The sequence below is a fragment of the Rhinoraja longicauda genome, chromosome 15, assembly GCF_053455715.1.
Source record: "Rhinoraja longicauda isolate Sanriku21f chromosome 15, sRhiLon1.1, whole genome shotgun sequence".
Lineage (NCBI taxonomy): Eukaryota > Metazoa > Chordata > Chondrichthyes > Rajiformes > Arhynchobatidae > Rhinoraja > Rhinoraja longicauda.
This window is the reverse complement of record NC_135967.1, coordinates 49,635,865-49,780,043: the sequence shown is the minus strand read 5'-3', so window position 1 is coordinate 49,780,043 and position 144,179 is coordinate 49,635,865. Positions and strand designations below refer to the sequence as shown.

The 144,179-nt window shown below is 48.6% G+C and overlaps 3 protein-coding genes across 4 annotated transcripts in view; 2 read left to right on the top strand and 1 right to left on the bottom strand.

The window, feature by feature from the left end:
* Window positions 1-28,566: 28,566 nt before the first annotated feature.
* On the top strand, window positions 28,567-130,746 carry LOC144600725 (diacylglycerol kinase eta). Its single transcript, XM_078412648.1, has 28 exons — window positions 28,567-28,843; window positions 87,703-87,813; window positions 90,449-90,529; window positions 92,063-92,167; window positions 92,769-92,901; window positions 94,724-94,830; window positions 96,512-96,637; window positions 101,451-101,553; window positions 102,443-102,605; window positions 105,054-105,162; window positions 105,428-105,567; window positions 108,793-108,871; window positions 109,740-109,831; window positions 111,033-111,132; window positions 111,310-111,571; window positions 112,511-112,633; window positions 113,614-113,704; window positions 115,140-115,247; window positions 116,979-117,075; window positions 119,081-119,188; window positions 119,800-119,913; window positions 121,098-121,232; window positions 123,491-123,657; window positions 123,810-123,921; window positions 125,015-125,104; window positions 125,928-126,047; window positions 127,334-127,436; window positions 130,263-130,746. Exons 1-28 carry the CDS (start codon window positions 28,700-28,702, stop codon window positions 130,313-130,315), a joined length of 3,276 nt encoding a protein of 1,091 aa, XP_078268774.1. The 5' UTR covers window positions 28,567-28,699; the 3' UTR covers window positions 130,316-130,746.
* Window positions 130,747-136,347: 5,601 nt separating this feature from the next.
* LOC144600724 (T-cell-specific guanine nucleotide triphosphate-binding protein 2-like) lies at window positions 136,348-141,782 on the top strand. 2 transcript variants are annotated; one of them, XM_078412646.1, is made up of 2 exons: window positions 136,348-136,502; window positions 137,631-141,782. In XM_078412646.1, the coding sequence occupies exon 2, from the start codon at window positions 137,638-137,640 to the stop codon at window positions 138,856-138,858; it is 1,221 nt and encodes a 406-aa protein (XP_078268772.1). In that variant the 5' UTR covers window positions 136,348-136,502; window positions 137,631-137,637; the 3' UTR covers window positions 138,859-141,782. The 2 variants fall into 2 exon arrangements, with proteins under 2 accessions (XP_078268772.1, XP_078268773.1); XM_078412647.1 differs by having other exon boundaries at window positions 136,401-136,475.
* Window positions 141,783-143,787: 2,005 nt separating this feature from the next.
* The window catches only part of LOC144600452 (interferon-inducible GTPase 5-like), a 2,224-nt gene continuing 1,832 nt past the window's right edge, over window positions 143,788-144,179 (bottom strand). Inside the window, exon 1 of the mRNA XM_078412068.1 lies at window positions 143,788-144,179. This exon is cut by the window's right edge and continues 1,832 nt beyond it. The gene's annotated coding sequence lies outside the window, so the exon portion shown is untranslated.

The following is a 144,179-nucleotide window of genomic DNA, read 5'->3' as shown; positions in this document are numbered from 1 at the left end:
ACATACACACACATGCGCACACGCCCAGACACAAATACAGACATGCACACACACACGCCACACACACACACACACACACACACACACACACACACACACACACACACACACACACACACACACACACACACACACACACACACACACACACACACACACACACACACACACATAGAAGCTGTAAAGTCTTCACGTCTATTGAATTGTAAATTACCTCTTGCAGGATTGAATTTTGCAGAGAACATGCTGCTGCGTGTTTTGCTCTCTAGTTGAACTGACAGGAAGCACCTGTCATTGTGGTTTGTCTCAAGTGATTTTTCTTCACTGATAGACCAGAACATTTATGATGTGCCAGGCACCTCAACGGAATTTTGTGAGTTAAGCTAATAGTCCACAAACATTTAGGAATCAATAGATCCCTTGCAGATCGAGGGGGGGGGTATGATGACACTGGATTTTTTTTTTTACTCCCACCACTCCTGAGGGGCATCATTTAGAGGAGGTACGTGGGCGAGTTTTTTACACCAAGTGTGGTGGGTGTCTGGACTACATGTCAGAAGTGGTAGTGGATAGGTTACTGGTGTTTAAGAGGCTTTTACATGAGTACATGGATATGCAGAGAATGGAGGGATAAGGGTCACATGCAGGCGAAGAAGGTTAGTTCAAATTGGCATCATGTTCAGCACAGACATTTTGTGCTGTACTGTTCTATGCTCACAAGTTCACAAGTTATAGGAGTAGAATTAAGCCATTCGGCCCATCGAGTCTACTCTTCCATTCAAACATGGCTGATCGGACTTATCATCGGCGGAGCCGGCCGTCTTCGGAGGCTGCAGGAGCGGCTGCGACTCGCCTTGGGCTCGGCCCGCTGCGGACCGTCCGGCGCGGCCTGCAACCACAACAACCTGACCGCGGGAGAGGACGGCAGGAGAAGGGAAAAGACATTGTGGCCTTCCATCACAGCGAGGAGAGAACTGGAGGAGACTCACTGTGATGGATGTTTTCTTGATGGATGTTTCTTCTTTTGTGTGTTTTTGGGGTTGTGTAATTTTAATGCCTATTTTGATGCTTTTGTTGTTGGACTATGGGTGACATAATTTCGTCCAATTTGGATGACAAATAAAGCTATCTATCTATCTATCTATCTATCTATCTATCTATTCCGTAAGTTTTAATGAGGTCCTTCCTCAACCTTCTAAACTGCAGTAAGTACAGGCCCAGTGCTGTCAAAAGTCCATCATATGCTAACCTACTCATTCCTGAAATCATTCTTGTAAACCTCCTCTGTGCCCTCTCCAGAGCCAGCACATCCTTCCTCAGATATGGGGCCCATATTGTTCACAGTACTCCAAATGTGGCCTGACCAGCGCCTTATAGAGCCTCAGCATTACATCTCTGTTTTTGTATTCCAGTCCTCTTGACATAAATACTAGCATTGAATTTGCCTTCCTTACTACTGATTCGACTTGCAAATGAACTTTGGTAATACTTTGGTAATATTCCTTTTGTATCTCCCAATAAAAACAACCTTGAATCCAATGGTATGATCTTATTCATCAATTGTTCAAAATTTTTTTTTAGGTCTTTCCAAAAAGGAGTTACCTTCTGACATGCCCATGTAGAGTGTAAAAAAGTACCCACATCTTGGTTGCATCTAAAACAAATTTCAGATGAGTTTGGTTTTAAATTGTTTAATTTTTTCGAGGTTAAATATAGTTGATGTAAAAAATTATATTGTACTAAACTATATCTCACATTAATAGTATTTTTCATACTATCTAAACACAGTCTTTCCTAACTTGGTTCATCAATGATAATATTAAGATCTGTTTCCCATCTTTGCCTTGATTTTTAAATTCCTATCTTTGGACTAGATTTTTGTAATAATTTATACATTGATGATATAATTTTTTTTATTCCCTTGCCCTGAATTAAGGATTCAATTCCTTTAATCTGAAATAGAGACATTGAATTACCTAACTTTTCCCTTAAAAAAGATTGTAATTGATAATAGAAAAAAATACTATTCCCTGGAATTTAATATTTATTTCTCAATTGAGAAAATGTCAATAGACAATAGACAATAGACAATAGGTGCAGGAGTAGGCCATTCAGCCCTTCGAGCCAGCACCGCCATTCAATGCGATCATGGCTGATCACTCTCAATCAGTACCCCGTTCCTGCCTTCTCCCCATACCCCCTCACTCCGCTATCCTTAAGAGCTCTATCCAGCTCTCTCTTGAAAGCATCCAACGAACTGGCCTCCACTGCCTTCTGAGGCAGAGAATTCCACACCTTCACCACTCTCTGACTGAAAAAGTTCTTCCTCATCTCTGTTCTAAATGGCCTACCCCTTATTCTTAAACTGTGGCCCCTTGTTCTGGACTCCCCCAACATTGGGAACATGTTTCCTGCCTCTAATGTGTCCAATCCCCTAATTATCTTATATGTTTCAATAAGATCCCCCCTCATCCTTCTAAATTCCAGTGTATACAAGCCCAATCGCTCCAGCCTTTCAACATACGACAGTCCCGCCATTCCGGGAATTAACCTAGTGAACCTACGCTACACGCCCTCAATAGCAAGAATATCCTTCCTCAAATTTGGAGACCAAAACTGCACACAGTACTCCAGGTGCGGTCTCACCAGGGCCCGGTACAACTGTAGAAGAACCTCTTTGCTCCTATACTCAACTCTTCTTGTTACGAAGGCCAACATTCCATTGGCTTTCTTCACTGCCTGCTGTACCTGCATGCTTCCTTTCATTGACTGATGCACTAGGACACCCAGATCTCGTTGAACTCCCCCTCCTCCTAACTTGACACCATTCAGATAATAATCTGCCTTTCTATTCTTACTTCCAAAGTGAATAACCTCACACTTATCTACATTAAACTGCATCTGCCATGTATCCGCCCACTCACACAACCTGTCCAAGTCACCCTGCAGCCTTATTGCATCTTCCTCACAATTCACACTACCCCCCAGCTTAGTATCATCTGCAAATTTGCTAATGGTACTTTTAATCCCTTCGTCTAAGTCATTAATGTATATCGTAAATAGCTGGGGTCCCAGCACCGAACCTTGCGGTACCCCACTGGTCACTGCCTGCCATTCCGAAAGGGCCCCATTTATCCCCACTCTTTGCTTTCTATCTGTCAACCAATTTTCTATCCATGTCAGTACCCTACCCCCAATACCATGTGCCCTTATTTTGCCCACTAATCTCCTATGTGGGACCTTGTCGAAGGCTTTCTGAAAGTCGAGGTACACCACATCCACTGACTCTCCCCTGTCAATTTTCCTAGTTACATGCTCAAAAAATTCCAATAGATTTGTCAAGCATGATTTCCCCTTCGTAAATCCATGCTGACTCGGAATGATCCCGTTACTGCTATCCAAATGCTCAGCAATTTCGTTTTTTATAATTGACTCCAGCATCTTCCCCACCACTGATGTCAGACTAACTGGTCTATAATTACCCATTTTCTCTCTCCCTCCTTTCTTAAAAAGTGGGATAACATTTGCTATCCTCCAATCCACAGGAACTGATCCTGAATCTATAGAACATTGAAAATGATCTCCAATGCTTCCACTATTTCTGGAGCCACCTCCTTAAGTACCCTGGGATGCAGACCATCAGGCCCTGGGGATTTATCAGCCTTCAGTCCCATCAGTCTACCCAAAACCATTTCCTGCCTAATGTGGATTTCCTTCAGTTCCTCCATCACCCTAGGTTCTCCGGCCCCTAGAACATTTGGGAGATTGTGTGTATCTTGCTCAGTGAAGACAGATCCAAAGTAACGGTTTAACTCGTCTGCCATTTCTTTGTTCCCCATAATAAATTCCCCTGCTTCTGTCTTCAAGGGACCCACATTTGCCTTGACTATTTTTTTCCTCTTCACGTACCTAAAAAAACTTTTGCTATCCTCCTTTATATTATTGGCTAGTTTACCCTCGTACCTCATCTTTTCTCCCCGTATTGCCTTTTTAGTTAACTTTTGTTGCTCTTTAAAAGAGTCCCAATCCTCTGTCTTCTCACTCTTCTTTGCTATGTTATACTTCCTCTCCTTAATTTTTATGCTGTCCCTGACTTCCCTTGTCAGCCACAGGTGTCTCTTACTCCCCTTAGAGTCTTTCCACCTCTTTGGAATAAATTGATCCTGCAACCTCTGCATTATTCCCAGGAATACCTGCCATTGCTGTTCTACCGTCTTCCCTGCTAGGGCCCCCTTCCAGTCAATTTTGGTTATTTCCTTCATAGCAATCTCCTATATTTTTAATACCCTTCTGTTCCCAGACTGGTAGTATTTGATTATTCCAAGCAATCAGCAATAATCTATTTTTTACTAATGGAGTTTTAGCTGTTAAAAAAAATCTTTTATCATTAACTTTAACTGTTTTCAACAATGTATTAATTAAATGTTTTAGCAAAGGTGACTCTTTATCCTTAACTAGTAGCTTCGCTTCCCATTTATATATAAATTCTTCTGGACATAACTCTTTTATTTTATCCATTTCAATTTTAACCCATGCTGTTTTTCCACCCTCTCGACTTGCAAATGAACTTTTTGTGAGTCCTGCACGAGCACCCAGCCTCAACTACCTCCACTGGCAGCTTGTTCCATACACCCACCACATTTTGTATGAAAAAGTTACCCCTCAGATTCCTATTAAATCTTTTCCCCTTCATCTTAAACTATGTCCTCTGGTCCTCGATTCCCCTACTCTGGGCAAGAGACTCTGTGCATCTACCCGATCTATTCCTTTCATGATTTTATACACCTCATTAAGATTACCCCTCATCCTCCTGCGCTCCAAGGAATAGACTCCCAGCATACTCAATCTCTCCCTGCAGCTCAGACCCTCTAGCCCTGGCAACATCCTTGTAAATCTTCTCTATACCCGTTATACCTTGACAACATATTCCCATAACGCAGAACTGAACACAATACTCTAAATGCAGCCTCACCAACATCTTATAAAATTGCAACCTGACCTCCTAACTTCTATACTCAATACTCTAGCTGATGAAGGCCAATGTGCCAAAAGCCTTTTTGATCACCTGATCTACCTGCGACTCGACCTTCAAGGAATCATGCACCTGCACTCCGAGATCCCTCTGCTCTACAACACTCCCCAGATTCCCACCATTCACTGTGTAGGTTTTGCCCATGTTAGACTTCCCAAAATGCAATACCTCACATTTCTCTGTATTAAATCCCATCGACCATTCCTCAGCCCACCTGGCCAATCGATCAAGATCCTGCTGCAATTTTTTACAACCATCTTCACGATCTGCAATACCACCCACTTTTGTATCATCTGCAAACTTGCTAATCTAGCCGTTTAGCAAATAGTAATGGGTCCAGCACTGAAACCTAAGGCATACCACTAGTCACAGGATTATCCCACCTTTTGTGAACAGTATTGAAGTGGGAAACTTCCTCAGTCCAGATGCAGTGCAGCAGGCTTGTAGGAAGAGCATTGTCGATGAGGAGCTAGATTTGGAGAACGACTTTAACGCTACTAATGCGACATGTCTGTTGTCACAGCATTGTTCCATGCAGCATCTCGGCTCATTCCCAGTGCCCTCTGGAGTGAATCAATTTGGCTAAAAGCTGTTTTTTGTAACAGTTGGTAAACCAGGAGGAGATGGAGATGAATCATCCACTTGGCATTTTTCAGTAAAATTTGTTGCAAATGTCTCTTGTAATTGACGACCACACTCTGGGCTCCACTACCAATGAGCACTATTCCTTTCTCTGCTCAGTTTGATGCCTTATCTCTGCTTGTTTAGAAAGGAATTAACCTAGTTGATTACTGAAAGAAACATCCAACTAATTGTGAAGAATTATGATGGAAGAAATATCAGGAAAACAAAATATTCCAAGGGATGGGATTAAAATGCATGGCCAATTGAGAGACAGATACTGGCATTTAGTTCAATGGTTCAATAGCTCCTTTATTGTCACGTGTACAGGCATACAGTGACGTTCAAGATTCAAGATGGGTTTATTGTCACATGTATCATAAGGTTCAGTGATATTCGAGTTACCATATGACCACACCAAAAGAAAAGCAATAAGACCTGCAACCATAACATTTAACATAAACACCCACCACAGCGGCTCCCCACATTCCTCGCTGTAATGTTTGTTAAATGTGATATCCAGTCAAATTATACTGTAGATGAGTACAACAGATTCTAAAACAGCATGCAGAGAGTCAGTGCATTAACACGCCATCTTGCAACTTCCAAGTTTCTGGAAAGTCTGATCTTGGCCCCAGGAACTGTGCAATTCCCTACATTTCTTGCTTTAAGACATTTGGGAATGATAAAAACCATGGTAACATGCAAAAAGGGGAAGGTATGACGATAAATGATAGATGTGATGAAAAGGATAAGTCTTGGTGAGTTGGTACCCCAGAGGTACAATGGATGAATTAGAGTTGATCGGATGGGGTTTGAATCAGTTACAGTGCTTGTCAGTGTATGATTCGGCATGAGGACATCGGCTATTCGAGCACCGAGGAAGATGGAACAATTATCGTACCGTCCTAACGGATTTAAGAGAGGTGACTTTCGATTAAAGAGGTGGTCTTTGATTAAAGTGCATGGGTATTGATTGGATGAATTTGGATGGGTCATTGGATGCCAGAGAAATAAACTTTGATGGGAGATGTCACATACATGGAAAGGCTGAAACATAGAAACATAGGTGCAGGAGGAGGCCATTCGGCCCTTCGAGCCAGCACTGCCATCCAATTTGATCATGGCTGATCATCTAAAATCAGTACCCCTTTCCTGCTTTTTCCCCATATCCATTAACCCTAAGACCTAAATCTAACTGCCTCTTGAAAATATCCAGTGAATTCACCTCCACTACCTTCTATGGCAGAGAATTCCACAAATTCACAACTCTGGATGAAAAAATGTTTCCTCGTTTCAGTCCTAAATGGCCTCCCTCTTATTCTTAAACTGTGACCCCTGGTTCTGGACCCCTCCCCCCCCCCCAACATCAGGAATATTTTTCCTGCATCTAACGTGTCCAATCCGTTAAGAATTTTATATCTTTCTATAAGATCTATAAGGCTGGAAGGGTGTGTAGTTTAATTGACTTATTAGGAGAGTGAGAAGTGATCGACAACTGATGAGTTCTGTTCAATAAAAGTCGCATTTTCTTAGCTCAAGGGCAACAGGTAGACCAAAAGCAAGGGATGTGTCTGATGAAACACACATTGCGCGATCCATGTGCTAATCCTGCCATCTACTGGGGATAATAATTACTGCACCCTTTCACATTCAGACCGCAGGTTGTGCGTCAAACAGGCCGGGCTTTGCGTTCCGGCAGCAAACACTCAGGGTCCACCTCGGGCCACGCAAACCTAACTGATCCCACTTGACCAAGTGCACCACACATGTGCACACCTTGACCAAGTACACCACACCTGTGCATTTTCCTAGATATACCTTCAAAGAACTCTGAAGAGAGTAAAAGACTCATACATCTTCCACATCATGCAAACAGACCCTTCCACATGTCTTGCCAATGCTGACCACGTTGGCACATTGGGCTGGGCCCGTTTGCCCGCATTTGTCCCTTATCCCTCTAATCCTTCCCTCTAATGTTTTTTAAAAGTCACCATTGTATCCACTTTTACAGCTTCCTCTGGCAGCTCGTCCCAGATACGGACTACCTAAGAGTGAAAACATTGTCCCTGAGGTCCCTTTTAGATCTTTACCCTCATCACCTTAAGTGGATGTCCTCAAATTTTTGAATTCTCTACTCTGTGAAAAAGACTGTGAGTGTTCACCTTATCGGTGCCCCTCGTGATCTTGTACACCTCAATAAGATCACCCCTACGCTCCAAAGAGAAAACTCCCAGCCTATCCAACCTCTCCTCATAACTCAAGCCCGCAAGCCCAGGTAACATCTTGGAGAATCTCTCCTGCACTCTTTGCAACTTAGTGACATCCTTCCTGTAGCTGGGTGACCAGAGCTGTAGTGTGGTCTCACCAACGACTTGGACAGCTGCATTAAGAATAAGGGGGAGACCATTTAGGACTGAGACGAGGAAAATCTTTTTCACCCAGAGAGTTGTGAATCTGTGGAATTCTCTACCACAGAAGGCAGTGGAGGCCAATTCACTGGACTTTTTCAAGAAAGAGTTAGATTTAGCTCTTAGGGATACGGGGAAAAAGCCAGAATGGGGTACTGATTTTAGATGATCAGCCATGATCAGATTGAATGGTGATGCTGGCTCGAAGGGCTGAATGGCCTACTCCTGCACCTGTTTCTATGTTCATCTTCTTTCTCCCATTCCTGCTCAGGCCAGCAGGTCCAAGCCACCCAGCCCAGCAATATAGTTTGCCCTGAGGGCACTCCTGAGGACCACCTTCGACACTGTGGTGGCATCAGCCATTTTCTATGGAGTGGTCTGCTGGAGCAGCAGCATCTCAACTGCTGATAGGAAGAGACGATAAACTGATCAAGAAGGCCAGCTCTGTCCTGGATTGCCCCCTCGACTCAGTGCAGGTGGTGGGAGGGAGGAGGATGATGGTAAAGCTAACATCACTGCTGGATGACGACTCCCACCCCATGCAGGACACTGTCACTGCACTGAGCAGCTCCTTCAGTGACAGACTCCTTCACCCCAAGTGTGTGAAGGAGAGATATCGAAGGTCCTTCCTTCCTGCTGCCATCAGACTGCACAACCAGCGCTGCTCCCAGCAGACCAGTAAATAAAGATAATGACCGCTTTTTCAAATTTTTTAATAAATGCTTATTTATTTTTGCTCTCCACTTTGCTGCTGTAACCCTGCAAATTTCCCCGTTGTGGGACGAATAAAGTACTTATTATTACTTATTATTATTATTATCAGGTAAGTGAAAGACAGAACATGTGACTTTTGAGGAATTCTTGCCTTTTCGCACAGCAAGATCACTTTGACTTGTTTAAGTTGGGTTGAAATGCAAAGGGTCCTCTGGTCTGTGCAGTGCAGTGGAATAACTCAGCGGCCCACACTGGACCATGTGCTTCAGGCGAGGTGCTCAGCCTCCTCCTCATTGGCCTTGGTGCCTCTGCTCTGACCAACGTAGCAGCTCTAGAGCCGACCGCACTGACATTATTTCTCTGTATTAGTAACACATAAAGCCTGTCCCTCATTTGGAAAGGCAGATAAATTTAGAAAGTGTCACTTCCTCTCGTTCCCTGTTCAAGGGCACATTGATAGTTTGAACTTGGCCGTTTGCAGCCCTCCACTATTTTCATGTAACCGTTCCTGCCCGGTCATGTTTCAGCCACAGAGCACTAACCACGGCCTGCAGAAACGCCTGACGTTGTCCTCAGCTGCTGGTGACGGTTCTCGGAAACTGAAAACGACAGTGCAGGACAGCATGATCCATGTCAGTGTTGGGCAGTTGATGGACAAAGTTTGGCAGTCAGCAGTGCATCAGTCTCATTGACAGTTCTGGCGCTGCTTCTCCTGCAGGAGGGGGTTCCATGGTCATATAACCAGGGAGTCAAACTCTTCATCTCTGAGAAAATAAAATGTTGGTGGAAAAGTGAATTGAGCTTAGACATGTTTATGGCAATATTGTATTTACAGAATTGAAACCAGATGTATGTGCCATTCAGCTGACCGATCCAGTGCTGACATTTCCCAAAACCCGCCACCCACTCTCCTTTATCCCAGCCCATCATCAGATCCTTCTCTGAAGGAGGGTCTCGACCAGAAACGTCACCCATTCCTTCTCTCCATAAATGCTGCCTGTCCCGCTGAGTTACTCCAGCTTTTTGTGCCTACTTTCTCCTCTATTCTCCCTCAGACACACGCTTATTAAGGGCGGCACAGTGGAGCAGCTGGGAGGGCTGCTGACTCCCAGCAGCAGAGACTCGGGTTCGATCCTGACCTCGGGTGCTGTCTGTGTGGAGTTTGCACGTTCTCCCTGTGACTGCATGGATTTCCTCCAGGTGCTCCAGTTTCCTCCTAGATCCCAAAGACGTGCGGGTTTGTAGGTTAATTGGCCCTCTCTGGATTACCCCCTGGTACATAGGGAGTGGATGCCTTAGTGGGATAACATAGAACTAGTGTGAACGAGTGATCGATGGTCGAGTGATCAAGGACTCCGTGGGCTGAAGGACCAGTTTCTAAGTTCAATCGTTCAATTTAAAAAAAGGGTGACCCTGTATTAGTCACCTGAATTCAATCTGCTGAGGGCGAGTCCTGCATTGTCATGCCTGCCTCTGGCAGATCTAAGTCCACTACTCAATAAATAACTTGCAGCTTTATTGTACGATGAACCCGAGTTAAAATTGTACGCCTGCATTAGTCAGCATTCTTGCCGGGTATTGGAAGGGGCGAGGAGATTGGGTGACCCGCCATTCAGCAACAATTCTCTTTGCAGCACTTGCTTTCTTTGTTGTAAGCCCCGTGACTCAGACTTCACATGTCACCGTGTTCCTAACTCTCTGTCGTGGCATTTATGGTTCAGCAAACAATGGCAATGATACAGCAATTATACTGCACGGCCCTCTTGCTTACCTGCCTACTCAACACGACCACAACCTCAGAGCGCCAGGACGTGAGGGCCTGAGCTATAGTGACAGGTTGGGCAGGCTAGGACTTCAATTGTTGGAGGTCAGGAGGTATAGAGGTGTATGAAATCATGAAGGGGATAGATAGCGTGAACGCTGTCTTTTTTACCCGTGGTCGGGGAATCGAGAACCAGATGACATGGGTTTACGGTGAGAGGGGAACGATTTCATGGCGATTTTTTCAGAGGTCGGTGGGAAAATGGAAGTGCCTGTTTCCATACTCTATTTCCTCCCTACACATTAGTTTAGTTTAATTTAATTTATTGTCACATGTACCGAGGTACAGTGAAAAGCTTATGTTGCGTACTAACGATTCAGCAGAAGGACATACAACATACAAACATTAACGAATGTGATAATGGCAAAGCAATCAACACCATCTCTCACCCCTTTATGATCCCTGACAAAACAACAGCAGACCGCAATGGAACTCATTCCACACAGAACACCTTGGGCGATTCAACCTCAATGAAGGAAGTGTAAGAAAATACCTGCAGATGCTGGTACAAATCGAAGGTATTTATTTAACAAAATGCTGGAGTAACTCAGCGGGTCAGGCAGCATCTCAGGAGAGAAGGAATGGGTGACGTTTCGGGTCGAGACCCTTCTTTAGACTGATGTCGGGGGGGCGGGACAAAGGAAGGATATAGGTGGAGACAGGAAGATAGAGGGAGATCTGGGAAGGAGGAGGGGAAGAGAGGGACAGAGGAACTATCTAAAGTTGGAGAAGTCGATGTTCATACCGCTGGGCTGCAAGCTGCCCAAGCGAAATATGAGGTGCTGTTCCTCCAATTTCCGGTGGGTCTCGCTATGGACAATGAAATGTCGTTAACATACACTCCAAAATGAAAAAGAAAAGCTTGGTGAAATACTTCAGTTTTTTAAATGTTATAAGTTGTAAAGAGGGAGAGTCTTTCATTCTGACATTATTACTGAAAATTCTGGGGGGGGTCAGATAATAGAGTTAATTTACAGTCTTCTGATTGGCTTATAATTTTTTTACTTTTGATATATTAATTTCAACCACAAGCATCTTAGCTTCATAACAAAGATTATGTGGAAAAATAACCCCACACAATGCGCAGAATCGAATTACGTCCAAGTTGGGAATCTCCAGGCCTGTTCATGAAATCACTTCACTTGACTTCAGATTTGGGATTGCAGCCAGACTTAACTCCTGATGCCACTGGAGGACACAGACAGTGATTGTGATTCTTGGAGAGTGTCCAGCATTGAATTAAAATTGTACCTTGTGTCAATATTCCATTGTGCGCTGAGAAAGACTGTGAAAAAACTCTAAATATATTCTGTGGTGTGCTTTGGCTTGAAAAAATCGACTGTGATTTTACATGAAGCGTGCTCACTTTCTACTACACCACTGGCTATAGATTTCAGCGAGGTGATTTGGCTTCCTTTACCAAAGCAGTTCTAGAATCTTCTGTGTAATATGAGCTTCTGTTTCCACATGGTTTACAGACTCTACACTAACTATCAGTCACGATGATGGTATCATGAGTTAGGGATGATGTCACCCTCATTGTTAACTCTTATTCAAAGAGAAAACCAAACGTGTCCTTGTTTCATTTTATATTATGATCACAAGCCGCAGCCACAGTTCGATGATGGATCACCCAGAGACAGGGGAACGTAACTTGGCTGCCTCTCCAGGGAACACTGGGCAGCCAGGAGCAAAGTCTTTCTAATCACGTGTCAAACTGAGGGCCTTTATTCCTATCAAATGTGGGCCTAGAAAACCCCACAGCTCTGACTGAGGAGAGAGCAGCAGAGTTTCAGCCAACAAAAATCCTCGATGCAACATAATGAGACGATCCGGCAGGATGACACAATTCTGTTTGTGCATCCTAACTTTAGAGATTGCTGTACATTCCCTGCATTGTTCCAGCAAGAACAGTCTACAAGCCCAGCAATGGCAGTGAAGTGACACCAACCGCTGGAGTAACTCAGCAGGTCAGGCAGCATCTGTGGAGAACATGGATAGGTGATGTTTCACAGAATGCTGGGGTAACTCAGCGGGTCAGGCCACATCTCTGGAGAACATGGATAGGTGACGTTTCACAGAGTGCTGGAGTAACTCAGTGGGTCGGGCAGCTTCTGTGGAGAACATGGGTAGGTGACGTTTTGGATTGGGACCTGTCTGCCCAACCCATGGCTCTGATGTGTTTTGAAATGTTGTCTAGTTGTGAACGATGCCACATAATGAAACATATCAAGGCACAGTAGTGCACTAGTCCAGCTACTGCTAACATATCAAGGCACAGTAGTGCACTAGTCCAGCTACTGCTAACATATCAAGGCACCGTAGTGCACTAGTCCAGCTACTGCTAGCAGATTTCTGGCAGATTGGTTCAGAAACATGAGTTTGAATCCCAGAATAGCAGCCAGAGATTTTAAATTAGATGATTTAAATAAGCCTGGAATTTTGCACGCAAGCTGGCTCAACTAATGGTACGACCAGACTGAAATGCAAGCCCATCTGGTTCTTGAATGTCCTGCAGGCTAGGAAGTCTGTCACCCTTACAGATCTAGCCTACGTGTGATACTGGCTGCATCAATGTGGTTAACTATGAACTGCCTCCAGTTTCAGGGGCATCTGCAGATGAGGAATAAATGCAGACACCTGCTACTGGTTTACTCTTCAACATCACTGAAGTTCATCAGTCTTTGGATCTTTCTTCCTCAGAGTGCGATGGAGGCAAGAAACCGTGAATATTTGTAAAGCAGATTCTTGACATGGACGTCAACATAGAATATCGACTAATACGACAGGGAAACAAGCCCTTCACCCCACAATATCTGTGCCAAACATGATGCCAGGTTGAAGTAATCCCCTCTATGTCACGTGTGGCGGCGCCGTAACGGCTGTGGCTCGCTGGCAGTCTGTTTGTCCTTTTATCTTTTTTGCTTGTGTGTTGGTGTTAGGGTGGTTTGTTTTTGGCTGTGAATGTGTGTGGGGTGTGGTGGGGTGGGGGAAACCTTTCTTTTTTTAGGTCTCTTCCTCGGGGCGAGGCTCGGCCACGGGGCCTTCCATCGCCCGGTACGGCTCGGCCACGGGGCCTTCCATCGCCCGGTACGGCTCGGCCGCGGGGCCTTCCATCGCCCGGTACGGCTCGGCCGCGGGGCCTTCCATCGCCCGGTACGGCTCGGCCACGGGGCCTTCCATCGCCCGGTACGGCTCAGCCACGGGGCCTTCCATCGCCCGGTACGGCTCGGCCATGGGGCCTTCCATCGCCCGGTACGGCTCGGCCACGGGGCCTTCCATCACCCGGTACGGCTCGGCCGCGGGGCCTTCCATCGCCCGGTACGGCTCGGCCACGGGGCCTTCCATCACCCGGTACGGCTCGGCCGCGGGGCCTTCCATCGCCCGGTACGGCTCGGCCGCGGGGCCTTCCATCGCCCGGTACGGCTCGGCCACGGGGCCTTCCATCGCCCGGTACGGCTCGGCCGCGGGGCCTTCCATCTCCTTGCGGGTGCTGTGCGGGTCGGTCGCCTCGGTAGGGGTCGAGCTGTCTGTCCGTGGGAGGGGCATGGGGGAAGAGAGTGGAAGTTTTTTTACCTTCCATCACAGTGAGGGAGTGTTTGGAGTCACTGTGATGGATGTTTGTGTTGGGGTTGTGTGTCGTGTTCTTTTTTTTTGCTCTGTGACTGCTGGCAAATGATTTTCGTTCGGTTTCGAATGACAATAAAGGTATTCTGTATTCTGTATTCTCCTTGCCTGCCTGATCCACATTCTTCCATTCATCGCAGACATATGTGAATATCTAAAAGCCTCTTAAACCTCACTATTGTATCAACCTCAATCACCACCCACGGAAATGTGTTCCAGGCACTAACACCCTCTATGTAAAAAACTTGTCCTGCACATCATAATTCAACGTTGCTCAGCTCACCTTAAATTTACGCTGCATCCTGGGAAAAGTTCTCACTATCTACCCTATCTTATGCTTATTTTTGAGGCAGAGATAGATAGATTTTTGATTAGTGTACGTGTCAGAGGTTATGGGGAGAAGGCAGGAGAATTGGGTTAAGAGGGAGAGATAGATCAGCCATGATTGAATGGTGGAGTAGACTTGATGGGCCGAATGGCCTAATTCTACACCTATCCCTTATGACCAGCCCCTCAGTTGCTTGCAACAAGACCATGGTCCCTAGGGCACACTCCAGCGAGCACTGCTAATGGCCTTACCCTGGAAAACAGCAAACCAGGCACAAAATGTTGAACACACTGAACGACAGGAACTGATGGTGACACAGGAGGAAATGGCCACTGAGTGGCAGCAATGCAGGAAGCTGCAGTGCATTCAGAAAGTATTCAGACCCCTTCACTTTTTCCACAGTTTGCTACGTTACAGTCTGATTTAAAAATGGTTTAAATTCTTTTTTGTTATCATCCATCTACACACAATACCCCATAATAAAAAAGTGAAAACAGGTGTTTAGAAATTTTTGCAAAGTAATTCTGCAGTTGTACAGGGCCCTAGTGAGACCGCACCTGGAGTACTGTGTGCAGTTTTGGTCTCCAAATTTGAGGAAGGATATTCTTGCTATTGAGGGCGTGCAGCGTAACTTTACTAGGTTAGTTCCCGGAATGGCGGGACTGTCATATGTTGAAAGACTGGAGCAACTGGGCATGTATGCACTGGAATTTAGAAGGGTGAGAGGGGATCTTATTGAAACATATGATTATTAAGGGGTTGGACATGTTAGAGGCAGGAAACCTGTTCCCAATGTTGGGGGAGTCCAGAACCAGGGGCCGCAGTTTAAGACTAAGGGGTAGGCCATTTAGAACGGAGTTGAGGAAAACCTTTTTCAGTCAGGGAGTTGTAAATCTGTGGAATTCTCTGCCTCAGAAGGCAGTGGAGGCCAATTCTCTGAATGCTTTCAAGAGAGAGCTAGATAGAGCTCTTAAGGATAGCGGATTCAGGGGGTATGGGGAGAAGGCAGGAACAGGGTACTGATTGAGAATGATCAGCCATGATCACATTGAATGGTGGTGCTGGCTCGAAGGGCCGAATGGCCTACTTCTGCACCTATTGTCTATTGTTTATTGTAATTAAAAAGAAATAAGTGAAATATCATATTTACATAAGCATTCAGACCCTTTACTCAGTACTTTGTAGAGGCACCTTTGGCAGCGATTACAGCCTCAGGTCTTCTTGGGTGTGATGCTACAAGCTCGGCGCACCTGTATTTGGGTAATTTGTCCCATTCTTCTCTGAAGATCCTCTCAAGTTCTGTCAGGTTGGATGGGGAGCTTCGATGCACAGCTATTTTCAGACCAAGATGTTCAGATCGGGTTCAAGTCCGGGCTCTGGCTGGTCCACTCAAGGACATTCACAGACTTGTCATGAAGCCACTCCTGTGTTGTCTTGGCTGTGTGCTTAGGGTCGTTGTCCTGTTGGAAGATGAACCTCTGCCCCAGTCTGAGGTCCAGAACGCTCTGGAGCAAGTTTTCATCAAGGATCTCTCTGTACTTCGCTCTGTTCATCTTTCCCTCGATCCTGACTAGTCTCCCAGTTCCTGCTGCTGAAAAACATCCCCACAACACGATGCTGCCACCACCATGCTTCACCGTAGGTATGGTATTGGCCAGGTGATGAGCGGTGCCGCTTGGCTTTCTGGACAAAGAATTCAATCTTGGTTTCATCAGACTAGAGAATCTTGTTTCTTATGGTCTGAGAGTCCTTTAGATGCCATTTGACAAACTCCAAGCGGGCTGTCATGTGCCTTTTACTGAGGAGTGGCTTCTGTCTGGCCACTCTACCATAAAGGCCTGATTGGTGGAGTGCTGCAGATATAGTTATCCTTCTGGAAGGTTCTCCCATCTTCACAGAGGAACTCTGGAGCTCTGTCAGAGTGACCATTGGGTTCTTGGTCACCTACCTGACCAAGGCCTTTCACCCCCGAATGCTCAGTTTGGCCGGGCGGCCAGCTCTATGAAGAGTCCTGGTGGTTCCAAAGTTCATCCATTTAAGAATGACGGAGGCCACTGTGCTCTTTGGGACCTGCAATGCTGCAGAAATTGTTCTATACCCTTCCCCAGATCAGTGTCTCGACACAATCCTGTCTCGGAGGCCTACGGACAATTCCTTCGTCTTCATGGCTTGGTTTTTGCTCTGACATGCACTGTCAACTGTGGGACCTTATATAGACAGGTGTGTGCCTTTCCAGATCATGTCCAATCAATTTAGTTTACCACTGGTGGACTCCAATCAAGTTGTGGAAACATCTCAAGGATAATCAATGGAAACAGGATGAGCATAAGCTCAATTTTGAGTGTCATAAGAAAGGGTCTAAATTCTTATGTTAATGTGATATTTCAGTTATTTCTTTTTAATTACTTTGCAAAAATTTCTAAACACCTGTTTTCGCTATTTGATTATGGGGTATTGTGTGTAGATTGATGATTAAAAAAATGAATTGAATCCATTGTAAAATAAGACTGTAATGTAGCAAAATGTGGAAAAAGTGATGGGGTCTGAATACTTTCTGAATGCACTGTACACTGGTAATATCCTCCAGAATGTGAGGTTAGTGCAGAGCAGCTGCATTGTACTGCACTCACCATCTTAGTTACTTCATCTTAAGTCTGGTAGGAAAATAACTGCAGATGCTGGTACAAATCGAAGGTATCAAAATGCTGGAGTAACTCAGCAGGTCATGCAGCATTTAGGAGAGAGGGAATCTTATGTTTTGATCTCTTTGCTTTTTGAGATAGTGCTCCATTCCATTCAGAGAAAATGTTAAAATGCAATTGTGGAAATAAAGATTTTCAGTTCAGTGAGGTGGGTGGTACAATAACACAGCGAGGAGAGCTGTTACCTCACATCAACCTGGGTTCAATCCCGACCTCTGGTGCTGTCTGTGTGGACATTGCACGTTCCTCCTGTGGAGGCATGGGATTTATTCAGTTCAGGTTCGGGTTTATTGTCATCTGCAAGAGTTTGGTGAGGTACAGGAATGAGAAATCTGGCCTGCAGCAGCATTACACAACACTCCGAAAAATACAAATTATACTCAATTACACTGAAATTCTAACAGACAGACCACTGTGAAAATAGCAAGACATAAGTAACAGGAACGCAACAAGAAGAAAAACAAGTCCACAGTTGAGAAAGAGGTTCTGAAGATGTGCAATTGGAAGGTTAATTGGCCACCGTAAATTGTTCCTGCTTTATAATTTAATGCAGATTGAGAATGCGGCAAGAATTATAAACATGGGATTAATATAGGATTAGTATAAATGAGCTGTTGATGTTCAGTGCAGACTCATTGGGCCAATGGCCTGTCTAAGTGCTGTATCTCTCTATTACTCTTATAGTGCTGAGAGTATTTTGGTTAATTAACATTATTGTTGATGACGGTTCATTGAGATCAAACAGACTTCATAACCTGTCTTAGACAATAGGTGCAGGAGTAGGCCATTCGGCCCTTTGAGCCAGCACCGCCATTCAATGTGATCATGGCTGATCACATCGTTTAACCTTTCCTCTGGTGGGAGAACAAAAGGAAGTGATTCTTCCCAGAAAATAGGGAAATTGCTCTGAGTATTATTGCATAAAATAAGTTGCACAAACAGGCCATTTAGTGAAACATGGTCCTGTCTTCCATTCCCTCAGGTATAAAAACCAAGGAGCAATCACTGAGTTGCTTAAAATGGCACAACATCATTTAACCTTTCCTCTGGTGGGAGAACAAAATGAGGAAGTGTTTCTTCCCAGAAAATAGGGAAATTGCTCTGAGTATCATTGCTTAAAATAAGTTGCACAAACAGGCCATTTAGTGAAACACGGTCCTGCCTGCATTTATATTTCACCGAAGCTTCCCCTTGTTATCCTTGTGTAACTCTATTTTCCTTCCTTTCTTGTTTTACCTTCTCAAACTTGGATTATTTTCTCTGGAGCATCGGACGTTGACGAGAGGCACAGAGAGGGTTGACACAACCTGCTTCCCAGGGGAGAAATGTTAAAGACTGGAGGGCATAGCCTTAAGGGGGAAAGTTGGAAGGAGATATGGAGGGCAAGTTATTTACACAGAGTGTGGTGAGTGCTTACAGGGGTGGTGATGGAGGCAGATACAGTAATGGCATTTAAGTGGCATGGCCATAACTTATAGGAGCAGAACTAGGCCATTCGGCCCATCAAGTCTATTCCACCATTCAATCATGGCTGATCTATTTTTCCCTCTCAACCCCATTCTCCTGCCTTCTCCCCATAACTCTTGACACCCTTACTATTCAGGTATCTATCAATCTCCACCTTAAAAAATATCCAATTTAGTTTGGGTTTGGTCTGTACCTATCTGCATTGTTCTGTGTTTTATTTAGACTTTTAGACTTTAGATTTTAGAAATACCACATGGAAACAAGCCCTTCGGTCATGCAGACCTGCGATCACCCCGTACACTAACTCTAGCACTAGAGACAATTACATTTTTTTACCAAAGCCAATTAACCTACAAACCTGCACATCTTTTGAGTGACGGAGGAAACCGGAACACCCGGAGAAAACCCACATGGTCACAAGAAGAATGTACAAACTGTGTACGAGCTACACCCTTGGTCGGGATCGAATTCGGGACTCTGGCGCTGTAAGGCAGCAACTCTACCGCAGCACCACCGTGCTGCCCCCTTTCCAAGAAGTTTGCATCACTTAATGTGGCCGTATGCAGGACATTAGACCCCATTTACGGGGTTTCAGCAGTGAAAAGGGAGATAGACCTGCCCGATGAAAAACAATCTGTGTAAGGACATTGAAGCTGAATGTTTGAGCAATTTTCCAACAGTTTTTCTTCGCTCGTCTCTCTTTAGGCTTCTTGGTCGCAATTTTGATGCATAATCTTTAAACGCAAGTGCATTAAGGAATTGCAATTGCTGAATTCAATCTCCATTATATTTCTGCAGTGTCAAGATTGGGGATTTGAATGACCAATATCCAAGAACTAATATCTGGAATGGTTTCACTTGCAGTTGGAAAGGTTAAGTAATGAATAAGGGAGCCTTTTGGCATTCATTCTCAAACACTTACCACCACCCTGGTGGATCAGTTCCAAGTGGCCTTCTGCTGGAATTGAAATGGTTTGCTTACACCACAGTCAGCTGAAAGATCATTTGACCTGAAATGGTTCCCCCACACCTCTCTCCACAGATGCTGTCTGACCTGCTGAGTGCTCCCGGAATATTCTCTTTATTTTCTGATTTCCCGAACCAGTAATTTTTTTCCCCCCAACATGCCATTGTCGATTGGCTTTAAAATAGATCAGTCAGCTGACATGCCCTATTATTCACACACCTATCAGAACAAACTAGGTGCCACACTGTGAAAATAAATCACTGTCTGGTATTAATTAAATAACAGGACATGTTATTATCCTATTGGGCTGAGGGTGAATCCAATTTGGAACCAGCAGATATTTGACTGCTTTGCAACACAAAGACTACAATCTTGTAGTCTTTAAAGTGCTCTTTCTCTCTCTCTTTCTCTCTCTTTCTCTTTCTCTCTCTTCCTCTCCCTTCTTCCTCTCTCTCTCTCACCCTCCCTCTCTCTCTCTCTTTCTTTCTATCTCTCCCTCTCTCTCCTCTCTCTTCCCCCCTCTCTCTCTCTCCCCCCCTCTCTTTCTCTCCCTCTCTCTCTATCTCTCTCTCGCTCTCTCTCTGTCTCTCTCAGCACAAAAAGAGATGAGTGACTGAGCTGAAAAATCAACCTCTTTCATAAAAGGGTCCACATCAGCCCATCTGATCTTTGCCATTTGCACTATCTTTGATTATCATGGAACATGTGATTATCACCACAATATTCAACCTCTCTTTGGCCAACTCCGTGGTCCCTGCATGCTTCAAAATATCCATCATGGTACCAGTGCCAAAGAATGCCTCTCCAGCTTGTTTGAATGACTATCGACTGGTGGCCCTCACCTTGATTGTCATGAGATGCTTTGAGAGGCTGATCGAGAACCACATCTGTGCCTTCCTCTCTCGCAATATGGACCCGCTGCAGTTCGCATACCGTCCAAACAGATCCACGGATGATGCGGTCTCCCAGGTTCTGCACACCGCTCTCTCGCATCTGGACAGCCAGAAGGGGGGCTATGTGAGGATGCTATTCATTGATTTTAGTTCAGCTTTCAATTCCATAGTCCCCACCAGACTTGCTGAGAAGCTGCTGAAACTGGGGCTTAACACTCCCCTGTGTGCCTGGATCCTGGACTTTCTCACTGCCAGGCCCCAAGTGGTCAAGATGGGGGAGACATACATCTAACCCCCTCACCCTGAACACAGGATCCCCCCAGGGTTGCATCCTTAGCCCCCTACTGTACTCCCTGTACACACATGACTGTGGGGCCAGGTTCAGCTCCAACTCCATCATCAAGTTTGCTGATGACACTGTGATGGTGGGCCTGATCTCCGACAACGATGAGAAGGCCTACCGGGAGTAGGTGGCTGATCTGGCACTCTGGTGTCAGGACAACAGCCTCCTCTTGAATGTAACAAAAACTAAGGAGCTGATTGTGGACTTTAGAAGGGCTCAACATCGGAGGACGTACACGCCACAAATGGGATTATTGTGGATAGGGTGAGCAGCTTTAAATACCTGGGAGTCCACATCACAGAGGATCTGACATGGACAACACACGTTGCCGTACTGGTGAGTAAGGCAAAACAGCGCCTTTACCACCTCAGACAGCTGAGGAAATTCAGAGTCTCTCTGAGGATCCTTCAGTGCTTCTACTCTGGGGCTGTAGAGAGCATCCTGTCCGGCAACATCACAGTCTGGTTTGGGAATAGCTTTGCCCAGGACAGGAAGGCTCTGCGGAGAGTAGTGCATTCGGCTGAACGCACCATGGGAACTACACTCGCCCCCCTGCAGGACCTATACATCAGGAGGTGCAGATCCAGAACCAGCAACATTATGGGGGACCCCTACCACCCCAGCAACGAGCTGTTCTAGATGCTACGGTCAGGCAAATGCCTCCGCTGTCACGCTGTGAAAACAGAGAGGATGAGACGGAGTTTCTTCTCACAGGCCATCAGGACTGTTAACTCTCATATCCCCTGGGACTAATTTAATTTACTGTATTAATTTATTTTTTTGAGTTAAAATATTTTTTCTATTCTGCTTTGTAGTTTAGCACAATCCACAGGCGTTGCCACTTTCATTTCACTGCACATCTTGTAGATGTGCGTGACAAATAAAGTTGACTTGACTTGACTTGAGCAGGGACTAAGGTGAAAGACTGATCTCACCACAGATGCCTGTTTAACCATATATTGTATGAAACGAACAATGTTTCAGAGATGTACTGGCAAGCTGCTGTTCATGAACAGAGTGGATGTAAGATAAGGATATTTTCAAAACTTGCACCAAGGGAGTTTTGTTATGAACTCCACTTCATAGTATTTAGTAGAAGTAGAACAAAGTCAACAGGTTTATAGACCCTAAATCACACTTGATGAGTGGCTCATAATTCAACTGACCAGCAGCATCAAACCTGAGAAAATATATAAATTAACTGGGTAAGAAATATTTCTGCAGTTTGAATACTAATACTTGTGGAAAGAAATTAGATTGTATAAAATGAAAGATCATCCTTCATTGAAAAGGTTAATGAAAGGCATTGTGTATGTGAACTCAAGCATTAAGCTTTGCAAAACCTTGATAGATTAAAATATATCTTAAATGAGGACTTTGTTTTAGTTAGTGGTTTCTGTAGATTGAATTCCTTATTTCCCAGCTGTGTCAGCATTCATCTGATGGTTGGACGTCCTTGAGAATTTGTGAGCAACGTATTTTTTCTTTGTCCTCCACTTCCCCTTCTCTAATGATCTGGATAAATTATTGGAAGCCAGCCCAGCTGATACTTGAGCTGTGGAATGAGGAAGCTTTGTGATGACCTCAGGTGTGAGATACTGCTCTGGCAAACCTCTCTAGAGATATCCTGGCGCTGAGATGATTGAGCTACAACACAACCCATTCCCTTGTATGAGGCCTGATGCTCCTTGCTGGTACATTTCCCATTGATCTCAGTTGGTCTCAGGTTGACTGGGGCTCCTTAGTACCACGCTTGTGACATCCTGCCATGGTGTCCACTTCAGGTTTTGAAAACAGCTCTTTTTATCCACATTTGGGTCAGGGCTACTATGACGTCTAAATCCAAGCGGTCCTGGTCAGACACAAAATGAGCATCGGAGAGCAGGTTATTAACGGCTTAAAAGCCAGCAGGAAGAAATGTGAAATCGAGATCGAAAATTGGGAAACCAATGCCAAGGACAGGAAACTCTGGTGAATCAACATCCAAAAAGGCACAGCGACCTTCAAAGCCAACAGATGCACAGAATTAGAAGAAAAGAGAAGGAAACGGAAAGAGAAGCAGCAACAACCAAAGCCCGACCTGACATCTGGAATTACCTGCCCTGAATACCGAAGAACCTTCAAAGCCAGGATTAGACTCATAAGCCACCTGAGAGCTCATAAACACAACGAACATAGACCGTCATCCTCCACCTCGAGGGATAGCCACGACGATTAACTGCTTCATAACATGTTCCAAGACCTCGCTAATGACCGAGTGTAGACTGGGTGGTAGCTAGTTAGCTTGGATTGATCCTACTTTATCTGGGTAGAGCACACCTGGACAATGTTTCACATTGCCAGGCCAACGCTGGAATGATAGACAAGCAGTGAGTTCTGCAGCAGATCTCCACCACCACTGACTGGCCCCATGGCTTCCTGCATCCATTGCCCTTAGCTGGTTCATGACCCAGTGTGGAGACCAGTGATGGTGGGAATCTCAGACAACGGGTCTGAGAGGTCAAGTAATTTGATCTGAAGATGGCTGCAAATGCTTCATCCTTGTCTCTGATACCCACATGCTGGGTGCTGCCTTCACTGAGGGTAGGGATATTCAAGAAAACCCCTCCCTCCACTCGTTGTTTGAATTTCCACCGTCATAGTTGGATGTGGCAAGATGATAGATCTATCACGTGTTCCATTGATTGTGGCATCAGGTAGCTCTACCATTCATAGCTGTCAGCGGTTAACATGCAGATAGACACAAAAAGCTGGAGTAACTCAACAGGTCAGACAGCATCTCTGGAGAAAAGGAGTAGGTGATGTTTCAGGTTGAGATTCTTCTTCACCAAGATGCCCCATCTAAGCTAATCCCAAGTGCCCGTGTTTGGCCCGTATCCATCCGAAACTTTCCTTTCCATGTAAATGTCTTTTAAATGTTGTTATTAGAGTATCGGCCTCAACTACCTTCCCTGGCAGATTGTTCCATGTACCCACTACCCTTTGAGTGAAAAGTTTGCCCCTCAGGTTCCTATTAAATCTTGCCCCTCTGACCTTAAACCTATGTCCTCTGGTTCTTGATTCCTCTATCCTGGGTGCAAGATTCCCTGCATATACCGTATCAAATCCCATCATGATTTTAGGGTGAGGATGCCATTGGGAACCCAGTATGAACATGGGGAAGGTCCATTGAAATAACCCCCCCCCCCCCCCCCCGCCTTTGTCCAGAAGGGAAGGAAGCTGAAAATGGGAAAGTGCAGGGCAGTGATCAAATCGTCTAGCCTGGGGAAATGTTGAAAGCCATTATTAAAGAAATTACAGCAGGGCACTGCTGTAAAATTCAAGGCAATCAGACGTGGTTTTATGAAAGGATATGATATTTGACCTATTTATCAGAGTTTTTTGAAGAAGTAACATGTGCTGTAGATAATGGGGAACTGGTGGAGTAACTATACTTAGATTTCCAGAGGGCATTTGAGAAAGTGATACATTAACATTAATGTGGGGCATAAAATAAGGAAACTAGGATGTTGATAGAAGATTGGCTATTTAATAGGAAACAGAGAGTAAGCATGAATGGGTCTTATTTTGGCAGTTGCAAAGTGTTGCAAGGATCGGTGCTGGGACCTTAACTTCACAATTTATATCAACAAGGAATAAATGCACCTCTAAATGCACAATTGACACCAAGAAAGGTGGGGTTGTAAATTAAAATCAAACATAAAGTGCAGGTAAAATGTGTAGAAAGGAACTGCAGATGCTGGTTTACATCACAGATAGACACAAAATGCTGGAGTAATTCAGCGGGACAGGCAGCTTCTCCGGAGAGAAGGAATAGGTGACGTTTCGGGTTGAGATTCTTCTTCAGACTGAATCTCGGCCCGAAACATCACCCATTTCTTCTCTCCCAAGATGCTACCTGACCCACTGAGTAAGTTCATAAACTGTAGATGCTCTGTACATAAACTGTACACACTCCAAAGACATACAGGTATGTAGGTTAATTGGCTGGGTATATGTAAAAATTGTCCCTAGTGGGTGTAGGATAGTGTTAATGTACGGGGATCGCTGGGCGGCACGGACTTGGTGGGCCGAAAAGGCCTGTTTCCGGCTGTATATATATGATATGATATGATATGATATCTGAAACAAAAACAGAAAATGCTGGAAAAACTCAACAGGTCAGACAGCATGTGTGGCGAGGGAAACATGGTGAATGTTTCAGGTTAGAATTGGGTAAGAGAGAAAGCCTGCTAGTTTTACATTGTGGAGTCATCTTCATACAGCATGGAAACAGACCCTTTGGCCCATCTAATCCATGATAGAAACATAGAAACATAGAAAATAGGGGCAGGAGTAGGCCATTCGGCCCTTCGAGCCTGCACCGCCATTCAATATGATCATGGCTGATCATCCAGCTCAGTAGCCTGTACCTGCCTTCTCTCCATACCCCCTGATCCCTTTAGCAAAAAGGGCCACATCTAACTCCCTCTTAAATATAGCCAATGAACTGGCCTCAACTACCTTCTGTGGCAGAGAATTCCACAGACTCACCACTCTCTGTGTGAAGAAATGTTTTCTCATCTCGTGACCAAGATGGCCACCATGCATGCTATTATAGATTATGTTTGAATCTTTCCCATTCACAAACCTGAGCAAACGTCTTTTTAAACGTTGTTATTGTATCTGCCTCAACCACTTCCTCTGGCTGCAGGTTTTATATACATACTACCCTCTGGATGAAAAAGCGGCCTCTTAGATTCCTATCAAATCTTTCTCCTCTCACCTTAAACCTATGCCCCCGGTTCTTGATTTCCCTATCCTCTATCCTCAGAAAAAGACTGTGTGCCTTCTTCCTATCTATTTCCTCCTTGACTTTATATACTTCTATATGATCACCCCTCAGCCTCCTGCACTCCATGAAACAAAATCCTCGCCTGCCCAACCTCTCCCTGTAAATCAATCCCTCAACTCCTGGCAACAACCTCATGAATCTTTCCGACACTCTTTCCAGCTTAGTGCCATCTTTCCTATAGATGACCAGAACTGTGCACAAAACCTGAGGTGGGGCCTTTACAAATGTCTCACACAAGTGTAACGCAATATCCCAACTTCTACAATCAATACCCTTATTGATGAAAACCAACATATCAAAAGCCTTCTTCACCACCCTGTCATACAGCGAAGCCATTTTCAGGGAACTGTGTACTTGCACTCCTGGATTCCTCTGTTCTACACCACTCCCCAGGGCCCTGAATGGGAAAGTAATCTGTGGATGATATAAAGAGTCCACAACAAAAGAATATCGATGCAGGATTAAAAGGGAATATTGGTCATTTTGACAATAAAAATAAACAAAAGGGTATTTCTGTACAGTGAGAAATAGCCGAACCCAGAGGAGCATGGATCTGGGTATCTTGTTGTGTGACTCATGTTAGGTTAGTGTGCAGCTACAGCTAGCAATTACTTGTAGAAAGCTAAAAGAATGCTTTTGGTTATTGCAGTGCAACTGAATGCAAGAGTCGGGAGATTATGCTTCGGTTTTATAGGGCATTGGTGGGACCACACCTGCAGTGTTGTGCACAGTGTTGGCTCCATATCTGAGGCTGGATGTGAATGAATAGAAAACAGTTGAGAGAAGAGTTGTCAGATAGATAATCGGGATGGGTGGATTGTCTTTGGGTGGATTGTCTTTGGGTTGATTGCCGGGATGTAATGCTGAGGAACTACAAGGCGCTAGTCAGGCCGCATTGGAGCATTGTGAATAGTTCTGGGCACCATATCTGAGGAAGGGTGTGCTGGCTCTGAAGAGGATCCAGAGGAGGTTTACAAGAATGATCCCAGGAATGAGTGGGTTAACATATGATGAGCGTTTGTCGGCACTGGGCCTGTACTCGCTGGAGTTTGGAAGAATGAGTGATTGAAACGTACAGAATAGTGAAAGGCCTGGATAGAGTGGCTGTGGAGAGGATGTTTCCACTAGTGGGAGAGTCCAGGACCAGAGGGCACAGCCTCAATATAAAAGGATGTACATTTAGAAAGGTGATGAGGAGGAATTTCTTTAGTCAGAGGGTGGTGAATCTTTGGAATTCTTTGCCACAGAAGGCTGTGGAGGCCGTCAGTGGATATTTTTAAGGTAGAGATAGATCGATTATAGATTAGTACGGGTGTCAGGGGTTATGGGGTGAAGGCAGGAGAATGGGGTTAGGAGATAGATCAGCCATGATTGAATGGTAGAGTAGACCTGAATGGCCGTATGGCCTAATTCTGCTCCTATCACATGACCTTATGATTGATTTAAAGTTGCAGCATGGAGAAAGGCCCACCAAGTCCAAGCCGACCACCCGTTCACACTTTCTCATCCACTCCCTACATGCTAGGAGTATTCTTACAGAGCTAGATTTCCTCCCATGCTCCTGAACCATGGAGAAGACAGGCCTCGTCTACACATTCTCTCATCGCTCTTCACCGCAGGAAGCGGTCTATTTATCTTCACTGCCCTCCACTGCAACTAGAGTGGCACGGCTGGTACAGGTCACAGCACCAGAGACCCGAGTTCGACCATGACCCCGGGTGCTGTCTGCTTGGAGTTTCAATGTTCTCTCTGTGATCGCGTGGGTTTCCTCTGGGTGCTCCAGTCTCCTCCCACATCCCAAAGCCATGCAGGTTTATAGGTTAATTTGCCCTTTGTAAATTCCCCTAAATGGGTCGGGGGTGGATGTGAAAGTGGGACAACTTAGACCTCGTGTGAACGGGTGATTCACGGTCAGAAGTGACTCGATGGGCCGAAGAGTCTGTTTCCACGCCGTATCTCCAAAACTAAAATATATCATTTTTTAGATGAGGAAATCAAAACTGTAGGAAATATTCCAAGTGCAGTCTCACCAGAGCTCTGTGTAATTGAGTCAGTCCAGAAACAGGCTCTTTGGTCCACTGGGCCAACCTATAATCCTGTGTTTGCCCCATAGCCCTCCAAACCTTCCCTCTCCTGGATAGACACAAAATGCTGGAGTAACTCAGGTTCCTCAGACTGAAGGGTCTCAACCCGAAACGTCACCTATTCCTTCTCTCCGGAGATGCTGCCTGACCTGCTGAGTTACTCCAGCTTTTTGTGTCTACCCGATTTAAACCTGCATCTGCAGCTCTTTCCTACACCTTTGCTCTCCAGGTACCATCCAAATGTGTTTTAAATGATGTTATTGTACCTGCCTTAATACGTCCTCTGGCAGCTCATTCCATAAACCCACCAGATATACCCTCTTTGTGAAAAAGTTGCCCCTCGGGTTCCCAATTAAATGTTTCCCCCCTTAAACCCACGCCCTCGAGTTCTTGATTCCGCTCCTCTGGGGAATAAATAAAAACCGAGAGGGGTTTCTATGTCCACCGACGGTGCCCGACCTGCTGAGCATTTCTGAGCACGTTCTGTTTATATTCCTGTAGAATCCTCTCACCAAGTGACACCAGATTGTCAACTGTGCTAAATACAGCGCAGGTATTCCTGGCGTTGACTACGCGACAACATTGCACGGATTCACCCCCCCCCCCCCCCCCCCCCCCTCTCTCTCTCTCTGTGTCTCTGAAGCCTGGAACATGTGAAAAAAAAGCTGTTTGCTCTTCACACATCCGCATGCTGCAGAGAGACAGACGGAGAGAGAGAGAGAGAGAGAGAGAGGGCGAGCCCGCAGTCAGCGACCAACGGCGGCTGCAGCGAGATCGCAGCGGACTGCAACACACGTGCCCGCCTCCGCAGTGCCCCTCGCCCGCAGGCGTGCGGGTACCGAGCGCTGCCGGGCATGGCTCACAAACTGCACCCGGACATGTGCCTCTCCCGGGACAACCCCGACGTGGGCGACGAGTCCTCGGACAGCGAAGGGGAACAGGATGATCCGCAGAAGCTGATCCGCAAAGTCTCCACCTCCGGACAGATCCGCAGCAAGGTAGGGGGTAGGGGGTAGGTGGAGGGGTAGGGGTAGGGGTAGGGGTAGGGGTAGGGGTAGGGGGTAGGGGGTAGGGGGTAGGGGTAGGGGGTAGGTGGAGGGGTAGTAGGGGGCGGGGGCAGGGGTATGGGTAGGCATTGAGGTAAGGGATGGGGCGGGGCGGGGGTAGGGGGTGGGGGCAGTGGTAGGGGAGGGGTAGTGGTTGGGGTAGGGGTTAGGGTAGGGGCCGAGGGAGGGGAGGTGGGGAGAGGAGGGGTGGGGGCGGGCTGGTGGGGAGGGGGTCCTGGTACAATGTTCTCGGTACCCCAGCTACAGGGATGCGGCCGCGGGCAGCGACAGGTGCCAACTTGTTGAGCCTTTGGATGTGCATCGTCTCCGCACTGTGGTGCACGGGGGGGGGGGGGCGGTTGGAGATGGGGAGAGAGAGGGGGGGAGAGAGGGAGCGGGAGAGAGAGAGAGGGGGAGAGAGAGGGAGAGAGAGAGAGAGAGAGGGAGAGAGAGAGGGGAGAGAGAGAGAGGGAGAGAGAGGAGTAGAGAGAGGGGTGAGGGGCGAGGGTGGGGGTGTAGTGTGGCGGGAGAGGACAGGCAGAGAGCGGGCAAGGAGACGGAGATTCCGGGTGTGCGGATGTAAGGGCAAAGAGAGGAGAGACTCTATACAGGGATGGACTGATGGCAGAGGCTGGGGGAGATTAGAAGGTATCACATACACATGCACACATTTGTGTGTGTGTGGAGAGAGGGGACACGAGAGCAGAGGAGGACGTGGTCAAAGGGACAGATTTAGGGGCTAGGGAGAGTACAGGGAAAGGGGGAAAGGAAAAGGCGGGGACATAGAGATGGAGCAGAGGCAGAAACGGCCATAGAGAGAATGAGTTAGACAGAGGGTGGAGATTGGCAGAGGCAGGAGGGAACAGAGAGATAAATAACATAGGGCACAGCCAGAGAGAGGGGAGAATTGGTCAGGGTGGTTGGTGTCAGGGGCGGAGTGGTATTGAGGGTGACGGGAGGGGGGGGGAGCTTTGACCGTTTGACCGGCCGCAGATCCTGGGCAGCCGGGCTAGAACAGGCGAGTACAGGTGGTGGTGCACTGTGCGTGTGAGAGAGAGAGAGTGTCTCTGTGTGCGTGTGCATGTGAGTGTGGATGTGAGAGGGAAAATGTGAGTATGTAAGTGAGTGTGTTTTTGTGCATGTGAGTGTGTATGTGAGCGTGTGTGTACGTATGTGTGTGCGTGTCTGTCTGTGCGTTCACAAATGTGTGGGTGGATGTGTGTGTACACAATTGTGTGTGTGTGTGTGTGTGTGTGTGTACACATTTGTGTGTGTGTGTGTGTGTGTGTGTGTACACAGTTGTGTGGGTGTGTGTGTGTACACGTGTGTGTGGGTGTGTGTGTACACATTTGTGTGGGTGTGTGTGGGTGTGTGTGTGTACACACATGTGTGTGAGTGTGGGTGTGTGTGTACACATGGGTGTGGATGTGTGTGTACACATTTGTGTGAGTGTGGGTGTGTGTGTACACATGTGTGTGAATGTGGGTGTGTGTGTGTACACATGTGTGGGTGTGGGTGTGTGTGTACACATGTGTGGGTGTGTGTACACATGTGTGAGTGTGGGTGTGTGTACACATTTGTGTGTGGGTCTGTGTGTACACATGTGAGTGAGTGTGGGTGTGTGTGTACACATGTGTGTGGGTGTGTGTGTACACATGTGTGTGAGTGTGGGTGTGTGTGTGTGTACACATGTGGGTGTGTGTGTACACATGTGTGTGAGTGTGTACACATGTGTGTGGGTGTGAGTGTGTGCGTACACATTTGTGTGAGTGTGGGTGTGTGTGTACTCTTGTGTGTGGGTGTGTGTGTACACGTGTATGTGGGTGTGTGTGTGAGTGTGGGTGGGTGTGTGTACACATGTGTGTGAGTGTGGGTGTGTGTGTACTCATGTGTGTGGGTATGTGTGTACACGTGTATGTGGGTGTGTGTGTACACATGTGTGAGTGTGGGTGGGTGTGTGTACACATGTGTGTGAGTGTGGGTGTGTGTGTACACATGTATGTGGGTGTGTGCGTACACATGTGTGGGTGTGTGTGTGTGTGTGAGTGAAGGATTGTGGCCGTCTGCCTGTACTGGGGTTTACATAATCAGGGTCAGAGTGAAAGAAGCTGTGAGACGTATCAGATGTCAGCGGCGCCAGGTTGAAGCAGCAGGCAGGCGTGTGTGGAGACCCGAGCAGGTACTCACAGTAACGCTGACAAACAGCAGACCCATCCCGCACATGGGTCCTGACCACATGGCTCACTACAGTCGTCCACGCTCGCACAGTCCAGGCCTGTATGTGTCCCAGTCCCACCAACGTGGTTGAGTATTAACTGCCTCCTCCATTCAGGGGCAACAACGATTGGGACATAAATGCCAGTCATGTACACACTGAGAACAAATCAATTAAAAATAACTGGTCTTCTCTCTGAAGAAGGGTCTCGATCCGAAACGTCACCCATTCCTTCTCTCCAGAGATGCTGCCTGACCCTGCTGAGTTACTCCAGCATTTTGTGTCTACCTTCGATTTAAACCAGCACCTGCAGTTTTTTTTCCTACACAATTAAAAATAACTCGTGCATGGATTGAACCAATGCACCCTTTTTGCCAAACACGCATGTGCACACACACACACATGTGCACACACACACGTGCACACACACATGTGCACACACACACATGTGCACACACACACACACATGTGTGCGCACACACACACATGTGCACACACACACGTGCACTCACACACACAGAGTAGATGCAAGTGCATGTGCACCCTCTCTGCCTCACACACACACACGTGTGCACACACACGCACATCAGATAGAAGTGCACCCTCTCGGCCTAACACACGCATGCACACACAGACAGTAGCTTCAAGGGAGCACTGGAGGACAGAAATGGACACAATTATGACTTAAAAAAAACATTTGGGTGGACATGTGAATAAGAAAGGTTTAGAGGGATATGGACCATGTGCAGGCAAATGGGACTAGCCCAGAATGACAACTTGGTTAGCATGGATAGGGAGGCTGAAGGGCCTGTTTCTGTGTTGGTGATGAATGACATACATGTACACACACACACACATACTAATACCTGATCCACTCACACCGAAGGGCCGAATGGCCTCCTCCTGCACCTATTGTCTATTGTCTAAACTGACCGCTATACTAACTCATACTAAAACTGACCATCATCTGCCTTCACAGTAAAACTGGTCATAAATGGGTTTAAATGGTGAACAGTTGTTCCTTTAGTAAAGTGCCTTTGTGCACAGGTCAGGCAGTGGCATCCTTCATTAGCTTTCTGTCAGGAAGGTTCATCCACGTTCCAGTGTGGACGCTGCCAATGCCACTCTCTTTCCACCAGGAGCACGCAGGGTATTAATCCGTTACTCACGGTCCTTGGGCATCATTCCTGATCCCTCAGACCAGAGGGACTGGGACACAGATCATGTCCCTTCTGACTCAGAGGAGCCGAGGCTCATTCTGATACTGGCAGCTAGTAATTACAAGCCACACATACACTGATCTTAGCAACGGCAGTCAAAGTAGAGGACTGGTGTTTAGCAGATGAATCACCGACAACAGACCCTTCCATGTGAGACCAACCTCTTGCTCCAGTGCGGCAAAGAAATGTGCTGACATTAAATCATCTCTGCGTGACTACTTTGTGCTCCGTAGGTCTGAGAAATTATAGGTTAAAATGCATTGTGCATAAGGGCATGATGCTTGCATGTGTGTTAGGTGCTGAGCATTAAGAATAATTCCATAGGTTTAGGTTTATCACTGTCACGAATACCAAGCTACATGGGAAAAAAAGCACTGTTTTGCATGCTATCAAATCAGATCAGATAATACTCCACATAAATACAATCAAGTCAAACTCAAGTACAAAAGGCAGAGCAAAGTGATGCAGCGGTAGTGTTGCTATCTCATAGAAGTTCGTTCCTGACCTTGGCTGCTGCCTATATAGAGATTTACGTTCTCCCTGTGACCATGCAGGTTTTCTCCGGGTGCTCCGGTTTCCTACCACATCCCAAAAAGTTGTAGGTTTGTAGGCTAATTGGCTTTTGCAAATGGTCTTTAGTGCGTCGGATAGAGCTAGTGTACGGGTGATCACTGGTTGATGCGGACTCGATAGGCCGATGGACCTATTTCCATGCTGCATCTCTAATCTAAACTAAGCTAAAGCAAAGGGGAAGATACAGAGTGCAGAATATAGCCCTGGCAAGGTAAAACTGGCTCTCAAGTCCTGGCAATGTAAATCTTCTCTGCACTCTTTCCAGCTCAATGGCAGCTGCTATGAAGTGCAGAATGGATAAACGCAGAACTCAGAAAACAAAAGAAAGAAAGATCTTCTTGGGGGAGTATAACATTCGTTTGAGTTGGGATGAGCAATTTATCTGATTTTTGAGTGTTGATACCCTTCTGAAGTGGATGGAAGAATTATTTTCCGTTATAATGCACCCAGAACCAACTAAAGAGAATTGGTATTGATTAATGGACGACTGTAATGCTCTAGGAGGATTTATTTAACAGCGATGTGATATGCTTAAAAGGATGAAACTTGAAGCAGCTAAGATGTTTATGTAAACGTGACTTTCAGATTGCAGTTTGGTTTAGTTTAGTTCAGAGATACAACATGTAGACATGCCCATCGGCCCACCGAGTCCACGCTGATCATCAATTACCTGCACACTATCGCATCCTAAACACATGGGTAATTTTACAGAAGCCAATGAACCTACAGACCCGCACATCTTTGGAAAGTGAGAGGAAGCCGGTGCATGGAAAAACCCCACATGATCACAGGGGGAACATGCAAACTCCACACAGGTTCTGCTGCAGTTGTACAGGGCCTTGGTGAGACCGCACCTGGAGTATTGTGTGCAGTTTTGGTCTCCTAACCTGAGGAAAGACGTTCTTGCCTTAGAGGGAGTACAGAGAAGGTTCACCAGATTGATCCCTGGGATGGCGGGACTTACATATGAGGAAAGACTAGATAGACTAGGCTTGTACTCGCTGGAATTTAGAAGACTGAGGGAGGATCTTATAGAAACATATAAAATTCTTAAGGGGTTGGAGAGGCTAGATGCGGGAAAATTGTTCCCGATGTTGGGGGAGTCCAGAACCAGGGGTCACAGCTTAAGGATAAGGGGGAAGTCTTTTAGGACCGAGATGAGAAAACATTTCTTCACACAGAGAGTGGTGAGTCTGTGGAATTCTCTGCCACAGAAGGTAGTTGAGGCCAGTTCATTGGCTATATTTAAGAGGGAGTTAGATGTGGCCCTTTTTGCTAAAGGGATCAGGGGGTATGGAGAGAAGGCAGGTACAGGCTACTGAGCTGAATGATCAGCCATGATCATATTGAATGGCGGTGCAGGCTCGAAGGGCCGAATGGCCTACTCCTGCACCTATTTTCTATGTTTTCTATGTTTTCTATCTAGTCAGGATTGAACCAAGTGTCTGTCCAGACGACAAACTCCAATTGTGAAAGTTCAGGATGGCCACAAATAATTTGCTACAAGACAGAAACAATTTAAAGGGCAAAGATAAGACAATCAGTTGCTGAAAGTAGAACAGTCACTGATGACCAAAGCATGTAAGGGACAACATCAAAGGAAGAAAGGTTCAAAGATAAAAGCTAGCTGGAATCCAGGCAACTGAAAAATGCAAAGAATATCTCAAGGTGATAACACAGGGAAAGATCTTTGAAAACAAACTTGCAAGGTGTGTAAAAATCAATGCAAAAGATGTTTAGAAGAATATTGGTTAATAGCGGCAATAAAGAGTATGGATTCAAAGTCTCAGCTGCCATATACAATGGTGATATTCTCAGTCTGGGTGGAAGCATTAAATTTCAGAGATATTAATAGATTGAACAAATAGAAAAATCTATGGCAAATGGATTTCAGTGTTGGCAAACGTAGATCTGAATACTGAATACATTCTGGATGGGGAAATTCTAAATACATAGGGATCTGTGGAGATTTTTGAGTAAAATAAATGATAATAATTTATTGGACAGATACATGATGTAAGCAGAGGCTGTTTGTGTTTCACAAGTGATGTTGATGTCCTATATGGGGACCGGGAGCAGAGGTTTAGCAAAGTGGGATTGGGGTGAGAAGGGGATGGATCTCATGTTACGGAATAAGAATAGCAGAATCAGATTAGATTCGAATAGACACAAAAAGTTGGAGTAACTCAGTGGGACAGGCAGCATCTCTGGGGAGAAGGAATAGGTGACATTTTGGGTCAAGAAAGGTCGCGACTCGAAACATCACCCATTCCTACTCTCCAGAGATGCTGCCTGTCCCGCTAAGTTACTCCAGCTTTTTGTGTCTATTTTAGGTTTAAACCAGCACTTGCAGTTCCTTCCTTCACATTAGATTAGAATAGATTAGATCCACTTATTGTCATACCCACCAGGGTGCAATGAAATTCTTTGTTCACATGAAGCTCACAGAGTAAACAGTATTCAGACAGTAATGATTCACACAACACTAAATGCAATGACATGTTGCAGATGTTTTCTCAGTATGTTGAATTCCTCTTGTTATTTGGACATGTATATTATCCCAGATGCAGTTCTTCTCAACAATAAATTTACGGGAGATGTGGTCCGTGTCAACAATTCCTTCCAATCATTTGTGCCATCTCTTCCTTCATGGGTGTAAGAAACATCTTTAAACATGAAGCACTTATGGACATGCAGTTGACTGGTCCTTGGGATGGGCATTTCACAGTTTGGGAAACATGCCTGTGACACCCTCTGTAGACGTGGTCCATCTGGACCCTGGAAAACCACCCAGGACCCTGCTTCCTCCCAACACATGAGTGCCATCAATTGCCTGACCTTTTACTCTGAAGACCGAATGAAAGCTTCCTTTATCAAAGCATAGAATGAATGAAATAACGTGTCTTTACAGTGCCAGGTTCCCTAAGAGCTTATGGCTTGCAAAATACTTTTCAAATGTGGTCAACTGTTCAGCTGGCAGGCAAGCTGCAGATATCAGAATCCCTTAGATAGTAAAGAACGAGCAGTTTGTGCAAAGGATGTGATTGATAAATAATGGTCAGCTCAGTGTTGTCTGAAGTTGGATCTCGACCAAAAACGTCACCTATTTCTTTTCTCCAGAGTTGCTGCCTGACCCGCTGAGTTACTCCAGCACTCTGTGAAACTTCACCTATCCATGTTCTGCAGAGATGCTGCCTGACCCGCTGAGTTACTCCAACACTCTGTGAAACGTCACCTATCCATATTCTGCAGAGATGCTGCCTGACCCGCTGAGTTACTCCAACACTCTGTGAAACGTCACCTATCCATATTCTGCAGAGATGCTGCCTGACCCGCTGAGTTACTCCAGCACTCTGTGTCTATCTTCAGCATTGATTGTTGTTATTTATTTGATCGTGCGCTGTCGGCAATTCTTGTCTGCCCCTTACTGCCTGGAGATGGAAAAGACAAATAAGACTTGACAACATCCCTCAAAACCGTCAATGATCCAATTTAATCACACCTGCAACACAGTTTCTCTGAATAGACACTGTACAGGGTTGATTAGAATTTGCGCCCAAATTAGCAGAATTCGCCTGAAACCCAGTCCTTTTAATTTCAAGGTTAGAATGACCTCACTGAAGTAGACTTGCATCTATTGCAATCCATATGGAATTCCGCTGAAAGTAATATGGATACAGGATCCATGAATCTTTCCAGATAAAACAGAATTACGCACAAAAGGAAAGACTGGAGGAATTCCCGAGGTAAGGCAGCATCTGTCGAGGGGTAGTTAGCATGCAATTAAAGCTGTTCACTGTAACTCGGTACATGTGACAATTAACTAAAACTGAACTGAGGGGATGGACAAACAACGTTTCAGTTTGGAAACTTTCTTCAGACCCAAAGTGGTGTCTATCCATTTCTCCTCCACAGATGCTGCCTGACCTGCTGTGTTCCCCCAGCATTTTGCTTTTTACTCAAGATTCCAGCATCTGCATTCTCTCATGTCTCCAAAACAGAATTGGATCTGTGGTGAAACACCATGAAATACTGAATATGAAGCTTTACAGGGAGATGGGCCAAATGCAGGCAATTGGAGCGAGCTTTGATGGGGCACCTTGGTTTTCATGGGCAAGGTGTGCTGAAGGCCCTGTTTCTATGCTGTATGACTCTCATGAATAGTTCTCAGTACTTGGTTTAGTTTTATTGTAAATAGGCCATTTACATTGTGATGAGCTTTGCACGTCAGGACAGAGAAACAAAAGGCAAATGCTGCACCACAAAGTAGGTGATAACATCAGCACTGCTCAGGCAAAGGAACAGGCTCCTCACGAGAAGGGGAGGTCTGCTGTAGGCCTTCAACCCTCCTCCCCCCCCCCCCCCTCCACCCTCCTGGGGAAGTGCAAGTCATTTGTTGTGGTTTACTGTTGATTGTCTTTTATAATCTATTGTCTATTGTCTAATCAATTTCATCATTTGATTTTTTTTACAATGGTCTGCTGATCATTTTCACAAAGTAGCTGCAGAACGTTCACACATGTGTCAAGTCTTGGCCAAACCCTTTGCCATTTCAGCCTATTCATCCCACCACCTAGTCCAGCCTCCCGTTCCTTACACTCTCCAGGTTTCTCCCAGCCACAGGGTGCTAACTTGTAGCGTGTTTACGAGGATCACATGCATTTTCAGCTCAGAGCTAGTCTAATATACTGGTGATCACACTCAGGATGAAAGAAGGGTCTCGACCCGAAATGTCACCCATTCCTTCTCTCCAGTGATGCTGCCTGACCCGCTGAGTTATTCCAGCTTTTTGTGTCTACACTCAGGATGAATCTCCATTTGCTCTGTGTCATTCCACCCACATCCCTCCCTCTGGCTTTACATTTCACTCCTATCCTTATCTGATACACTCTTGCCTCCTTTTCACCTCCCGCCTTTGTCCACATTTGACATGAGACCAGCCGATCAGTGTTCAGGACAGACATGTTCAAGTAAGGCACAGGGAAAGAATGTTACGGTGAGGGAACTTTGGATGATGAATGAGCTTGCAACTTTGGTCAAGGAAGCATATGTAATGGTTAGGAAGATAAAATCAGACAGGGTCTTTGAGGAATATAAAGAAAGCAGGAAAGAGGGAACAGAGATTACAATGCAAAAGATCTGGCGAAAATGTTTGTTGATCCACTGCTGATTATCTAACAAATAGACCAACGATGTAGTTAGTGTCTGTGGCGAGTTCAAGATAAGTTGGTGCAAGACAAGTCGATATGAAGCAAAGTCGACATTGCATGATTTGAGTTATTCAGCAGATTTCTGCAATGGTTATTGTCATTGAGTCATACAGCATGGAAATAGGTCCTCCGTGCTGACCAAGGTGCCCCATCTAAACTGGTCCCATGTGCCCATGTTTGATCCATATCCCTCTTAGCCTTTCCCATCCATGTACCTGTCAAACATGTCTTTTAAATCTGTCTGAACTATCTCCTCTGGCAATGGTGTGTGTCACAACTTGAAATAATACTGGAGCAATAAGCTGGGCAGCAATGCTGGCTCATAGTGTTGTAAACAATGAGAGATCATAGCAACATGTACATCTGCAGTGATGCAGAAACGCTGTGCAGTGCTGAAGAGATGGAAAGGTTGAAGAGTTTTATCACATAATCAGTTAGCAAACGGAGTGATCATTTCAGCCGCTCAGTGGCAGAGGGTGAGCTGGGCCAGGTTCAGGATCTCTGGCACACAGCTGGATGCTGCCTTGGGCATTTGATCGGGTGTTGTTGTGAAGGACAGATGTGCTGGATTGTGCTGCAGTACGTTTTTTGTCTGAACCAGTCTTCTCCGTACACTAGGATGTTAATTGTTACATGCAAAGCCTTGTTGTTGGAAAGCTGCAATTACCACCCTCACACTCTGTAATTTGTCTCCAATTTAACACGAGTGCTGGTAAAGGATGATCGTGGATTATTCTTGGCTTGGATTTCCAGTCATTTTATTCCAGTTGGTCTTCCTGCTAAATCACCTGAGTTGTTGTTGTAATGATTGCATCTGTGCCCGATGCAGGCAAGTGTGAATGGAGCGAGTTAAATCACTGGCTGCCTCACAAGAGCCACATGGTGTCTTGTACCTGCAGGAGAGCCATTGTAGCTGCCAGTGATTCTTCAAACAGATAGTATACTCAGTCTGAAGAAGGGTCTCGACCTGAAACGTCACCCATTCCTTCTCTCCCGAGATGCTGCCTGACCTGCTGAGTTACTCCAGCATTTTGTGAATAAATAGTATACAAGGATAATGTGTGTCGTGGGGCACCCCGTGCTGCATGACTCGATGACTATGACCATTGCAGAAATCCGATGAGTGAATCAACTCATTTGATGCCAACTTTATGTCACATTGACTTATGACAGCAGAGGATTTGTGGACAAAGTGAGAATCACCTGAGATGCAACAAGAGGTTACAGGTATTCCAACGGCAATGTAACTCACCTCAGGCAAGCTTGCACCCCTCCCCACTCCCTCTCCTTTACGTTAAACTCACCCAACACCCACCACATCATCATTCCGTGGGAAAGAAAACTGCAGATGCTGGTTTTAATCAAAGGTCGACACAAAATGCTGGAGTAACTCAGCGGGTCAGGCAGCATCTCTGGAGAGAAGGAATGGGTGACATTTCGGGACAAAAGAAGTGTCTCGACCCGAAACGTCACCCATTCCTTCTCTCCAGAGATGCTGCCTGACCCGCTGAGTTACTCCAGCATTTTGTGTCTAACATCATCACTGTGGATCACTGCAGGTGACGTCAGTTACATTACGTGTGTTGAATGACCAAAGGCAGGTCTTCACACAGTCAGGAATGCCGTCTGCTCTGTACAGCTGCAGCCTGATTCATCTGGCCAGCGTTCAATTTCCCCAATACCAGCAAGTTATAGATGGGCCAAGTGTAGATGGGTTGCACTTTCACAGACCCTTGCAAGCCTCACTCTCCTCAATACGCTGGCAGACCCTGAGGAAGATGTGATCCAATCCATCCAAACAGATAAGACCAACTTTGTGAAATCACACAATGGTAGGGCAGCACTGTGGCACAGCTGGCAGAGCCACTGCCTCACAGCGCCAGAGACCCGTGTTCCATCCTGACCTCAGGTGCTGTCTGTGTGGAGTTTGCATGTTCTCCCTGTGACCGTGTGGGTTTCTTCCAGGTGCCCCGGTTTCCTCCCACATTGTAAAGATGTGTGGGTTTGTAGGTTAACTGCCCCTCTGTAAATTGCCCCTCGTGTGTAGGGAGTGGATGTGAATTCGTGATGACAAAGAACCAGTGTGAACGGTCGATGTGACCTTGGTGGGCAGAAGGGACTTTTCCATGCTGTATCTTTCAATCAATCAACTTTTTCAGTCAGAGAGTTGTGAATCTGTGGAATTCTCTGCCTCAGAAGGCAGTGGAGGCCAATTGTCTGAATGCATTCAAGAGAGCTGGATAGAGCTCTTAAGGATAGCGGAGTCAGGGGGTATGGGGAGAAGGCAGGAACGGGGTACTGATTGAGAATGATCAGCCATGATCGCATTGAATGGTGGTGCTGGCTCAAAGGGCCGAATGGCCTCCTCCTGCACCTATTGTCTATTGTCTAATCAAATCCTTACAAACAGATAAGCGTAACATTTTGTAAACAAGGTGATTTTGGAAATTGCGCGATGCAGTCAGACAGGATGCTTCAGGAACTCCTTCCTGAAAACCATGCGAGGTGATCAAGCAGGAGAATTTCAGCTTTGCTTTACTGCCTGTGAGAAGCAGATCCCAACTTGCTTTTATCCTTGCAGCTTGGGAGATTTGAGTTGTGGAATGTTGCAATACTGGGTAAAAGTGATAATGCCATGTGAATATTGACTGATTGAATGAAAGATACATCATGGAAAAGCCCTTCGGCCCACTGAGTCTATGCCATCCATCACTTGCACTAATTCTATATTATCCCAGTCCCTACACTCTAGGGGCAATTTACAGAGGCCAATTCTCCGACAAACCCCCATGTCTTTGGGATTGCATGGCAGATGCAATATAATGTGGATAAATATGAGGTTATCCACTTTGGCGGCAAGAACAGGAAAGCAGAGTATTACCTGAATGGTGGCCAATTAGGAAAAGGGGAGATGCAACGTGATCTGGGTGTCATGGTGCACCAGTCATTGAAAGCAAGCGTGCAGGTGCAGCAGGCAGTGAAGAAAGCGAATGGTATGTTAGCATTCATAGCAAGAGGATTTGAGTATAGGAGCAGGGAGGTTCTGCTGCAGTTGTACAGGGCCTTGGTGAGACCGCACCTGGAGTATTGTGTACAGTTTTGGTCTCCTAATCTGAGGAAAGACATTCTAGCCTTAGAGGGAGTACAGAGAAGGTTCACCAGATTGATCCCTGGGATGGCAGGACTTTCATATGAAGAAAGACTGGATAGACTAGGCTTATACTCGCTGGAATTTAGAAGACTGAGGGGGGATCTTATTGAAACATATAAAATTCTTAAGGGGTTGGAGAGGCTAGATGCAGGAAGATTGTTCCCGATGTTGGGGAAGTCCAGAACCAGGGGTCACAGCTTAAGGATAAGGGGGAAGTCTTTTAGGACCGAGATGAGAAAACATTTCTTCACACAGAGAGTGGTGAGTCTGTGGAATTCTCTGCCACAGAAGGTAGTTGAGGCCAGTTCATTGGCTATATTTAAGAGGGAGTTAGATGTGGCCCTTGTGGCTAAAGGGATCAGGGGGTATGGAGAGAAGGCAGGTACAAGTTACTGAGCTGGATGATCAGCTATGATCATATTGAATGGCGGTGCAGGCTCAAAGGGCCGAATGGCCTACTCCTGCACCTATTTTCTATGTTTCTATGTGAGAGGGACCCATGGTGGGGTCCCATACGGTCACTGAGACAACGTGCAAACTCCACACAGACAGTACCCGAGGTCAGTATTGAACCCGGATCTCTGGTGCTCCGGTGCTGGCTAGAGCAGCTCAACTCTGCTGCCCTGTTAATCTGACTCTCTTTGTGGTTAAGATATTGTTTTTTCTCCACATTCTTTCATTCACCTGCTTGTATTCCTGGCGATCAGCTGCCCAGGACCAACCTTGACCCAGAGGGTGCAGTGCTACTGGGTCTGCCGGCTGGTACCGGAGACCCTACTCCTGCGATCTCCACCCCTGCCTCGTCCATCAGCCCTCCAAACATTCAACCATAGCTCTGTCACCTCCCGACTCAGTCACATCAACTGATATCCATTCAGAATGGTTCTAATATGGTGAACCTGGAATTCATTGCCACAGGCAGCTGTGGAGGCCGTCTTTGAGTATTTTTAAAGCAGATTGACAGATTATTCTGCAGGAGAATGGGGTTGAGAGGAAAAGATACATCGGCCATGATTGAATGGTGGATTAGACTGGATGGGTCAACTGGCCTAATTCTGCTCCTATGACTTATGAACATGAATATATTGATGCCACCTATAATGCATTGTATCTTTGAATGGAATGAATCTCCCAATGTGGCTTTTTAGAAGAAGTTTCTATAGCCGTGTTGTGGTATCCCTTTTTAAACTTGGATTGTTATTAATGCACTTTCATCATTCAGAAATTCTACCTTTTATTGATCTGACTGCCGCTCATTCAATGCCAACAGCATTAAGGAAGGTAACATTTATCTTGCAGGAGTCTAATGTCAAGATTAAAGATATACTCGGGTGGATTGAGTCATAAGGTGATGGTCCCAGCTGACTCTGTATTAATAACAATGACTTCCTTCTCTCCTTGGTCAGATAAATCTCCTGGTGGCTTTGCTTTGTGCTCCTACCTGCCCTGCAGTGTTGCATTCACTCTCAGTCACAGCTGCTGTTTCCACGTATTCCCTCACTGACAAAAGGATTCTTGACCTCACAACAAAGGCATGAAGCAAAGATAAAGCCAGCAGTTTGTGTCACAGCCCAATTATCCTTGAACATTGTGGAACCAGTGGCTTTAGACCAACGGACAGAGGGTGTATGTACAACAAGGGATAGGATTGCAGAAATCTCAGCATAATTGTCTGACAATGTGCAACTAACTGGTAGTGGATTTACATAGACACATAGACAATAGGTGCAGGAGGAGGCCTTTCGCCCCCTCTAGCCAGCATTGCCATTCAATGTGATCATGGATGATCATCCACAATCAGTACCCCGTTCCTGCCTTCTCCCCATACCCCTTGATTCCGCTAGTCCTAAGAGCTCTATCTATCTCTCTTTCCATTGCCCCTGTATCATTTGATTCCATCGCTGGTGCTGATTACTGCAAGGAAGTTAGAAGTTTGTTTTCCCTTCACTAGCTATTATTTTTTATAAGAGCAGAATTTGATTGATTAAAAGATACAGCATGGAAACAGGCCCTTCGACTATCAACTCACTGAGTCCAGAAGCATGCCCTTGGTCCCATCTCACCCATGCCGACCACGATGCTCCATCTAAAATGGTTTTATTTTCACGCATTTTAACCATATCCCTCTAAACTTTCCTTTCTTTTTTTTTACACACTGCAATCAGGTCACTCTATAGTGGGGTTTAATATCACAACACGAGGTATGTATTAACTTCCCTGCTCCCTCCCTCCCTCCCACCCCATCCCATCCTGATTGTCTACTGACCTTGATTTCCCCCTCCCTCTCTGGTTTGTCCCCTTCCCCTCTCCCTTTTCGCTTCTCCCTGCAGCTCTGAGGAGTTTACTTTACAGGAGTGACCTACTTCCCATTACGAGTGACAAGCCCTGTCCCAGATCTGCCTTGACCACCAGCCATCAGTTCTCCAGGCTTCCGGCTGTCTGAACTGTCAAAGCCACTCAATGTTTGTGAAGATCTCTGACATACAAAAAAAAACAAGTTAAACTATATTTTGTTGAACCTAAAGGAGATTGTAATTTTGTCCTGAGATAGTTCGACTATCTATTTTCAATCTTATTGAAGTGTGGCAATCCGCAGTATAGAAGTATATAAAATTATGAGAGGCATTGATAGGGTGGACGGCTTGTAATCTTTTTCCCAGAATGGAAATGTCAAAGAGTAGAAGGCATAACTTTAAGATAAGAGGGAGAACGTTTAATGGAGATTTACAGGGCAAGTTTTTTACACAGAGAGTGATGGGTATATGGAACGAGTTGCCAGGAGAAGAAGCTGAGGCAGGTACGGTCATGACATGTAAAAGACATTTGGACAGATACACGGATAGGAAATGTTTAGAGGGATATTGACCAAACGAGGGCAGGTGGGACTAGTGTAGATGAGGCACCTTGGTCAGCATGGGCCAGTTCGGCTGAAGGGCCTGTGTCCATGCTGTATGATTCTATGACTCTATCATGTTCAGCACACACATTGTGGGCCGAAGGGCCTGTTCCTGTAATGTACAGTTTAATGTTCCATGTGTCAGCCTCCCCTTGCTGACTGGCAATGGCAGCAGCATTAGGGACTTTGCTGCACAGCTGCAGGCACCATTGCATATGCCCAGACTCCTCCATGCAGTGGTGGGCAATCTGCAACTGAAGCCCGTGTCTTTATTGCAAGCTCCAACCCTTTCCTTTGCTCATGGCCTCTCATTGAATTTGAAGTGTGCCCCCTCATGAAACATAGCACAAGCTGATCAGATTCTGGAATGAGGTGGAGGTTGTTTGCCTGGTTCTGCTAAAAAAACATGGTAACAAGATAAAGGCAAGTGTGGCCGTTAACAAACAACTAAACCAGAAAAGGAAATGATTTGACAAGAGGAGGAAGATAACAATGAGACTGAGCGACGTGAAACCACATGCAGACTGTGGCAACATTGCTGCTGAGAAACTGATTGTGTTGAAGTGCTGGAGGCCTGGTCGGTCCAGTAAAGCACGTGAGCAACGGCAGAGGGGAAAGGACATCTGGGGAAAGCGCTTTGGGAGAAATCGCTCCTCAAGCATCTTTGACATGAAGTTTCTTTAAGAGTCACAAGGAACTGCAGATGCAGGAATCTTACGTACATCACAAAGTGCTGGAGTAACTCAGCGGGCCAGGCAGCGTCTGTGGAGGGAATAGATAGACAAGGTTTCAGATTGGGACCTTCTTCAGACTGATGGAGTAGGGGTGGAAAACTGGCAAAGGGAGATGGGGGAGGGGACAAAGCCCGGCAAGTGATAGGTGGATACAGGTGAGGCGGTTTGATTGCCAGATGGGGGGACAAAGGCCAGAGATGAAAAGGAAACAAACGAGTGTCAGGTAATGAGAGAAGTGGAATGCAATGAAAAACTAGAGGGAGCTGTCTTTCCTGCTCATTTTAGATCAGCATATATATATATATATATATATATATATATATATATATATATATATATATATAGCTTTTACACAATGGGTGGTGTGTGCTGCCAGGGGTGGTGGCTGAGGCAGATATGATAATGGCATTTAAGAGATATTTTGACAAACATGTGGATATGCAGGGAATGGAGGCACAAAGATGATGTCCAGGTAGATAAGAGTTGGTCTTGGCATCATTTTCATCACAAACATTGTGGGCTGACAGACCTGTGCTGGTGCAGTACTCTTCTGTGTTCTATGTTCTACATTGATATCAATACATTTCCTAACTGTTGAACAAATGTATTTGTGGGTAGATACAAAATGCTGGAGTAAGGAATGGAAGACGTTTCGGGTCGTGACCCTTCGGTTCAGACCAGTCTGAAGAAGGGTCTTGACCCAAAACGTCACCCATTCCTTCTGTCTGTAGATGTTGCCTGTCCCGCTGAGTTACTCCAGCATTTTGTGTGTATCTTCAGTTTAAACCAGCATCTGCAGTTCCTTCCTACACAAATGTCTTTATGGACTTGTTTTATGGAGAACGTGCACTTGTTCTTGGAGTGTTATAATCAAAAACTAGTGAAACTCAAGAGTATCAGAGCAGGTCTGGTATATTTAGCCCTTTTATTTTCTGGTATATTTAGTCCTTCTACTTTGTGGTTTCAATGTTTTTCTTCAGGCCTCTGCATATATCGCAATAGAGGATATCCTGTTTTACATTACACAGAAACATTTCAGTTGCTAATTTTAACACCTGTTTTTAAAAAAAAATTGTTGATTGCTTTTCTGGTAACAAAGTAGTGACCATTCTGGGAGCTCGGGGCTAGACAGGGGGAGTCAATGGGCTGTTGACTAGAAAGATATTGGAGACACCAGGAACTGCAGATGCTGGAATCTTGAGTAAAACACAAAGCTTTGTAACTCTGTGTGTCAGGCAGCATCTGTGGAGAGAATGAACAGGTGATGTTTCAGGTCAGGACCCTTCTTCAGTAGTCTGAAGAAAGACATTAGAGCTCTGATATGCAGACATATTTCATTACTGCACAGTGGGTCAGATTGGCAAGATCAACTGGTGCTTTTTGTCGGATATCCTTAAGTTACAAAGCCATAACTATGACCCCTATGAGTTGGGCGAGTCCAGAACCAGCGGACACAGTCTTAGAATAAAGGGGAGGCCATTTAAAACTGAGGTGAGAAGGAACTTTTTCACCCAGAGAGTTGTGAATTTGTGGAATTCTCTGCCACAAAAGACAGTGGAGGCCAAATCTCTGGATGAATTTAAGAGAGAGTTAGATAGAGCTCCAGGGGCTAGTGGAATCAAGGGATATGGGGAGAAGGCAGGCACGGGTTACTGTTTGTGGATTATCAACCATGATCACAATGAATGGCAGTGCTGGCTCGAAGGGCTGAATGGCCTCCTCCTGCACCTATTTTCTATGTTTTTTATGAGATGAGGTCGCTGCATGGGCAAGGGCTTACAGCAGGAGTCTTTGCCAGTGCATCTCATCAGGCACCTCACGGGCTATGGAGTGGCCCACCTGATTAATCCGTCGAAACAAGGAACTGCAGGTGCAGGTTTACAAAAGAAATGCAAAGTACTGGAGTAACTGAGTGGGTCAGGCAGCATATCTGGGAATATGGATAGGTATAAATTTTCCTCAACGTATGCTACTTCAAATAAGCTCTCCTCCTCTCTCCGATCTATACATTTTCTCCATGGATGCTGCTTGACCCATTGAGTTGCTCCAGCACTTTGTATCTTCCCTTGATTAACCTGGTTAATATCCAGTGAACACAATCTTTGCAGAGAAACCGAGGGTCAGGATATGAGATGCATTGCTATAGATTGCCTGAGCTTTGACGAGGCAATGTAGGGCAAAAACCTATCAGTGTTCCAGATTACGCCATTGCTATTTACCGTGTACATTGAAATGCGATACTAATTCTACATTTGAAAATATCATTGGAGCTGTAGAAAAACTATCCACTTAAAAGCATGCCACAAGCATTCTCTCACATGAACTGGGTTTATCCTGGAATATTAATCGAGGGTGTCTAATCATGACTGATGTCAGCACATGCTCCTGTTCCCAAAGTCTCACAACAGCAAAGATGTTGAGACTCAGTCTAATCTTGCTCAGTAGGATGTGATTAATCTTTTCAGAGCAGGTTTTTCTTTGGCCACGATGGTAATGTGAATGTCAAATCTACTTCCTGTGTTGTGCTACACTAAGTTCGTCACGTCAAGCCAAATCGAGATTGTTGTCATATGTACACATTAGTTCAAAACACTATTGGAACATGTCCATGGTGGTGCAGGAGGAGGTCTGTAGTGTTCTGTCGTTGAGGTAGGATTAGGGTTTTTGCAAGAAATTATGGTTGCAGGAAAGTAGCTGTTCCTGAACCTGGTGATGTGGGACTTCAGGCTTCTGCATCCCGTGCCTGATGGTAGCAGTGAGAAGAGCTCACGGCTCGGATGGTGGGCATCCTTGGTGGTACATCCTGTTACATGATCTGCTGTCCCATGTAGATGCTTTTCATGGTGGGTAGGCTGTGCCCATGATGGACTGGGCTGAGTCCACCTTTAAAGATGGAACCAGAGAGAGTTTAAGTTTTGCAGACAGCATGTAGGAGAACATTTGTTTTATACATTCTGGCCTTTTACATTTGCTTTAAAACTATCAGGTATTATTTAGTCGGAGGATAACCCAGACAGCTCCAGGTTACAAGCTCGGAGTTTGCTCGGAGTGTGATAGAATGCTCTTCATTGCTTCACCGAATGCAAACGCAAAAGCATCCAGGAAATCCAACAGCATTCCTGATCATCCTTCACCTGTTGTATGTCCATCACCTCCCTCCATTGCCTTGTACCATGGCTGCAATATGTGTTACCCACCGGGTATTCTGCACCAATAGACAGGTACATGGATAGGACGGGTACCAAATGCAGGCAGGTGGGACTGGTGTAGATGGAACATGTTGGAACGTGTAGGCCTGTTTCCACGCTGTATGACTGTGATTCTATGACTATGCTAATATGCCAAGACTTGTCCCAGAGCACCTCTTAGGTTGGTGATCTTTGCCACGACAGCACCAGGTGTCCAGAAGCCTCATTCCTTGCATGTTCTATCTCAGCCACTTATCATCCCTCACAGCATCTTCATCGTTGCTGCATCGAGATGTCACCCTCTGAGCGACAGGGTGGTCCCATGGGCTCCTTGAAATCTTTCCCCTCTCACCTTTGACATTCTCGTATTAGACTTTCCTACTTGAGGAAAAGATTGTGACGATCCTCCTTTACTCCGGCCCTCAACATCCGTGGCTCGCAATGACGCACCACCTTCATCTGATGCACCTCGTCTGTTCATTTGGACAGTTTACTGACACCCATGCCCACCTCCAGCACATTGTTGGCAGAGAACCATCATTTACAATGGCTTTGCAAAATAATCGAAAATTGCAAAGATAATGTTTGAAATCTTCCCGTGCTGCAGCATCCATCAATGAGCTGGAATCCACTCTTAAACTGCTGCCATTGTTCAGGGCAGCTGCTTCATCACACAATCCAAATCGTGACAAGATACTTATCTAGCTTGCACTCAAATGTTTGTGAGAAACAATGATAATAGATTTTGGTGACGATTTGAGCTTCATTTATCTGTAACTCCTTCTAACCTTGTTTGATGCATACATCCACTAAGTACAAAGCCAGTCAAGTGCTTTTTAATCTACTTCAGTCCTTTGTTCAGATGTAACCAAGGCCTTGAAGACTAAAGAAGATGAAGCAATGATGTAACAGTAATTATGATGCTTCTTAACTGCATCTTCTGTGTGAAATAGTGCACTCTCGATACACACTGCTGCAATTGATTTGTTGTTTGATTAATTCAGAAATGTGAAAATACTGAATATTGATATGATCTAGGTCTAAGTTCATGGTTGTAGGTTTGAGTTTTAGAGATACAGGCCCTTTGGCCCACTGAATCAACGATCACCCATACACTTAGTACCATCCTAACTACCTGGGACGATTTACAGAACAAATTAACCTACAAACCTGCACGGCTTTGGAATGTGGTAGGAAACCGGAGCACCAGGAAAAACACACCAAGTCACAGGGAGAACGTGCAAACTCCACACAGACTAGTCAGGATTGAACCCGGGTCCATAGCACTGTGAGGCAGCAGCTCTGCCAGCGTGCCTCAGCTGCACCACCCCTCCAATGGAGATTGGTATCAAATGATTGCAAGGTACAGTTTGTTCCTCTGACATCATTAGAATCAAAGAATCATGTAGTCTTACAGGATGGGCAGAGGCTCTTTGGCCCGATGTGTCCTTGGAGATCAAGATGTCCCATCTAACCCAGTCCCATTTATCCGTGCTTGGCCCATATCCCTCCAAAACCTCTCATATCCATGTACCTGTCCAAATATCTTTCAAATGTTGTCATAGTACCTGCCGTAACCATTTTTTCTAAAGGCTTGATCTATAAACCCACCAGCCTCCGTGTGAAAACGTTGCTCCTCAGGTTCCTCTTTCCCCTCTGACCTTAAATCTATTCCCTCTAGTTTTATAATTTCCCTACCATGAGGAAAACATCGCGACCATCCGTCTTATCTATGCCCCTCATCCAGGGAAGAAAGTCCAAGCCTATCCGGTCTCTCCTGAAAACTTAGTTCAGTTTGAGTTCAGTTTAGTTTATTGTCGCGTGTACCGAGGTACAGTGAAAAGCATTGGTTGCGTGCCATCCAGTCAGCAGAGAGACAATACATGATTACAATCGATCCATTTACAGTGTATTGATACATGATAATGGAATAAGTTTAGTGCAAGGCAAAGCCAGCAAGTCCGACCAAGGATAGTCCGAGGGTCATCAAGCCTTCCAGTTCTACCCTTGTGAATGTTTTCTTGGGAAACGAGTCGAAGAATTTGTTGCTCTCCATCAGTAATCTTCACACTTCTACTCGCACTGTCAATTTCAGCAGCATTCTTGGATCCATCCAGTGCCTGGGGTACAGAGGCCCTTCACAGCTCAGTGAGATTCCTTCTGCTCAAAGTGCTCTGGAATAAGGAATATATTTGTTTTACTTTAGTTTAGAAGTACAGCATGAAAACAGACCCTTCGTTTCACCGAGTCCACCTCGGCCATTAATAACCGTTGGCACTAGTTCTATATTCTACTTTCTCATTCACTGCCAGACTATTGGCAATTGATAGAGGGCTAATTAACTGACAAACTCAGGCGTCTTTGGGATATCGAGGGAAACCGGAGCACCCAGGGGAAACTCACGCGGTCACAGGGAGAACGTGCAGACTCCACACAGACAGCACCCGAGGTCAGGATGGAACTCAGGTACCTGGCACAGTGGGGCTGTCACTCTAGCAACTGTCTCACCGTGCTGCGCTGTCAGTACAAATATTGACTTTTAAAAAACTGCAACTGCTGGATATCTGCATGTTTTAAACGGATTTCCACAGAGCAGCGAACAACACTACCATCCAGGAAGATTTAGGTTCATATTCCTGGTATTGATTAGAGAGAGACATCAGGTTCAGAAGTTCGAAGGCCGAAGAATGAAGGAGATTTTCACACCGGCCTTACTGAAATTCATCAACGGCGATGGTGGCTGGGACCTTTTGACCAACCTCCCTCCCAGTTACCTTTCAGGAAGTTTAAAATTCATGAGGCCTCGCCGATGACTTTACAACACAAAGAGACGGACGGCATTGTTTGTTCAATCTGAAACAAGTAATAGTTGAGAAAATGCAATTCAGTCTTTGGCAAATTAGTTGAATCAAATCGTGTATCAACCCATTCAGCAAATTCACAAATGTGAAAGCAAAAATAACACGCCGTGTTGCCCCGTGTGTGATTCGTTATAAGATGCCTCACATTCCTCACCGTTATAGTTAATCCTCTTGTCTCCAAGTAAAGCAGCTGGCAGAATTCACTAAATAACAACCGGATGGATTCTTTCCAGCTCTGTGTAAAACAAGCCAGTGCTTTGTTGACCTTGGGTGGCACAGCGGTAGAGTCACTGCCTACAGTGCCAATGACCCGGCTTCCATCCTGACCACCAATACCGTCTGTATGGAGTCTTACGTTCTCCCCATGCCCATGTTTGTTTTCTCCGAGTGCTCCGGTTTCCTCACGTATCCCAAAGACATGTAGATCTGTAGGTTAATTGGATTCAACAAAATTGTAAATTGGCCCTTGTGTATGTGTAGGATAGTACTAGTGCAGAGGGTGATCACTGGTCGGCTTGGACAGTGGGCTGAAGGGCCTGTTTCCACGCAGTAACTCTAAAAAAAATGCAGACACTTAGTTAGAATCTAGGAGCAAGTCATTCGGCCTATTGAGCCAGATCCATCATTCAATGTGACCATGCCTGATCACGTCTCTCCTCAACCTTCAGAGAAACATTCAATCCCACTTCAGCTTTCTCCCCATATCGTCTGGACCTCTTGACTGGACAACTATGTCTAACCCCTTCTTGAAGGTGCATTGAATATGAGCCAGGAAGTTATGTTTTAGTGACTGGTCAAGTCAGCTCTATAGAAATTGGGTGAGCCCTCATTTGGAGTATTACATGCAGTTTCAGTCAGCCCATTTCCAGAAGGATGTGGTGACCTTGGGCAGGGCACAGAGGAGGTTTATCAGAATGCTGCCTGCATGAGAAGCCATTAGCTATAAGGAGCGATTGGACAAACGTGGATTGTTTTCTCTGGAATAATAGAGGTGGGGTAGAGGCGTTAGAAGTTTATAACATCATGAGATGCGTACAAAGGGAAGATAGTCAGAACTTTTATCTTTCTCAGAGTGGAAATGTCAAATACTGGAGAGCATAACTAAAGGTGTGGGGGGCAAAATATAAAGGAGATGTGTGGGGCAAGTTGTTTACACAGAGGGTGGTGGGTGCCTGGAACGTGTTGCCAGGGTGGTCGTGGAGGCAGATGTGACAGTGTGTTTAAATGGGATCGACACATGACCATGCAGGGGATGACGGGATATGGATCACGTGCAGTGAGAGGAGATTAATTTAAGCAGGCATCATGTTCAGCACAGACATTGTGGACCTAAGGGCCTGTTTATGTGCTTTACTGTTCTATGTTTACAATACAATACAATACAATATATCTTTATTGTCATTGAACATTGGTACAACATTCCTTGTATCTGCATACTTGGCCAATAAATTTATTCATTCATTCATATATGTAATGATTTGACTTAAAATGGTTTGCCTGTAACACCACAGGTTCACCACTCTCTGGAAGGGCACATGTGTGTGTGATGTGTGTGGGTGAGCAGCACAGTCTGGGCGAGGTGATGGAAATGTGCGAGTGTAAAATGGAATTAATGTAAGATTAGTGCGAATGGCTGGTTGATGGTTGGCACAGACTCTGTGGGCCTGTTTCCGTGCTATGTGCGGGTGCTCTTATTACACCAGCAGATAAATAGTGTAACACTACAGATCATGTAGATAACTAAAACATGCACGAAAACCACAGCATCGAACATTCTCTGAAAAAACACAGCCATTAAAGAAACAAATGAGCAGGAAAATGTCTTTTGGGACAAAAATGGGCGAAGGTTCCCATCACAATCGCTGCCTGACCCTCTGAGTTCCTAAATCACTTTATATATTACAAAAGAGAGTAATTCAGCGGGTCAGGCACCATCTCTGGAGAACATAGACGGGTGTCATATTGCGTTGGGACACTTCCTCAGACTTTACATGGGTTGGTGACATCTCAGGATGGGACCCTTACCTGAACGTCACCTATCCATGTTCTCAACAGATGCTGCCTGACCCGCTGAGTTACTCCAGCACTCTGTGTCTACACTTGATATCTTAATCGTCTTTTCATGGATGTATATCACTGCATACCCTACATCTACCTATAAATCCAGTCTGTTGCTGAAGCATCCGGATAACTTGCCTGTGCTACAATCTCTGTTACACAACACTGCGCCTTTTGTGGTTCTTTGCTGGTGTGTGTGGGACTCTCCCAGTGTCGTGGTCCCGCTGATCCCGGCCGCACCACCAGGTGGCGCAGTGTCGCCCTCCAAGTAAAACCCCGGGCATTAGCCCAGCCTTGCAGCGTCCAGTCATTGGAATCTGTAATGGGAGTAAAGGAAAGGGGCTCAAAGAGAGAAAATGGACCCATTCATCGCGGTAACACGATTTAATTCCTTCAGTAAGTTGCCTTCCTTTAACTGTCTTCACTGAAGTGCTGAGAAGAAAGTTACATACATAGATACATAGACAATAGGTGCAGGAGGAGGCCATTCGGCCCTTCGAGCCAGCACCACCATTCGCTGTGATCATGGCTGATTATCCACAATCAGTACCCCAGACCTGCCTTCTTCCCGTACCCCTTGATTCCGCTAGCCCAAAGAGCTCTATCTAACTTTCTTTTGAATGCATCCAGTTGTTGGGTCCAATCCTCTAACTCACAGCATTGTGAGTGAGGCAAGGCATTGGCCAGGCTCCACAAACAGGGGCAATCTGTTCAGGAGCTTTGACACTTGGAGGTGGAATTACAGGACGAAGGGCCCAGAATAGGGGCATCGAGAACCAGAGGACATAGGTTTAAGGTGAAGGGGGGGGGGGGAAGTGGGGTGGCAAGATTTAATAGCTAACCTTTTTACACAAAGGGTGGTGAGAGCATGGAACGAGCTGCCAGACGAGGTAGTTGAGCAGGGACTATCATAATGTTTAAGAAACATTTGGACAGGTACGTGGTATGATAGGTTCAGAGGGATATGGGTCAAACGTGGGCCAGTGAGACTTTTTAGATGGGGCATGTAGATTGCCTTGGATAAGTTGGGCCGAAGGGCCTGTTTCCATGCTGTACGACTGTATGACTATGGAGGCAGAACACCATGGTTGCCACTGGTGAATAAGCTCCAAACAAAGCTGCAGATACACTAGAAATAAATGTTGCATCTTTTATTCTCTTTGAAATTTCCTGATAATTGGTTGGAAACACATTGCAGTTGGAGATGAGAAGTTGTTTTACTGAGAGGGCAAGTTACTGGCTGGAGGTTCTTGCTGCACTGTTACACCACAGGTACCTGTGGCTTCTGCCATTCAATATGCCTTCAGGAAAAGTGAGGGATCACGAGAGCCCGATTCAGCACAACTCAAGAGCTTTCTTTTAAGTTCAGGTTCATTGACATCTGCACAAGTATGGTGAGGTACGGCTACATTGAGAATGTTGTTTGCAGCAGCAACACAGGCACATAGACAACTTATGAGTAAACCTGTGAGGCAGAGGGAAACAGAGGGGCAAGCTGAGGGAAGATGGGAGGAGGCTCCAGTGGAACACAAGGACAGCACAGACAGGTTGGGCCAAATGGCATGTTGCCATCATGTTGTGCCCCTTCTAGTCACCACGGTTGAGGGCAGTAAACCCTTGATATGGTCTGAAGTGGTGGGTCTGATGCTGACTGTTGTGGTGTAGACTGCGTCCAAACCAAACACCAGTGAAATAACTTTCTGAGCACAACGCTAGATATTGCAGAGTTGTGGACACAGGCCAAACCATCACGCACACAAACCAACCTCCCACCCTCTGACCTAATCTCCACTTTACGCTGCCTCGGCAAGACCAGCAGCATAATCAAGGACCAGTCTCACCCCGGTCACTCCCTCTTCTCCTCTCCCATCAGCAAGAGGTACAGAGATGTGAAAACAGTCTGAGGGAAGATCCAAGCCCATAACCTTATCTGTCAATAGACAATAGACAATAGGTAATAGGTGCAGGAGGAGGCCATTCGGCCCTTCGAGCCAGCACTGCCATTCAATGTGATCATGGCTGATCATTCTCAATCAGTACCCCGTTCCTGCCTTCTCCCCATAACCCCTGACTCCGCTATCCTTAAGAGCTCTATATAGCTCTCTCTTGAATGCATTCAGAGAATTGGCCTCCACTGCCTTCTGAGGCAGAGAATTCCACAGATTCATAACTCTCTGACTGAAAAAAATTTCCTCATCTCTGTTCTAAATGGCCTACCCCTTATTCTTAAACTGTGGCCCCTTGTTCTGGACTCCCCCAACATTGGGAACATGTTTCCTGCCTCTAACGTGTCCAACCCCTTAATAATCTTATACGTTTCGATAAGATCCCCTCTCATCCTTCTAAATTCTAGTGTATACATTTTCCTCCACAGATGCTGCCTGACCCACTGTTCCTCCAGCACTTTGGTTTTGCTCAATGCAGAGAAGGAAACAGCCCTAATGCGGGCAAATATGATCAGTGTAGATGGCAGAAAAGGTCAGCATGGATCTGGTGGGCCGAAGGGCTATTTCTTCCTTGTGCAACTGTGAACTCCTAGAACTCTCAGTCCCAGGAGAAGTTCACCATCCCAATGGAAGTGATGACCTCCTCGTGTTGAGTCTGTGCTCCCCAGTTACAGACAAACACACCAGAGGAATCGTCTCGTGGCAACTTTATCAATTTGTCCACATTCTGCTTAATCATCCTCTCTGGCTCTCCTGTTAGTTTATATTCATAGAAGTCTAACACATTTGCTCAGTTTTATTTCATTTTCCTGAACTCATGCTGACTGTGCACAGTATGGTACCTTCTTGCAAGTGCTGTGTTATATCTGACTCACCACGGCACAAAGGAAGCTGAGTGGACCACTGAGTCCATGCCAGCTCCGAGCAGGAATATCGCACCAATCCCACTCCCCCTCACTCCTCACTCCTCACTCCCCCCATAGCTCTCTCACTGGCTCATCATCTCCCCTGCTTTTGCTACTTCCAACACTGAGGGTGACTTTCAATGTTCAGCATGACCTTGGCACATGGGAGGAAACCCACCCGATCTCAGGGAGAACATGCCCACTCCACACGGACCATGCCTGAGGCCAGGTCTCTGGAGCTGTCAGGCAGGGAGACTGACCACTGCACGCCTCTTACACAAGTTGCAGCTTTCTCCCAACCGGTGTTTGGATCAGTGGAGGGAGATTTACTGTCATGAAGCACGGAAACAGGCCCTTCAGCCCAACTGGTCCATACTGACCAAGATGCCCCATCTAAGCTAGTCCCATTTGCCCGCCTTTAGCCCTCTAAATCTTCCCTATCCATGTTCCTGTCTGCGTCTTTTAAAAGTGGTTATAGTAGCTGTTTCAACTACCTCCTCTGGCTACTCGTTGCATACACCCACCACCTTCTGTGTGAAGAAGCTGCCCCTCCGGTCCCTATTAAATCTTTCCTCTCTCACCTTAAACCTCTGGTTCTTGATTCCCCTACCCTGGGTAAAAGGCTCTGTTCAATCATCCTATTGATTGCGCTCATGATTTTGTACACCTCTATAAGATCACCCTCACCCTCCTGCGCTCCGGTAGTTTCCTGTCGTTTACTTTCCCTGTCCCACTTTCTCTTCTCCAATCTGCTGGATCCTCGTCAGACTCCAGTGAATGTCAGAGGATGCCAACTTGCAGCCCCATATTCCTACATGCTCCAGCTCACCTGCCCAAGCTACCTGTGGCACCTCCTGTACAAACAGAGCATGCAGCCACAGGTCCTGCAGGTTAACTTCAGTCTGATAAGTGAGCCAAGTATGGGCGGCACGGTGGCACAGTTGGCAGAGCCACTGCCTCACAGCGACAGAGACCTTGGTCCGATCCTGACCTCGGGTGCTGTCTGTGTGGAGTTTGCACGTTCTCCCCACAATCTCGTGGGTTTCCTTCTGGTGCTCCGGTTTCCTCCCACATCCCAAAGGCGTGCAGGTTTATAGGTTAATCGGCTTTCTGTAAATTGTTCCTAGTGTGTAGGGCGTGGATGAGAACGTGGGATAACATAAAACTAGTGTGAACGAGTGATCAATAGTTAGCATGGAATCGCTGGGACAGAGGGCTGTTCCCTTGCTGTATTTTCCAATCAATCATATGGGTATTATTTCTTTGTTCCAAGACATAAATAATTTCAAGTTTGTCTTCTCTTTGTGTAAAGTCGAGCTGCCTCTCCCTGGGACCACTCATCTGTACCGGGGACTGGCTATTTTTAACATGTTGACACACATCAGTGATTGACACTGATACGCTGCTAACCTCAGCCCTGTTGGTGTTTTATGAATGGTTACAAGCTGCTGAATGAAGCTGGGCAGCAAGTCATTTGATATTCTGAGGAAAGGATGTGGTTTGATTTAATTAGCTCCACCCTGCTTTTACAGAACCTGTAGCCTATTAAAAGATGAAGCTAAAGAGTGATTAATAGTGGTGACATAGGTTCACAGTAGTGGCACCTTGGCAACAAATGACACCTTATAAGGTGAATGCAGAGTCGGCAATCGATAGGGTGAATGCACAGAGTCTTTTATCCAAAGTTGGGGAATCAAGAACACAGGTTTAAGTTGAGAGGGAAAAGAGTTAATAGGAACCTGAGGGGCAAATTTTTCCCACAGAGGCTGGTGGGTGTCTGGAACGAGCTGCCAGAGGAGGTAGTTGAGGCAGGTATATCGCAACATTTAAGAAGCTTTTAGATAAGTACATGGATAGGAAATGTTTAGAGGGATATGGGCCAAACGCAGGCAGGTAGAATAGTGTAGATATGGTATGTTGGTTGGTGTGGACAAGTTGGGCCGAAAGGCCTGTTTCTGCGCTGTATGACTCTGTTCTGACATCTACACAGTACTAACTAACTAACCAGCCAACCCCGATGTGTTTGAAAGTTACAAGCTGAAGAGACTCTGACAGAAACTCAATCTAATGAGGACACCCTCTCTGTCACACTGACCTCCCTTTATAAAGAGTCTCGCTGTCCACTCCGACCATCTCTATCCCCCCACGCATACGGAGCTGACACCCCCTTGTTCACAGACCACTGGTGAACACATTCTGCGAACATGACCTTATAATTTATGTCCCGTCTGTAATTACCGGAGTAAGTCTAGGCAGCTCCTGTGAGCCAGTAATGAGCAACACTCCCAGCAGCTTGGGCCAGAGCTTGTCATTTTGCACTTTGTATATTTTTAGCCATTCTTAAAATTATACGATCCTATATTTAGCAGAAGATGGTATGATTACTGTATTTTAAGTGTAATTAGTTTAAATGTAACTAAATTTAAGTGTAAGAGTTAAAATAAAATTGTCTGCATTAATAAAAACACGAACACATTGAGCCTGAAATTCTTCAATGAAACAGAAGAATGTTTTGCTCGATTTCCCAGCTGAGGGATTCATTTCCTGATCATCCAGTCCATCTCACTGTACCCCTGGCACTGTGATTCTGCACTTTCTCAGTAGCTGTAACACTTCATTGAGTTTATTTTCTCTTTTGCACTAGCTAATGTACGTGTCCAGGTAGCGCACAAAACAAAGTTATTTACTATATCTCAGTACATGGGTCAATAATAAACATGTTGCCCAGAGGCATTGAGCCTAAAACTAACTTCCAAATGATCAGGCCTGGTGACCATGGGCTCGGCAGTGGCCAAAATGCTGATTGAAGTAAATAATATTATGAGAGGCATAGATAGTAGAGGTGCAGTGAAAAGCTTTATTGTTGCGTGCTATCCAGTCAACAGAAAGACTATACAGAAATACAATGTACAGATGCAGGATAAAGGGAATAATGTTTACTGCAAGAAAAAATCCAGTAAAGTCTGATTAATGATAGTCTAAGGGTCTCCAATGAGGTAGATAGTAGTTCAGGACTGCTCTCTGGTTGTGGTAGAATAATTCAGTTGCCTGATAATAGCTGGGAAGAAACTCTTCCTGAATCTGGAGGTGTGCGTTTTCACACTTCTGTACCTCTTGCCTGATGGGAGAGGGGAGAAGAGGGAGTGACCAAGGTGATGTATTGAAGAGAGAGGTAGATTTAGCTCTTAGGGCTAATGGAATCAAGGGATATGGGGAGAAAGCAGGAGCTTTCTCCCCATATCCCCGGCATTCTCTCTCTCTCTCTCTCTCTCTTCCCCAACCAGATCACACCAGCTTCTCATTTTCACCCTACAAACAGCTAACAAGGGCCTGTTTCCTTTATCATCGTTACTTTTTTACATATCTTTCAATCATTGTTCTTTATCTCTCTACATCACTGTCTATATCTCTCGTTGCCCTTATCCCTAAACAGTCTAAGGAAGGGTCCCGACCCGAAACGTCACCCATTTAATTTTATCTTTTTAATTTAATTTAAAATTTATTTGTCATATGTAGGTTGGCACAGGGTCAACGGTACAATGAAATGTATTTGACAAGACAACGGGTCACCTCAGCAGTAATATTCCAAGGATAAATAGGATTAAAATGACATTAGTAAGGTAAAAAGACAATATTAAAATAATTAACATATATGATGTGAAATATGTTTATGAATTCAGAAGCCTGATGGCCTGATGGTAGAAACTGTTGTTAAGTCTGGTGCTACGCACAGCCATACTCCTGTATCGTCTGCCTGACGGTAACAAGGAGAACAGTCTGCGTGCTGGGTGGCTGTGGTCCTTGATGATGCTGCGTGCCTTCCGCAGGCACCGCCGGTAGAAAATGTCCTGAATGGCCGGGAGACAGTTGCCAGTGATGTGCTGTGCCGTCTTCACCACTCTCTGCAGTGATTTGTGGCTGTGGGCAGAACAGTTCCCGTACCAGACTGTAATGCAGCCCGTCAGCAGGCTCTCGATGGTTCTTCTCTCCAGAGATGATGCCTGTCCCGCTGAATCACTCCAGCTTTTTTGTATCTATCTAATGGGGTACTGATTGTGGATGATCAGCCATGATCATATGGAATGGCAGTGCTGGCTTGAAGGGCTGAATGGCCTCCTCCTGCACCTATTGTCTATGTTTCTATCAGACTGGTCCTTGGTTCTGCTGCTGGCCTTGCTGAGGCAATGTGAAGTTTACCCACATGGCTATGGTGACTGGGCTACAGCACTGTGTAAAGAAAGTTCCACTCAGCACTTGAATAAACTAGGCTGGGCTTGTGACTCAGGTGTTCACGACAACGGGCTTTGTTACACAATCTGCAGGCGTAGAATTGTAACGCCTGGAACTTTGATTTTTCTGCGTTTGAATGAAATACACTTCCCCTGTCCCATCTGAATGGGCGATGTTGAGACCATATTTGCCCTGTAATTAGACAGACCCATGGCAGTAACCCGACCCTCTCTCCCTGCCACAATCTGCCGCATTCCTCCGTCTCCTCTCCCTTCATGACCTAACCCAACAGGTCTCCCCACTCTTTCCCAATTAACTTTGCCCTCTTTCTGAAAGGCTCTTCCTCGTGTTGTTTAACTTCCTCATGGCCCCAACTACCTGCACAGTCCTGTCCTGCGGTCGTGCACCAACCAATTGGCTCACTGATCCAATGTTTGGGGGGTGTCTGTCCTTTGTTTCTCCGCCCTGCGCCGCCAACACACGGTCGGTCACAGGGCCGAGACAGCACATCCCAGCGGCTGCTTCACCGCACGCTCAGTGTCGACCAGACTCACCCAGGGAGAACACAGCCCCCGGGGACACCGGCACCGGCACACACAGACACCGGCACACACAGCCCCCGGGACACCGGCACACACAGCCCCCGGGACACCGGCACACACAGCCCCCGGGACACCGACACCGGCACACACAGCCCCCGGGACACCGACACCGGCACACACAGCCCCCGGGACACCGACACCGGCACACACAGCCCCCGGGACACCGGCACATAGTGGCAGCCTCTCTCACACACACAACACCTGACCTGCACACACCTCATCTCTACACACACCACACCTCAACACACACACAAACACACCTCACCTCTACACACACAACACACCTCACCTCTACACACACCTCTACACACGCACACATCACTCCTCACCTCCACAACACAGTCCCGCAGACACACACTAACTCCGCACCTCACATCTACCCACACCCCTACACCCACACCCCCATACACACTCTGAAGAGAGACAGGCTTCCTAACTCCACCTACACCACACACAGACAGCCGCACTCTCTGCCACCCACCTCCCTGCATGGCTGCACTGATGTATCTGTGAGTTCTCCAGCTCACTCACACATACATACTCGCCTGCCCCAGACCTACCTGGCGGCGGATTTAACCCAGCCACTGCCTGCGCCCAGAGCGGGAGGGGAGGCAAGGCAAGGCTTCCAGCTGATGTTGGAGACGTTGCCGGCACTCGGAAGGACAGCGTGGACTCTCCAGCTCACAGGTCCAGTGTTTGATTTCCATTTGATTTATGAAGGGTGATTATTGTGCGAAGGGAAGGAATGTTTGCACATTGTTTCTCAGAGACATTCCAGTTGTGACAGGCGGACAGATTGCATTCAGGATACAAAGGCAGGTGACGATTGAATCTGCCGTTTGTTCTCAGATGTATTTCCCACCAAGAGACCGTGGTAAAGCAGTGTTGACATGATATATTTGATGATACATTTTCAACAGTGAGTTTCTTTCGAAGTATCGGTCAGGGGCGCAAGGTGATCAGACGTTCCCAGATTTAAATGATATTTCAAGTGTAAAAATGTATTTTTGGTGTGTGGTATTTGTGAAATGGCAAAGAGAACAGAAACAGCCAAGTCACAGGGGTATATTTTAAGACATATTCCAAGCAGACCTAGAGAACGGAAGTTTCAGCTGCCGGTGAACTCTGATGTAAAAAGAAAATGCTGGGGAACTCGGGCAGTCGGGCAGCGTGTATGGAAGTTGAACAGCGAACATTTATTTCAACTCTGCCGCGCTGTATCTGAACTAAGGGAGAGAAGCAGTTGTGTGCGCGCTCCTATGTGTGTGTTATGTCCGTGTAGCCATAGACTTAGAAAAAACATAGAAAATAGGTGCAGGAGGAGGCCATTCGGCCCTTCGAGCCAGCACCTCCATTCATTGTGATCATGGCTGATCATCCACAATCAATAACCCGTGCCTGCCTTGTCCCCATATCCATTGATTCCACTAGCCCCTAGAGCTCTATCTAATTCTCTCTTAAATCTATCCAGTGATTTGGCTTCCACTGCCCTCTGTGGCAGAGAATTCCACAAATTCACAACTCTGGGTGAAAAGTTTTTTCTCACCTCAGTTTTAAATGGCCTCCCCTTTATTCTAAGACTGTGGCCCCTGGTTCTGGACTCGCCCAACATTGGGAACATTTTTCCTGCATCTAGCTTGTCCAGTCCTTTTATAATTTTATACGTCTCTATAAGATCCCCTCTCATCCTTCTAAACTCCAGTGAATACAAGCCTAGTCTTTTCAATCTTTCCTCATATGTCAGTCCCGCCATCCCAGGGATCAAACTCGTGAACCTACGCTGCACTGCCTCAATTACAAGGATGTCCTTCCTCAAATTAGGAGACTAAAACTGTACACAATACTCCCGATGTGGTCTTCCCAGAGCCCTATACAACTGCAGAAGAACCTCTTTACTCCTATACTGAAATCCTCTTGTAACGAAGGCCAACATGCAGGGCTGCACGGTAGCGCAGCGGTAGAGTTGCTGCTTTACAGCGAATGCAGCGCCGGAGACTCAGGTTCGATCCTGACTACGGGTGCTGTACTGTAAGGAGTTTGTACGTTCTCCCCGTGACCTGCGTGGATTTTCTCCGAGATCTTCGGTTTCCTCCCACACTCCAAAGACGTACAGGTATGTAGGTTAATTGACTGGGTAAAAATTGACTGGGTAAATGTAAAAATTGTCCCTAGTGGGTGTAGGATAGTGTTAATGTACGGGGATCGCTGGGCGGCGCGGACTTGGTGGGCCGAAAAGGCCTGTTTCCGCGCTGTATATATATGATATGATATGATATGATATGATTCCATTAGCTTTCTTCACTGCCTGCTGTACCTGCACGACAACTTTCAGTGACTGGTGTACAAGGATACCCAGGTCTCGCTGCACCTCCCCCTTACCTAACCTAACTACCTAACTCCATTGAGATAATAATCTGCCTCCTTGTTTCTGCCGCCAAAGTGGATAACCTCACATTTATCTATATTATACTGCATCTGCCCACTCACTCAACCTGTCCAGGTCACCCTGCAACCTCCTAACATCCTCTTCACAGTTTACACTGCCACCCAGCTTTGTGTCATCCGCAAACTTGCTAGTGTTGCTTCTAATTCCCTCTTCCAAATCATTAATACATATGGTAAACAGTTGCGGCCCCAACACCGAGCCCAGTATGACCGGGCGATCGATGGTCGGTGTGGACTCGGTGGGCCGAAGGGCCTGTTTCCATGCCATATCCCTAAATTAAAGATCATACTATAATATGTATTAATTAAGCCTGTATATTGATGCAGGAATTGTATGTGGGGACTCCCATCCATTGGACTGTGTCTGCCCTCTGGCTGTGCCAAGCTGCACACAGTCTATGCTGTTTGCCACAGGACTGACCTGCCCAGTGTCCACACAGTCAGTTACCTCCACCGCCCTGCTCTCATTCTCCCTGCTTCCTTCGCTTGCTGCTGGAATTCCTCCCTGTCCCGTTGCTTCTTTAGATGCGACATTCCAGTGCTCTCCCAACTTCCGCAAACTTGGAATCATCTCTAAGACTTGCTGCCCAATAATGCACTGCCCTTCATCCACCACCCTCTGCTGCTGTGCCCCATTGACCACAATCCAGTGACTTCTTAGAGTCGTAGAGCGACACTGTAATGAACATGTCCCATCTACACTAGTCCCACCTACTGTTGTTTGGCCCATTTTCCTCTAAACCTGTCCTATCCATGTACCTGTCTAACTGTGTCTTAACATTGTGATAGTCCCTTCCACATCTACCTCCTCTGGCAGCTTGTTCCATACACCCACCACCCTTTGTGTGAAAAAGCTACCCCTCAGATTCTTATTAAATCTTTTCCCCTTCACCTTAACGAGGCTTATTGTTTTAACAATTCTGCTAACACTGCCATGGAACATGTTCATTTACGTTTTGTTCATTCATTAGTCAGGGTTTGGCACCAGTGGCAATCCCTAACTGCCCATGAGAAGGTGCTGGTGAACTGCCGCCATGCACTGCTGCAGTTCACCTGTTATAAAGGCACCTCCACTGTGGTGTTGAGCGGGAACGCCAGGCTTCACACCCAGTGAGGATGCAAGCCCTCTGATATATTGCCCAGTCCATACTGAGAGTGGCTTACAGGGGAATCTGCAGATGGTGTACCTCTGTACCTGCTGCCTTTGTCCTTTCCTGTGGTGGAGGCTGCAGGTAGGAAAGGTGCTGCAGAAGTAACACCTAGGTGACGGTGCAGAGGGTATGTACTGCAGACACTGCGCTGGTGCAGGGAATGAATGCTGAGAGTGGGGCAGTGAGAGGGGGAATGACACTGAGCAACATGGCAGTCTGAAGTAGGGTGCCGACCCGAAAAGTCACCTATCCATGTTCTCCAAAGGTGCTGCCTGACCCTCTGAGTTACTCTAGCACTCTGTGAAACGTCACCTATCCATGTTCTGTACAGATGCGGCCTGACCCGCTGAGTTACTCCAGCACTCTGTGAAACGTCACCTATCCATGTTCTGTACAGATGCGGCCTGACCCGCTGAGTTACTCCAGCACTCTGTGAAACGTCACCTATCCATGTTCTGTACAGATGCGGCCTGACCCTCTGAGTTACTCTAGCACTCTGTGAAACGTCACCTATCCATGTTCTGTACAGATGCGGCCTGACCCGCTGAGTTACTCCAGCACTCTGTGAAACGTCACCTATCCATGTTCTCTACAGATAATGCCTGACCCGCTGAGTTACTCCAGTGCTTTTTTTGGCCTTAAGTGGACATTGAGCAAAAGCTGGCTCCGTCAATCTGATCCATTTTATTCTCCTAATAAGGTAGTGATTGGTCTTTCCTAATGGTCTCACCAGATACTGAGAACATGGTACTATTATGACCAGCTCACTGCCTGAGTCTGACCCTAAGCATCACCAGTCTATGTCTTCCAGAGATGCTGCCTGAGCCATGGAGTTATTCCAGCTCATGGTATTTATTTTGGCTGCACGATCCTTTGTTTTAATGTGGACCTTCAGAATTCTCCCCAGAAACGCTTCTGTCCCTGGTCCTTCGAGGTTTGAGGCGATGATATAACTTGTCGTTTTGAACAACATTTCGGTCGGCAGACCAAATGTGTCGGAGAGGAGCTTCTTCAGTTGGCAAATCTTCAGGAGTCCAAATGTGTCCTCATCTTGGTGTCGAAGAATACTAACGGGCTGCACTAATATGCTCTGCTGCTTTTACAATAGGAATCTGCAGAATGTTTCAAGGCTCTCTCTGGAAATGTGCGCTCCTTAACATTACATCATTTAGAACATAGAATGGTACAGCACATGATGAGGCCCTTCAGCCCACAAAGTCCATGCCAAACATGATGCCAAGTTAGACTAATCTCCTCTGCCTGCACATGATCCACATCCCCTTATTCCATGCATATCTATGTGGGAGCCACAAGCCTCTTAAACAGTACTGTCATATCCACCAGCACCCTCTGTGAAAAAATACTTGCCCCGCACATCTCCCCTAAACTTCCCCCCTCTGGCTTTAAATCTGTGCCCTCAAATCTTTAACATCCTGGGGGAAAAAAAAGTTCTAGGTTTAAGCAACTACATGACAGCTGGCAAGACATTACCACGTAAAAGCAGAAGATGGTTGTCAAAGAAGTTCTCCAATCTGTTTTTGGAATTTTGGGGGTTATTTTTAGCGCCTGCTTGCTGCAGCTCCATTTTTAGTTGCCCTGGTAGTGATCAGGGAACCACAAGAAAGCACTGGAGACTGGCCTGTGTATGATCGTCCTAACCCTGCCACACCCCCCATTGCTCTCCTGCTCATCTCTTCCCGGTGAATGTCCGAGGCTGATCCTTCACAGCGCCACAACCGCCAATGACTACATTGCCCACTCATCACTGCATCTGTGACCTTGCCTCCTTCAGGCACCGTTTAAGCTGCACAGAGGAAACGTAGGCCCACACTTCTCTGCTGCAGATCATTACCCAAGGCCATTAGAGTGTACGGTGTATTACTTGTTTTATCGTCATCCCCAAAGTCCTTGTTCAACAATGATTTAGCACAAAGCACAAAGTGCCGGCATAACAGTGGGGCAGGAAGGAATGGATGGGTGCCGATTCCTCAGAATGTTGGAAGATCCTAAGCCAAGAAAAGGGAAAGACACAGACTGCTGGAGTAACTCAGCGGGTCAGGCAGCATCTGTGGAGAACATGGATAGGTGACATTTCACAGTGCTGGAGTAACTCAGCGGGTCAGGCAGCATATCTGGAGAACATGGATACGTAACATTTCAAGTTGGGTCACTTTTTCAGGCTGATTCCTTGGTAAACCAGTGTCTGCAGTTCCTTGCTTCTATATTTTGACTGCTCCACTGTGAAATCTCCAAAACTGAAATGTTGCCTTCCTTCCCATTCCTTCCACAGATGCTGCCTGACCAGCACTTTGTGTTTTGTTCATCTTTCCATTATCTGCAGTTGCTTATCGAGGAATCTCTCTCAATGATACAGAGAAAGAAAGAGCATGCATTCATACAGGGCATCAATCCACTCAGAAAAGCTCAGGAGATTCTTCAGCAAGTATTTTGTGTGATGTAATTGCCTTTGTAGTGCAACACAATATGCTGGAGGATCTCGGCGGGCCAGGCAGCATCTGTGGAGGGAAATGGACAGATGATGTTTCTGGTTGGAACCCATCTTTAGACTGAAAATGTAACAGATGCATTAGCTAAACGGTGCAGCTAAGTCCTAAAGAGAGAATGAAATAATGCCTGGGTAATTTAAACGTACCAGTCTGAAGAAGGTTCCTGAACTAAAATGTCACCTAACCACGTTCTCCAGAGATGCTGCCTGACCTGTTGACTTACTCCAGCACTTTGTGTCTTTTTCTGTAAACCAGCATTTGCAATTTCTTGCGCTAAAATAAACATATCAGGTTTTGGTTTAGGTATAACATTGTTCATTGTTGAGTAACACACTGGGATCTTTAGTTATATTTGAGAAGACAACCAGCCTTCAGCTGAAGTTCCATCTGCAAGACCACACCACTGGCTGTGGGGCTTCCCTTCACTGTGATGCCTGACAGCGAACAGGTGAGTGAGTCTGGACTGGAGGCTTGACCAGAGCACACCTTGGTTCCAAAGCTGAATGAGTTGCTGAAGGAAGAACGAGGTGAGTCATTTAGTTTAACTTAGTGTGGGAAGGAAATGCAAATGCTGGTTTAAGCCGAAGATAGACAGAAAATACTGGAGGGCAGGCAGCATCTCCAGAGAAAAGGGTGACGTTTGGGTCAAAACCCTTCTTCAGAGCCCTCTCAGAGAGAGGAGACCTTCTTCAAAGTAGGCATACCTTGAGGAGATTTTGTAATGGAGCAGACAAAATGCGTAGGAAGGAACTGCAGTTGCTAGTTTATACCAAAGATAGACACGAGCTGGAGTAATTCAGCGGGTCAGGCAACATCTCTGGAGAAAAGGAATTGGTGACGTGTTGGGCCAAAACCCTTCCTCAGACTAGTTTAGTTCAGTTTATTGTCACGTATATTGACAAGCTTTTTTTGTTGTATGTTATCCAGTTAGCACAAAGACTTTACATGATAATAACCTAGCCGTCCACATTGTGCAGATGCAGGATAAAGTGTATAATGTTTACTGCAAGAATAACGTTTAGTGCAGGAGTAGGACTTGTTTAGAGGGGAGTATATTTGTTGGCTTGGGTTCAGTGGGCTGAAGGGCCTGTTTCCCTGCTCCATGTCACTCCATGACGCAAAAGGGCATGTTTGAACAGGCTGGGCATCTCACCTTTCTTCTGTTAATTCACGAGGAAGCACCCACTGCTCCTTCTGCAGGGTTGCCGAGAATCTGTTCAAACATGCCCTCTAGCGTCGTAGAGTCACAGAGACACGCAGCACGGAAACTGGCTCTACCCCCACTGAGTTTGTGCTAACCATCAACTACCGTCTATGCTAACCCTGCCCGAACCCCAGACGAACATCCCAATCAGCCTCGGGTGTGCCTGCACCCACGGTCACAGTCACGTGGCGGACATGACGCGTGGCGGACGTGTCGCGGGGCGGACGTGTCGATGTCTTGTGGTGGGCGTGTCGCTGTGGCGGGCGTGTCGCGTGGCGGACGTGTCGATGTCTTGTGGCGGGCGTGTCGCTGTGGCGGGCGTGTCGCGTGGTGGGCGTGTCGCGTGGTGGACGTGTCGCGGGGCGGACGTGTCGCGGGGCGGACGTGTCGATGTCTTGTGGCGGGCGTGTCGCTGTGGCGGGCGTGTCGCGTGGCGGACGTGTCGCGGGGCAGACGTGTCGATGTCTTGTGGCGGGCGTGTCGCTGTGGTGGGCATGTCGCTGTAGCGGGCGTGTCGCTGTGGCGGGCGTGTCGCGTGGCGGACGTGTCGCTGTGGCGGGCGTGTCGCTGTAGCGGGCGTGTCGCTGTAGCGGGCGTGTCGCTGTGGCGGGCGTGTCGCTGTGGCGGGCGTGTCGCTGTGGCGGGCATGTCACGTGGCGGATGTGTCGCTGTAGCGGGCGTGTCGCTGTCGTATAGGGCGGACGTGTCGCTGTGGTGGGCGTGTCGCTGTGTCGGACGTGATGCAGTCGTGTGGCTGTCGCGGGTGCGTCACTGGCTGGCGTGTCGCGGGCGCGTCACTGTGGCAGGCGTGTCGCTGTCATGTTGTGGGCGTGTCGCTGTCGTGTGGCGGGCGTGTCGCTGTCCTGTGGCGGGCGTGTCGCTGTCGTGTGGCGGGCGTGTCGCTGTCGTGTGGCGGGCGTGTCGCTGTCGTGTGGCGGGCATGTCGCTGTCGTGTGGCGGGCGTGTCGCTGTCGTGTGGCGGACGTGTCACGGGCGTGTGGCTGTGGTGGGCGCGTCGCTGACCTGTCATGGTGGCGGGCGTGGTCGCGGGCACGTCACCATCGCGGACGTGTCACCATTGCAGACGTGTCGCGGGCGCGTTGCCGTGGCGTGCGCGTTACTGACCTGTCATGATGGCGGACGTGTCGCTGTTGCTGTGGTGGGCGCGGTGCTGACGTGTCGCGGACGCGTGGCTGTGGCGGACGTGCCGTGGACGTGTCACAGGCGCGTTGCTGTGGTGGGCGCGGTGCTGACGTGTCATGGTGGCGGACGTGTCGCTGTGGCGTGGTTGTGGTGGACGTGCTGCTGTTGCAGACGTGTCGCGATCACTGTCGTAGACGTTAGATTGGTCTTCCTGAGAGTGAACCACGGGGAGCGACTGGCCCAGATGTTGACCCCGGCCGTGACCTCAGAACCTGCCCCGGCCAACTGGAAGGAACATCTGTATCCTCTCCGTACTCCGTTCTGTGGTCCCCACCTGTACACAATTAAACAGCTTTTCACTGCACCTATGTACACATGCCGATAAACTAAATGAAGCTAATCTAAGCTAAACAAAACTACACAAAACTAAACATCAAAATTAAACAAAACTAAATTAAACTAAATTAAACTAAACCAAACTAAACTAAACCACATTCACCCTGGTGCCAAACAAAACCCAGGCAGTGTGCCTTGAAGTGATCACCATCCTGTGGCTCGGACATCCACCGTCATGAATTGTATTGAGGACTGATGGTTGTGTGTGTGGGCGCCAGCTTCCCAGACTGCCTTGGTCCACTGCGAGTCTCTTACCACCAGCACAGATCTACAGTAGATGCCAGCTCCTGGACTCAACGCTCATCTCTGGAACACCTACTTCACGTTCCTATCCATCGACTACAGCTCCACCTTCAACACCATTTTTGCAACCAACCCCATCTCTACACTCCATAATCCCCTCTGTAACTAGATGCTTGCAGACCTGTCATGTGATAACGATAAATTTGTGATCTCCCATGGGGTCTCTGTGGCCCTTGGACTTTTATTATCTGCATTTTCTCTGTTGCTGGGACTATATACTGCATTGTTTTGGACTAGCTTGATGTACACGTGTGTCACAATAGTAAATCAATACCAACACAAATAAACGTCGTTTGATCCCATCTCAGATCCATGAGACAGATAAACCAACCTTTCGTGTTCGATCTTCTCTTGATCATCCATGTCCACAATCTTTGGTTGGCCTCTCTTCCTGGCAGTGTTTGGCAAAAGGAAGAGGTTATTGTTTACTTCTCTGGCTTTCCTGTTAGAGTATTAACCGACCAGTGGCAGCTCAGCTGTCAGTACATTCAATGCTTGCCTCAGTAACTGCATACTATGAGGAACTAATGATCATTCAAACATCTTCACCATATCCACTGTTGCTGCCTGACCTGCTGGGTTTCTTGATGAGGGACCTCTGTGGATGGATGGGAGATGTTCTCCTTGAGACAGCGGAGGTTGGAGAAGAGCTAATGGAGACATTTATAAACATGAAGGGTGTGAACCGAGAGAAACTGTTCCCATTGGCGGGGAGACCTTGGAGGATAACGATGATTGGTAAATGCTGTGAGGATAAATGATTGCAGTCAGTGAATGGTTGGTGACTGGAATGTCCTGGCTGTGGGGTTGAGATGCTGGGAGATGATTCAAGTGTAGATTTCAGCAGGAATCTGGATAAGCTGAAAGGGAATCAGTTGCAGGGCTGGGCGGTGGGACTGACTGGATTAACCCAGCATGGAGTAAGTACAGGCTGGATGGACTGAGTGGCTGCCTCCTGTGTGGTAAGCACTGTGATTTGTTCACACACATCATGGAAGCCTGCTGCCTGGGATCCAGTGGGAATGACCCAGAGACGGAGCGGGAATGTGGGGAGAGGGGGGGGGGGGGGGAGCAGTAAGGTGGTAACTCACATTCATGGACTCTCTGTTGCTGAGGGATTCTGCTGAGGGCAGAATGATCCAATTTCCCGTTGTGTCCCGTAAGCCTCTGGGGGGTGAGGAAGGGACACGGCCCATTGTTTCACACCCTGTGATTTGGCCCACAACAGTGTAGACCTCTTGCACCTTCCTCCAGACTCCCTGCAGCCTCCACACAATGGTCTTGTCTGCTGCCCACCACCTCCCCTGCATCTCGGGCTGCATGAGTGCTTTCAGCTGCATTCTCAGCATACCTGAGAGCTAGTATTTAGCCTTTTATCTCCTAGATCGCTCAGTGTAAGTTTCTTCTCAGATGGTGCGGATATCCAGAAAGGGTGTGGGACCACAGGTCATATTTCAGTCTCTCAATAACACTTGCCCAACAGTCTTTAGATTTTTACTTTAGTCTTTAGTGATACAGTGCGGAAACAGGCCCTTGGGCCCACCGAGTCCCACCGACTAGCAATCGCCTAACACACGCGCACTATTCCGCACACTCGGGACAGTAGTTTACATTTTTTTTTAACCAAAGCCAATTAACCTACAAACTTGCATGTCTTTGAGGTGTGGGAGGCAACCGGAGCACCCGGAGAAAACCCACATGGTCACAGAGAGAATGTACAAACACTGTACAGACAGCTCCCATCGTCGGCATCGGATCCGGGTCTATGTCGATGTAAGGCAGCAACTCTACCGCTGCACTGCCTGACCAGCCCCAGTCACTAAACTCGTCCTGTGTCTGTCAAAATGGTTGGAACATGCATCGCCAAGCCAGTCCTTTCTCTGGATTGTTAGATCAGGGAAAGACGAGGCCAGGCAAAGATCTGCTTCCCAGCCTAGTGAGACCCGATGGTCTCTCAGAATGGTGAGTTGTGATTGGGATGGCTGTTGTACATTTGGCTTTAGTCTGCCTGAGTATAGATGTAATGGGAAAAAGGTGAGAGCAAATCGCCCTCATAATGTCTCTATTCACAAAATGTTGGAGTAACTCAACAGGTCAGGCAGCATCTCAGGAGAGAAGAAATGCGTGATGTTTCGGGTCGAGACCCTTCTTCAGACTGAAGAAGGATCTTATCTTCAGATTGATCAGTCTGAAGAAGGGTCTCGACCCGAAACGTCACCCATTCCTTCTCTCCTGAGATGCTGCCTGACCTGCTGAGTTACTCCAGCATTTTGTGAATAAATACCTTCGATTTGTACCAGCATCTGCAGTTATTTTCTTACATTAATAATGTCTCTGATGAGTGAGTTCAAAGTAAGTACAAGTGTGAAGAAGTGCCAAGGGGCAACATTTAGCACAAATGGTGGTGGGTGTATGGAACGAGCTGCAGAGCATGTATCTTGTGTTTTATGACTGTTGGCAGATTAATTTCCCTAGTGGGTTAAATAAAGTTCTATCATATCATATCAAGCTGCTAACACTGTGCAGAAGATCATGAGATGAATAGACAGGGTGAATCTACAGAGTCTTTTATCTAGAGTAGGGGAATCAAGAAACACAGGACATTATCATATCATATCATATATATACAGCCGGAAACAGGCCTTTTCGGCCCTCCAAGTCCGTGCCGCCCAGCGATCCCCGTACATTAACATTATCCTACACCCACTAGGGACAATTTTTACATTTACCCAGCCAATTAACCTACATACCTGTACGTCTTTGGAGTGTGGGAGGAAACCGAAGATCTCGGAGAAAACCCACGCAGGTCACGGGGAGAACGTACAAACTCCTTACAGTGCAGCACCCGTAGTCAGGATCGAACCTGAGTCTCCGGCGCTGCATTCGCTGTAAAGCAGCAACTCTACCGCTGCGGGGGAAAGATTTAAAGGGAACCTGAGGGGCAATTCTTAACACAAAGGGCAGTGGGTGTATGGAACGAGCTGTCAGAGCAGGTAGTTGAGGCAGGGACTATCACAACGTTTAAAATACATTTGGACAGGTTCATGGATAGGACAGGTTTGGAGGGATGTAGGCCAAAGAGAGGTAAGATGAACTAGTGTAGTTGGGGCATGTTGGTCGGTGTGAATAAGGTGGGTCGAAGGGCCTGTTTCCCACTGTATTACTCTATGACACTCCAGGCAGCTTTGCAACGTGTGTGAATTGCTGAGCCTGTCAGTGAATGAATCAGCATTGGTTTCCCACTGCAGTCATTAGTTGACCTCTTGTGCCGATTTTGATTTAACCCAGTCGTTTACTCCACCAGACTCGACTGTGTGCAGACAAGGAGTTGCCATTGGACTCGACACATCCCTGCTCCTCCATTACTGCCCATGTTTCTCAGGTTTCTTAAACGCTGGGATAGTCCCAGGCTCAACTATCTCCTCTGGCAGCTTGTTCCATACACCCACCACCCTTTGTGTGGAAAAGTTACCCCTCAGATTCCTGTTAAACCTTTTTCCCTTCACCTTGAACCTATGTCCTCTGGTCCTCGATTCCCCTACTCTGAGATTTTGTGCATCTACCCAATTTATTTGCACTCATGGTTTTATGAATATGTACAATATTCATATCATTTTCAGTATTTATGAAATGTACCCAGCCCCAACAAGACCCCATACGGTTGCAAAGCCTCCAGTGAGCCAGTGGACACAGCTAGCTCCCCCTCCAGGGTTATGAGGCAAGGACGCGTCCTCGGGAGAAGGCAGGCGGCTGGCTCGGGGGGAACCCTGGACTGCCACTGACTGGCCCAGTGAGGGCCCACCTTGGCCGGGCCCAGGAGCAGACTGGCATGGAGTGGTGGTGTCTGTGCCCAGGGACATGTGTGATGGGATCGTGCACGGCAAGCCTTGCTCGGCACCAACCTGTTTGACTATATCTAAGATTTCAAAGAAGGCATGAGTCACACCAAGTGGGTCAAACCTCTAAATATAGATTCTTTGTTTGAACAGCTGCCAGTAATGAACAGGAGCTGTAAACATCTCAGGAAAAGGTTTACATTTTCTCTTTGCTGCTCTGATCTCACTGTAATTCATATGTATTTATTTGATTTGGCTATTCATTATGCAAATATTGTGATCATTCTGCCTGTGCATGTAATGGACCTGCCAAGCCCCGTACATGATGTGCTCTCTCATGTCAGGCAAGGTTACCTTCCCTCAATGATACAACACCCTCTAATCCTCACCCAGGCTGCCCCCATCTCCTCCATGCTGACTGGCTCCCTGCCACTGCTCTGGTTGATGTCCTGTTCTATCCATCTCAAACCCGCCAAGCAGTCAGAACTTGTGTTGAGTTTAGTTTAGTGCTACAGCGTTGGAACAGGCCCTTCGGCCCACTGAGTCCATGCCGACTAGAGATCATCTTGACACTAGGTCTTAACTACACTCTAGGGACAATTTACAGAAGCTAATTAACCTACAAACCCACACGTCTTTGGGATGTGGGAGGAAATTGAGTGGGATGGGCTGCGTGGCCTAATTCTGCTCCGAGAACTTATGAAACTGGAGCACTCGGAGAAAACTGTCACGGTCACAGGAAGAACGTGCAAACTCCACAGTCAGAACCTGTAGTCCGGATCGAACCCAGGTCTCTAGCGCTGTGAGGCAGCAACAATAGACAATGGACAATAGGTGCAGGAGGAGGCCACTCAGCCCTTCGAGCCAGCACCACCATTCAATGTGATCATGGCTGATCATTCACAATCAGTACCCCGTTCCTGCCCTCTCCTGCTGCGCCAGCCTGCCAGCCTAACGTCTGTAGCTTATGTCACAACCTTGGGCATTGCAAAGCATTTGCTGCGAAGATGCACTTCTGAAGTGTGGAAGCTTGCAATTAACTGGAGATCTCTGTTGTCCCCACAGTGTTATCCAGGGAACCCAGTGATCTGTTTTGTTTGGTGATAGTTGGAAAACATTGGCCATGTTATTGGGGAAGATGCCTCCTCTCTGCTGTTGGTCACGGCAAGGACTAAGCACTCTGACAGGGAAGATGGGCTCAGTGTGAAGTCTCAACCACAAGAGGCCAGTTGTAAGTTGGTGGAGTTGAGGACAGTTGGAAGGTTGTCCAGGGTATGGATCAGATGGAAAGTTGGGCAAGGCATGGCCAGAGGGAATTTAACCCAACAAGTGCAAAGTGATACGTTTAAGGAAGTCCACAAGAGGTAGGACATCAACACTGAATGGTAAGGTGGTGAGGATTGTTGATGAACAGAGAGAGGCACCTTGTCCAAGTCCATGATTCCCTGAAAGTGGTAACACAGATCAACAGGGTTGTGAAGAAGACATATGACACACGGGTCTTCATAGTTTGGGGGACAGAATATAAAAGTTGGGAGGTTGTGTTCCAGGTTTACAAAATACTGGTTTGGCCACACCTGAGGAGTTGTGCATGGTTCTGATGGCCACACTTTGGGAAGGAGGAGGCTGAAGAGAGTGCAGATGGGATTCACCAGGGTGGTGCCTGGAGGTCCCCCTCCCCTGACATCAGTCTGAAGAAGGGTCTCATAGAGTCATAGAGTCCTACAGCACAGAAAGAGGCCCTTCGGCCCATCGTGTCCGTGCCGCCCGTTACCAAACATAGTCTAATTTTAATCCCATTTTCCCGCATTTGGACCGTAGCCCTGAATGTTGTAGCATTTCAAGTGCCCATCCAAATGCCTCTTAAACGTTGTGAGTGTTCCCGCCTCCACCACCACCCCAGGCAGTGAGTTCCAGACTCCAACCACCCTCTGGGTGAAAAAGTTATTTCTCACATCCCCCCGAAACCTCCCTCCCCTTACCCTGTATCTATGTCCCCTCATTGTTGAACCTTCCACCAGTGGAAGAAGTTCCCCGCCATCTACCTTATCTATGCCCCTCATGATCTTGTACACCTCGATCATGTCCCCTCTCAGCCTTCTCTGCTCCAGGGAAAACAACCCCAGTCTGCTCAGTCTCTCCTCATAGCCGAGGCCCTTCATCCCTGGCAGCATCCTGGTGAATCTCCTCTGCACCCTCTCCAAAGCTATCACATCCTTTCTATAATGTGGTGACCAGAACTGTACACAATACTCCAGCTGTGGCCTCACCAGTGTTCTGTACAATTCCATCATTACCCCCCTACTTTTATATTCGATGCCCCGGCTAATGAAGGCCAGTAACCCATATGCCTTTTTGACCACCCTGTCCACCTGTCCTGCAGCCTTCAAGGACGTGTACCTGCACTCCAAGGTCCCTCTGTACCCCTGTCTTCCCTAGGGTCCTTCCATTCATGGTGTACTCCCTCTCCAAGTTATTCCTGCCAAAGTGCATCAACTCGCACTTTTCAGGATTAAATTCCATCTGCCACTGCTCCGCCCATCTGACCATCTCATCTATATCTTCCTGCAGCTTGCAGATCCCTTCCTCGCTATTCACCACCCCCCCTACCTTTGTGTCATCTGCAAACTTGCTGATCATGCCCTGTACGTTAACATCCAGATCATTTATGTAGATTACAAACAGTAAGGGACCCAACACCGATCCCTGCGGCACCCCACTGGACACCGGCCTCCAGTCACAGAAGCACCCTTCTACCATCACCCTCTGCCTTCTGTCACTAAGCCAGTTTTTTTATCCATTTTGCCAAGGTGCCCTGGATCCCATGGGCTCTTACCTTCTTGACTAGTCTCCTGTGTGGGACCTTGTCAAAAGCCTTACTGAAACCCATGTATACCACATCCACTGCACTACCCCCATCTACCTCCTTGGTCACCCCTTCAAAAAAATTCAATCAAGTTAGTCAGACACGACCTTCCATTAACAAAGCCATGTTGATTATCCTTAATTAACCCTCGATCTTCCAAGTGAAGACTGATTCTGTCCCTCAGAATCTTTTCTAGCAGCTTCCCCACCACCGATGTCAGACTCACCGGCCTGTAGTTCCCAGTTTTATCCCTACTGCCCTTTTTAAATAATGGCACCACATTAGCTATCCTCCAGTCCTCCGGTACATCCCCTGTTTCAAGAGAGGCTCTGAAAATTTGTGCCAGAGCCCCCGCAATCTCCTCCCTTGCCTCTCTCAGCATCCTGGGATACATCTCGTCAGGGCCCGGAGACTTATCCACTTTTAAGCCTGCCAGAGCCTCCTGCACCACCTCCCTGTCAATAGCAATATGCTCAAGAACATCACAACCCTCCTGCTCCATTTCTAAGTCCGCATCGCCCTCCTCCCTCGTAAAAACAGATGCAAAAAAATCATTTAAAACATCTCCTACCTCCTCTGGCTCCACACACAGCTTTCCACTATGGTCCCTGATGGGCCCCACTCTTTCCCTCGTTATCCTCTTACCCTTGATATACTTATAGAACACTTTGGGATTTTCTTTTATTTTGCCCGCTAGTGCTATCTCATGGCCCCTTTTTGTTCTCCTAATTTCTTTTTTAAGAACCGCCCTACACCTTCTGCATTCCTCTAATGATGCCTGTGCCTTAAGTTCTTTATGCCTTCCAAAAGCCCCCCTTTTTTTTAATCAATCCTACTATATCGTTCGACATCCATGGTTCTTTGGACTTGTTTGTCCCACCCTTAAACTTTAGGGGAACATGCTTCCTCTGTACTTTTTCAATTATTCCTTTGAATGTCTCCCACTGTTCTGATGCGGTCCTCCCCACGAGAAGCTGATCCCAGTCCACCAGGGCCAACTTCTGCCTTATCAGATTAAAATCGGCCTTGCCCCAATTTAGAAATTTTCCCTCTGGTCCCTCTTTATCCATTTCCATTACCACTCTACAGAGAGACTTGGGCCTTTTGGAAGGGTGGGCTGAAAGATGGCAGATGGAGTTTAATGCTGATAAGTGTGAGGTGCTGCATTTTGGTAGGACAAATCAAAATAGGACGTACAGGGTAAATGGTAGGGAATTGAGGAATGCAGTGGAACAGAGGGATCTGGGAATAACTGTGCATTGTTCCCTGAAGGTGGAATCTCATGTGGATAGGGTGGTGAAGAAGGCGTTTGGAATGCTTGCCTTTATAAATCAGAGCATCGAATATAGAAGTTGGGATGTAATGTTAAAATTGTACAAGGCATTGGTGAGGCCGAATCTGGAATATGGTGTGAAGTTCTGGTCGCCAAATTATAGGAAGGATGTCAACAAAATAGAGAGAGTACAGAGGAGATTTACTAGAATGTTGCCTGGGTTTCAGCACTTAAGCCACAGAGAGAGATTGAACAGGTTGGGTCTTTATTCTTTGGAGCGCAGAAGGTTAAGGGGGGACTTGATAGAGGTTTTTAAAATTTTAAGAGGGACGGACAGAGTTGACGTGGGTAGGCTTTTCCCTTTGAGAGTGGGGAAGATTCAAACAAGGGGACATAACTTCAGAATTAAGGGACAAAAGTTTAGGGGTAACATGAGGGGTAACTTTTTTACTCAGAGGGTGGTGGCTGTGTGGAATGAGCTTCCGGTGGAAGTGGTGGAGGCAGGCTCGATTTTATTATTTAAGAGTAAATTGGATAGGTATATGGATGGGAGGGGATTGGAGGGTTATGGTCTGAGAGCAGGTAGATGGGACAAGGTCGGAGAAAGTGTTCGGCATGGACTAGAAGGGCCAAACTGGCCTGTTTCCGTGCTGTAATTGTTATATGGTTATATGGTTAAATATCACTGAATTGTGATCACTGTCCCCAAAGTGCTCTGCTACTGACACTTCAGCCACCTGTCCGGCCTCATTTCCCAAGATTAAGTCCAATACCGCCCCCTCCCTTGTTGGACATTCAACATATTGGCTCAAAAAGCCCTCCTGGATGACCCTTAGGAACTCTGCACCCTCTGGGCCCTTGACACTTTGGCTATCCCAATCAATATTCGGGAAGTTGAAATCCCCAACTATTACTACCCTGTTGTTTTCACACCCCCCCGAGATTTGCCTACAAATATGTTCTTCTATTTCCCTCTGACTGTTTGGGGGTCTGTAGTATACACCCAGTAAGGTGCATGCCCCTTTTCTATTTCTCAATTCCACCCAAATGGCCTCATTTGAGGAACCCGCTAATATGTCATCCCTTCTTACAGCAGACTCGACCCGAAACATCACCCATTCCTCCCCCTCCCCTGACATCAGTCTGAAGAAGGGTCTCGACCTGATACGTCATCCATTCCTTCTCTCCAGAGATGTGGCCTGACCCACTGAGTTACTCCAGCATTTTGTGTCTACCTTCGATTTAAACCAGCATCTGCAGTTCCTTCCTACATATTTTGTTTAACTTAAATGTGCAGAGTATCAGAGGATACAGTCTTAATGCAGGTAAATGGGAATAGTGTAGATGGGCAGAAAGGTCAGCATGGTTACGTTGGGCTGAAGGGCTGTTTCTGTGCGGTGGGACTGTGTGACTCTACAACAACAATATCACACTCAGGACCGAGAACACCAGCCTGAAGTTGATTAATCTGCAATATGTTTAGCAAGCAGGATATGGTGTGCAGTAACCATAACTACTTTGGTTATTATGTGAAGGTATTAACCACAAATATTTCCATTCACATTCAGCTCTGATGAAGTTTGCAGGCTGTGAACCTTATCTTCTTGTGGTGGGCTATCTGTGACATGTCTGATGCTGTGCATTGAGATAGGGAGAGGAGGCTGGGGCTTGGGTGGTGACCCAGTGCAAGGGTGGTGAGGGTCTGTTGACGGTGGGGGAGAGGACAGTGGGGTGAGGGGCGAGAGGATGGCAGGCTGTGGGGTAGGGTCAGTGGGCGGTGGGATGAGAGGTCGGAGTGGTGAGCGGTCGGTGCGGCAAGGGGTGAGAGGTCAGTGGGTGGAGGGGTGAGAAGTCAGTGGGTGGAGGGGTGAGAGGTCGTTGGGTGGAGTGGTGAGAGGTCAGTGGGTGGAGGGGTAAGAGGTTGGTGGGTGGAGGGGTGGAAAGACGGTAGGCAATGTGGTGAGGGGCGGGCGGGGAGAGGGGCGGTGGGGTGAGGGAGTCAGTGGGCAGAGGTGAGGGGTGGGTGGGGTGAGGAGGTCAGTGGGCAGTGTGCTGAGGGGCGGGTGGGGTGAGTGGCGGGTGGGGTGAGGGACTGGCGGGGTGAGGGGCGGGCGGGGGGGCTGAGGGGTGGGTGGGGTGAGGAGGTCAGTGGGCAGTGTACTGAGGGGCGGGTGGGGTGAGGGGCGGGTGGGGTGAATACGGGTGGGGTGAGTGGCGGGTGGGGTGAGGGACTGGCGGGGTGAGGGGCGGGTGGGGTGAGGGGCGGGTGGGGTGAGGGGCGGGCGGGCTGAGGGGTAGGTGGGGTGAGGAGGTCAGTGGGCAGTGCTGAGGGGTGGGTGGGGTGAGGGGCGGGTGGGGTGAGGGGCGGGTGGGGTGAGGGGCGGGCGGGGTGAGGGGCGGGCGGGGTGAGGGGCGGGTGGGGTGAGGGGCGGGTGGGGTGAGGGGCAGGTGGGGTGAGGGAGTCAGTGGGCAGAGGTGAGGGGTAGGTGGGGTGAGGAGATCAGTGGGCAGTGTACTGAGGGGCGGGTGGGGTGAGGGGCGGGTGGGGTGAGGGGCGGGCGGGGTGAGGGACGGGCGGGGTGAGGGGCGGGCGGGGTGAGGGGCGGGCGGGGTGAGGGACTGGCGGGCTGAGGGGTGGGTGGGGTGAGGGGCGGGTGGGGTGAGGGGTAGGTGGGGTGAGGGAGTCAGTGGGCAGTGCTGAGGGGTGGGTGGGGTAAGGAGATGCTGTAAAGTGATCTCACCTTCCTGGGAAGGACAACATGTACTCCTTGTTTAGTTCAGATACAGCAGGGAAACAGGCCCTTCGGCCAACTGTCCATGCTGACCATCTATCTGTCTTCCATTCATCCCCGTTCTATGTTATCCCATTTGCACATCCACTCCCCACCCTCTTGGGGTAATTTATAGAGGGCCAATCAACCAACCCACATGTCTTGGAAACCCACGCCGTCACAGGGAGAACGTGCAAACTCCACACAGACAGCACCGGAGGTCAGGTTTGTACTCGGGTTTCTGGTACTGTGAGGCAGCGGTTCTACCCGCTGCGCCACTGTGCTGCCCTGATTGATGTGTTCAGTGGGGGTTGGAGGCCGAGTCTGGCCACATTGTACTCCGTGTGTAGACAGTGTCTGCTAAGGCCCTGTGGTCTGTTGTCTCAAAGCCATTTGCTGCTTCTGCTTCCAGCGCACTTACTCTATGGGTTAAATACTGCTGCTGCTCTTCCCGTGAACAGCAACCAGTCCCTAACCCTTGCACATTGACTGGGAGGAGCTCGTTCCAGTGTGAAGGGTGGGACTGGGTTTAGGAGTTCATGGTCTAATCAGAACATAACCCTGCCAACGTTTCGTGGCTGGATCAGACAGCAGCTGCATAAAACGGGGGTAAAAGTACCAGCCACCCCCTTTATCCTTACCCACAGTCTGCCATCCATTCCTTACTGGCAGAGTAGGAGCCCTCCTTACCCCAGCCAGTCTGCCTCAGTGCCAGCCCTGCCCACCCCAGCAGTGCCCTTGGCTCGGAGGGAGCGGTTGAGGATTCTGGACGCCCCCTACAGAACCCTGAGCAAGGGTCCAGGCGGTGCTTTCACCAGGACCACCCGGAGACAACGTGGTGTTGATGAGGAGTGAAGCCCTGGCCACGTCGGTGGTCTCAGGTTGGTGGACGGGACAGTCTGGCCATGTCCGGGGAGGGGGGAGGGGGGAGGATGGGTTCACCCGCCAGGGCTGATCCCTCCGATGGCATCACTAAGACAGAGTGACCCCATGATCATCGGGTGGCCCTGTGTGGGATCCTGCTGTGCACTGGCCACCAGTGACCACCGCAGAGGGACTGCAGGGCCTCCAGGGGTTCGGGTCAAGGATCGACGCTTCCTCTGCAAGTCTGTGGGTGGTTTAGGAGCCTGAGGGGCAACCTTTCCACACACAGGGTGGTAGGTGTATAGAACAAGCTGCTGGTGGAGGTAGTTGAGGCAGGGACTAGAACAACATTTAACAGACATTTGGGTGGGTACATGGATGAGAAATATCTAGTGGGATATGGACCAGAGATGGCCAAATGGGACCAGTATTGGTGGAGCAATATTGGTCAGCATGGAAGAGGTGGAGCAGACTCGAAGGGCCGAATGGCCTGATACTGATCTGACGTTGTATGATAGTCGAACCTTACATGGTGGGCTGAAAGGCCCCATTCTGATCTTGTCCAATGATCATGTGAGATGGACCTGCTCTGTGCTCCACAACTCTACAACTACTGTGCTGTATGTGCCACAGACTTCACTACAAATGGACATTGGGAGGGTGGGGTTGGGGTAGGTTTGGAATGTGTGGTTTTGGTGTAAAGGGCCAGGGTGTGTGTACAAGGTCTACTCTGGTGGGTCAGGGACAGATGGAGTGTACGGGTGTGGTGGAGCTAGGTGGTTGCCAACTATCTCACTCCCAAATACGGGACAAGGTGATGTCACCGCCCCACGCCCCCCCCCCCTCACCCAACCAGCGGCCACGTGCTCCCGCTCCAGCACATGGGCCTCGGGCCTACAGTGCCCGGGCCGGGAGGTGGGTTGATACGCAACCTCCATCAGGTGAAAACACTCGGCCCCGCTCCCCGAACACACTCCCTTAGCCTACATTACGTATTAGCCGGGACAGTGTACACGAACGGAGTGTGTTCGCCTAACGGAGGTTGCGTAGCAACCCGCCTCCCAGCCCGCGGTACGACAGCGGCCTGCGGCTCTAATATGGGACAAGAGCGGTCCCGTACGGGACAAACCAATTTAGGCCAAAATACGGGACTACCCGGCTAATACGGGACAGTTGGCACCCCTAGGTGCAGCGGCAGTGCTGTCTGTCTGCAGAGGGGGGGGTGTGCACAAGGAGGGGAGGGGGGGGTGCAGCAGGGGGATGAGCAGCAGGGGGGGGGGTGGAGAGAGTGTGTGCGGTGTGGGGGGGGGGGTGTGCAGCAGGGAGTTGTGTGCAGCAGGGGGGGGTGCAGCGGGGGGGGGGGTGTGCAGCAGGGAGTGCGTGCGGCGGGGGGGGTGCAGCAGGGGGTTGTGTGCAGCATGGGGGGGTGCAGCGGGGGAGTGGTGTGCAGCAGGGGTGGGGGTGCAGCGAGGGGGGATGTGCAGCGGCGGGGGGAGGTGTGTGCAGCAGGGAGTGCGTGCGGCGGGGGGGGTGCAGCGGCAGGGGGAGGGGTGTGCAGCAGGGGGGGGTGCAGCGGGGGGGTGGTGTGCAGCAGGGGGGGGTGCAGCGAGGGGGGATGTGCAGCAGCGGGGGGAGGTGTGTGCAGCAGGGAGTGCGTGCGGCGGGGGGGGTGCAGCGGCAGGGGGAGGGGTGTGCAGCAGGGGGGGGTGCAGCGAGGGGGGGGGTGTGCAGCAGGGGGGGGGTGCAGCGGCAGGGGGAGGGGTGTGCAGCAGGGGGGGGTGCAGCGAGGGGGGGGGTGTGCAGCAGGGAGTGCGTGCGGCGGGGGGGGGTGCAGCAGGGGGTTGTGTGCAGCATGGGGGGGTGCAGCGGGGCAGTGCTGTCTGAACTCTACATGCTGTCAGAGCAGCTCGTGAGAGAGCAGAGGGCAGCCAGTCTCCCACACTGCCTCATGCTATTTATAGATGGAGATGCTATTTTTACATCAGATGCTTTACATCTGTGTTTGAAGAGCTGCTTATTATGGGCAGGGAATCATTCAGTCTGTTGTGTACATGCAGTAGACTGACTGCTGTAAACAGCCCTGTCGGTGACAGCACTGATCTCGCCTCTCACTGCCCGCTCTCATTGATATCAATGCAGAGAGAAGCTGGAGGGGTCTCAGCCCAGCCTGTCCACACAGTCACGGTTCCTCTGTCTGGGTGCTGCACAATGCCCCCACATTGTGTACAATAGGAGCAGGCCACTCAGCCCCTCGATCCTGTCCCACCACCTCAATATTATCGCAGCTGATATGCCCCACTCATGCGCCTTTCCCCACAACCCTCCATGCCCAAATACCCCCCAGAGATCCAGGCTCCACGATCGTGCAGGGGCAGAGAATCCCACAGATTCACCACCCAGGGTATAACCCCATGTGCATGTATTTAGATTGTGATATGTGCATTTCGGTAGGTCAGGGAGAGTCACCACGGTACTGTACGTGGGAGATCGTAAAAATATAATCAGCGCAGCACAGTGACACATCGGTAGTGTTGCTGCCTCACATCGATGGAGACCCGGGTTCGATCCTGACTATGGGTGCTGTCTTTATGGAGTTTTGTACAGCGTTTTCTCCTTGTGACCGCGTGGGTTTTCTCCGGGTACTCCAGTGTCCTCCCACACTCCAAAGATCGAGGCAATTCTGACAAGTATTGGGATGACATGGATGAGCCTCACAGCTCCAGTGACCTCGCTCGGTTCAATGCTGATCCCTGGTGCTGTCTGCATGGAGTTTGCACGTTCTTCTCATGAATGCATTTTCTCAGGAGTTCTGGATTCCACACATGTCTCAAGGTTGTGCGGTCGGTAGGTTATTTGGCTGTTGTGAATTGTCCCGGTGCGGGGGTGAATGGTAGAACGAGGGGACAGTTGATGTGAAGGTGATGAGCATAAAATGGAGTTACTATAAATGGCAGCTTGCAGGATGGTGTGCAAGTCTTGGGCTGAAGGGCCTTTACCACGTTATGTAACTCAATGATCTGCTTAAAAGCACCTTCTGACTCTAAATTTGCATCTTTAAATATGCTTTGTGTTGATTCTTGTTTTATTCTATCTAAATGAGGCATGCTGGAAGATGTTACATTAAGCAGTAGAAATAAAGAACTGTAGATGCTGGTTTACAAAAATAGACACAAAATGCGGGAGTAACTCAGTGGGTCAGGCAGCATCTGTGGGGAACATGGATAGGTGACGTTTCAGAGTGCTGGAGTAACTCAGCGGGTCAGGCAGCATCTGTGGAGAACATGGATAGGTGACGCTTCAGATCAGTACACTTCTTCATACTTGCTACCTAAAACTTCACCTATCCAGAGATGCTGCCTGACCCGCTGAGTTATTCCAGCACTCTGTGAAACGTCTGAAGAAGGGTCTCGACCCGAAACGTCACCCATTCCTTCTCTCCCGAGATGCTGCCTGACCTGCTGAGTTACTCCAGCATTTTGTGAATAAGTCACCTATCCATGTTCTCCACAGATGCTGCCTGACTCGCTGAGTTACTCCAGCACTCTGTGAAATGTCACCTATCCATGTTCTCCACAGATGCTGCCTGACCCGCTGAGTTACTCCAGCACTGTGTGTCTGGTTTTGCATTAACATTGCTGCAATGTCAATTATTAGGGCCCAGGTGTCCAATATTTAACTTTGTTACAGGTGTGCACCTGATAATGTGATGACTGGATATTGTCTCTTCCACCAACCACTCTGCATGGTGCTGGCAAACTTTGCTTTAATTATCATTTAAAAATAACTAGATTCCCATGGGCAGTTTCGTTGAGTTTATTGTCACGTTTACTGAGGTACAGTGCGAAGCTGTTGTTGCATGCTGACCAGTCGGATCGAACCCGGGTTTCCGGCGCTGAATTCGCTGTAAGGCAGCAACTCTACTGCTGTGCCACCGTGACTGCCCAATCAAGCCATTCACATTTCGCATTCTTCCTGACTTGTTCACATTCCTCCTGAAAGCCTTAGTTAGGTGAAAATTAGAGTGCGTCTTTCTTGAAGAGAGGCAGCTTTAACTTGTTCCGTTTGAGATGGGAGCATTCAGGGGGTTTGGGTGCAGCACTGGTGAGCTGGACTCCATTCCAGTTCAGTGCAGTGAAATGTCAGACCCAACACTCGGCAACGAGAAAGGTGCAAACTACAGGCAGACAGACACAAAATGCTGGAGTAACTCAGCGGGTCAGGCAGCATCTGTGGAGAACATGGACAGGTGACGTTTCACAGAGTGCTGGAGTAACTCAGTGGGTCAGGCAGCATCTGTGGAGAACATGGATAGGTGACGTTTCACAGAGTGCTGGAGTAACTCAGTGGGTCAGGCAGCATCTGTGGAGAGAAGGAACGGGTGACGTTTCAGGTCGTGACCGTTCTTCAGACCCGAGTCGACCCGAAACGTCACCCATTCCTTCTCTCCAGAGATGCTGCCTGTTCCGCTAAGTTACTCCAACATTTTGTGTCTATCTTCAGTGTAAAAGCAGCACCTGCGGTTCCACGCAAGTACTTTGGATGCAGTGGCTGTTGGAGGGAGTGCTGAGGGAACACTGAGCCACAAAGACCAGCGGCATGGGCCTGTGAAGATGTTTATGGAGGTTGTGTGTGAACACTCATATCACCCATGATGTGAGAACTGTCATTCTCACTTAAAACGGCCTCCAGGGTGAAATTATGAGGATCTGGGATTGTGTGTCCTGGGTTCATTATTCAGTGTCTTGCCCGCCATACTTCTCCCCTTTTTAAAAAATATACAAATACTTTTATTCAGAATATTGAAGGAGTGCAGCGGAGGTTTACTATGTTAATTCCCGGAATGGCAGGACTGTCATATGTTGAAAGCCTGGAGCGACTAGGCTTGTATACTCTGGAATTTACAAGGATGAGAGGGGATCTTATTGAAACATATAAGATTATTAAGGGATTGGACACGTTCGAGGCAGAAAACATGTTCCCAATGTTGGGGGAGTCCCGAACCATGGGCCACAGTTTAAGAATAAGCGGTAGGCCATTTAGAATGGAGATGAGGAAGAACTTTTTCATTCAGAGTTGTGAAGCTGTGGAATTCTTTGCCTCAGAAGGCAGTGGAGGCCAATTCTCTGGATGCTTTCAAGAGAGAGCTAGATAGAGCTCTTAAGGATAGCGGAGTCATAGGGTATGGGGAGAAGGCAGGAACGGGGTACTGATTGAGAATGATCAGCCATGATCACGGTGAATGGTGGTGCTGGCACGAAGGGCCAAATGGCCTCCTCCTGGACCTATTGTCAATTGTCTAAAACGAAAACAAACATACAAAAGGATAACACGGTCAAAACTGCCTTTGTGGCATTTTACAAAACAACAGTCATCAATTTTAAAAGAACGTCATCCTCATCAGTGTTGCACTCGGTATCCCACGTCGACCAGCGTTCACGGAAGGCCAGCGTCCCCGTGGACACCACGCGTTCCGTCTCCAGGGACACGCGGGCACGGACGTATGCCCGGAAAAGGGGCGGGCAGCCGGCCCCGGTGTTGCAGTCGGCTACCCGCTGCCTGGATCCGGATGTTTCTGTCCTGGGAGTGTTTGGTGGGACAGTGTACTGTAAACATTATTCTAGAACATAAAATGGCCTGTGGTGTTTGTGCCAAGTTAAACTAATCTCCGATGCCTGTATGTGATCCATAATCCTCCATGCCATGCATATCCATCTGCCTATCTAAAAGCCTTTTAAACACCACTACCGTATCTGCCTCCCCCCCCCACCCCCCCCGAGCAGCAGGTTCCAGGCCCCCACTACCCTCTGTGTAATAAACTCCTTCGAACTTTGCTCCTCTCACCTGAGAGTATTTGACATTTTCATTCCAGTAAACGGGGAATGTGAAGGTAGAAGAGAATGCGGAAGAACCAGCAGCAAGTGGGAAATTCGAGGAGGGTACCAGTCAGTGGGGAGTTTGGGGAGGGTACCAGTCAGTGGGGAGTTTGGGGAGGGGACAAGCCAGTGGGGAGTTCGGGGAGTTCCTACGCTCAACTGTTCTAATATTATAAAAGAAACAAAAATCATCCACTGCTTTTATTTTTTTTGTAGAAACTTTGTAATGAATTAAGGTTATTTTTGAAATTAAAAACAAGTGTAACGAGTGGAAGTGCGGGGAGTTTTACCGAGACACTGTGAGAAGCTACATCACAAACAAACACAGCTCACAGTACAAGTAGCATCCTCTCCCATTCACTCATGGACTGCCGTTTCATTTTTACACAGAAGAGCATTATTGAAGGACTGTTGCAGAAGCAGACCAGCTCATTCCAGAGGTGGAAGAGGAGGTACTTTAAGCTGAGAGGGAGGACCCTGTATTGGGCCAAGGATGCAAAGGTAAATGGGATGGGGTCCAGTCTCTGTGTGTTCTCCCAGTGTACCAAGATGTTCCGTCACGTTGCGAATGATTGTATGATGGGCTGGCGCGAGACCACACTGCTGCAGTGAGAGCCCTTCCCTGCGTGTTCCCACCCCATCCCTCCCCACACTGTGCCAAACCACAGTACTCCAGACTGTGATGGATGTAAATAATTATCCCAGTTGGCGTGGTAAGTATTTTGACGTAACCACAGCTCGCGGTGCTGGTGGTCCCCCATGAGATGACTGGGAGGAGGTGAATTCTTCCCGGCTGTTATCGGGCAACTGAACCATCCTACCACACCGGTCCTAAACCACTATCTACATCATTGGTGACCCTCGGACTATCTTTGATCGGACTTTACTGGCTTTATCTTGCACTAAATGTTATTCAGGTTATTCCCTTTATCATGTGGCTACACACTGTGAATGGCTGGATTGTAATCATGTATCGTCTTTTCACTGACTGGTTGGCACACAACAAAAGCCTTTCACAATAACCTCGGTACACGTGACAATAAACTAAACTCAAATCTGGAGGGGAGAGAAGAACTTTGGCGAGGCTTCTGACAGAACTCCCAGAACATGGTCTATAGCTGACCCCGACAGCAGGGGAGCCCAGGCTGGCATGATTCTGCCACTGGGCAATGCTTGTTACAACCATTTTTCCTTTTAATATATCACTAACTTCCAAGTTAGCAGCAGGGGTATGACAGTCAGTTACTCAAACACTCTCCACTATTCAATTAAATCATGACTGATGAGTCATGAGATGGGAATCTCAAAAACCTGCCCTGCGCATTTCTTTAAACATTCTACCCCTGACCTTAAAGCTATTTTAGTATTTTTAGTTCAGTTTATTATTGTCATGTGTACTAACGTTAGGTGAAAAGCTTTTGTCACGTGGTATCCAGTCAAAGAAAAGACTATGCGTGATTACAATCAAGCCTTGCACAGTGGACAGGTAAAGGATGGTATCAGATCAAGGCCAATTAAAGACAGCTCGAAGGTCGATAGTTCAATTAGTTTAAATGAGCAGGATTGAATGGTTCAATAGGTGGGCGATGGACCGCTGCACGTTCATCAACATGACCCATCACAGACACCAGTGAGATAAGCCGCCCCATCTGCCCCACCACGTTCTAAATATTCCGTCTCAAGGACTCTGGGGTGATGGTTTGCCCTGTGTACAAGACACACAACAGCAATTGACTCCTGATTCCTGTTCCTTATTCCAGCTTCTCCAGCACAGTCTAGACCCGGTGTCTGTTCCTTCACACCTTGTTCCTAGCTGACCTGTTCCTCATTCAGCCTGTACTTTGATTCCTGTCCATGCTTTAGCCTGTCCCCTGATTCACCTGTCCCCTGATTCACCTGTCCCCTGATTCACCTGTCCCCCGATTCACCTGTCCCCCGATTCACTTGTCCCCCGATTCACCTGTCCGCGATTCACCTGTCCCCGATTCACCTGTCCCCGATTCACCTGTCCCCCGATTCACCTGTCCATGATTCACCTGTCCCCGATTCACCTGTCCCCGATTCACCTGTCCCCCGAATCACCTGTCCCCCTAATCACCTGACCCCCAAATCACCTGTCCCACGATTCACCTGTCCCCCGAATCACCTGCCCCTGAATCACCTGTCCCCCGAATCACCTGTCCCCCGAATCACCTGTCCCCCGAATCACCTGTCCCCCGAATCACCTGTCCCCCGATTCACCTGTACCCTGAATCACCTGTCCCCAGAGTTGTCTGGACCTTGATTCAACTGTACCCTGAATCACGTGTACCCTGATTCGCCTGTCCCCGATTCACCTGTCACCCGATTCACCTGTCCCCGATTCACCTGTCCCCCGATTCACCTGTCCCCCGATTCACCTGTCCCCCTAATCACCTGACCCCTGAATCACCTGTCCCCCGAATCACCTGTCCCCCGAATCACCTGTCCCCCGAATCACCTGTCCCCCGAATCACCTGTCCCCCGAATCACCTGTCCCCAGAATCACCTGGCCCCCTAATCACCTGACCCCCGAATCACCTGTCCCCCGTTTCACCTGTCCCCCGAATCACCTGCCCCCCGAATCACCTGTCCCCCGATTCACCTGTACCCTGAATCACCTGTCCCCAGAGTTGTCTGGACCTTGATTCAACTGTACCCTGAATCACGTGAATCAGGTGAATCCTGATTCACCTGTCCCCAGAGTTGTCTGGACCCTGAATCACCTGTACCCTGAATCACCTGTCCCCAGAGTTGTCTTGTCTGATTTATCTGTCCCCTGAATCACCTGTTCCCAGAGTTGTTTGTACCCTGGTTCAACTGTACCGTGAATCACCTGTACGCTGATTCACTGGTACCGTGAATCACTTGTACCCTGAATTACCTGTACTGTGAATCACCTGTACTGTGAATCACTTGTGCCCTGATTCACCTGTACTGTGAATCACCTGTACCCTGAATCACCTGTAACCTGCTTCCTGTTCCTTCGGCAGCTTACCCACTGAATTTCTCCTGATTTCTGCTCCTGGTTCAACCTGTGGACTAAATCATCCGGTGCTATGATTCCTGTTATTGGTTCCGCCTGTATTCTGACTGTAGTTTGTTTCTGCCATTCCAGTCCCTGATATTCGATGAGGTCTATCTGTCCAGTGCGAGTGTAGCTGAGACGAGCACGAAAAACATCAACAACAGTTTCACTGTAAGTTGCTGATTGTTGCGGGACCACTCCTCTTTTGCCAGCTGGAGCATGCGAATGTATTTGTGGCAGGGAGACCGGCCAGGACTCTGGGGTTTAGGAGACACAAACTGGTGGCTGCAATATTCAGCAGGCCAGGCAGCGCCTGTGCAGAGAGAAACCGAGTTCATGTTTCCAGTCGATGACCATTCATTAGAAAGAGAGGTTCTAATGCTCACACCATGACTCATGTATCTTGGCCTACAAAGCACATGAGTGGTGGCGAGAAGAACAAGAATGTTGGTGTGGTGGAGACCTGTGTATCTCCAGGTGCTCCTGGTTCCTCGCACATCCCAAAGACATGCGGGTCGGTGGGTTAATTGGCTGCTGACAATTACCCTTTGCAAGGGGGTGAGCAGTAGGATCTGGGGGGGGGGGGGGGTTGGGGGGGGGCGTTGTTGGCAAAGTAGGGAGAAAAAAACAGGATCAGTGTGGGGTCAGTGTAAACGGATGGGTAATGGTGGACATGGATGGTGGTCTGAAGGGCCTGATCAGATACCACACTTGCCTGTCCCTTTGACAAGCAGCCCACTCATCGAACACTGAACATAGATGACATATGATGAAAGAATGCATCGACTGGGCTTGTATTCACTGGAATTTAGACGGATGAGAGGGAATCTTATAGAAACATGTAACATTCTTAATGGATTGGACAGGCTAGATACAGGAAAAAATGTTCCCGATGCTGGGGAGTCCAGAACCAGGGGTCACAGTTTAAGAATAAGGGGTAGGCCATTTAGGAATGAGATGAGGAGAAAAATTCACCCGGAGAGTTGTGATTCTGTGGAATTCTCTGCCACAGAAGGCAGTGGAGGCCAATTCACTGGATGTTTTCAAGAGAGAGTTGGATAGAGCTCAGGGCTACATGATTTAAGGGATATGAGGAAAGAGCAGGAACGGGGTACTGATTTTAGATGATCAGCCATGATCATATTGAATGGCGGTGCTGGCTCGAAGGGCCGAATGGCCTACTCTAGCACCTATTTTTCTATGTTTGTTTCTGGAACAGTACAGTATGGGAATGTGTCCTTTGGCCCACAATATTGAACATGATGCCAAGTTAGACTGATCACATCTGCCTGTACATGATCCATCTCCCTCCATTCCCCACACTTCCATGTGGCTGTCTGAAACCTCACAGTGAGGTGTCAGAACACAGGCCATGCAGTGGAGGTGAGAGAGTCTAACACAGCATAGAGACAGGTCCTTTAGCCCGCCCGCCCTGACCGTGCTGACCATCAACGATCCAACTGCATTCATTAGCATTAGGCCTAAACCTGACCCTAGTCCCACTGCCCAATGAATGATGACCTCGTCCTAACACAAGCTCCAGGGATGCAAACGCCCATCCAGTCACCACTTAGATGTTGAGAGTCTCTGCCTCCACTATTGTAACCAGTCTCTGCATGAGAAACCTGTGCCTTGTATCCACTCTAAAGTTCTTACTCCTCACTTCAAAGCTGTGGTTTATTCTAAAGTAAGGATTCTTTTCAGGTGATAACACCATTCAGGAAACTAATCCTGTGTGCTGAGAATAGAAATGAGATGGAAACTTGGATAACTGCACTGAAGTCTGTCCAGAAAATAGACAACTACGAGGTAGGGAAGCAGATGAGTCCATTATCAGATTGTGTGTGTGTGTGACTGTGTGTGTGACTGTGTGTGTGACTGTGTGTGTGACTGTGTGTGTGACTGTGTGTGTGTGTGTGTGTGTGTGTGAGTGTGTGTTTTGTATGCACGTGAATGCGTGCATATTTGTGTGTTCCTGTGCGTGTGTATGTGGGTTTATGTATGAGCATGTGTGCACACATGTGCGTATGTTTGTGTTGCGGACATGCGCATGCATGCATATTTGTGTGTTCGTGTGTGCAAAAGCAGATGGTGTATGAGCAGGCGTGTGTGTGAGTATATGTGCATGTGTGATTGTGCATGTGTATATGTGTGTGAGTATATATGCATGCATGTGTGTCTGTGGGGACATGCATGTATATTTGTGCAGATGTGTGCGTGTATGTGTGTGTGCATGTGTGTACAGACACATACATGTATCCGTGTTTTCCAAGAAGCGTCAGTTGCAGTGTGCGTGTAGCTGTGAGCTGGCGTGTGGCGGACTGCTTGCTCTTCCACCCGGCCCCGGCTGATGTCCCTCCCTTCACTTGTGCCGTTTCCGCACGTAGTCAAACTGTTGTGTCTTCCACAGACGAGCCAGCTGAACATGGAGCATTTCTCGGGGATGCACAACTGGTATGCAATGTCGCACGCCCGGCCCACCTTCTGTAACGTCTGCCGCGAGGCCCTGCCAGGGATGACGTCCCATGGCCTCTCCTGTGAAGGTGGGTGGCGATCCCCCACACTGCCGCTGGGAGTCACCATGTAATGTGATAACACCAGGGACCAGACCACTGGGAGTCACCCTGTAGAGTGATCCAACTCCATGGCCGCTGCTCGTCACCATGTAGAGTGATAACACCAGGGACCGGACCACTGGGAGTCACCGTGTAGAGTGACACCACCAGGGACCGGACCACTGGGAGTCACCGTGTAGAGTGATAACACCAGGGACCGGACCACTGGGAGTCACCCTGTAGAGTGATCCAACTCCATGGCCGCTGCTCGTCACCATGTAGAGTGATAACACCAGGGACCGGACCACTGGGAGTCACCGTGTAGAGTGACACCACCAGGGACCGGACCACTGGGAGTCACCGTGTAGAGTGATAACACCAGGGACCGGATCCAACACCATGGCCGCTGCTAGTCACCATGTAGAGTGATAACACCAGGGGCCGGACCACTGGGAGCCACCGTGTAGAGTGATCCAACACGGGTCCACTGTCACTGCGAGTGATCGTGTAGAGTGATCCAACACCATGGCCGCTGGGAGTTGGAAAGAGTGATAACACCAGGGGCCAGACCACTGGGAGTCATTATGTAGAGTGATCCAACACCAGGGGCCGGGCAGGAGTTGCTGGGAGGTCAGAGTCGGATCAGACGGCACATGTTGTTGCATCCTGTATTGACGAACTGCTCATTAAAATAGATCCAGTGTTCCCAAGTAGTAAACTTTCAATAAGCAGCTTCTTCCCAGCTATTATCAGGCAACTGAACCGTCCCCTCGCCAGCTGGAGTGCCGTCCTGACCTTCCATCTACCTCATTGGAGACCTATGAACTATATTTAAATGGAGATAGACACAAAATGCTGGAGTAACTCAGTGGGTCAGGCAGCATCTCTGGAGAAAAAGTGTAGGTGATGTTTCGGGTCGAGACCATTCTTAAGAATGAAGTCAGACAAGTTGGAAGAAGTGTCTCAACCCCCAACGTCACCTATTCCTTTTCCCCACAGATGCTGCCTGACCCGCTGAGTTACTCCAGCACTCTGTGAAACGTCACCTATCCATGTTCTCCACAGATGCTGCCTGACCCGCTGAGTTACTCCAGCATTTTACGTCATCTGCAGCATAAACCAACATCTGCAGCATAAACCAACATCTGCAGTTCCTTCCCACACATATATTTGATTGGTCTTTATCGAACTTTATCTTGCACTAAATGTTGTACTTTTCATCCTGTAACTGTACACTGTGGACTGCGTGATTGTAATCATGTATAGTCTTTTTGACTGGATAGCATGGAAACAAAAGCTTTTCAGCGTTCCTTGGTACAAATTTAAATACTCTCTCAAACGTGATGGTGCTCCAGTATACGGGCTCCTAGGATCCTGTGTCTGGAGTGGAAACAGGGGGCAGGTGACTCGATGAGTCTCGGATTCAGGCCTGTGCTTGCCGTATTCACACACACCTCTTATTAGTGGATGTTTCCACTAGTGGGAGAGTCTAGGACCAGAGGGCACAGCCTCAGTATAAAAGGACGTACCTTTTTAGAAAGAGGAGGAGGAATTTCACAGGGTGGTGAGTCTGCGTGATTCTTTGCCACAGATGCTGTGGAGGCCCAGTCAATGGATATTTTTAAGGCGGAGATCGACAGATTCTTGATTAGTGCGAGTGTCAGGGGTTATGGGGCAAAGGCAGGAGAATGGGGTCGAGTGGAAGAGATAGACCAGCCATGGCTGAATGGCGAAGTAGACTTGTTGGGCCGAACGGCCTAATTCTGCTCTGATCATTTATGAAATTATGAACTTCTCTTTTCATTGACAGTGTGCAAATTTAAAGCACACAAACGGTGTGCTGTCAGGGCCATCAACAACTGCAAGTGGACCACACTGGCGACTGTGGGCAGTGACATTATTGAGGATGAAGAAGGGGTAAGTCTGGGTTTACGGTACCATTGCTGCTCTTTTCCCATCAGAGGGGTTTTTAAATATAGGGCACATAAAGAGGGCAAGAGAGGCAACTTGGCAAATGTGCATGCCTTGTTTTAAAGGTATCACAAAATGCTGGAGTAACTCAGCTGGTCAGGCAGCATCTAGGAGAGAGGGAATGGGTGACGTTTCGGGTCGAGACCCTTCAGTCTGAGGGATCTCGACCCGAAACGTCACCCATTCCCTCTCTCCTAGATGCTGCCTGACCTGCTGAGTTACTCCAGCATTTTGTGATACCTTTGATTTGAACCAGCATCTGCAGTTATTTTCCTACACAATTATGCCTTGTTTTAAAGTATATATTACAAGTTCAACTAAAGGATACACAACACATGCCATTCCTCTCGCAGGGCCTCCTTCCCTCACTGAACAATACTATCTATTCCTGCTCTCTATTGTCTTCCCTTTCTGCCTCCGAGATCACTAAGATTCCTTCCTCATCCCCTTAATCTTTGGCTCACCAATGTAACCACAATCCTGACCTTGGGTACTGTCCGTATGGAGTTTGCAGGTTCACCCCATGACCACGTGGGTTTCCTCCTGGGTGCCCTGGATTCTAATAGATTGTAAGTTGCTGCTAGTGGATAGGAGGGCAGTGGAATCTGGGAGAGGTGATGGAAATGTGGGGGGAGTAACATCGGATTAGTGCAGGATTCATGTTAGTGAATACGTGATGATCTCTATGGACTAGGTGGGCCGAAGGGCCTGTTTCTGTGCTGGGTGATTCTATGTCTATTTTTCTTCTTTAAATGCACATTGATGTCAAGACGTATCACACTGCATCTCTATCGCTGGCCTCCCCAGCCTGTACTGCCTGCGTGGTCTCCAGCCATAGGAAGACAGGCTGCCCTGGGCTCAGGCAAGGGCTGAGTACCTGCTGGAGGTGAAACGCAACAGGGGGAGGCCACAGGTTGTGGGAATCTTTGACCACTCTACGAGTCACCATGTGGTACCTTCATTCAAATATAAAGATACGACACTCTGCACAGAGTAACATCAAAGTAATTATCCAGAGTAATTATCCTGACATGTTTATGATGTGTAAGTGGAAGGACTGAAGTTTCCCTCTGTTTGTAGAGAGGCAAAGCCTCAACAGTGCATCCAACACACTTCCAGCTGCTGGTCCTAGCACCTGAGTGGTTCATTAATGAACTGGGGGAGACACATTATGTGCAGAATTGTTTTAACCTTTCTCGGCAGTAGTGAACATTAGCAGTCTCTCTATGACTCTCTGCCTCCATGACAATGACTATGATTCTATGACTCTGTGACTGTATCGTGCTCTCATACAAGGTAGACACAAAATGCTGGAGTAACTCAGCAGGTCAGGCAGCATCTGTGGAGAACATGAATAGGTGACGTTTCACAGAGTGCTGGAGTAACTCAGCAGGTCAGGCAGCATCTGTGGAGAGAAGGAATGGGTGACGTTTCGGGTGGAGATCCTTCTTCAGACTGATGTCAGGGGAGGGGGCGGGACAAAGTCCCAAAACGTCACCTATTCCTTCTCTCCACAGATGCTGCCTGACCCGCTGAGTTACTCCAGCATTTTGTGTCTACCTTCAATTTAAACCAGCATCTGCAGTTTTCTTTGCTGTGCTCTCATACAATCTTTGCTCTGTTGCAGATTGCCATGCCTCACCAGTGGCTAGAGGGGAACCTGCCAGTCAGTGCTAAATGTGCAGTTTGTGACAAAGCATGTGGCAGTGTGCGGAGGCTGCAGGACTGGAGGTGCCTCTGGTGCAAAGCAATTGTAAGACTCCACTCCTCCTCAGCGTGCTTATCGGGTGGGCGACTTTAGTCATGCTAATAATTGTATTTAAATCTGAGAATTAGTGTGATTTGTTAAGAATTGATCTTGAAGTTAAAGGATAGCGGAGTCAGGGGGTATGGGGAGAAAGCAGGAATGGGGTACTGATTGAGAATGATCAGCCATGATCACATTGAATGGCGGTGCTGGCTCGCAGGGCCGAATGGCCTCCTCCTGCACCTATTGTCTATTGTCTATTGGAACAATTTATCTGGCTGAGCTCCAACATCATTGGAAAAAAGCCAAAAACAAAGTGCTGGAGAAGCTCGGTGGGTCAGGCATCACCTGTGGAGGTAGAGGGATGGTCGGTCAACATGTTGGGTTGAGACCTGTGTCACTATTCCTCAGCGTACGTCTGGGTCTCACCCACCACGTTCCTGGCCGCATCAGTCTCTACGCCACTCCCACCACTCCAGGCTTTACGTGAAAACCCTGGACTCTAATCCACCTTTCCCTCAGTCTCCACTCTTCCTCTCCTTCCGCTGACCTCGGTTCTGCCTCCAGCCCCAGTTCCACCCCCTTGTTGCCCAGTTTACCCATCTCCCACATTTCCCACTCCACACATCCACATTGTGGCCCTTCTGAGGACCGACATCTTCCGACATCTCCAGATGACATCTTCCCCCACATATCTTTCTCTGTCATCTGTACTTGGAGAGTTCAAGACCCCACTGCCACTGCTCTGCGGCTTTTGAGAAGCATCTCTGCAAGGTTGCTCCGTCCTGAACAAATATCTACCTCACTATCTCTAATTGGACATTACTGGGCTTTACCTTGCACTAAACGCTATTCCCTTTATCCTGTATCTGTCCACTTGGACGGCTCGACTGTAATCACATATTGTCTTCCTGCTGGCTAGGTAGCACATAACAAAAGCTTTTCACTGTACCTCACTCAGTCCACGTGACAATAAACTACTCAAACTAATTTCACTAATTTCCCTCCACAGCAATTGAAAGCCCCTTGAACTCTCCCTGTAGGCCACCAATGACTCTGTGCACCCCCTGTGGTTCATGTGCACACACTATGAACTTTTCTCATGCCCTCTCTTCCTCTGTTCCTGTCCAAAATTCTTCCATTCTTTCCATCCAGCTTTGTCTCGGCCCCACACCTCTTCAGCTTCTCACCCCCCCCCCCCCCCCCCCCCCACTCTATCAGTCTAAAATAGGATAGGAATAGAAGCATTTTTAAAAAAATGTAATCTGAAGGGGTTGGATTTACAAAATAGAGAATCACTAAATGCGGAAATTTCAGTAAAAGAAGTTGAAGAGTCTATCAGATCATTAAAAAATGGTAAAACACCGGGACCAGATGGTATCGGTTCGGAATTTTATAAAATATTTTATGATCTGATCACACCACGTCTGAAGATACTTTATGAAAATATCTATATTTGTCAGAAACTACCAGAAACGTTAAATGAATCTATTATAACACTTATACCTAAAATAGACAAAGATCTGGAGGACCCAGGATCATATAGAGCTATAGCTCTTTTAAATACTGATCAAAAGATACTAACGAAAATATTAGCACAAAGATTAAGCACAGTTATTAATAAACTAATTCACCCCGATCAAACAGGATTTATACCAAAACGATATTCCTCATATAACCTCAGACGATTATATAATATTATATATTCGAAAAGAGGTATTAATAAAGACTTAGTAATTATTTCGTTAGATGCGGAGAAAACCTTTGACCAAGTGGAATGGTCTTATTTGTTTTCGGTTATGGAATTTTTTAATTTGGGAGAGAAGTTTATCACTTGGGTTAAATTATTATATACCAATCCAACAGCTAGAATAATAACAAATCAAATACTATCAAATAAATTTAATCTATTTCGAGGCTGCAGACAGGGTTGTCCTTTATCCCCACTATTGTTTGCGCTTGCATTAGAACCTTTAGCTCAACGGGTGATAATACATCCTGAAATATATGGATATGACACCACAAATACTGAAAATAAAATTTCTTTATATGCGGATGATGTATTACTTTATATCACAAACCCGGAAATTAGTATTCCAAATTTACTAAAATTAATAACTGAATTTGGATCATATTCAGGATATAGTATTAATTGGAACAAAAGTGAACTTATGCCGATAAGGGTAAATAATCTACATATATTACAACAATTTCCTTTTAAGATAGCAAACGAAAAAATAAAATATCTTGGAATTTATGTAACAAAAAGATTTGATTCTTTATTTAAATCTAATTTTCCGCTCTTATTGAATAAATTAAATAAAAATATTTTATATTGGAAAACATTACCAATCTCAATGATAGGTAGAATTAATGCAATAAAAATGATTTTTCTTCCACAATTATTATATCTTTTCCAAATGATTCCGATATATCTTCCTAAAATTTTTTTTAAAAAGATTGATTCCATAGTCACTAACTTTATCTGGGATTATAAGAGCCATAGAATAAAAAAAGAACACTTATGTAAACCAAAAATAAATGGAGGTCTAGCTCTACCAAACTTTACGTTTTATTATTGGGCAGTCAATATTAAAAATATTAACTTTTGGTTAGTAGAGACAGATAAACAACCAACCTGGTTAATAATGGAAAAAGAAGATTGTTCGCCCTTTGAAATTAGTTCGATTTTATTCGCCAATAATAAAATAAGTAAGAAAACCTATAGTGAAAACCTTATAATAGATAGTGGAATACGTATTTGGAAACAAATAAAGAAAACATTAAAATTGGAATGTATACCACTAGCTCTTACTATTGTAAATAACATCACATTTAAACCTTCAATGATAGATAAAGGTTTTTTACAATGGAAAAACTGTGGAATTAATAAGATGGGAGATCTCTATAGGGAAAAATTTTTCCTTTCATTTCAAGAATTACAACAAATTTATGGATTACATTCAAAAGATTACTTTAGATATTTACAAATTAGAGATTATGTAAAAGCAAATACACATGAAATTAGAAATAGAAAGACAGAGATTTTAGATGAATGTCTAAATAAACACCCAAATACAGAAAAATTGATATCATATATTTATAATATTCTACTGGAAAACGACGCTCCAAGTACAGAAATATATAGACAATCATGGGAAAATGAATTAGGTCAAATTATTAGACCTGATATATGGGATGAAAGTTTACAACACATACATCACTGTTCGCTAAATGCTAGACACTCTCTTATACAATTTAAAATATTACATAGACTACATTATTCAAAAGCTAAATTACATAGTATTTTTCCAAATATATCTGCCATTTGTGACAAATGTCAGCAATTGGAAGCTAATTTAACGCACATATTCACAAACTGTGAAAAAATCACTAAATTCTGGACAGAAATATTTAAAATAATTTCGAATGTTGTTAATAGGAAGCTGATCCCTGACTCAAACTTAATAATACTGGGAATATTAGAAACAGATCAATTATTAACAACGAATCAAAGAATTTTTATTGATTATAGTTTAATAATTGGGAAAAAATTAATACTGAAATTCTGGAAAGGTCCTACATCCCCCACAATTAAAATGTGGATTACAGGAATGTCGGAGACACTTCATCTGGAAAGATTGAGACTTGTACTAGTGGACAGGTTGAATCTTTTCAGAGGAATATGGTCTCCATTTATTGTATATTTAAAGGGTCAAAATGGCTTGGTTCGAGGACATGACCGTGGCCTGAATAATGGAATGGAGGAAGAATTATGAACAATAAATCATGGATATATCTCCAATGATAGATAACTTTTTTAATACTCCATTCATTTCTCCAATTTGGATCTCTTATTTTTATTTTATTTTTCTCTATCTTTTCCTCTCTTAAAAAAAAAGTATAGAATTATGTAGGACATAATTGTTAATATTAATAATATCACGAATGTATGTAATAAGTAAATTTTATTAATATGTATTTATGTTTAATAAAAATATTTATCAAAAAAAGACCCCACTGCCACTGCTCTGCGGCTTTTGAGAAGCATCTCTGCAAGGTTGCTCCGTCCTGAACAAATATCTACCTCACTATCTCTAATTGGACATTACTGGGCTTTACCTTGCACTAAACGCTATTCCCTTTATCCTGTATCTGTCCACTTGGACGGCTCGACTGTAATCACATATTGTCTTTCTGCTGGCTAGGTAGCACATAACAAAAGCTTTTCACTGTACCTCACTCAGTCCACGTGACAATAAACTACTCAAACTAATTTCACAAATTTCCCTCCACAGCAATTGAAAGCCCCTTGAACTCTCCCTGTAGGCCACCAATGACTCTGTGCACCCCCTGTGGTTCATGTGCACACACTATGAACTTTTCTCATGCCCTCTCTTCCTCTGTTCCTGTCCAAAATTCTTCCATTCTTTCCATCCAGCTTTGTCTCGGCCCCACACCTCTTCAGCTTCTCACCCCCCCCCCCCCCCACTCTATCAGTCTAAAGAAGAGTGCCGACCTGAAACACATCTGTCCATACCCTCGACAGATGCTGCCTGACCCGCCTAGTTCCTCCATCACTTTATTTATTGCTCTGCATCTTCTACATCGTTTTGCTGTGAAGCGGGTTTTCTCGTTCAGACACTTGAGGGAGGGTTTGTTCCGTGTTGTATAGAGTGACGTTGGATCCATGTTTGTGGGGGTTATGACGTCAAACACTGATCAGAGTGGCATGTGGCACGGCATGTGAAGGGCGGGCATTGTCTTTCCACTGACCACTGGCATCAACAGCTGAGGACATGTGCTCCTGCCTTTCCAGGTCCACAACGTGTGCAAGGACAACCTTGACAGGAAGTGCCCACTGGGGCAGTGCCAGCTCTCCATCATCCCTCCCATCGCCCTGAAGAGCGTGGACTCGGATGGTGAGTTACTGGACACGGGGTCACCCTGGGCCAGCTCGCTGGCATCGATCAGGAGCTTGCTTCACTCTGTCCACATGCTGACAGTGGGCACAGGACCCACAGTGTCTGCAGTTCCTTTGTACTTCTGCTGTCAACAGACGGTCCCTGATGAAGGCAGCATTGCAGCAGAGTCCAGTGCAGCAGCGTTTCACAGACGTCATAGGATGCACTGCTCTTAAAGACCCAACGTTTATATTTAGTGATCTTTCCTTTTTAAAGTACTAAACCAGACTAATGTTAATCAGCTCATCTCATGGCTATACTGTGACCATTCAAAGGTATTTATTCACAAAATGCTGGAGTAACTCAGTAGGTCAGGCAGCATCTCAGGACAGAAGGGATGGGTGACGTTTCGGGTCGAGACCCTTCTTCAGACTGAAGAAGGTCTCGACCCGAAACGTCACCCATTCCTTCTCTCCTGAGATGCTGCCTGACCTGCTGAGTTACTCCAGCATTTTGTGAATAAATACCTTCGATTTGTACCAGCATCTGCAGTTATTTTCTTATACATACTGTGACCATTGGTTAACTATTGGCATCAGTATTGACACAAGGTACACAATGTATTCTCAGTGATGAGAATGTTAAGACTTATGGATTACATTATATGAAAAAATGTATTCCCTTATCATGTCCCTGTACATTGCCAATGGCTCGATTGTAATCGTGTATTGTCTTTCCGCTTACTGGATAGCACGATGCAACAATAGCTTTTCGCAGTACCTCGGTACACGTGACAACAAACTGAAGGAAACTAGAGGCCGTTCTGCTGGCGCTACGATTGCAGAGTGGCCCGGACGTGTGAGAGACGGGTTAACGTTGCCACACCTTGTGTCCCGTGTCTGCCCAGGGTTCTGGAAGGCCACCAACACAGAGTCCTGCACCAGCCCTCTCCTCGTCCTGGTGAACTCCAAGAGCGGCGACAACCAGGGCGTGAAGTTCCTCAGGAAGTTCAAGCAGTTGCTGAACCCAGCCCAGGTGTTTGACCTGATGATGGGCGGACCTCACCTTGGGTAGGTCCGTCATCGCCAGCCTTGACCTGCAGAGAGAACACTGTCCGTGCCAAGCAAGCGCTCGGTGGAATAAGTTTGAGATAAAGGATCAGCCACTTGCAATCAGTGGACTGTTAGTTTTCCATGAACAAGTTAACCTGTTTCTGGTCACAGACACAAAATGCTGGGGTAACTCAGCAGGACAGGCAGAAGAAGGGTCTCGACCCAAAATGTCACCCGTTCCTTCTCTCCAGAGATGCTACCTGTCCTGCTGAGTTACTCCAGCATTTTGTGTCTATCTTTGGTGTAAACCAGCATCTGCAGTTCCTTCCTACACGTGTTGACCTCGGGAGGAATATTGGCCAGGATAAATAATTAAACAATGCACCACCCCCAGAGAACGCCACAGAACCGACACCCTTCACCCCATTGTGTGCAGCAACCAGAAACCATCCACTTATACTCATTCAGTTTTGTTCTCCCCACGATCTCACCAACTCTAACCGCAGATTCCACCCCTCACCAACACCTAAAGGCAGTTTACAACGGCCAATTATAGTCAGCTGGGGGAAGAAATCAGAGCAGCCCGGAAACCCAGGCTGTGGCAGGAAGATCTGCAAATGACACACACTCACACACATGCACACACTTACACACACACACACACACACACACACACACACACACACACACACACACACACACACACACACACACACACACACACACACACACACAGGCACACACTCACACACATGCACACACTCACACACATGCACACACTCACACACATGCACACACACACACACACACACACTCACTCACACATTCGCACAAACGCACACACTCACACACAGGCACACACTCACACACAGGCACACACCCGCACACAGGCACACACTCGCACACAGGAACACACCCGCACACAGGCACACACTCGCACACCCGCACACACTCGCACACAGGCACACACTCGCACACAGGCGCACACACTCGCACACAGGCACACACCCGCACACAGGCACACACCCGCACACAGGCACACACTCGCACACCCGCACACACTCGCACACAGACACACACTCGCACACAGGCGCACACACTCGCACACACACACACACATGCACACACTCACTCACACACACACTCACACACACACGCTCACACACACGCTCACACACACGCTCACACACACACAAGCACACACTCACACACATGCACACACTCGCATACACTCGTACACACTCACACACAGGCACACACTCACACACGCTCACACACACGCACACACTCACACACTCACAGACATACTCACACTTGCTCACATGTACTCTCACAAACAGACACACGCAAACACTTACAGATACACACAGACATACCTGTACACATACAAATACACAGATAGACAGACACACACAGTGTACAGAGCGATTGCTCAGCTGTCCTCAGTGTTATCTTGCTGACAGCCCAGTGCTCTCTCTGTTCCACCCACTACTCTGTACTATGTCAGAGAATAGCAGTCCATCAGCACTGGCCCTCCACACTGCAGCCCCCACCAGTACTGCCCCTGCAGAGCTGCCCGTAATAAAGCCCCATCGACAGGGCAGCGATCTCTCTGCCCCGGCCCCCTTCTGACACACGCACACGACCTCAGTGCCCCTCTGCACCCAGCTGCCTCCACATTCATCCCACCACAGTGTAGCAGCATCTCAGTGCTGCCCTTCTGAAACCACCAACTGTTCATCTCACTCACGTCGCCACTCCCAACCCCTCGCTGTCCCTGCCTCACTCATGTCGCCACTCCCAACCCTGCCTCACTCACGTCGCCACTCCCAACCCTGCCTCAGTCACGTCGCCACTTCCAACCCCTCGCTGTCTCTGCCTCACTCACGTCGCCACTTCCAACCCCTCGCTGTCTCTGCCTCAGTCACGTCGCCACTTCCAACCCCTCGCTGTCTCTGCCTCAGTCACGTCGCCACTTCCAACCCCTCGCTGTCCCTGCCTCACTCATGTCGCCACTCCCAACCCTGCCTCACTCACGTCGCCACTCCCAACCCTGCCTCAGTCACGTCGCCACTTCCAACCCCTCGCTGTCTCTGCCTCACTCACGTCGCCACTTCCAACCCCTCGCTGTCTCTGCCTCAGTCACGTCGCCACTTCCAACCCCTCGCTGTCTCTGCCTCAGTCACGTCGCCACTTCCAACCCCTCGCTGTCCCTGCCTCACTCACGTCGCCACTCCCAACCCTGCCTCACTCACGTCGCCACTCCCAACCCCTCGCTGTCTCTGCCTCAGTCACGTCGCCACTCCCAACCCCTCGCTGTCTCTGCCTCACTCACGTCGCCACTCCCAACCATGCCTCACTCACGTCGCCACTCCTAACCCCTCGCTGTCTCCCACCGGTTTGTTCCTGCAGCAGGGCATAGCTCACTCTGTGCAGCCTCTCTGACAGTGAACTGTTCCCTTGCAGTCTCCGGCTCTTCCAGAAGTTTGCCACGTTCCGTATCCTGGTGTGTGGGGGTGATGGCAGCGTGGGGTGGGTCTTGTCGGAGACAGACAAACTCAGTCTGCACAAACAGGTGAGTGCCAGCCGCTGGGCGGCCACCGCGGGGCAGAACACTGCTCACCTCAAGATGCGATGGGACGGAGATAGAGGGGGATGGAACGGAGATAGAGGGGGATGGTACAGAGATAAAGGGGGGGTGATACGGAGGATGGAGAGGGAGTAGGTCATTGGGGAGGGGTATTGGGTGACTGCGCCACTTACCAGTCCTCTGCCCACTGACTGGTGACCAGTCACCACTGCCCACTGCTCTTCCCGCTAACGTCTGCCTCTGTCCACAGTGCAAGCTGGGGGTGCTGCCGCTGGGCACAGGGAATGACCTGGCACGGGTGCTGGGCTGGGGCGGCCTGTGTGACGATGACCTACAGTTGCTGCAGGTGGTGGCCAAGCTGGAGAGAGCTACCACCAAGATGCTGGACAGGTGAGGCAACCCCCACACCGTCCCCCCACCCCACACCCGCCCCCCCCCCACCCCACACCGTCCCCCCCACCCCACACCCGCCCCCCCCACCCCACACCGTCCCCCCACCCCACACCACACCCGCCCCCCACCCCACACCACACCCGCCCCCCCCCACCCCACACCCGCCCCCCCCACCCCACACCCGCCCCCCCGCACCCCACACCACACCCGCCCCCCCACCCCACACCCGCCCCCCCACCCCACACCCGCCCCCCCCACCCCACACCGTCCCCCCACCCCACACCACACCCGCCCCCCACCCCACACCACACCCGCCCCCCCCACCCCACACCCGACCCCCCGCACCCCACACCACACCCGCCCCCCACCCCACACCCGCCCCCCCACCCCACACCCGCCCCCCCACTCCACACCCACCCCCCCCGCAGCCTACCCCACCCCACACCCGCCCCCCCACCCCACACCCACCCCACCCCCGCAGCCCACCCCACCCGCCCCCCCCACCCCACACCCACCCCCCCCGCAGCCCACCCCACCCCACACCCGCCCCCCCACCCCACACCCGCCCCCCCACCCCACACCCACCCCCCCCGCAGCCCACCCCACCCCACGCCCGCCCCCCCCACCCCACACCCACCCCCCCCCGCAGCCCACCCCACCCCACACCCGCTCCCCCACCCGCCCCCGCCCCCCACACCCCACACCCGCCCCCCCCACCCCATACCCGCCCACCCGCCCCCCCCACCCCACACCCGCCCCCCCCACCCCACACCCGCCCCCCCACCCCACACCCGCCCCCCCCACCACACACCCGCCCCCCCACCCCACACCCGCCCCCCCACCCCACACCCGCCCCCCCACCCCACACCCGCCCCCCCCACCCCTGTCAATTTTCCTAGTTACATCCTCAAAAAATTCCAGTAGATTAGTCAAGCACGATTTCCCCTTCGTAAATCCATGCTGACTCGGAATGATCCCGTTACTGCGATCCAAATGCACCGCAATTTCGTCTTTTATAATTGACTCCAGCATCTTCCCCACCACTGATGTCAGACTAACTGGTCTATAATTTCCCGTTTTCTCTCTCCCTCCTTTCTTGAAAAGTGGGATAACATTAGCTACCCTCCAATCCACAGGAACTGACCCTGAATCTATAGTACATTGAAAAATCATTACTAATGCGTCCACAATTTCTAGAGCCACCTCCTTAAGCACCCTAGGATGCAGACCATCAGGCCCTGGGGATTTATCAGCCTTGAGTCCCATTAGTCTACCCAAAACTCCCTGTGACCTCGTGGGTTTTCCCCGGGTGTTCCAGTGTCCTCCCACACTCCAAAGATGTACAAGTTTGTAGGTTAAATATGTAAGAAGGAAGTGCAGATGATGGTTTCAACCAAAGATAGACACAAAAAAACGGAGAAACTCAGCGGGACAGGCAGCATCTCTGGATAGGAGGAATGGTTGATGTTTTGGGTCGAATCCTTTTTCAGGGTCTCGATCCGAAATGTCACCCATTCCTTCTATCCAGAGATGCTGCCTGTCCCGCTGAGTTACTCAAGCATTTTGTGTCTATTTCAGGTTTGTAGGTTAATTGACTTTGAGAAAAATTGTAAATTGTCCCTAGTGTGTAGGATGATATTAGTGTATGGGGACCGCTGGTCGGCACAGATTCGGCAGGCCGAAGAACCTATTTCTATGCTGTAACTCTAAACTAAACTAACCAGTGGGATGAATCTTTGCAGAGATGAGGTCCAGAGCTTGGAAGAGAGCTCCCTCTCCTGGACCATGGTGCTACTGCCAGCAGCGGCAGCATCTGGTCCAATCCTTGTTCCCATTTCACAGCTCAGAGCAACTGTCACCATTTTACTCAGCAAATGAAAACCAAAAGTAAAATACAGTGGACGCAAATCTGAAATCAAAACAGAAAATGTTGGGAACAATCATTAGGTCTGACAGCCGCTGTGAAAAGCAAAGTAGATCATATTTAGTTTAGTTTATCATTGTCATGTGTGACAAACTTTTTCAGTCAGAGAGTTGTGAATCTGTGGAATTCTCTGCCTCAGAAGGCAGTGGAGGCCAATTCTCTGAATGCATTCAAGAGAGAGCTGGATAGAGCTCTTAAGGATAGCGGAGTCGGGGGGTATGGGGAGAAGGCAGGAACGGGGTACTGATTGAGAATGATCTGCCGTGATCACATTGAATGGCGGTGCTGGCTCGAAGGGCCGAATGGCCTCCTCCTGCACCTATTGTCTATTGTCTATTGTGTGCCGAGGTACGGTGAAAAGCTTTTTGTTGCGTGTTATCCAGTCAGTGAAAGATTACAATCGAACCATCCACAGTGTGCAGATACAGGATAAAAGGTAGAGATGTTTAGTGCAAGACAAAGTCCGATTAAAGATAGACCAAAGATCTCCAATGAGTTGGATGGGAGGTCAGGACCCCTCTCCAATTGGCAGAACCATATTTCAGTCCACAACTGTCACCATTTACAAGGGCATTTCCTCATTTAGTGGGGCTCTCTGAGATGGTTCTTATGAAAAGGTATCCAGTTAACCTTATCCCAATGCCCTGTAATTATTTCCTGCCTCAGTGTTATCCAATTCTCAACATCAGACTGTTGTTGACTCTAAAGTTCACACTGACAAACAATGGCTTTCTTTGAGTCGAAACAAGAAACTGCAGACGCTGGTTTACAAAAAACTACAGTGCTGGAATAAGTCAGCAGGTCAGGCAGCATCTGTGGAGAGCATGGATAGATGAAATTTATGGTTGGGATCCTTCTTGCATTAACTTCTGATTCTTTGCCAGCCACATTAAACGTTACCCTCTATGGCCATCAGGAATGCGTCCATTCAACCCACCCTTATCTGTATCAAATCTCTCAAGCACCGAAGATGGAACAATCCCCCCATTGGGAACAGCACTGTGGAATGGGCCCCTTCTACAGCAGCACCTGTCCTCTTGCCCATTGAGGGCTCTGTTGTTGTACAGACAGACTAATCCAGAGAGGATGGCATTTGGCCTTGCACTCCCAATGGCACACCGGACATTTTGGTCCCACTCCCCCATCGCAACCCGTCTTCTCCTTCTGTCCCCCACCCCCCCCACCCACCCCTCCCCCACCCCCCCCACCCACCCCTCCCCCACCCCCCCCCCCCCCCCACCTATCCCCATCCCCCCCTTCACCGTGGTGACTGGCTGTGCTCTGGGCTGTGCCCACAGGTGGAGCGTGCTGACATACGAGGCAGCGACCAAGCATCCTCTTCCCATGGTGACCGAGGACGAGGGCCACATTTCCCAGGTATGTGAGCAGGACTCCCCGCAGTGAGCAACGCTGCTGATGTGATCCAGATTAGAGCTGGGAGGTGAAGGATATCTTAACGAGGCTTTGGTCAGGGCCTTCCTTTGATCAGGTCGGGCGGGAACTGATGCACTGTGCCTTTTCACAGGTAGCTGGCAATTGTACTCACACAGGCAGTAGAGTTGTCGCCTCACAGCGCCGGAGACCCAGATTCGATCCTAACTACAGGTGTTGTCTGTACAGTTTGTATGTTCTCTCTGTGACCGCGTGGGTTTCCTCCCACACTCCAATGATGTAGAGGTTTGTAGGTTGACTTTGGTAAAATTGTAATTTGTCCCTAGTGTGTAGGGTAGGCTAGCATATGGTGTGATCACTGGCCAGCCCGGACTCGATGGGCCGAAGGGCCTGTTTCCACGCCGTATCTCTAAACTAAAATCTAAACTTCACGTGTGTGCAGTCATACTGCAAGGAGACAGGCCCTTTGGCCCATCAAGTCCATGTTGATCATCAACCACCCACCTACACTTTTATTTTAGTTCCCCCACATTCCCACATTAGCCCCAGATTCTACCCCTGATCCACACATGGGGTTGAATAGCAGTCAATTAGCATTCCGACCCGCACGCCTTTGGAATGCGTGACATTATGTCACTTTTCCCGGTCACTTATGGGTGCAGTCGATTTGAGCAAGTGAGGTGCAGGAGGAGGTTTAAAGTTCAGCGTGCAGTGAGTTAAACTGTTACAGGTTGCTGCCACACTAGGATTCCCTCACACAACCCATCTCCCACAGTGTCCCACCAGCCCAGGTCCATGGCGTTAGTGCGCTACGTGACTGATGATCCTGACCATGGCTGCTCTCTTTCCCCAGGTTCCGATATCTCAGTACGCCAACTTGGTTGTCTATCACTTAACGAATGTCCTCGATTCTGACCAGCACGCTGATGTCATCGCCTCTGGCAGGTACGAGTCTCTGATGGTTGTTGGTAACTTTCACCTCACTTGCTGGGCACGAAGAACTCCGGTACGAAGACTCTGTCCCCCTCACCTGCCGGCCTCAGGTACAGGGAGCTCTGACATCCTCCTTACCTGCACAGCTCAGGTACATGGAGCTCTGTCCTCCTTACCTGCACAGCTCAGGTACATGGAGCTCTGTCCACCTTACCTGCACAGCTCAGGTACATGGAGCTCTGTTCTCCTCACCTGCCGGCCTCAGGTACAAAGACTGTCCTCCTCACCTGCCGGCCTCGGGTACATGGAGCTCTGACATCCTCCTTACCTGCACATCTCTGGTACATGGAGCTCTGTCCTCCTTACCTGCCACCCTCAGGTTCAGTGAGCTGTGACATCCTCTCACCTGTATGCCTCAAATACAGGGGAGCTGTGACATCCCCTCACCTGCCACCCTCGTATAAAGGGAGCTCTGTGCAGCTCTACAGAGAAGGGTCCTGACCTGAAACATCACCCATCCTTGTTCTCCAAAGATGCTGCCTGACCTGCTGAGTTACTCCAGCACTTTGTGTCTTTTTTTTGTTAACAATCATCTGTAATTCCTTGTGTCTACACTCCCTGCTGTAGCAGAGCATTCCAATAGATGGAGCTGTCTACATGTACTTGATCTTCACTCTTCACCACTGTGAATCTTTATTACTGCTCTTCACTGTAAATCTCCATTACTGCTCCTCACTGTGAATCTCGATTACTATTCGCAGTAATCTCCATTACAGCTCTTCACTGTGAATCTTCATCACTGCTCTTCACTGTGAATCTCCTCACTGCTCTTCACTGTGAATCTTCATCACTGCTCTTCACTGTGAATCTCCTCACTGCTCTTCACTGTGAATCTTCATCACTGCTCTTCACTGTGAATCTCCTCACTGCTCTTCACTGTGAATCTTCATCACTGTTCTTCACTGTGAATCTCCTCACTGCTCTTCACTGTGAAACTTCATCACTGCTCTTCACTGTGAATCTCCTCACTGCTCTTCACTGTGAATGTCCATTACCACTCTTCGCTGTGAATCTTGATTACTATTCGCAGTAATCTCCATTACAGCTCTTCACTGTGAATCTCCTCACTGCTCCTCTCTTTGTTTTGCCTTGCATGTGCTCCTGTAAGTTATACTACCTTCTGCAATAACGTTTGCCTTGTACTGCTGTGCAGGTTCCTCTGTGAAACAGTGGGCAACTTCACGGCCAAGGTTGGCAAAGCCTACAAGCAGGTTGAAGAGAATAAGGAAGATGCAGACTCGATGACAAACAAGGTGGGTCGCTCGGGACGGGAATGAGAGCAGCCTCCTGTTTACCTGAGCCAAGCCCCTGGCCCATACTCTGATCAATACCGGGTAGAGCTGGGAGTTCACTAGAGGAAGGGGGAGAGTACGGAGGTCAGGAATCCCGCTGGTTGATGAACGTGATGAGAACGTGCTTCTCTCTTGCAGTGTGAAATGTTGACCCGGAAACTGGACTCGCTGGTCAAGGTTCTGAGGGATGAATCTCAGTCACTGATTATCCCCGCGGGCACCTCCCCTCCATGCGAGGCCGGGCAGGATGAGAGCAAAGCCGCTGAAACTGGAGGCAAACCCGACAACAGGCCAGATGCAAACTCTGCACCCAAAGGTTTCAAGTCGAAGGAAGAGCTCATGCTGCGAGCCAACAGTTTGAAGAAAGCTCTGAGGCAGATCATCAAGCAAGCAGAGAAAGGTAACGCAGTGAGAGCTCGGTCCAGGTGCTAGCACCTTGCACCTGTGATTGGACGTGGGGCAGACAGAAGCTGGGCGAGGGGAAGGACAGGATTAGGGCAGAGTGGATCTAGTCATTCTCTGCCACAGAGGCAGTGGAGGCCAATTCACTCGATGTTTTCACAAGAGAGTTAAATAGAGCTCTTTGGGCTAACGGAATCAAGGGATATGGGGAGAAAGCAGGAATGGGGTACTGATGTTAGATGATCAGCCATGATCATATTGAATGGTGGTGCTGGCTCAAAGGGCCGAATGGCCTATTCTTGCACCTATTTTCTATGTTTCTATGTTTCTATTTACTTTATAGACTTAAAGTCTATAATTTTGTTATAGACTTTTTGTTATCGCATAAATACAGCATGGAAACAGGCCCTTCGGCCCACTGAGGCCACGCTAACCAACGATTACCCTGTACATTAGCTCTATCCTCCACACCAGGGGCAATTAACAATTCACAGAAGTCAATTGACCACCAAACCTGCACATCCTTGGAGTGTGGGAGGAAACCAGAACGCCTGAAGAAAACTCGCATGGTCACAGGGAGAATGTACGTGACCTGCGTGGGTTTCCTCCGGGTGCTCCGGTTTCCTCCCAAGCTCCCAACTCATACAAGTTTGTAGGCTAATTGGCTTGGTAAAATTGTAAATTGTCCCGAGTGGATTGGTGTTAGTTTGCGGGGATCGCTGGTCAGCATGGACTCAGTGGGTGGAAGGGCCTGTTTCCGTGCTGCATTTCTAAACAAAACTAAAATAGATTTGCAATTGGACTGGGGTTTTAAACGGGCAGCATGATTATAGCGGATCCTCTCAGGACCAGCACACAAAGAGGCCTTGGAGAACTATCGTGGTCGATGATGTTATAGTCTCCTCCAACGACGCTCAACATTTACCTTCTCTTCCAGTGGTTGATGAACAGAACAAGCAGAGCCAAATGATCCACGGCAGTCAGCCCAGTGCCAACCCAGCCATCATCAAGAGAGAGAACACAGAGGAGCATGGACCTGGACACAAGAACATGGAGACACGTAAGGCAGCTGCTCTCTGACTGTGGACATCCCCCTCCGCACCCTCCCCACCTCAGCACTCTGACCCAGGCAGCTCACAGGGCCTTTCCCAATCAGCACGGCGGTGTAGAGAGGGTGGGGCTGGGGACGAGCTGAGGCAGATGTGAAGTCCAACACCTTGCTACAGAGGGTGGGGTTGGAGCTGGGGACGAGCTGAGGCAGATGTGAAGTCCAACACCTTGCTCCAGGTGGCACTGTCATGATGAGAAGCTGGCTGACAAATCGGGAGAGAAAAGCTGCCTGTAGGAAGATGGCCAAGATCTGATGAATGAATGACCTGGTGTTTTTGTGCAGGTGACACAGATGTTTAAAGGACACTTGGACAGGTGCCCAGGTAGGAACGGTTTTGAGGGATTTGGATCAAACACGGGCGGGTGGAACTAGCTTAGATGGGGCATCATGGTCGGCATGGACTAGTTGGGCTGAAGGGCCTGTTTCCGTACTGTGTGATTCTATGACTATGTTTCACTTGTGATTCCACGGGAAGTGAGATTTATGACTGTACAGATGTTTCACCCCAAGGACTGATCCTGGTGTGACTGAACAGAGGGACAGATGTTTGGTCCTATAGACTGACACCAAGTGTGACTGTACAGAGAAACAGATGTTTGGTCCTTTGGACTAACGCCAAGTGTGACTGTCCAGAGAAACAGATGTTTGGTCCTATAGACTGACACCAGGTGTGACTGTACAGAGAGACAGATGTTTGGTCCAATAGACTGACACCAGGTGTGACTACAGAGAGCCAGATGTTTCCCCATGACTCTGGAGCAGGTAGATGGGTCGCCACGAGGTGTATACCCGATGTAGCCACCTGATTTGTGCATGACAGGTGGGACCCTTGCTGTGTGTCCAAGGGGACATTTGTTTTACGGGGGGGGGTTACGTCTCCTGGGACTGCACTTCCCCACCTGAGCCGCCTTGTATCGATTCACCAACAGTAGTACGGAGCAGCACAGTGTCCTCCACTACGTCCACCATCACACTGGACCGGTCGGATGGCACCAGCTCCACTGAGGACCTCAGCTCAGCGTAAGTGAACTATGTCTGAATCTGCCTGAGATGTGACCTGATGCTGATAGAGCTCAGAGCACAGACCTCAATCACAGAGTGTAAGAAAAAACTGCAGGTGCTGGTTTAAATCGAAGGTCGACACAAAATGCTGGAGTAACTCAGTGGGTCAGGCAGCATCTTAGGAGAGAAGGAATGGGTGACATTTCAGGTCGATTCTGAAGAAGGATCACCCATTCCTTCTCTCCAGCGATGCTGCCTGACCCGCTGAGTTACTCCAGCATTTTGTGTCGACCTTCTCACTCACAGAGGACTGGCACAATTCACAATCTTCAAACAAGTTCACTTTTGCTAAAACACTTTTTACAAAAATTGACAAAAATAAATTTCTTGGGGTGGTTCTGGGAAAGGAAATACTTTGGGTATTTATTTACAATGGTATGTACAACCCACGTTTACAAGTCAGTTACAAGAGGGGACAGTAATAGAATAAATTACCCATTACTGGAATTCTCTGCCTCAGAAGGCAGTGGAGGCCAATTCTATGCTTTCAAGAGAGAGCTAGATAGAGCTCTTAAAGATAGCAGAGTCATGGGGTATGGGGAGAAGGCAGGAACGGGGTACTGATTGTGAATGATCAGCCATGATCACATTGAATGGCGGTGCTGGCTCGAAGGGCTGAATGGCCTCCTCCTGCACCTATTGTCTATTGTCTACTCTGCCCCAGAGATCATTCCCTAGGTTAGGTAGAAGTTCATTACAGAATGAATCTCGCACTACCACCCTGGCAAACAGCTTCACCATGTCTACAGAGAGCGAGGAAATGGGAATACGTTTTCTTGGGGTAAATTGTTATATAATAGTCATAGTGTTTTCAATATATTGTTTATCTGTTAATAGAATTAGTGTAATAAATTGTATGAATGTAATAAATAGATGCATGGCAGGGCACCTCAGACCCTGGGAAGCAGCTTGGTGGTGTGGACACTTACTGTGTCTTCCCAAAGCTTTGTTGAGGCCTCACCTGGAGTGCTGTGTGCAGTTGAGGGCTGCAATGTTCAAGAGAGGGTGTGGACAGGTTGACCAAACTGATGGCAAGGACAGGGTGAATGGCAAATTATGATCGACTGCATGGAGCAGAGATGGAAACATGAAAGAGTTGCTCAAATGTGTTAGATCACATCCATCAGGTTGAAACTCGCTTCCATCTCTGGTTGATAGACGGAGGCTTATGGTGGAAGCAGATTCTAGAGACATTCATTCATTAGATCCATGAATGAAACTCGTCTGCAGGGCTTTAGGGTAAAATCTGGGCTCTGAGTCCAAGCTAAACAGGGTTTGTACAGGGCTAGGAGAGGACTGATGGGTTGAAAGACCAGCTTCTGCAGGTAATATTCCACGATTCAGAATGTGTTTCAGTGGAGATGATGCCTGAGCTCTCTGTCCTTGGTTCTAGATCGTTCTCTGAGAAATGTGTCATGAACAATTACTTTGGCATTGGATTGGATGCCAAGATATCGCTGGAGTTTAACAACAAGAGGGACGAGCACCCAAAAAAATGCAGGTAGGTGGTCTGACCCCTTCCCGGGATCCCTCCCCCAGACCCCTTCCCGGGACTCTGACCCCTCCCCCGGGACCCTGACCCCTCCCCCGGAACCCTGACCCCTCATCTGGGACCCTGACCCCTCCCCCGGTACCCTGACCCCTCTCCCGGGACCCTGACCCCTCCCCTGGGACCCTGACCCCTCCCCAGGACACTGACCCCCTCCCCCAGACCCCCTCCCCAGGACCCCTCCCTCTGGGGCCCACTCTCACTTCCTCACCCCTGGGCCCCATTCTAACATTTGCTCCCCAGGCCCCAGGTCTCACCCCTTCCCCTGGGGCCCCAGTAACACACCATCTCCCTCACGCCCACTCCCACATCCACTCCCTGGGGCCCTTGTCTCACCTCCTCGTCTTGGAGCTATTGTCCCACATCCGCTCACCTGCGACCCAGCTCTCACCCCCTCCCCCGGGGCTCCAGTCTCACTCCCCCCTGGTCCCCAGTCTCACTCCCCCCTGGAGCCCCAGTCTCACTCCCCCCTGGGGCCTCAGCCTCACTCCCCCCTGGTCCCCAGTCTCACTCCCCCCTGGGGCCTCAGTCTCACTCCCCCCTGGGGCCTCAGTCTCACTCCCCCCTGGGGCCCTTGTCTCACTCCCCCCTGGGGCCCCAGTCTCAGTCTCACTCCCCCTGGAGCCCCAGTCTCACTCCCCCCTGGGGCCCCAGTCTCACTCCCCCCTGGGGCCTCAGTCTCACTCCCCCTGGGGCCTCAGTCTCACTCCCCCCTGGGGCCTCAGTCTCACTCCCCCCTGGGGCCCTTGTCTCACTCCCCCCTGGTCCCCAGTCTCACTCCCCCCTGGGGCCCTTGTCTCACTCCCCCCCTGGGTCCCCAGTCTCACTCTCCCCCTGGGGCCCCAGTCTCACTCCTCCCTGGGGCCCCAGTCTCACTCCCCCCTGGGGCCTCAGTCTCACTCCCCCCTGGGGCCCTTGTCTCACTCCCCCCCCTGGGTCCCCAGTCTCACTCCCCCCTGGGGCCCCAGTCTCACTCCCCCCTGGGGCCCTTGTCTCACTCCCCCCTGGTCCCCAGTCTCACTCCCCCCTGGGGCCCCAGTCTCACTCCCCCCTGGGGCCCCAGTCTTACTCCCCCTGGGGCCCCAGTCTCACTCCCCCTGGGGCCCCAGTCTCACCCCCCCCCCTGGGGCCCCAGTCTCACTCTCCCCTGGGGCCCTTGTCTAAGTCTCACTCCCCCCCCTGGGGCCCCAGTCTCACTCTCCCCCCTGGGGCCCTTGTCTCACTCCCCCCTGGGGCCCTTGTCTAAGTCTCACTCCCCCCTGGGGCCCCAGTCTCACTCCCCCCTGGGGCCCCAGTCTCACTCCCTCCCTCTGAGTTCTGCTCCTTGTCCATGTGATATAACCCAGGTCTGGCCCAGTCTTGTCTCTGCCATGTGATGTGCTCATGACTGATGTGCCCCTCCACTGGCACCCCACCATGTGGCCTGGTGTTTTGGGGATCGATCGAGGGCTGTTCCAGGATTCCCCTCCCTGCACGGAGCCAAGCACATGGACCTGGGCCTAACTCTGACAATTGTCCATGTGCGTGTTGTAACTAACTTGACCCAGGTTCCATGCCTTGTATGTACGGACAAAGACTGCTGGAGGTCTATTCCAGGGCGTGCTGGTGTAAATGGTGCAACTGTCACCAAACAGCGCCTGGAAACATTGTGGTGTTAAACTCTGTTGTGCTTCCTCTGACCAGAAGTCGCACCAAGAACATGATGTTGTATGGAGTCCTCGGCACCAAAGAACTTCTCCAGAGAACGTACAAGAACTTGGAGCAGCGAGTCCATTTGGAGGTAGGGAGCGGCTTGCTGGGGCTGGCTGGGGGAGGGGTTTGGAGGACCACTCTCTAACCTCAGAGGTTTCATGATTCACCTGCAGTGTGAAACCCCTCTGGAAATCCCAGTGTAAATAGACAATAGACAATAGGTGCAGGAGGAGGCCATTCAGCCCTTCGAGCCAGCACCACCATTCAATGTGATCATGGCTGATCATTCACAATCAGTACCCCGTTCCTGCCTTCTCCCCATACCCCCTGACTCTGCTATCCTTAAGAGATCTATCTAGTTCACTCTTGAATGCATTCAGAGAATTGGCCTCCACTGCCTTCTGAGGCAGAGAATTCCACAGATTTACAACTCTCAACAATGGCCCTGGCTAACTCAGGAAAGCAGCAGGAAAGTGAAGGGTTCGGGGACATCTGCTTCACTGAGTAAGAGATGAAAAATAATTTTACTCTTGAGTCTCAACTATGCTGTACCTTCCCTTGGAGTGATTGTGGAGCGAGGGCGTTCATGTGAATGCTGTTGATCTGTCCCCATGATGTGAATTTTCAATAGTAATGGTTTTCCTTGTTTGTGTTTTAGTCTGTTCATTACTGACATGACCAGCAGGTTGTGCTCAACCCAATTGCTTTCTGAAGGTAGAGTGTATCCTAACCAAGGCACCTGTCTGTGCGGAGTATGTGCGTTCTCTCCGTGACTGCCTGGGTTTCATCAGGCTGCTTTAATTTCCACCCCCATCTCATAGATGTGCACATTGGTCACTGTGTTGGTCGTAGTGTAGGTGGGGGATAAAAACTGGGGAGTTGGGGGATTATGGGGAGGATATGGATATTGGGATTAATGTAGGAAAAAGTGAATGGATGGCTGATAGTCGGCATAAACTCGGTGGGCTGAAGGGCCTGTCTCCATGCTGTATCATAAGATTATATGATCATGAGACAGGAGCAGAATAATGCCATTCGTCCCATGAAGTCTACTCTACCATTCAATCATGGCTGATCTGTTTTTCCCTCTCAACCCCATTTTCTTGCCTTCTCCCCATAACCTTTGACACCCTTAATATTCAAGAATGTCTCAATCTCCACTTTAAAAGTACCCGGTGACTGAGCCTCTGTAGCCATCTGTAGCAAAGAATTTCTCAGATTCACCACCTTCTGACTAAAGAAATTCCTCCCAATCGCCTTTCTCAAAAGGTACGTCCTTTCATTCTGAGGTTATGGCCTCTGGTCCTAGGCTCTCCCAGTGCTGGAAACATACTCAATGTCTACGACTGTGTGACTCTAGCCCTGTGGCACAACCACAGAGAGAAAAGGGCATGCTAATGGCTACCCTCTTTTCTGTTACCCAGCCAAATGACCGCCTGTGCCAGTGTGTTGCCCCTCTAACATGGGCAGTTACATTCTGCTCCCTGACTATTGCTGTGCTCTGGCCCCTTGACTGATCGGCCCATCCACTGCTGGGATGGTGAACGTGTCCAGATGCCAGCCCATGTGCCACCAGGGTTGGGATGGTGAACGTCCAGGTGCCAGTCCTTGTCCCACCAGGGTTGGGATGGTGAACATGTCCAGGTGCCAGTCCTTGTGCTCCCACCAGGGTTGGGATGGTGAACGTGTCCAGGTGCCAGTCCTTGTGCTCCCACCAGGGTTGGGATGGTGAACGTGTCCAGGTGCCAGTCCATGTGCCACCAGGGTTGGGATGGTGAACATGTCCAGGTGCCAGTCCTTGTGCTCCTACCAGGGTTGGGATGGTGAACATGTCCAGGTGCCAGTCCTTGTGCCACCAGGGTTGGGATGGTGAACGTGTCCAGGTGCCAGTCCATGTGCCACCAGGGTTGGGATGGTGAACATGTCCAGGTGCCAGTCCTTGTGCTCCTACCAGGGTTGGGATGGTGAACATGTCCAGGTGCCAGTCCTTGTGCTCCCACCAGGGCTGGGATGGTGAACATGTCCAGGTGCCAGTCCATGTGCCACCAGGGCTGGGATGGTGAACATGTCCTGAATGTGCTTCTGTTTTGCAGTGTGATGGAGTCTCCATCTCGCTCCCCAGCCTCCAGGGATTGGCTGTCCTCAACATCCCGAGCTACGCTGGTGGAATCAACTTCTGGGGTGGAACAAAGGAGAATGATGTGAGTAACACTGAGAACCGTGGGATCCATTAAAGCCAGGTGTGTGGAGATAATGTGGAATACTAATCACTAGATGGTGCATACACTCACAGTGCACTAGTGGCCCAACACCCCGGTATCCAGACCAGTGCATGAAGGATAAGCTCCAGTGAGATATAACAAGTGTAACACAGGTGAACACTGGCATTAGTGAACACATCACAACATAGAACATAGCAAATAGTACAGAACACAACAGGAACAGGCCCTTCAGCCCACAATGTCAATGCGGGCCATGATGCTAAGTTGAACTGATCTCATCTGCCTGCACATTATCAATATCCCCCCCCCCCCCCCCCTTCCTTGCCATTCATGTGCCTGTCTAAATACCTCTTGAACATTGCCACCACATTTGCTAGGTGGGGGAAACCCACACTGTCACAGGAAGAACATGTAAACTCCACACACACACAGTGCTGCACATCAGGATAAAACCCATATGGCAGGAACTGTGAGCAGCTGATCTCCACTGACAAGTTTCTCCACTGTGGTTCCACTCCTTCGTGTTAATGTGTAGCTGGCTTAGTCGTTAATTGTCGAGTCACTGGCAGTGACTGAAAATGTTATTCCAGAGTTATGGAGCGCCATCCTTTGATGACAAGAAGCTGGAGGTGGTGGCAGTGTTTGGCAGCATCCAGATGGCTGTGTCCAGAGTGATCAACCTGCAGTATCACCGGATAGCTCAGGTAAGTGTGGCGGTCAGCACAGGTGAGCAGAGACCAATGCGGAACACACCCAGGACATCTGCTCAAGGCAGAACATAAACAGGTAGCAGAGATCTGGAACGGTCAGGGTTAAGGGGCACCATTTGGTTTACAGGGGAGACTGAGGTGGAAATTAACACACACCTTTGCCAACCTTTGTGCCACAGAACGGAGAGGCTGCAAGAGTAACATGGTCTATGGAGACATTGTTTGGTGTGGGCGTTGAGCCAAAGGGTCTGTTTCCATGCTGTGTGGCTCTATGTAAGAGACGTCCCCAGGTAGCACAGGTGAGGTGGGAGCACTCACTGTGCCCCTGGGAAACACGGCCCAGAGGCAAGATGGGGATAGTAGATGGAAACAAGGACAATACCACGCCGTTGTGTTGTAGCTGGGTCCCCAGATGGGAGCGGTGAGCTTGGAAAATGTGGTTTTTGGGATAATACTGAGTATTCTCGGAGACCAGGGACAGCGACCGTGAATCTGGGGGAGCAGCTGCAATACAACGATAGACAAAGAGTGCTGGAGTAACTCAGCGGGACAGGCAGCATCTCTGGAGAGAAGGAATGGGCGACGTTTCGGTCGAGACCCTTCTTCAGACTGGAGTGGTCTCACTTTGGGATCTCTGCTGTAAGAACCAAGGGCTTGGAACAGCAGGTTAATGTGGGTCTGAGTGACGGATTTTGCTCGGTTTTGTGGACTTTGCACTTTTACACTCTGCCCTGGTCACACCTTCCCCCCTAACACGCCCAACTAGTTGTAAAATCTCAACCTAAATGCATCTTGGTGAAAGTAATGTGTGGTGGGGGGTGTGGACACTGCCACCTGCTGGCGAGACTCTGCGCTCCATTCTGAGATTCATTCGGAACCGAGTTTTGTAAACTGTACAACACTCCACCTACAAGAGATGAGTTTGATGATCCAAGTCTCGGGCTGCAGGATTCTCCTGCAAGGATTTTCTGAGCAGGCTTGGCGTGTCCATGTTGGTATTTGGAGGAATGAGATGGGAGATTGAAGTCAATGACCAATGGCCAATGGTCAGTGGGATTCTGACAGCAAGGTGGCTGAGGGGACTTCTTGCTCAGGCTGGGAGCCCAGTACCGGAGCGTTGAGACTGGGGGTGAGTGGTCGGAAGCTTGTTCACTATTCCCACCTGTGTTTCCTCGCAGTGCCGCATGGTTAAGATCACCATCAGTGGCGACGAAGGTGTCCCTGTGCAGGTGGATGGAGAAGCCTGGATCCAGCCACCGGGAATGATCAAGATACAGCACAAGAACAGGGCCCAAATGTTGACCCGCGACAGGGTAAATATCCACCGCTGCCTCTCTCCTGCTTTAACCCCGGCTGGTAAGGTTCAGACAGTCACAAGAACAATTTTAGAAATGTAGACAAGCAGGATTTTGTAGAAGTGAAATGGAGAAAGTCCTCAGCAGATTCCAAATACGTGCACGAAAATAGTTGAGATCTGAGTATGGGGTCTTTATGAATGATATATTGCACCTTGTCCAAGAATGATTTGTGTTGCTTTGAGATGGCTCTGGGCTGCAACAGAAAGGCTATATGATAAATAATAACATGGAAACTTGGTGCTCAAATATTTGAGACTGTGTGGAAAGCTATGAGATCCTGGCTCAGGGTACTTCAACCTATTAAGGTGGGACTTTGGAAACTTTAGTGGACTTGACCCATGTCAGTTCATGGTCTGATGTGTCCACTTCTCCACTCTTTCCTTGATTACCCAACCTCACCACACTAGACGCTACCATATCACACAAATCAAAAGCAAACATATCTTCCATTCCCCGCCTCAAAAAATAAACCGCTGGAGGAACACGGTGGGCCAAACACCAGAGGTGCAGGGCAAGGGTTTTGGGTTGAGATTCTTCTTCCTGTTTGGTCCTTGTGTGGTAATTGTATCATTCCTAACACTCCATCTGCAAAATATATCTTACCGACAAGTTTTAGTATTCAAAGAAAATGTATTTTGTGGCCTTCAGGAGCGTCTCCACTCCAAGCTACCTCTTGCACTCAGGCTGTGTATGAATTTACCAGGGTAGTACCAACAAAGCTTTCACAGCATCTCACTGCAGGGACAACAATAAACCCAAGCCAATACAAACCAACCATCTAGTCTTAGGAAAAAAAACTGCAGATGCTGGTTTAAATCGAAGGTAGATCCAAAATGCTGGAGTAACTCAGTGGGTCAGGCAGCATCTCAGGAGAGAAGGAATGGGTGACGTTTCGGGTCGAGACCCTTCTTCAGATTGATGTCAGGGGAGGGGGCGGGACAAAGATAGGTTGTAGTCGGAGACAGGAAGACTAGTAGGAGAACTGGGAAGGTGGGGGCGGTTAGAGAGGAGAAGCAGGGACTACCTGAAGCGGGAGAAGTCAATGTTCAAACCGCTGGGGTGTAAACTGCCCAAACGAAATCTGTGGTGCTGTTCATCCAATTTGCGCTGGGCCTCTCTCTGACAATGGAGGAGGCCCAGGACAGAAAGGTCAGATTGGGAATGGGAGGGGGAGTTGAAGTGCTGAGCCACCGGGAGATCAGGTTGGTTGCGATGGCCTGAGCAGAGGTTTAGTTTAGTTTAGAAATACAGCGAGGAAACAGGCCCTTCGGCCCACTGAGTCTGCACCGACCGGCGATTCCCAACACATTAACACTATCCTACACACATAGGGACAATTTTACATTCATACCAAGCCAATTAACCTACAAACCTGTACGTCTTTGGAGTGTGGGAGGAAACCGAAGATCTCGGAGAAAACCCACGCAAGTCACGAGGAGAACGTACAAACTCCGTACAGACACCACCCATGGTCAGGATCGAACCCGGGTCTCTGGTGTTGTGAGGCAGCAACTCTACCGCTGCGCCATCGTGCCGCCCTTATCGAAACGATCGCCGAGCCTGCGCTTGGTCTCGCCGATGTAGAGAAGTTGACATCTGGAACAGCGGATACAATAGATGAGGTTGGAGGATGTCTTTCTTGCTAGGCCAGCTCTTCTCATCCCATTGAAACAGAGAGTAAGATGTGTACAAAATGGAATTGAAGGAGATTATGAAGAGCAAGTTTGGAAATAGAAAATGAGATGCCGGGTTGGAATGGGTTTAATAAAAATGAACTGCAGATGCTGGTTTATAGCAGAGATAGACACAACATCATTGGGCCTAGTCATTGGGTATTTTTAAGACTGGGATTAATAGGTACTTGATTGGTAAGGGTGTCAAGGTTTACAGGGGGAAGGCAGGGGAATGGGGTTGAGAATGGAAGATAGATCAGCTGGGACTGAATGGAAGAGTAGACTTGATGGACCGAATGGCCTACTTCTGCTCCTATGACTTATGAACATGAAAATTCTGGAGTAACTCAGTGGGCCGGGCAGCATTTCTGGAAAAAAAATAGGTGACGTTTTGGGTTGGGACACTTCCTCAGATGGAATGAGTAGTTGCTTGATTTAAGGAGCCAATGGAGAGGATTTTGCTGTGGTATCTTTGACCTTGGAATGTGATGGTAAACCTGCAAATGTGGCTGGTTCTTCACACGTTCTCCTCCTTCTCAGGCTTTCGAAAGCACCTTAAAGTCCTGGGAGGTGAAGTGCAAAGGGGACTCGCTGAGGCAGCTGGCTCGGCCCCGACTGAACTCCCAGCAATCGATGGAATTCCTCACAGAGGAGGAGGTGACGGACATGCAGCAGTTTGCCCAGACGACAGAGACCCTAATCAACAGGTAAGAGCCCACTCGCCTTCATCAACAGGTAGGACCCAGGACCAGGGCACTGTTCCGGGGGCCAACTCACCTGTTGCAGTGAACTAGTTTATAGTTGTGTCGCTGCGCTGTTCTTGCTGGGTTAACGTGACAGTAACTTTCCTGCTTTACAGAGTGCACCATGCGGCAGAGAGACACGTGCTCGTTGAACAGGAGCTGGCTCACGCAGTCAATGCCTGCTCACACCAGCTGAGTGAGGTCCTATCCAAGCAAAACACAACTGAGGTGAGTCACGTTTACTCAGCGTCGCCCCCTGGTTCCTCAGAATGGTCCCGAGCGTTCTCTGGACAGTGTAGTGCTCCTCAGCAACAGCAGGGGTTGTGTACAATGTAAAGCACTGTCCCGTCAGACATTCCTAGGAACAGTGCAAGATGGGTCTGATACAGTGTAACTCCTCCAATCTTCGACACTCCCAGGTGAGGCATATCCCGGGAATCTTCCCCCCCCAACCACCAAAATCCCATCCCAAAGACATCCCAGAACATCATGAGTGTGTGTGTGTGTGTGTGTGTGTGTGTGTGTGTGTGTGTCTGTGTGTGTGAATGTGAGTGTGTGTGTGTGTGTGTGTGTGTGTGTGTGTGTGTGTCTGTGTGTGTGCCTGTGTGTGTGAATGTGAGTGTGTATGTGTGTGTGCACATGTGTCTGTGTGTGTGCCTGTGGATGTTTGTGTGTGTGTGTGTGTGTGTGTGTGTCTGTGTGTGTGCCTGTGTGTGTGAATGTGAGTGTGTATGTGTGTGTGTGCACATGTGTCTGTGTGTGTGTGTCTGTGTGTGCGTGTGTGCATGCGTGCGTGTGTGAGCATGCGTGCGTGTGTGTGCGTGTGTGAGGACGTATGTGTGTGTTTGTATGTGTGTGTATATTCCCATCAGGGCACAAGACTTGACCTCGGAATTCTAGGCAAACGTAATCGTTTAACTGAAAATGTACATTAACATTTTAATGGAAATCACAAAAGAATGTACATTTCCAGTTAAACCATTCACTTTTTAGAAAAGTGTCTTATTTCATATTAGTCAGTTCTAAATAAGTCAGCACATGAATCTGGGCCTGAGGAATATTGGACTGTCGGGAGGCTCATGGCACTGTTGATGTGAGGTTTACATGCAGTTTACATTCTGTCTCTCCACTTACATATGTAATGCTGTTCTGGGATCTACATGTCCCCCTTCACAGGTGGGCATTTGCCCTGCACAGGTGGGCATTTGCCCTGCACAGGTGGGCATTTGCCCTTCACAGGTGGGCATTTGCCCTGCCCACATATGTACCAAATGATCACGTTCCCTACTGCCCACTGACCCAGCCCTTGTGTTTCTCCCAGGCTATCAGCAGGAGTGTGGTTGTGGATGTCTTCATCAGTGTTAAAGCCCTTTGCATGGAGACGAAGGCACTCCTCGATGGCAAGCTGCTGGTATGTAATGGGCCATGGGATTTCCTGGCACCTTCCCCTGTACAGACATCGCTGGTTCCCATTAACCACCAAGGCATTGGTTTATAGCTTTCTGCAGCCTATTGGCTCATTGATTAGTGCGGGTGTCAGGGGTTATGGGGAGAAGGGGGGAGAATGGGGTTGAGAGGGAGAGACAGATCAGCCATGATTGAATGGCAGAGTAGACTTGATGGAACGAATGGCCTAATTCTGCTCCTATCATTTATGAACGAATGAAACTTATCTCCAAATCATATCACAACATCACGCTTCCAAACTAATTCACATCTCTGGACTATTGGAGATGACTGAATGTTCATTCATGCTTTTCTCCCTTTCTTTGTCTAGTAGTTGTTATAATTTTCCATGTTTTTCTTCCTAAACTTTCTGGCATGGCTTGGTTTAGCATTGCCACATCAAATCCTGCTGTACTTGTTTTTATTTTGTGGCTTTTGTAGCAATGTTTTCAATCAGTTTCCTTTACCAGGGAATAATTGGTTCATGCAAAAACGCAAAGTGTTGGAGTAACTCAGCAGGTCAGGCAGCATGTCTGGAGAACATGGTCAGGTGACGTTTCACAAAGTGCTGGAGTAACTCAGCGGGTCAGGCAGCATGTCTGGAGAACATGGTCAGGTCAGTTTTCAGATCGGGACCCTTCTTGAGTCTTAAGAACCTATCCATGTTCTCCATAGATGCTGCCTGAACCGCTGAGTTATTCCAGCACTTTGCGTCTTTCCTTGGTAAACCAGCATCTGCAGTTCCTTGTTTCTACTCTTAATTGATTCAACCTTGTGCATGCGTTTAGGAGTTGGGAGCTCCCTATGAGGAGGAGTTGCTGGCTGCACTGAACGGCGTCGAGAGTGAACTACAGAAGTTCTCGGAGCTCCATTGGCTTTGCCAAGCCACTCAAACCACTGACGATGAGGTGAGTCTGTCCTTTCAGCTGCAAGCTGCAGAGGAAGCTAAGCAGGGGATGTGGAGCTCAGTGACATCAATAGCAAATGTTACCAGCATACTATTCACAGGCAGTGTCTGGTTTCCATTCTGTGTGTGGGTCAAGCACTCCTGGCACTTCATCTATCCTTATTAGGTTATCTCCCCACACCAGTGTTTGTAATCACCTCTTGCAGATAGAAATAGTTGCAACAGCCTACACTCTGGCTCTCCATTAACATGCCTCCCAGTAGCCAGTCCCATCAATTGCTCCTTTCCCTGTAGGCTGACTAAAGGCTAACCAGTGTTGGTCCATGGTGTATGGAACAGAGGTGCCTGGCTCTCGTCTTTGTGCCCTTGTACCCTGGAGTCTGGTTGCAAGTACAAGATTTATCACCATGCTCTACATCCATTGTGGATTCTGGTCAGGGGTTAAACAGGCGTATGAGACAGAGCAAGACCCAGTGGCAAAGAGGTCACCTTCCATGACCTTCCCATTGTTCAAGACCATTGATGATCATTGGCAGATGTTTTTGCCAATTAGCTCAGTTCAGGGCCAGAAACAAGGGAAGGAAACTTTTACTGGTGCATGGCTGCAGAAACCATTCTCCAAAGGGATCTTTTCCTCTGAAGCAAAACTCATCACTCATGTCTCACGTTCCTCAACCAAAATACGATCATTTGGAAAAAGAAAAAAAACCTGCGTTAGTTGGGGGTTATTCACCACCAGAAGAGCACATGGTACAAATGGATGGGATAGTTGGCGAGGCTTGTTCCAACACTTCTCTGCATTCTGCGATTAGGTTCTCCACTAATTATCTCCAGTTGGCCTCAGACACAGAATGGTCTCATTTCCAAGCCCCTCGCTTGGAACACCTGCAGAGTGAGAGAATGTGAGTGAGTGATCAGTGCCCAGCTAGGTGCCCTGCCCTGGGGAGATGGAGGGCAAGGGAGGAGCGGAGGAAATTAGTGTGACAGGGCAGACAGCAGTTTACATGCAAGCATTGGACTGGTGTTGCCCCAGTGATCATGAACCAAGGGGCAGTCCATATCTGAAATGCATTGCGAGAGAAAGCTTTAGAAGTGGATATAATGATGACTTTTAAAAGACATTTGGACAGCTATCAATAGGAAGAATTTAGATGGACATGGGCTAAGTAGCGGCAAAAGGGACGAGACAAATATGCCTAATGTCGTCATGGACAAGGTGGGTGGAAGGCCCTGTTTCCATGCTGTTCAGCTCTATGCCTCTTTGACTCGTTGTCCTTATCTCATTAGGAACACTCCAAAGGGAGGACCAAAAGTAGCGTGAAGAGCAAACTAAAAAATATCTCAAGAAAAGAGAAACTCCAGAAGCAGAAGTCGAACACTTCGCTGACAGGTGAGTCTATGAGCATTCGCCATGTGTCATGAAGGTAGCTGACTGAAGTTGTTCTGAGCAACACAGACCTCTTCCCAAGACCGACCCAGCTCCTCGCCAATCCTGGGAATATTGGAGATGCTAAGGAAACTCAGGCAAATCTTATCCTGACTGTCCACCCAAGATGGCCATGGACTGGAAGAGACTTGGGTTAAGTTGACATTTGAGTCTGGATCCTTTTTCCAGCCTCCACATTCACTGGATTAGACAACCCGGAATGGTTATTCACCCAGCGTATGTAGTTGGTGGTTGACAATAAAAGCACATGACACGGGGAGCAAAGGCAATACTGCAGGGAAATGCTGCTCTCATATCATGAGGGTGAGCTGTGGACCTATAGACCACACTGTGTCATCTTGCAGCCCATCATGAATATTTCTCCACACACTCCTTAAGATCTCCCACGTTTCACAATGGCCAACTGTGGTGGTGACACTTAAGATGCAACCGCAGTCAGTGGGATCAGGAAGCCATTCGGCCCTTCTGATCTGCACTAGCACTCGGACATCCTACCTACAGCTCAACCCCTTCCATTCTTCGCATTGACCTCACCAACCACAGCCCACTGATCCAGCCTGCTGCTACCAGCCAGCTCGCAGAGTCCAGTCTATTCTGCAGGTGCTGTGTGCAAGTGGTTTGTGTACACATATGTGTGTGTGGTTTGTGTACAAATATGTGTATCTGGTGAGTGCCAGTGTGTGAGTGATGGATGTGTGCGTGTTTCATTGGGGGGAGGGGGTTGAGTATCACTTAAGGAGGTGGCTCTAGAAATAGTGGAAGCATTGGAGATCATTTTTCAATGTTCTATAGATTCAGGATCAGTTCCTGTGGATTGGAGGATAGCAAATGTTATCCCACTTTTTAAGAAAGGAGGGAGAGCGAAAACGGGTAATTATAGACCAGTTAGTCTGACATCAGTGGTGGGGAAGATGCTGGAGTCAATTATAAAAGACGAAATTGCTGAGCATTTGGATAGCAGTAACAGGATCATTCCGAGTCAGCATGGATTTACAAAGGGGAAATCATGCTTGACAAATCTACTGGAATTTTTTGAGGATGTAACTAGGAAAATTGACAGGGGAGAGTCAGTGGATGTGGTGTACCTCGACTTTCAGAAAGCCTTCGACAAGGTCCCACATAGGAGATTAGTGGGCAAAATTAGAGCACATGGTATTGGGGGTAGTGTACTGACATGGATAGAAAATTGGTTGACAGACAGAAAGCAAAGAGTGGGGATAAATGGGTCCCTTTCGGAATGGCAGGCAGTGACCAGTGGGGTACCGCAAGGTTCAGTGCTGGGACCCCAGCTATTTACGATATACATTAATGACTTAGATGAAGGGATTAAAAGTACCATTAGCAAATTTGCAGATGATACTAAGCTGGGGGGTAGTGTGAATTGTGTGGAAGATGCAATAAGGCTGCAGAGTGATTTGGACAGGTTGTGTGAGTGGGCGGATACATGGCAGATGCAGTTTAATGTAGATAAGTGTGAGGTTATTCACTTTGGAAGTAAGAATAGAAAGGCAGATTATTATCTGAATGGTGTCAAGTTAGGAAGAGGGGATGTTCAACGAGATCTGGGTGTCCTAGTGCATCAGTCACTGAAAGGAAGCATGCAGGTACAGCAGGCAGTGAAGAAAGCCAATGGAATGTTGGCCTTCATAACAAGAGGAGTTGAGTATAGGAGCAAAGAGGTCCTTCTACAGTTGTACCGGGCCCTGGTGAGACCGCACCTGGAGTACTGTGTGCAGTTTTGGTCTCCAAATTTGAGGAAGGATATTCTTGCTATTGAGGGCGTGCAGCGTAGGTTCACTAGGTTAATTCCCGGAATGGCGGGACTGTCGTATGTTGAAAGACTGGAGCAATTAGGCTTGTATACACTGGAATTTAGAAGGATGAGGGGGGATCTTATTGAAACATATAAGATAATTAGGGGATTGGACACATTAGAGGCAGGAAACATGTTCCCAATGTTGGGGGAGCCCAGAACCAGGGGCCACAGTTTAAGAATAAGGGGTAGGCCATTTAGAACGGAGATGAGGAAGAACATTTTCAGTCAGAGAGTGGTGAAAGTGTGGAATTCTCTGCCTCAGAAGGCAGTGGAGGCCAGTTCGTTGGATGCTTTCAAGAGAGAGCTGGATAGAGCTCTTAAGGATAGCGGAGTGAGGGGGTATGGGGAGAAGGCAGGAACGGGGTACTGATTGAGAGTGATCAGCCATGATCGCATTGAATGGCGGTGCTGGCTCGAAGGGCTGAATGGCCTCCTCCTGCACCTATTGTCTATTGTCTATTGTCTATCATCAGGCAGAGTGTGGGGTGTGGCTGGGAGCCTGTTTCTTTCATTAAATAATTGACTCTCCCCTTGCAGTTCTGGGGAGGGTCAATTATTTAATGAAAGAAACTGCCTCCCAGCCATTATATTAGAGTCGTCGTCATACAGCGTGTAAACAGCCCCTTCGGTCCAACTTGCCCACGCCGACCAATATGCCCCATCTACACATGCCCAACCTGCCTGCGTTTGGTCCATTTCCCTCTAAACCTGGCCTATCCACGTACCTGTTTAAATGTTTCCTAAACTGCGATATTCCCAGCCTTAACTACCTCCTCCGGCAGCTCGTTACATACAACCACCACCCTTTGCGTTACATACAACCACCACCCCTCAGATTCCTATTAAATCTCCCCTCCCCCACTCCGTCCCCCCGACCCCCCCCCCCCCCCCCCCCCTCTCTCCCTCGTCACAAACTATTGATTCTCGAGTACTGACTTGTGTTTCATTTTAAGGATCTGGAGATGGCCAAGGTGGACCACACGAGGCTTATTCGGCGTGGTATTAGGGATGTCAGTCGCCCGCCCCGGCCCGTGGTAGCCGGGCGAGAGGAGAGGAGAGGCGAGGTTCCCTATGTCAAGGGCCGGCCTGGCGCCAAACACACCGAGAGTGTGGGACTGTAATACGGAATGAATGTAACTCCTGCCCTTGATTCTCCCCGGTGCTCGGGGCTGCACGGCCAGGCGCATCTCGCAACCTCCACCGCCCCACGCATGACCTAGGGCCAGCATGGTTACAGAACGGCCGCCGCGACTGGAGGGCTCCCGCCGCCAGCAGTGAGCCGCCCCGGTGATACCCAGTTATTGAATGGATGAGCGAACCCTTCAGCCGGCCGCTGACCCTGACCCTGACCCTGCCCCCGGCCCCTGACCCTGCCCCCGGCCCTGCCCCCCCACCGGCCCCTGACCCTGCCCCCCCACCGGCCCCTGACCCTGCCCCCGGCCCTGCCCCCCCACCGGCACCTGACCCTGCCCCCCCCACCTGACCCTGGCACCTGACTCTGCTCCCCCGGCCCCCGGCCGCTGCCCCCCTGACCCTGCCCCCCCTGACCCTGCCCCCGGCACCTGACCCTGCCCCCACGGCCCCTGACCCTGCCCCCCCCCACCGGCCCCTGACCCTGCCCCCGGCACCTGACCCTGCCCCCCTCCCCTCCCCTGACACCCCCCCCTCCCCTCCCCTGACTCTGCCCCCCTCGCTCCTCATCGCCCGGCACCTGCTGGGCAGCGCTGGGGAACAAGCAGTAAACACGAATCTCAGGTCAGCACATTGCAGACTGCAGCCCCCGTGTCTACAAAGCAGGGCGAACCCTCGCCATGATCACGACAATTGGCGTCGGCTTCGGCTTCACCCCAACCCCACCCACCGCCCTCCTCTCCGGCCCCGGGAGTGTTTGATGGGGCGGGTGTGAAGGAAGCTTTGCTCTGTGTAACTGACGCTGCCTGGGGGAGTTCACGGGACCTCTCCTGTACCTCACCCCCTGCCCGTGGAGTGAGTGCCCGGCCCGGCCCGGCCCGGCGGCAGCGCTCACCCGAGCGGCTGCGGATTCCCGCATCGCAGCGCTGACTAAATCGAACACGCTTGCCATTGGCTTTGACTTGCTTCCGATACGCGGAGGTCACAGAAATAGTTAAACTAAGGTCAATGTTTCCCCAGTGAAGCAAAATACTCTTCTCCCGATACAGACGGGGAGAGTTCAATTACTCCCCTCCCCTCCCACAGCCCCGCCTCCCCTTCCCCTCCCTCCTCCCCCTTCCCCTCCCCTCTTCTCCTCCCCCTTCCCCTCCCCCTTCCCCCTCCCCTCTCCCCTCTTCCCCTCCCCACTTCCCCCCTCCCCTCTTCCCCCTCCCCTCTTCCCCCTCCCCCCTCCCCTCTTCCCCCTCCCCTCTCCCCCCTCCCCTCTCCCCCCTCCCCTCTTCCCCCTCCCCTCTTCCCCTCCCCTCTCCCCTCTTCCCCCTCCCCTCTTCCCCCTCCCCTCTTTCCCCTCCCCTCTTTCCCCCCACTCCCCCTCCCTTCCCCCTCCCTCCCTTCCCCCTCCCCCTTTCCCCTTCCACTCCCACACGGACAGGGAGAGATATGCTTTCTCCACACCCCACACACAACGTAACTGGGGACATCACCCCATCCTACACTGGACAAGGCGTGAATCCAGCCCCTCCTCCCCCTGTGGGCGGGGAGCGACAACTCCAGACCCCCCCCCCCCTTCACAGGAAGAGGAGCGGCCCTCCATGCCTCGACACTCCCGTGTAACAGAGCTCCAGAACCCCCCCCCCCCCCCACACCAATCTCCCTCCCTCCCTCTCTCTCTGCCCGTGTAACATGGAGCTCCAGACCCCCCCCCTCTCTGCCCGTGTAACGGTGCTCCCCCCCTCTCCCCATCCCCCCCTCTCCCCATCCCCCCTCTCCCCACCCCTCCCCTCTCCCCACCCCCCCTCTCCCCATCCCCCCCCCGTGGAACACGGACCGACAGCCCCGACTCTGTGAGCACAGGGTTGTTTCCCCGCCAATGCGCAGCTTGCTTTGCAAACACTGACTGTCATCCAATGTGTACATGTGTATGTAGCAATGTGTACATGTGTATGTAGCAATGTGTACATGTGTATGTAGCAATGTGTACATGTGTATGTAGCAATGTGTGTGAACAAAACGCGGATCCAGGAGATGTATTTATTGACTGATGCATAAAAGATGAATTATAAAGAGATTTATTTGTTTTGCACACGGAGAGCGAGGTTAAAGGTACTTTACGGAAATAAACTTCCGAGACGTTTAACGAGTTGCCGGCGTGTTCTGTTCTCTCTGCTGGTCTTATCTGGGAGAGAGGGTGTAGGGTGTGTGGTGGTGGGGGGTGGGGGGTGGGGGGGGGGTGGGGTGGTATGTGTGTGGGGCTGTGTGTGTGGGGTGTGTGTGTGTGGGGGGGGGGTGTACGGTGTGTGTGTGTGGGGGGCGTGTGTGTGTGTGTGGGGGCGTGTGTGTGTGTGGGGGCGTGTGTGTGGGGAGGGCGTGTGTGTGGGTGGGGGGCGTGTGTGTGGGGGGGGGGGGCGTGTGTGTGGGGGGCGTGTGTGTGTGTGGGGGGGGCGTGCGTGTGTGGGTGGGGGGCGTGTGTGTGTGGGGTGGGTGTATGTGTGGGTGTGTGTGGTGTGTGTGTGTGTGTGGGGCTGTGTGTGTGGGGTGCGTGTGGGGGTCACGCGGGTCAGGGGTTAGTGTGTGTCGGGGAGGGGGGTTGTTACCGAGGGGTTCTGGGGGCGAGGTGACCGGAGCAGGGGGCGGGGAGTTGTGTTTGCTTGTACGAGGTACAGTGACAAGCCCTTTTGTTGCGCGCTGCCCAGTCAGCGGAAAGACGATACAGTGCAAATGGAAGACTGCCAATAAAACTGATATGTCTGAAGAATGGTCACGACCCGAAACGTCACCTATTCATTTTCTCCAGAGTTGCTGCCTGACCCGCTGAGATACTTCAGCTTTTTGTGTCTATCTTCGGTGTAAACAGTATCCGCAGTTCCTTCGGACACAAGATGACAGCTTGACTGAAGACTCGCGATGTAGCAACAAGACTTTGGTGAAAGGGACCTGCCAAGCCTCTCTTTAACACAGGGCAGGTTCAGAAGGCAGAGAACTGTCGGCCGGTTAGTCTCGTTACCAGCGCTGGCACCACACTGGAATTCAACGCAAAATCCATGACGCAGAGTTTGCGTTGTTTTATGAAGGAAGGTTGAACTTAACAATTAGCCGGCGGTGTTTGGGGATGTCGCGGCAGGGCGGGTTGACAAAGCAATGTAGGAACAGTACAATGCACTTTCCGGACTGCACGGAACAAGTGCCTCGGAATGTTGTGCAGCCCGTGTAAGAGTATTGAAGCACTGCTTCACGTGTACTAAAGAAGGACACAGAGTACTGGATAACTCAGCACAAGATCAAAGGGCCGGATGGCCTGCCCTGCCTCGCTTTTTTTAATGGCACTGGAAGAGGGGCTAATGGAGAGCGATGGTGAGGCTTGGGTATATGCTCCTCCAACGAGCAACCATAGAATCAGTGCTTCCTTTCATGCACCCTTGGCCAGAGGAGTTTCCATCAAACACAATAGACAATAGGTGCAGGAGGAGGCTATTCGGCCCTTCGAGCCAGCACCGCCATTCACTGTGATCATGGCTGATCATTCTCAATCAGTACCCCGTTCCTGCCTTCTCCCCATACCCCCTGACTCCGGTATCCTTAAGAGCTCTATCTCGCTCTCTCTTGAATGCATTCAGAGAATTGGCCTCCACTGCCGTCTAAGGCAGAGAATTCCACAGATTTACAACTCTCTGACTGAAAAGGTTTTTCCTCATCTCCGTTCTAAATGGCCTACCCCTTATTCTTAAATTGTGGCCCCTGGTTCTGGACTCCCCCAATATTGGGAACATGTTTCCTGCCTCGAACGTGTCCAATGCCTTAATAATCTTATATGTTTCAATAAGATCCCCTCTCATCCTTCTGAATTCCAGTGTATACAAGCCTAGTCGCTCCAGACTGTCCCGCCATTCCTGGAATACACCCCAGGCATAACCAAGAGTCTCCCAACTCACTGCCTGTGTGGTGTGGTGTGCTGTGGTGTGGTGTGCTGAGGTGTGATGTGCTGTGGTGTGCTGTGATGTGGTGTGCTGTGGTGTGATGTGCTGTGGTGTGTTGTGCTGTGGTGTGCTGTGGTGTGCTGTGGTGTGGTGTGGTGTGCTGTGGTGTGCTGTGGTGTGCTGTGGTGTGGTGTGATGTGCTGTGGTGTGATGTGCTGTGGTGTGATGTGCTGTGGTGTGCTGTGGTGTGCTGTGGTGTGCTGTGGTGTGCTGTGGTGTGGTGTGCTGTGGTGTGGTGTGGTGTGCTGTGGTGTGATGTGGTGTGGTGTGCTGTGGTGTGGTGTGGTGTGGTGTGCTGTGGTGTGCTGTGGTGCCAAGACCTGTCTGCCCGTGTGTCCTAGGCCCATCGAGTATCTGCTTCCTCCCGAAGCTCTGTCTCTGCGGTCAGTATAATGCAGAGTTCTGTTGTTTAATCAAGTTGTATCAATTATCCTCTTCCAGAGCAAAGCACTGCCCTATAATAACATAGTACACAGAACAGCACAGGAACAGGCCTTTCAGCCCACAATGTCCGTGCCAAACATGATGCCAAGACCAACTCGTATCCGCCTGCACATAACCCTTAGCCCTCCATTCCCTGCATATGCATGTGTCTCTCCAAACGTCTCTTAAACGCCACTATCGGGTCTGCCGCCACCACCACCCCTGGCAGCGCGTTCCAGGTCCTCTGTGTAAAGAATCTGCTCCTCGAAACTCCTTTAAACTTCCCTCCTCTCACCTTAAAGCTATCTCCTCCAGCAACTGGAATTTCCGTCCTAGGGAAAGGGTTCTGACCGTCTAACATCCCCTTTATCAAATAATGGCATGTAAGCGTTTAGAGGGGGAGATGACCGTCTAATCGGACAAATTGAAATTCAGACCAAAGACATAACTATTCGCAATAACCAGAAGGAAACTTCCATCCCTCAGCTGACCTCGGTCTAATTGAAACGCTGAACATTAAGTGTTGGAGTATGCCCGGGTCGGGCAGCAGCTGTAGAGGGACTACGTTGGCGAAAGTATCAGAAAATGCTGGAGTAACTCAGCGGGTAAGGCAGCATCTCTGGAGAGAAGGAATGGCTGATGTTTCGGGTCGAGAATTTCTTCAGACTACGTGGGCGATGTGTCAGAACTCTTCAGAGGAATACATCTCCCTGCCCGGCCGGGGCCACCGATGCCGCGACCCTCACCGTCACCCCGCTCAGTACCAGGCCGGGGGTATCCACATTGCGGGCTTCCACTGCTCCCCCCCCCCCCCCCCCCCCACCAGTTGTCCGCAAACCCAGACCCTGAACGTCAGCACCACTGGGTGCCGCTGCCCTCTCCACTAGGCTAACTATACCATTACTCCCACTTTTGCACCAACCCGCACATCCCTTCCCATAACAGCGCCCACCTTCTATGCGCGGTACCTCCCTCCAACAGCCTGGGTATGTACGGTACCACACTGCCCTCCACAGCCTGAGCTTGAACCTCTGACAGGGTGAGCCCTGGTAGGATCACACCCTCCCGAGCCAGGAATGGGCTTAACAGGCCACCGCCTGAGGTTATTTGTGGTCAGTCCTGTTTGTTCCCGGTCTTTTCTGGCCTCCAGCTCTTCACCCCCTCCCCCTCCTTTACAGCCCCTCCCCCTCCCCTTCCCCTCCCTCCCCCTCCTTTACAGCCCCTCCCACTCCCACTGCCCCTCCCCTCCTTCACACCCCCTCCCCCTCCCTTCCCTTCACACCCCACCCCCTCCACCTCCACCCCAGACCCTCCCCCTCCCCTTCCCCCCTGCCCCCCTCCCAATCCCCCTCCCAATCTCCCCCCTCCCCTCCCCCTCCCCTTGCTGACAATCTGAAGACGGGTCCCAACCCGATCCGCCACCTAGCCTTTTCTGTGTGGATGCTGACTGACCCGCATCTTTGGTATAAACCAGTATCTGCAGATCATTATTTACACTCGAGAGTTGCAGTGCCGCCCCTTTCTCGGAAAAAGCTGGGTTTCACTTTCAGTCGAGCTGTTTGTTCCACATCACGTTCCCGCAGTGAGCGAGGCGGCGCTGAAACAGCCTGATCCCGGATCGGGACGGCAGCGCAGTCGGTGAGTTGCAAGGTGCCCCGCCATCAGGTGAGTGTGTGGGGTCCGCTGCCGCTCCCCTCCCGCCCCGCTGGTCGCCCCGCTCCTGGTCGCTGCTTTAGCCCGTGTTGCTGATTCGCATTGCTCAGTGCTGGGGGGGGGGGGGGGGGGGGGGGCGGGGGGGGGGGGGGGGGAGGGAGGGAGGGAGGGGGGGGAGGTACCTGGAGCGGGGAGAACAAGCAGCTTGTGACCGGTACTTACCCCGGGAGCTGTTTGGGGCCTTCGGGTGGTCAGGGAATTAATGAGCAGTTTGGGCGGGGAATTAGTACAGCATCGGAAAAGGACCTTCGGCCCACCAAGTCAGTGCCCAAAAATAATGCCGAGATAAACTAATGATCGTCACAAAATGTTGGAGTAATTCAGCGGGTCAGGCAGCATCTGTGGTGGAAATGGATAGGTGATGTTTTCAAGGGACCCGACCCGACCCGAAATGTCGCCTGTCCATTTTCTCCAGAGATGCCGCCTGACCAGCTGAGTTACTCCAGAATTTGTGTCTATCTTTGGAATAACCAGCATCTGCAACAGCAGCAAGACAAAGAGACCGTGTTGTGTACACTGCATCAGTCGGGGCATTGAGTGCAAGTGTCAGGAAGTCACAATGCAGCTTTATCGAACTTAAGGCAGGCCACGAATTCTATGCATTCTAGTCTCATCACAAGCATATAGTGAAGATGTTTACCAGAATGCTGCCTGGATTGGTGGGCATCAGGGAGAGGTTGGGGAGTCTTGGCTTGTTCTCTCTGGAACACCAGAGGCCGAGGGGAGAGCTGATAGAAGTTTATAACACCAAGAGAGACATAGATCGGGCCGACAGTCAGGATCTATTTTCCCAGGGTGACAATGGCCAAACACCAGAGGGTAAAACTGTGAGAAGGGCAAAGTTGAAAGGAAATCTGTGGGGCAAAGTTTTGACACAGATGGTGGGAGGTGCCGGGGACGGTGATGGAGCCGGATAGACTGTGGCGTTGAAGCTTTCAGACAGGTGCTGGGGTATTCAGGGAGAGGACGGACATGGGACACGTGCAGTCAGAGGAGATTAGTTTAATTTTACAGCATGTTAGTGATTCACTCGCCCAATGTACCCAGTCCACGCTGATATTTGTGCGTCTATCCCCCCAGGAATAACATGGCCCAGTCAGTCCTGTCCAAGTACTTCAGCGCGGCGGATGTGAGGAGCCTGCAGACCGAGTACAGTAACGGAGAGCCGGTGTCAGTGATGCTGCGGATAAAGCGGGCGGAGGATCCGGGCAATGTGCCGATTAGCATCGCAGTGTTGGGAGAGGGGGGGTCCGGCAAATCCACCTTCATCAACGCCATGAGGGGCGTTCGCAGTGTGGACCAGGGAGCGGCTCCGGTGGGGGGCTATGAAGCCGGCGTGAAGCCAGTGGGATATCCCTATACTCCTCTGCCCAATGTCCAGCTCTGGGACCTGCCCGCATCCAACTCACTCGGCTTTGAGATGAGCCGTTACCTGCAGCAGGTGCAGTTTGAAAGCTATGACTTTTACATCATCGTGTCCCAGTCCCGCTTCAGAGAGAGTGACGGGGAGCTCAGCAAAATGATCCAGCAACAGGGGAAAGGCTTCTACTACATCCGCTCCAAGATCGACAACGACGCCTTTTCCATGCAGATGGAGGGCACTGTCTTCGGGGAAGGACAGCGACAGATCCGCCAGGATTGTCTCAACAACTTCCACCGGGTCGGCGTTGAGCCGCCGGCCATGTTCATGATCTCTGGGCTGGAGGTGACAGGACATGATTTTCCCAAATTACAATCTGCCCTCGCCAGTGATATCCAGAAGATAAAATCAACCGCCTTCCGTCTGGCAACGCCAAGGATGATGCAGGAGATACAAAGGCCCAGACGCCAGATGCTGATGTGGTACATCGCGATCTGGGCCTTGCTCGCCGGGGCACTGGGAATGTTGCAACTGCCGACCTTTCCTCTCCTCACTGCCGCTCTGTGTGTGGTGTCCGGGTGGGTGTATCTCCGGAGACAGCTGGGCGTCAGTGAACGGGAGCTGGCAACGCTGTCCGGGGCCGTGGCCAAGCCCGTGTCAGTGCTGAAAGCCGACATGGACCGGCCTTTGCCGCGCAAACTTCAACTATTGGTTCCAAAGACGTTGTTGTTCATTGTCATTGTGGCCCTGACGGTAGTTGGGTTCACGGGCACCTTCCCCCCAGTGCTGCTCATTGTCTGTGGCGCAGTGTCCTCTCTTGCTTTTACCTTGCTGGTTCTGATGGATTGTCTGGATGACCGGTTGCAATCTGTACGGAACCTGACAGTTGCGCTCTTCGACGAGACGGTGGTGACGGTGTTTCGGTCGGTGGCTCTCAGTACAGCTTGATCACGGGTAAGAGTGCATTATCCTGGCAGGGCCAACACTAGTGTGTTCTGGCGCTCTATCCCACAGCTTCACACTTTGTAAAGTATAACTGCATTCACAATCACTTTCACAATCATACTTTATTAGCGGAGTATGTTTTGCAACATACGAGTAATTTCATTTCACGTAGAAATAGCTGCGTGTGAACTATTAGAAACATAGAAACATAGAAAATAGGTGCAGGAGGAGGCCATTCGGCCCTTCGAGCCAGCACCGCACACAATCAATAACCCGTGCCTGCCTTCTCCCCATATCATCATCATCATCATCATCATATATATACAGCCGGAAACAGGCCTTTTCGGCCCACCAAGTCCGTGCCGCCCAGCGATCCCCGCACATTAACACTATCCTACACCCACTAGGGACAATTTTTACCTTTACCCAGCCAATTAACCTACATACCTGTACGTATTTGGAGTGTGGGAGGAAACCGAAGATCTCGGAGAAAACCCACGCAGGTCACGGGGAGAACGTACAAACTCCTTACAGTGCAGCACCCGTAGTCAGGATCGAACCTGAGTCTCCGGCGCTGCATTCGCTGTAAAGCAGCAACTCTACCGCTGCGCTACAGTGCCGCCCATATCCTTTGATTCCACTAGCCCCGAGAGCACTATCCAACATTCTCTTAAATCCATCCAGTGATTTGGCCTCCACTGCCCTCTGTGACAGAGAATTCCACAAATTCACAACCCTCTGGGTGAAAAAAGTTCCTTCTCACCCCTTTTTTAAATGGCCTCCCCATTATTCTTAGGCTGTGGTCCTGGTTCTGGACTGCCTCAACATTGGGAATATTTTTCCTGCATCTAGCTTGTCCAGTCCATTTATAAATCTATATGTTTCTATAAGATCCCCTTTCATCCTCCTAAACTCCAGTGAATACAAGCCTAGTCTTTTCAATCTTTCTTCATATGACACTCCCGCCATCCCAGGGATCAATCTTGTGAACCAATGCTGCACTGCCTCAATTACAAGGATGTCCTTCCTCAAATTAGGAGACCAAAACTGTACACAATACTCCAGCTGTGGTTTTACCAGGGCCCTATACAACTGCAGAAGAACCTTTTACTCCTATACTGAAATCCACTTGTTATGAAGGCCAACGTGCCATTAGCTTTCTTCACTGCCTGCTGTACCTGCACGCCAACTTTCAGTGACTGGCGTAGAAGGACACCCAGGTCTCGCTGCACTTCCCCCTTACCTAACATAACACCATTATGATAGTAATCTGCCTCCTTGTTTTTGCCGCCAAAGTGGATAACCTCACATTTATCTATATTATACTGCATCTTCCACGCATCTGCCCACTCACTCAACCTGTCCAGGTCATCCTGCAACCTCCTAACACCCTCTTCACAGTTCACACTGCCACCCAGCTTTGTGTCATCCGCAAACTTGCTCGTGTTGCTTCTAATTTTCTCTTCCAAATCATTAATATATATGGTAAACAGTTGCGGCCCCAACACCAAGCCTTGCGGCACTCCACTCGCCACTGCCTGCCATTCTGAAAAGGACCCGTTTACTCCTACTCTTTGCTTCCTGTCTTCCAACCAAATTTCTATCCATGTCAACACCCTACTCCCAATACCATGTGCTCTAATTTTGCTCACCAATCTCTCTTGTGGGACCTTATCAACGGCTTTCTGAAAGCGTAGATACACGACATCCACTGGCTCTCCTTCATCCATTTTACTTGTCACGTCCTCAAAACATTCCAGAAGATTAGTCAAGCAGGATTTCCATTTCATAAATCCATGCTGACTTGGACTTATCCTTTTACCGCTATCCAAATGCACCGTTATTACCTCTTTAATAATTGACTCCAGCATCTTTCCCACCACCGATGTCAGACTAACTGGTCTGTAATTCCCCGTTTTCTCTCTCTCCTTTCTTGAAAAGTGGGATAACAATAGCCATCCTCCAATCCACAGGAACTGATCCTGAATCTATTGAACATTGGTAAATGATCACCAATGCGTCCATTATTTCTAGAGCCACCTCCCTGAGAACCCTGAGATGCAAACCATCAGGCCCAGGGAAACATCAACCTTCAGTCCCATCAGTCTACCGAACACTATTTCTCGCCAAATGCAAATTTCTTTCAGTTCCTCTACCCCCTAGATCCTCTGTCCTCTAGTACCTCTGGGAGACTGTTGTGTCTTCCTTAGTGAAGACAGATCCGAAGAACTTGTTCAACTCTTCTGCCATTTCCTTGGTACCCATAATAATTTCATCCGTGTCTGCCTTCAAGGGACCCACATTTGACTTTGCTACTCTTTTTTCGTAACATATCTAAAGAAGCTTTTACTGTCCTTCTTTATATTTTTGGCCTCGAACTTCATCTTTTCAGCCCATATTGCCCGTTTTGTTACCTTCTGTTGTCCTATGAAAGTTTCTCCTTCTCAAATTGCAGATTAAAACGAATCATGTTATGATCACTACCTCCAAGTGGTTCCTTTACCTCGAGTTCTCTTTTCAAATCTGGTTCATTGGACAACAATAAATCCACAATTGCCTTTCCTCTGGTAGGCTCCATTACAAGCTGCTCTAATTATCTATCTCGGAGGCACTCAACAAACTCTCTTTCTTGGGGTCCAGAACCAACATGATTTTCCCAGTCTAGCTGCATATTGGTAATGCTCGATATCTCACTCCCATTCACTGCTACCTGCTGCTCCGTGACACGGGCTATTCTAGGCTTCACCCTCTGCTGGGACATTTGCCGAAATTAAATGGCCCGAGGTATGTGTTAATTGAACACACGGAGACCTGTGGTCGGTAGAACTCTGTGCTCCACGGTTTACCACGAGTGATTTCCAAGAGCTGTAACCCAATGTATGTTCATTTTCAGTGTTTGCTCTTCTAAATAAATACATTTAATCTTACATCTCAGTGTTGTCATCTGTTGAATCCAGCGGCTTCTATTAACCTCCAACATCCCTTCCACCACGTTCAACTATCCCGCTCTGTCCCCAGCGATCAGGTGGAGGATGAGGGAAAGGTGGGTCCCAACAGGAAAGGGCCCCGGAAGAGGGCTGAGACGGGACCATCTACGTGCAGCGCCAGATGTGGCCCGGAGCCCGGGATGACCTCCTGTGAACTGTGTCCAAAAACATCTGGCCACATCAGTGACTGGTAACTTTCAGTAGCGGGTGCAGTGACTGGCGTTGGGACCGCTGGTGATCCAGTGAGACAAAGTCTGATACTGACCTGTCCCCCTTCCCCGGCTGCAGTCCCTACCCCAGTGGTCAACCTGCTGAGATCTCTGGCCATTGACCAGTGCTCCTATCTCTGACTACAGTGCCCACGTGGCTTGGCGCTCCAACCTTGCAGGTAAGACCCGCTGTTCTAAACAACTGCACATCTAGCTTTCCCTTTCACACTTGCACGCGTTCCTTTCTTTCTCATGTGTTGGTGTCTGTATCTGATAAAATCTTTACACTTTAATTGTGAATTACGTCCAAAATGGTTAAAAATCACCTCCTCTAGCTGCAGTGGGTGAAGTTATGTGGGAAGGTAGAACAGTACAGGAACAGGCCCTTCGGCCCACTATGGCTACACGAATATTGATGCTGATCCAACTCATTCCATCTATAGAGTCATGGAGTCATTCAGTGTGGAAACAAACACGTCCGCCCAACTTCAATCGTAGAACACCTCCGCTCAGGCCATCGCAACCTACCTGATCTCCCAGTGGCTCAGCACTTTAACTCCCCCTCCCATTCCCAATCTGACCTTTCTGTCCTGGGCCTCCTACATTGTCAGAGTGAGGCCCAGCACAAATCAAAAGTGTCAGTGTTGCAGTTGAACAAAGCGAACTATGAAGGCATGAGGGAGGAGCTGGCCAAGGTCGAATGGAAAAGGAGCCCAGTGGGAATGATTGTAGAATTTTTGGGCATAATCCAGAAGATGCAGGATCATTTCAGTCCAAAGAGGCAGAAACATTCTAAGGGGAGTAAGAGGCGACCGTTGCGGACAAGGGATGCTAGGGATGGAATAAAAATAAAAGAAAAGGTGTATAACATAGCAAAGAGTAGCGGGAAGCCAGAGGATTGGTAAACTTTCAAAGGACAACATAAAGCAACAAAAAGGGCAATACGGTGTGAAAGGATGAAGTACGAAGGTAAGCTCGCCAGAATACAAAGAAGTGAAATCTTATTTAGGTATTTAATGAGAAAAAGATTAGTAAAGCCAAATGTGGGTGCCATGAAGGCAAAAACAGGTGAAATTATTATGGAGAACAAGGAAATGGCAGGAGAGTTGCACGGGTACTTTGGTTCTGTCTTCATTAAGGAAGACACAAGCAATCTCCCAGATGTACTCGAGGACAGAGGATCTAGGGAGACAGAGGAACTGAAAGAAATTTGCTTTAGACGAGACCATCAGGCATTGGGGATTTATCAGCCTTCAGTCCCATCTGGGTAGACTGTTGGGACTGAAGGTTGATAAATCCCCAGGGCCTGATTGTCTGCGTCCCAGGGTACTCAAGGAGGTGGCTCTAGAAATCGTGGACGCATTAGTGATAATTTTCCAATTTTCTATAGATTCAGGATCAGTTCCTGTGGATTGGAGGATAGCTAATGTTATCCCACCTTTCAACAAAGGAGCGAGGGTGAAAACGAGGAATTATAGATCAGTTCGCCTGACATCGGTGGTGGGGAAGATGCTGGAGTCAATTATTAAGGAAGTAACAACGCGCATTTGGATAGCAGTGAAAGGTTTGGTCCAAGTCGGCATGGATTTATGAAAGGGAAATCCTGCTTGACTAATCTTCTGGAATTTTTTGAGGAATTTTTTGTTTGCGCGGTGGCTGATGAGATGAATGTGGGTCCCGCGGACTGTACCTCAGGTGGCGTTCGATGGGCAGGTGGCTAGTTTGTGAAGTGGCGACTTCTGTATTTCAGTTGGCTCCAGGTTCCCAGTCGCATCCCGAATTATCGCCACTTTCATCAGTCACGGGCCAGGAATTCCAAAGAATAAGTGACAGTTTTAAAGTCTTAATCAGGGAGGGTTTGGGAACATTATAAATTGTTTGCTCTGTCTCTGTGACGATCGTCCGTGGTGATTCGGCTCAGCGGAGAGCGGCTGCTTCGGGATTTTAGTGTCAGGTGTCGAGTCCAAAGAAGCGTCTCCACCCGAAACGTCACCATTCCTTCCCTCCACAGTTGCCGCTTGTCCCGCTGAGTTACTCTAGCATTTTGTGTCTATGTCGGGTGACTAAATGTTATTGTTCTCTGTGCAGGAGAGGGAGCTTGGGGGAGGTTATTAACATTGGTGACTAA

Coding starts and splice junctions, on each gene's coding strand:
- LOC144600724 (XM_078412646.1), top strand. CDS start 137,638: ATGGCCCAGTCAGTCCTGTCCAAGTACTTCAGCGCGGCGGATGTGAGG.
- LOC144600725 (XM_078412648.1), top strand. CDS start 28,700: ATGGCTCACAAACTGCACCCGGACATGTGCCTCTCCCGGGACAACCCC. Junction 101,554..102,442: donor GAAGAGCGTGGACTCGGATG/GTGAGTTACTGG, acceptor GTGTCTGCCCAG/GGTTCTGGAAGGCCACCAAC. Junction 113,705..115,139: donor ACTGAGGACCTCAGCTCAGC/GTAAGTGAACTA, acceptor CCTTGGTTCTAG/ATCGTTCTCTGAGAAATGTG.